The following is a 144,179-nucleotide window of genomic DNA, read 5'->3' as shown; positions in this document are numbered from 1 at the left end:
CGATGGAAGCATCAGGGAGCTGTTTCTGTCCTACTGACCTAGCAAAGGAGACCATCTGTCCAAACACATCAGCCTGAGGAGGATAGTTCAAATCCCCAACTGCAACACATTATATCATTTATTTCCTTCTGTTTTTAGATTAAAAAGACACTACAAACACATCCATAAGGAACGTGGCTAATACTCTTTTAGAACACTCAGTAGCTTACCTTGCAGACCCCCAATGGGAGACAGACAACAACTGTTGTCAGCAGGACAGAGCTCTCGGCTTTTAGTGTGACAAAGTGAAGGAGACATCAGAATGAGCCCCTGTCCACGTTCCAGCTGCATCTCAGGCCACTTGTCCCCTGACTCAGCTGCTCTTCACACTCTTCTGTTTCATCTCTTTGGCCGCGGACTGCTACATGCCCTGTGCAAATACCTGCTCCTATGACACCTGAAAGAGACCCTCCTCTGTACCACCATCCTGATTTTCTCAGACTCACATCAGCCACGTCTTTTTCTAAAGCAGTGGTTCTCCACCTTCCCAGTGCTGAGACCCTTTAATAGAGGAGTTCCTCATGCTGTGGTGACCCCCAACCACAAAACTATTTTGTTGTTACTTCATAACTGTAATTTTGCTACTGCTCTGAATTGTAGTGTAAATATCTGATACGCAGGATGTGTGACCCTCAAGAGGCTCAAAACTTCCTGGAGAAGTCAGATGTAAGCCTGTTTAGAGTAGATTCCGGAAACAGGGCTTCAATGTGATGCTAGAGAGAAACTCAGCAAATTCCACCTTCTTGGAGACACAAGGAAAAGAGAGGGACTCAGGAGATCATCCTATCTGCCAGACAGGGTTATCGTGTGGTGGCTTGAAAGAGAAATGTCCCCTATAGCCTCTGGTCTTTGAACAGTTGGTCCCCAGTTGGTGGCGTTGTCCCAGGAAGTGATAGTCTCGATGGAGAAAACACATTGCTAAGAGTGGGATTTGAGAGTTTAAAGTCTCCCCTCCCTCGCAGTGCACTCTTTCTGCATCTGGAATGTGGATGATGGTGATGTGACCACGTGGCTTCCCGATCTTGCTGCCGGGCCTGCTTCTTGCTCCTATGCCTCCCCCTGCCATGATGGACTCTTCTCCCTGTGGTACCATAAGCCAAAATCAACTATTTTTTCCTGAAGTTGGTTCAGTCCTGGTGTTTATCCTAGTCACAGAAAAGTAACTGACCGACCATGTTCAAGAGCTACCCAAGTTCTTATCTCATATTTCCCCTAGACCTGCTCAGTAGCACCTGACCCCACCTCCATTTCCAGGCAGGAACCTCCATAATCGCAAGCAGTGCCTCCTTCCCATTCTCCAGCTTCAGGCCTATGGGAGCTCTAGGTCAGAATTCTAACAGAGAGCTTGGAGTTCCTATTATCAGTCAGACTGACCAGAGAGTATTTAATAAAACCAACACCCAACACTTTGACCATTTATATTGACCATTTACTAGGCACAAGTGCCCAAAGGGGGAAACAGACAAATGATTGGCTTTTTAGACCTCAGATCATAAACGCAGTTGAGTAAGCCAAATCAAATAAATGTGCGACACTCAAAGACTGAAAAGAAACAGAGTGGCTGGCATGCAAATGTATTTAGGCTCCATAAATTCTATGCAGAGTTTATTAAAATTGCCGATTCCTGGATATCTCTTGAGACATTGATTCTGGAAAGCATGGGTAACACCTAGCTATCTGGACACTTCAGATCCCCAGTGACTTTGGATGCAGGTAGTTTCAGTGGCCTAGACAAGTAAAAGGGGGAAGTTTTAAGCTGTCAAAGCTGCTGGAACCCTTTAAACACTGTCCACAGGGCAAGTGTCTTTGTGTAGGCTGCCTCTCTGTTGTGACTTATGCAGCAGGCTACCTCTGTTCCAGCTGTGGACTCATCTACACCCTTGGGCCATCATTAGACTTCCCTCCCAGCTGACCTGCAAGGCGGTAACTCAGGACCTGAACACTGCGGTGGACGGCTGTCTTTTTCATTACGAAACCCGCACCTTGGCCTTGCGCTCATCCTCTAGTCCCTGTGGCTTTGGTTACTGCCGCCTCTCCTGAAAGGCAGAGCTTCTCTCTGGATGCAGACAAAGCCAAGCCGATCAATCTCATGCAACGACACGTCCAGAAGAACATTCAGAACAGTAACTTCCTGCTCAAACCATCTGCTCTAATCTCAACAGCAGCTCTCCTTCCCAGGGCTCCACCCGCCTGCCCTTTGTTCCCAGCTCCCAAGGCCACCCACACTGTCACCTCTTTCCCAGGGTCCTGGGAGGGAGCCCCTCCCCTGTATGGAAGGCTTTTTGTTCCTTTCCACCTCTTAGTGTTTTAAATTGCTCTGCTCCTAGATCTCTGATCTCAGCTTTTCCTCTCCTCAGTTTCCGGTCTATGTTGTCAATCACTCTATTCCATCTGCTTGTCTTTATTTCTTTCCTTGCCTGGAACAGAAGAATTTCCAAGAGTTTCTCATCCCTGCTGGTGGACGAAGGTCTGGCTTGACAAAAGACCCCTTTCTCTGCTCCTTGCTTACTGCATGCCTGATCCCAGAGGGGACTTGGGTGTGTGCCATGCCCCAGGGAAAGGAAAGGGGGAAATTAAAAAAAAAAAAAAAACCCTCATCTTGCCAACAGGACTGATGCCAGATCCTTCTGGGTTCGAGTCACGGCGGTGAATGTCACCCTGTGCCTGTCTTGGCAGCCAGCTGGTTTTCCAGGGCGATACCCCTGTGAATTGCCTGAACTTCATTCACAGCATTCAAGGAAAAGAACGGAAGAAAAGCTCAAGTAGATTAGAGCAATCTTCCTCCCAGGGCGATCTTGAGCTCTTAGCCGCAGCCGTGACTGGCAGCTGCCCTTGGAGCTATTTACCTCATTAGAGTCGGGGCAGCCCCGAACAGCTCCTTCTCCTTGGTACCCCACCACTTAAGCGCCCCCTTTATTTCATTGTCATTATGTCCTGCCAGTTTCTGGGCCACCATCACTGTTCTCGCCCTCATTACCGCTCACATCCCAGCTACCGGAGGGGGCTGATTGCTGTGTTGCGTTTTCCCTCACTGCTGCAATCTTTGTGAAATACTTTCATGGTCTCACTTGCTGGCTCAGAGTCCCACTGCCACAGTCAGACATTTCTGTATGATATATATATTATATAAATGTGTGACATGTTTATATATGCCACAGTTCTCAGATTTCTATTGCTTAACAAACTTCATCTCAGACTCCATCCGTACTCAGGTCCTTCTTGGCCCAGTGTCCTGAGATCATCTGCCAATCTCCATCCTATATCCCCTCATATTTTATTTTTCATCTGCCCTGTACTGTTAGGCTTCAGGAAGAGCAGCAAGAAGAAAAAAAAAAAAGTCTGAAAATAATCATTACTAATGCAGCATTTTCGTAATTGTGGGCCTAAGGTTGGTTGAATCCACAGGTGCAGATGCTCTGTATATGTAAATTGATTGTGCATTTAAGGTAATTTGATGGTGGGATTCTCTTGTCTTGTGTGTTTGTTACCTACAACCTATAAACAGGTCCACTGTATACTAACCTGTAGCACGAATCCTAATTGGTCTGAGTAAGAATCCGGAGCCAGATATCGGGGTAAATGCTGAAAGGTCAGAGAGACAAAGGAACAAGCCACAGCCACCTCTCACCTCACCAACTCCTCAGCCTAAAAGGACTGAGCTCCTGTCTCCTCCCACCTCATATTCCTTTTCTCTGCCCAGCCATATCACATATCACTTCCCGTCTCAACCTCCCTAGTGCTGGGATAAAAGGTGTGTGTGCCTTCCAAGTACTGGGAACAAAGGTGTGTGACTCCCGAATGCTAGGATTAAAGGTGTGTGCCACCACTGTCTGGCCTCTATGGCTAACTAGTGGCTGGCTTTGCCCTCTGATCTTCAGGCAAGCTGTATTTGTTAGAGCACACACAAAATGTCACCACACTGACCTATTCGGCCTCTCTTACCTACATATATAATTTGGATTTTTAATTAAGATAAAAACTCCATGAGTGCCAGTATTCCACACAAGATCGAAAGTGGGCCAGCCACAATTGTTTAAATAAGTATTTATTTACCTTGTTCTCTCACTCTCCTCCTGTTTGATCCTTAATTGTATTCACTTTGGAATTTGTTACCCTTCTGTGTGGTGTCTCCCTACTGTCTTATGAGCACATTTTGCTCTTCTGGGAAGCCTATCGGTTCTCTGGGCAGAGATATCCAAGTGTTCACTCTCTGCCATCCTGTGTTCAGTCCACCCTGAAAGCACAGGTCAATAGGCAGGGACGGTGATGCACGGGTTATGGCAGAAAGGTGGGGTTCTTTGATGATATTTGCCGGGTCGGTCACTACAGACAGCAGGAGAGCCTCCAGCTCTGCCCTCATTTCACAGTTCCCAGACTTGATTCTCTGCTGCCCACATGTGGTTTTGTCCGTCTCAAGCTCTCCAGTATGACGAGTTGAGTATCCAAGACACCTGGATTGTCACTTCCATGTCCCCATCTCCTCCAGCCCTGGCCACTTTTTCTCCATCCTTAGCCCTGTATCTTCCACTAGATCCCAGGGAAACAGAGAGACAGAAAGGCCAAAACCCAGACTTTTCATTAGGAAAGAAAATGAACATATGTTAAAAAAAAAAAAAAAAAAAAAGCCCAACCAACCAGTCCAGACTCTAGCTCCTAGAGTCTGCTACCTGTGTTCCAGACCGTAGTCCCAAGACCTCACTCCCCTAACCATTTTATCTGCAGGGTCCCTTGCTGCCTCAGGCAGGGCAGTTCCCTGTGTCTGCCATTACCCTAGGCTAGGGCTTTAGGATCAGGAGACACTGTAGAAGATTGTGATATCTAGTGGGCAGAGCCAGAGAATACTGCTAATTATCCTGTAGTGCACAGGCCACCTCTCCCCAACCAGGAATTGTCTTGCCCTGAAGACAATAGTACCAAGGCTGAGAAACCTTGGTCTATAATGAAATAAAACAGAAAGATGCCATAAATCAGTCATCCATTTGAACTAGCACAAGTGAATTCTGGAGCTTACTAACAAGGTTTGGAAAACATCCCAATACTTAGTTTGGAAGCCTAGGCTCACAGGAACTGACCAGTGTCCTGCAAGCCACTCCCTACATGTTGGTCACTCTGGGGTCCTAGATGTCCCTTCCCCACTCTCTGCTTACCCCTTCATCCTCCTTCTACTCGGTCTTTTCCTGGCACATGACCTACTGTGAGCCCCACCCTTGATTCCGTAGCAGTTTAGGGTGAATTAGTACACAGACATCAGTTACAATCTCTGTGTGTATTTACTGTTTCAAAAGGAGAAGCAGGTTGTGTGGTCTTGCCAAGGCTCTGGTGTTGAGTAAGATGTACTCAGCTATGGCGAGAGGGCACGATCCTGCCTACTGTGCACTTAGCACTGTGAAGAGTATTTCTTCCTCAGAGACATAAAGAACCAGAACACTGGGGCCGAGGGAAAAGACGCCTAAGGAATTCAAATCAAGTTGCCTGAGATACTGGTAAAATAGTCAGCCTGTCTCCCTAGCGAGAGTGGGACCACTGGGAGGAGCCTAACAAACTGCAGAAGTAGGAAAAGTAGAAGAGCCACCATGGGCAATTTTAAAAGGGATGAGCCAGGAGGCAAATGATCCCCAGTGGCTCTGACAATCTTCACTGTCACTGGAAAGCTGCCCAACAAGGAAAAGAGAACCTCCTGCGGGGGTCTCCAGTGAGGGACCCAAATGACAAATGCTAGGGAATTATGACTTGTAAAGCAGGTATGACTCCGTGGATTAACCTTCATCATGAGAACGGCCAGATCTTAACCTCAGACTGTAACATACGCAGAAGTAGAAAAACGACATCAAACCTATTTACTCGCTATCCAGGCAGTGGCAGTCCACCGAGAAAGAGGTTGCTTGTCAAAAAGCATATCTTACATTTCTTTTTCAAACCTAGGAGGCAGGAGGGGGAATTGAAACGAGAATGGGAAGGCACATATGAGGAACTGCACGTGCAAATATGTAGTTACTTATTCCTTTAGGGTGGGTTGTTTTGTTTGTTTTTTTTTGTCCTTGCAAACATATAGTCTAAAACCACACAGGATGACTGGTACGTAGTCAACACTAGCCCCGGTGACTGTGCTGTTTTGTGAGAGGAAGACTTGAGGGAAAGTCAGGAAACCAGTGGCAAGTAGAAACAGCAATTCATTGTCAACAACAATCTGGTTGGCTACGTTATTTTTTAATCCTAAACTTTGCCTTCTTTTCTGTGGGTTAGAATGGTTTGGCTCTCATGCCAATGTAGACTTATTCCTTGGCTTTGAAAAGAAATATCCCCCAAAACTCTCAATGGGTTAAATCCATTTTAATTTCTGGGAAGCAAAAGAATGGGAGGGAAGGACTCGGGGAGTGGAGGGAGGAGAGAGAGAAAAAAAGTGACTCCGTGTATGTGTGTGTGTGTGTGTGTGTGTGTGCGCACCTTCTTTTCCAAATCTCTTGGATCGTGCTGACACCATTGTTACTTCTTGAGAATAGACCTTTCCTAAGTCACCCACTCATATTTTGAAACTTGCCAGGATTTGAAATAATTTGATGAGTTTTCAGGGCTAAAATTATCCTTGGAGGAAAAGTCCTACACACCAAATATTCATACATATCCCAGAGAAGATTCTAAAAATGCAGTTGTTTCATTGTTCATGCCAGTAATCAGGGCTGGATGATAATGCATCCCTGCCCAATTAGGGAGGAGAAGTCTATGTGCACCTCTCAGCACCTCCCCACTGCTCCCCTGCCTGGAAGCCACACATGTCGCTCGCTGTGTGTGTCCTTTCCCTCACAACTGCATACTGATATTTGGAGCTTTACTTTCTGCTAAGAAAAAGGAAGACCTCCATATCTGCTGCAGAGCTGGCTTGCTAGACAAATGAAGAATGGATAAAACATCATAGTGTACCTAAACTTGTTTAACAACAAACAAATTGTTACGTTTCCAACTTTAAAAAGCTGGTTTTGACTGGTTGTAGGTTCACGCCTTTAAACCCAGTGAGGTAGAAGCAGGCAGATCTCTGTAACTTTGAGGCCAACCTGGTCTACATAGCAAGTTCCAGGCCAGTCAGGGTTACACAGTAAGATTGCTTCAAAATACATAAATGAATAGCAGGTTTGGAGCCAATGAGATGGCCCAGCAGACAAAGGGATTTGTTATGCAAACCCAGCAACCCAAGATGGAGCCCCAGAACCCATGTAAAGATGGAAGGAGAAAACGAACTCCATAAAGTTGCCCTCTTACTTCCACACGGGTGCTGTGGCAATGCAAATACACACACACAATAGTGATGATGATGATGGTGATGATGACGATGGTGATGTCATTGAAAAGGAGGTTTGTGATCTAGAAAATGTACTCATTTCTTTAAGGAAAACTGTATGATAGCAAATACTTGTCCATATGAAACATGTGACTGCATCACCTCCACCAACAATTATTCTTTCTCTAAATCACACTGCTGATTCAACTAATGATTGCACTTTGTCCTCAGCTGGAACATAGCGAAGTTACTTCGAGAGAGGCAACATCTTAAAGACATTCCAGTTGCCTGGGCTACAGAACACATTTACCTCAGGCTAAGTACAAAGGAAAGAACGTGGGCATGACGCTATGCCCTCGAAGACCCATTTGATCACAAATGTACACTTAATCTTTTCACATCAGTAATTCCTTTCCTCTTCTGGGAAAAGAGCATCCCTCCATCCTTCCCACCTTCTGTAAATGGACCACCCTCCTCTCGTCTGGACCTGGGCACTAGTTATTTGAGCTGCAGCCAGCGGTATCATTTGCCTCTTCCCACCTGGGCAGAGTCTGGGGAGGGCAGCAGCTGAGTGCTTAATCGTAGGGCTCTGCTTGACACAGGGCAGAGCCTCAGTGAATGGTGGGAGGAGATGTGAAGATGCCCTTATATCTGAGAAGCCGATGAAATGAGGCAGAGGCTGCTAAGTCTCCGATGAAGCCCTTTCTGGTTGTAAGGTTGTTTGGACAAAATGGAATGCACATAATGGTTGTTCTGTTGTACCTCCACTTGAGTGGCAGTGTGGGATAGCTATTGCTTGTTTCAAAGCATGAGGAATGGGGAGGGGATTAATCTTTTAGGGTTACTTTATCTGTCCCCGATTTTTTTTCATACATTCTATTAATTCCTCCAGCAGTCCTGGAGATGAGCATTAACATCTCTTTTTCACATGTGAGAAAACTGAGGTCAGAGAGAGCAGGACACTTGCTGGTGTCACACAGCAAGTGGCTGATGAAGATGCTGTTTCATCTGTCTGTCTCGGCCTTCCTAATATACAACGTACAACGTGCACATTGTTTACATTTTGTGGGTACGCTGGGGAATCAGGATGACAATACTGGGCTGAGGCAGATTGTGAAAGTCACACGGAATACACCTGACTGTAAGATGCGCTATGCATTTTGCTCACTAGTGTCCCTTACTCAGGATGCTCTTCATCCTAGAACAACAACAACAACAACAACAACAACACACACACACACACACACACACACACACACACACACACACACACACGTCTTGCTTGCACTCACATACACCATTAGAAAACTCCCATGTGTTTTTACAAAGTGCTGTTCAAATATAACATGTTTGAAGGGCAGCGAGATGTCTCAGTAGACAGCACACTTGCTGTTTTTGAAAAAAACCTGGCTTCAGTTCCCTGCCCAGCCTAGGTGGCCAAAAACTGCCTGAAACTCCAGCTCCAAGAGATCTGACATCTTTTTCTGGTTTCTGTGGACACACACACACACACACACACACACACACACACACACACACATAAGCAACAAAATAAGTCTTTCAAAATAGTTTTTTTTTTTTTTTTTTAATGTAGTATGTTTTAAAAGTCCTCCCAGAACTCTGGGAGAACTGAGTCCTCCATCAAAGTACTCCTCTGTCTTTGTACCTACTGCTTTAGTTTCTTTCTCATGCTGGGTGCTACAACAAAGGGAAGATTTTATTAGACCAAGAAATGAACGGGAGTCTTCATCATCTGAGCTTCTTCAGCAACGCCTCAGTACGAAACATTCAATAAATGCTCAAACATTGCATAGAACTACCTACCTTAAGGGAAATGAGCGTTGAGCCTAATAACCTCAAGCTACCACTAGAGGGCAATGTAATCAAAAGTACTATGGGGTTCTAGGTGAATCACAAAAGCAGCCTTTTTAAAAAAAGCTTATTTCTCGTTCTTTGTGTAATTCATCATATGTTTTCATCGGTTCTGTATTTTAAAAAGACATTTCATGGTGTAAAAAGAACATTTCAAATAGAGGCTTGTCAGAGCATCAGAGAGCCTAGGGATTAATTCTCTGCCCTGGAGAGAAGTTACATGGGAAGCAGATGATAACATCAGTCATATATCTTTAACACTTTCAAAATGTTCACTCTTCCACATGATTCTTCACTGTGTTTATGAAAAACTGACATACACGGGACCAAGCATCCGTGAGTCCTGGGAAAGTAGTATGAAGCATGACTTTCAGTGTAGGAAGGGTCTATGGATTTATCTCTGAGGCAGGTCTTGGGGCACAGCTCAGTGGACAAATACTTGCCATGTGCTTAGCACACGTAGGATGTGAGTTTAAATCCTAAGACCACAGAGAGAGAGAGAGAGAGAGAGAGAGAGAGAGAGAGAGAGAGAGAGAGAGAGAGAGAAGGCTTTGTGAGCAATATAAAATTATAAAAGGGACATTATACATTTAAAATATATGTTTTTGTTTATCCTCTCTAAAAATATAGATGAGGGAACTGGAGTGTAGTAAGGTTGTGTTGCAAGAATCCTAAATGGTCTTATAATAAAAACCCGGAGCCAGATATTGGGGGAAATACTGAAAGATCAGAGAGACAAAGGAACAAGCCACAGCCGCTTCTCACCTTACCAACTCCTCAGCTGAAAAGAGAAGATCCTGTCTCCATGAAGATCCTGTCACCTCTCTCTTTTGAGGAATGGTCTCTCTAGGTAGCCCTGGCTGTCCTGGAACTCGCTTTGTAGACCAGGATGACCTAGAATTCACAGAGATCCCCCTCCCTCTGCCTCTCCAGTGCTAGGACTAAAAGCATACATCACCATACCCAAGATCTATATTCTGAGTGTTTTGGCCAATTTAACTCTATTTGCACATTCAAAGAAGCTTATTATAATCTTTCTAATGAATTCAAGCATAAATAATTGCCAGCAGCTGAATGTTGTTATAATGCTGGCTGATATAATTCTAGCCCTAATAATTTATTTGTTTATTCTATAAATGTTCATTAAGTGCCTACTGGGAATCAAGCTCTGCTCTTGGCATTGGCATAGGGTGAACAAAGGAGTGATGGTTGCTGCCCAAGAGGTGTTGGCATTCCAGCAAAGAAGAAACAAAGAGACATCATGCAACATGTCAGGATTCAGCGCAACAGCACTCAGCAATGCTGTGTGACTGCACAGAGAACTTTGAAAGTTTTGAAATGAGGGCTGGAGAGATGGCTCAATGTTAAGAGCACTGGATGCTCTTCCAGAGGTCCTGAGTTCAGTTCCCAGCACCCACATGGTAGCTCACAACCATCTGTAACTCCAGTTCCAGGGCATCTGACATCCTCTTTTGGCCTCCATGGGTACCAGGCATGGAAATAGTGCACAGACACATACAGAGGCAAAACATCACACACACACACACACACACACACACACACACACACACGTGCACATGCACGTGCACACACACGCACATTTATAAATAGCTTGTGTTTAACACAGTTTCCAGTATCTGCTCTCCTGCCACTTTGTTTACGGACCCTTTAGATGGAGGTTCCTCAGGTCCCCTGACTTTGAACATTCTGTTCACAATTTTCTTCACTATATTAGTTTTCTACTGTGGTGTTAAAATTAGCACAAGGCAGAGGATATGGCTCCATAGGTAAGAGTACTTGCTGCCCAAGCAGAAATTCTAATCCTCAATGCTCACATACAAATCTAGGCATGACCGCACATGCCCGTACCCCCGGTGTCGTGGGTAGTGGAGGCTCAAGGATTACTGAGGCTGTTGCCGTCTAGGCTAGCTTCAGGTTCAATGACAGACTCTGTATCAAGAAATCAAGATGGAGAGTGGTAGGGCAGGGCACCTGACATCCTCTTCTGACTTCTGCATGTACAGGGATGTGTGCACGGCTCCCCATGTGTGCACAAATTCTCTCTCTCTCTCTCTCTCTCTCTCTCTCTCTCTCTCTCTCTCTCTCTCTCTCTCTCTCTCTCATACACACACACACACACACACACACACACACACACTACTCACAGATACACAGACATATATAAAAATAGAACAATTTTAACAGCTTAAAACGGCAGTCATGTATGAGTTCAGGATTCTGTTAGAAGTCAAGGCAAATCCAGTGGATTCTCTACTGAGAGTCCACAAGGCTCAGGTCAAGGAGTCAGCTAGCTGGGCTCTGTTGACAGGATGCAGTCCCTTGCAATAGCAAGGCTGAGGTCCTTGTTTTCTGCCTGAGTCCAGGGGCCTTCCTCAGCTCTTTAAAAGGCTGCTTACATTTAGCCTTGTGTGCCCCAGCTTCCATCATCAAGGCACGGATGGCAAAGGACCCCTTCTTATCCTGTGATTCTCTCTGATTTCTGCCAGCCAGTTTCCAGTTTCCATGCCCACGTGTTTAGATGAGGATTGCCCCAGCACCCTCTCCACCCTAAGTCAATTGTACCCCAGACTGTAACACACACACAGGAAGGAGAGCTCATCACATTACAGATTCTAGTAAGAAAGTGTGACATGTTTGGGAACCAGCTAGAAACTCAGCCTACCTTGATGACCAGTAACATTTATACTGCAAGGAATCAGTCATTTAGAGACCTTTGTGCCCACACAGGAAGATTCCAGACCACTACCATAGATAAAGGTTTTAGAATCATATTAGATTAATTTATTTAATGGATTAAGGTCCTTTTAAAAGTTCAAGTTGAAATGCCACAGAAATGATTTGAAGATTGTTTTTATCCCTCTCCTTTATGTCTTAGCCTTATAAAACATCATCTTTAAAAAAGGTTTATTTATTTTTCTTCTTATGTGCATGGCATTTTGTCTGCATGTATGTCTGTGCACTATGTGCAGGCCTGGTGCCTAAGGAGGCCAGAAGAAGGTATGGGATCTCCTGGCACTGGAGTTACAAATGGTTGTGAGCTACCATGTGTGCTGGAAATTGAACCTAGGTCCTATGGAAGAGGAACTAGTGCTCTTAACCATTGAACCATCCCCCCAAACCCAAATAATATCTTTCTTAAGTAAGCAAAATGTTAATAACAGATGCACTAGGCATCTTTGTGATGTTAATCTTGGTTGTGAACCTGATTGGACCTAGAATAAACTAAAAGACATGCCTCTGGATAGGTCTGTAAGGGTATTTCCTGAAAGGATTAATTGATGGCGGGAAGCCGACATGCTATCCCACCCCCTGACCCCTGGATGGAGAAGTACCTTCCAGCAGTGGCCCAGGTCTATTAGTCCCTAGGAAAAGTTGTTGCAGGGGCTGGAAAGAGGGGTCAGCAGGCAATAGCACCTGCTAGGCAGTCATGAGGCTGGGGTTTGGATTCTAGTATCCATGCAACATGCTAGGCATCTGATGCATGCCTGTAATCTGAGCTCTGTTGGAGACACAGACAGGAGGTTCAGTCTAGCCAAGAAAACATGAGTGCCAAGTTCAGGGAGAGACCCTGTCTCAAAAGACTAGTCAGAGCGTGAGAGAGAACACTGATGCCTTCTACTGTCTTCCATATGCATTCAGAGGAGCACAGACCCACAAAACCAAGTGTGGATGTGCCCTATGTGCACACGCAGACACCTATGCATGCGGACAAGCAAGAGCAGATTTCCTCCTTCCACCCTGTGCGTACTGGAGGTCGGACTCAAGTCTCCAGACTTGACAGCAGGCACCTTTACCCACTGTGCCATCTCACTGGCCCTTCTGTCCATGTTTAGCTGGCATTTCATGAATTCATCAGCAGAATATAGACAGATGTGACTGATCGATATCTGAAAATCGCAGCAATGCCTTCCAATTTTATGCAGTCCCTTTTACTCCTGTGTAGAGGAAGAACATAGGAGCTACTGGCTTTGTTTAAGTTCTCTGCTCTGACTGTTGACTATTTGGGGTGACAGCTCCATTTTTACTGGGTAATGACTACTTAAGACCCATTTTCTCTACTTCGCTATATAAAAGGCATAAAATTGGTGTCATTGTTGCTGCAAATGAAATCACTTATGACGGCAAGGCAGAAAATGTATGATTTTTGAGTTTCAAGAGCATTTATCTTTGGCAGATGTATTATCGACAAATGACTTAAGCTGTCAAAATACAATTCATTAAATGTGATTCAGTTAAACTCTTGTTAACCTACATATTTTACTTAAAAGTTTGGAGAACTAAGTTAATAAAGCAAGTACCTTTGCTCTCCGAAAATGCAATCTCTCTGACTATGTGGCCCTGGGCTCACTGCCACCTAATCCAGAGTCACCTCTAACAGCTTATTTCAAACAAGGATTCTTGGGCCCACCCCCAAAGTTATCATACCGACTAGGACTTATTTGTCTATATGTGATAATAACAGAAATATACACCATTTCTGATGAGGAAGAATATGTAATTAGTCAAGTTCTGTGGGTCATCAATAGCATGAGGAAACCCAGTTTCTTTATTTTCTCCCTTGCTTGTCGTCCATGGAACGTATTCCCTCAGAACCTCCACCATACCAGAGCAGGGGGAATAGGGGAAGGAGGGGAGGGGAGGGAAGGGGAGAGAAAGGGAGAAGAGGGGAGGGGAGAGAAGGAGAGAAGGGGAGAAGAAGAGAAGAGAAGAGAAGAGGAGAGGAGAGGAGAGGAGAAGAGAAGAGAAGAGAAGAGAAGAGAAGAGAAGAGAAGAGAAGAGAAGAGAGAAAAGAAAAGAGAAGGGATTGTTCCTGCAAGTTATCCATGCAAAGACACAGTCTCCCTTAAAAGTTCTGAAAATACTTCCTTACGTCTTGCTAACCTGAGTTGGGTCAAGCCGCCATCACTGAACTAATCATTGTGGATAAAAGATGAACTTTTACCAATTGACCATGAGTAGCATGCCCACATTTAACTTGAGACATGCAGACATCTTTTCCTAAAATGCAGGGAGAATTTGGCAGGAGGGTATGTAAGATGGGGAGAAACCAGTTTGGGGAAGACTCCACAGTGCCCACTATCCTTTTCGGCCACACAAGCAGTACACTCACATTCTCAAGGAACACAGCGTGAAGCATCCATGTTTATTTTGGCACTATTCACAATGTCAAGGGATGGGATCAGCCTGGATTTCATCAAAAGATGAATGAATAAAGAATTATGGTATGCATACAGGGCGGGATTTTGTTCAGCTATGAAGAAGAATGAAAGTTTGTCACTTGTAGGAAAATGGGTGGGACTGAAAAGCATGTTAAGTGAAATAATCCATGAGTATGGAAAAAAATCCATTTTCTATCTTCTAGTGTTTTCTCTAACTTCTTTCTTCAAAATTTTGACATTTTCATTGTAGAGGTCTTTTACTTCTTTGGCTAGGTTAATTCTAAGATCTATCTGTCTGTCTATCTTTCTTTTCATCTTTGTACAGTTCTTTCTTTCTCTCTTTGTACAGTTGTGAATGCGACTATTTTCCTGGTTCTTTCTTACTACACTTGTTATTAGTGTTTGGAAGGTTACTGATTTTAAGATATGGATTTTGTATCCTGGCACTTTGATTAAAATGTGTATCAGATTGAAGAGTTCTCTGGAGGAATGTTTAGGGTGTCTTATTTATAGAATCATATTATCTGCGAGTAAGGATACTTTGGCTTCTTTCCTGCCTATTCCTTCTGTTTCCTTGTCTTGTTGCTCCAGCTAAGACTTCAAAAACTATGTTGAGTAAGAGTGGTCGCAGAGGAAGCAGGACATGTAGGAGAAGAAGAAAAAGCCACGAGCCATGTGGCAGCACATAGATGAACAGAAATTGGTTAATTCAAGTTATACAAGCTAGTTAGGAACAAGCCTAAGCTAAGGCTGAGCTTTCATAATTAATAAGAAGTCTCCGTGTTGTTATTTGGGAGCTGACTGGTGGGACAGAGAAAGACTCGCTACATACAGGTTTGCCATATATATCCTTTATTGTGTTGACATGTGTTCTGTCTATTCCTAGTCTCTTCAGGGCTTTTATTCTGAAGAAATATTAGATTTTGTCAAAAAGACTTTACTGCGCCTATTGAGATAACCAAGTTATTTCAGTATTTAGTGTATATGCAATGCACTACATTTATTGACTTGCATATGTTAAACCATTCCTGGATCTCCAAAATGATGACACCTTGATCATGGTGAATGATCTTCTTTCATGTGTTCTTGTATTTAGTTTGCAAATATTTTATTAAGAACTTTTACATCTATGATCATCAGGGAGAATGATGTACAGTTTTTGTAGTTGTGTGTTTATCTGATTTAGGTATCAAGGTGATGCAATTATTAAAAAAGGTTCTGCATTTTCCTGTTTCATTAAATCATTTGAGAAGGACTACTGTTAGTTCTTCATTTTTTAAAACCTGTGTGTGTGTGTGTGTGTGTGTGTGTGTGTGCGCGCGCGCAGTTCCTGAAGAAGGTGTCAGATTACCTGGAGCTGGAGTTACTGGCAATTGTAGGACACCTGCCATGGGTGCCAGGAACCAACCCAAGACCTCTGTAAGAGTAGTATGTGCTTTTGACCACTCACTGAGGCATCTCTCCAGCCCGAAGTTCTTTAAATGTCTGGGAGAATTCAGCATTGACTCCATCTGAGCCTGGACTTCTTTTCGTTGGGAGATGTTTTAATTATCACTTCAAGTTGCTTGTTATATATTTGCTTAATTAATTTAACTTACTTTTGTTTAATTCAGGTAGAAAATTCATCCATTTCTAGATTTAACAGAATATAAATTTTTAAAATATGTCCCATGGTTTTCTGCTGTAATGTCTCTTTTCACCTTGAATGTCATTAATTTGTGGGGGGGTTTCCTCTCTCTTTCTGCTTATTTTAGGTAAGAGTTTGCTTGTCTTTTTATCGGTTCAATAAACCAACTCTTTGTTTCATTTATTCTTTGTATTATAAATTTCCATTTCATTGAAATTGCTCTTGATTTTCATTCTTTCTTCCTGTCTACTGACTTGTTGTGATTTGTTATTATTTATATAAGACCTGTTTGTTTATTTGTTTGTTTTTATATAAGCTTCCCTTTTAAGACTGCTTTCATTGAATCCATAGATTTTGGGTGCTGTGTTCTCATTCTCATTTGACTCCAGGAATAGTTTGAAATTTCCTTCTTGCTTTATTTGATGACCCATTCATCATTCAGTAGTGTGTTGTTTAATCACCATGCGTTTCTCTGTGTTCTGTAGTTTCTCTTGCTGTTAATTTCTAGTTTTATTCCATTCTGGTCAGAAAGAATATAAGAAAGTTCTCCAATTTTTGTATATTTGTTGATATATGCTTTACATCATATTGTATGATGTATTTTAAGAACAGTTCTGTGAACTGCTGAGAAAAATACACATTCTCTAGTGTTTGAGTAGACTGTTCTGTAGATGTTTATTGGGTCAATATGGGCAACATCATTGAATTAATATTTCTCTGTTAATGTTTGTCAGAATGACCCAGCTATTGGTGAGAGTGGGCTAATGAAGTCACCCTTCTTATTATGTTGGGTTAAATCTGTGATGCCTGTATTTGGTGTGTATATGCTTAAAACTGTAATGTCCCTGTGGTGGTTTGAATAGGAATAGCCCCGTAGACTCGTGAATTTGAATGCTTGGCCCCTAGTAAGTGGCATTATTGGAGTAGGTGTGTCACTGTGAAGGAGGGCTTTGAGGTCTCATATGTTCAAGCTATGACCAGTGTGGTAGTCTATTTCTGTTGCCTGCAGATCCAGATGTAGAACTCTCAGCTCCTTCTCCAGTACCATGTCTGCCTGCATGTCACCATGCTTCTCACCATGATGATAATGGACTGAATCTCTGAAACTGTAAGCTAGTCTCAATGAAATGTTTTCCTTAAAAAGAGTTGCCATGGTCATGGTGTCTCTTCACAGCATATGTGTGTGTAGGTGTCTGTCTCAAAATATCACATTATATACCTTAACTCTACATAATTATTTGTCAACCTTACCTTAAATATTCTTCAGTAGAACAAGAGAGTAAAAAGATGACTCTGAACAAACAGTACACCAAATATGATTCTTTATTTCTCTCATCTATAAAATGGAGTAAGTCCTATTCTTCAACAATACATGTTAAAGTGGATTTCTGAGAAGAATGCAGATGCCAATCAACAGAAGTGCTGAGCACAGTCTCTGGTACCCAGCAGTGCCCATTAAGTTACAGTTATTAAAATGCACTATAGCTCACAAAGCCCTTTTGTATGTTTTCTCGTTTTTCTTCACAACACCCATTCACGTGTAAGGAAATTAACTCAAAGAGTCATTTTGCCAAAGCCATATACATAGTTAAAAATTAGAAGATATAGAACTAAAGTCAATCTTCACAGCTCCTTATTTCCAATGTGTGGAGTTAAAATCCGTAGGCATCTTTTCTTACACTGAAGAAGGAAGGTAAATGATTTATAAAGGTTGTTAGACTTCCTGAACTATAACACAGATAAGATTAATACATTTTACTCAATTAGAGGCATGACTTGATACAAGTTGTATCAGTCAAGATTCAACTAACTGAATGGTTTGGGTGAATTAAGATGAAATTTAGAAACCTATGTGTTTGTGGAGTATGTATATATGTATGTATGTGGAGAGTGTATGTGTATGAATGTGTGTGGAGTGTGTGTGTGTATAAATGTGTGTGGAGTGTGTGTGTGCGATTATATGTGTGTGCATGTATTTTGTTTGATGATGGTCATAGGTGTCTCAGTAGAGAGAGAAGCTCACCAAGATGCCAAGGCTTCATTTTCTGAAGGAGCAGAGGGGTTCCGCCTTCTTGGAAAAGACTGACACTCAGCTAGCTCACTCCAGTTTCAAACATACACAAGGTTAATTGGGGCTGGATAAGGTTCCAGCTACCAAAGTCATCTTGCTCTTGCTGCCCATGAGAGCAGACAATCCACAGAAATCTCAGTCCCTTTTGATTATGACTACCATAATCAAAATTAAGAACTCCAGGTCTGCCAGGAGTGTCTTAGGACCAAGGTCGGTGCAGCTGCAAGCTCTCATGTAACACCAGTTTAAAACAATTTCTCAGCCTCTACTGATTAAGCTGAACATAGAAAAAGGCTTTGCTGAAGCATTTCACTCAAAGACAGACACAAAGGTTTTATTATACATTTCACTTAAAACCAGTCATAAAAGCTTTACTTTACATATCACTACACATGCGCGTATGTATGGTATGTATGTATTTGTGGAGTGTGTGTTTGTGTGATGTATCTGTGTTTGTGAAGTGTGTATATGTGTTCATACACATGCATGCACATGATGAAAATAACAGTAATATATTTAATGATGAATGACAGGAGGGGCATTCAACATGGATTTAAACAAGGTAAGGAACTGATTGAATAGCAAAACAAGAAATCCAAATACAAGCAGTCAAAGCTGCTATAGCAGTTACAGTTTCAGGAATGTTCCAGATTCCTGCTAAAGAGTGTAGTGCCATATCCAAACACCATATTCTCATTTCAGGCAGAAAACAGTGGCAAATACTTTCCCTAAAATACACTTCATTGAGCCAAATCATATCACACGGTCAGCACTAGCTAAAAGAAAGCCCAATGAAGAAAACACTTTTAATTGGGTATCTCTAACAAGACAAGAGGATGGATGAATAGCAATGGCTGACATTTTGATTTGTTTTGATGTCTTCAGCTACCTTAGAATATTTATTTTTTTTAACTCAAAAAAATTGTAAATAAGTGTCTCCTGTACAGGATACTTCTGCTGCATCATTTATTATTTTATTGTTTTTAATCTCTTGCAAGTAAAAAGACAAGTGTAAAATTAGGTTTAAGATTTAGAAGTTATCAATGTATACAGGTAAGACAATTAGGAGAATCACATGTGTGGTATTCAAGGAGAACCCTTTACTAGCCATGTGTGATATATGTATGTAGGTATACACACATTCTCTTAGAAATGTCTAAAGAAACCATCTAGAATCAACTTGAGAATATGCACAGCCATCTCAACACTTTTTTGCTGTTAATGTTTTCAGTTTAGATCATTTCTCCATAGCCTTGGGCAAATACAAGAGGCAGTCAAATGTAATTTGTGTTACCCATAAATTCAAACTCCTGTGAAAACTCTATACTTCTTTATTATGAAGAAAGTTTCTATTCATTTTACATACCAATCACAGATCTCCCTCTTCCCTCCTCCCACCCCTTCAGCCTTCCCCCTCCCAACCCACTCCCCCATTCCTTCCTATAAGAAGGTAAAAGCCTCCCATGGGGAGTTAGCAGAGTCTGGTAATTCAGTAGAGGCAGGTCCAAACCCCTCCCCTTGCCTCAAGGCTGTGCAAGGTGTCCCCATAGGTAGTGGGCTCCAAAAAGCCAGCTCTAAGATTTAGAGAGGAGGTCATTTAGACAGGGCCCACCAGTTTGAAGAGGCTCTATTGCAGTTGAGATAACATCCTAGAGCTATCCTGCTGGTGGCCACCAGTCACACATGACTATTCAGATATGAAACAAAATTAGTGGCTGTTCCATGGGACAGTACAGATATGGACCATTTCCAGCATCCGGAAAGTTCTTTTGGTGGCTTTGTTGTTAAAATTGAGATGTTTAAGAAGTAATACCAGGGTGGCATATACTTGTTACCCCAGGGTTTGGGAGGCAGAGACAGGGAAATCAACAAAAAATTGAGACCTGGTTGGTTTCCATAGAGAGTTCTGGACCAGCTTGGGCTGTACAGCAAGACCTTATTTCTAAAATGAATAAATAAACTTTAAAATTAAAAGGCAACGATACTAGGACCAAATCCTCTATGTAAGTGCAACCTATCGTGCAGAGTACTTTTCTAATTCCTCCTTGGGAACAGTATCAGAGCCCCCTCATAGTAAAGAAACATCTTGCTTTATTAATCTGAGCTTATTAAGTTACCTCAGCAGCACACTCCAGATAGTATGCTCCCTGCAGGTGGGGGACTCAAGGAGCAATTAGACACAGTGCTTTCCCTCATCTACATGAATTTATTGTGGAACAAATAACAAAGACTCAATGTAGTCTGTGAATGCAAAGTCAATATGTACAGTATGTTCTGGAAGCAGAAAGAAAAAAAAACTACTCTAATTAGAGCATTCTGAAAATCCTTCTTTGCAAAGAATTCAGGTGAATGCCAGAGCAGGGGGTTTGGATTTTTATTGTAAGAGCTTTGAAAGGCTATTGAGGTGTTTTTAAACAAAGGACTGGCAAAGAATTATATATGTTTATATTAAGAGGTCATTCTGGTAGCAATTAGAGTAGGAAAGAAACTGAAGGCAAGAGCCAAGGCAGGCGAGAGTGAGATGTGCCATGCTGAGGGCACCAATGAGTCAGTGATGGGACATCTGCTTTACACGGGCTAAGTGTGAGTATCACCAGGCCATTCCCGAGTCTTGGCTCTACGCAGCATTGTACACATTTGAAAAAATCCATCCTCTCTTTGCTCTGAATTCTTGTACTGTATTCTTTCTAAACAGTTTCATCCATTTGAAACATATTCCCATTTTATGCAGCTCACCCATTCAAAGTTTTTTTCACAGGCGAAGAGAGCCGTTGCTGGGGTCAGCCCACCTTCTACTCCTACAAAAGCAGGTTTACCACTCTTCAGCTTCGTCCTCCCCATCCCCACCTTCTGACCTCTACCCATAAGTCACCGCTAACCTACTCTCTACTGCTACCAGTGGCTGTTTTGTACATTTTTATAACTCATTTTTCATACAAAATATTTTGATCATATTCTTTCCCATCCTCATACTTCCCCCAGTACCTCCTCATCTCCTTTCCCACCCAACTCCATACTCCTTTTTTCTCTCTCATTATTATCCCATCATTTGAAGCTGTCTAAAAAAAATGAGTTACACAGATTTAATTCAGTGTCTGCGTACAGTTTGGGCTTTTTGTTTTCCTTTTGTAAAGTCCAGTAAGAAGCATTGTATCTTTGAATGTGAAAGTAGAAATAGTTATGAGAGATATTCTAAAGACACTGACCAGGATCTTAGTGAATATCTACAGTTGAACAGGTCCTTTACTGCTTATTTGCTTCATTTTGATAACCAGTATGTTCTACTTTTTTTCTGTAATGAAATAGATTGTTTTTTTTTTTCCTCCAAAAAGCCACAATCATTATAGCTAAGGAAGTATGTCAGCACCGTTGAAAGAAGTATATTTACCAACTTTACTACTTCAGGACAATACTCAACTGGAATCTGGAAAAGATGCTGTTCTTAAGAATACATTGCAAGGCTGATAGGATCACTCATCGGATTAAGATACTTGCTGCCCAGCCTGACAACCCGAGCTCAATCCTCAGGGACCCACACAATAGAACGAGAGAACTGACTCACTCAAATTAACTGATCTCCACATATAGTGTGGCACTCACAATAAATTAATGTGACAAAACTTAAAAATGAGACAAGAAAAAAATTAAAATAGACCACATGATTTCATTATGAGCATTCTTAAATGTTCTTCCAGAACCAATTTTGCTATTGTTTAGTACATTACTATTACTGTGTGTAATTAAAGTAGAAGGTTTTTGGTCAGTTGGACTTTCCATTATCTTCTAAGTCTATCTTTACATTCTTCTTTGGAAATAATATTTCTAAATTCCATTTCATTACCCCACCCCCAAACCCATTCCCTTTTAGGTATTTCACCTTCCTAAATTCAGATGGAAAACCTGACTAATGAAGTTCAGTTACATCTGGATTTAGGAAGGTCCCCACTTCTGAGGCCAATGAGTTTGTACTTGACCATCACACTTGGTGTGGCTGAAAGCGTCTTCTGTATACATTTACACAGAACAGCCAGAACTCTGTATGACTCCAACCCCACCGCCCCAACCCTGCACTGGACACACACAGAAAGTCTTTAGTGGTAAGTGCCTTTCAAGCCTCTAAGTGCCCCCCCCCCCCCTGTGAGTTATCACTCTAACTTACCAAGAGCACCCACATCTACTTCCCAGGGCTTGTATGAAAGAGACATGGGGTTAGGTAAATTGAGAGGCATCTATTTAGTAGGAAGTGGAAACAAATTCAACACATCGCTTATCTTTTCTATATAATGGGTGAATAAACCCATGAACTTCTGGGTTTGGCCTGTCTCCTCTGATGCAGTAGAAATGAACATTTCTGACTTGCCAAGTTTGGCCAGTCTAAACATTTTTGTTCTATTGAGTGTGACTAGATGTACAGACACACTTTTATTTTGTCTCACACATGAAAAGTGGAAGCATAAGGCATGTAATCCAACTCATTTCTCAGCCAAGTACTTTAATAGTAAACTACTAAATTTAGTTAAAGACAATAGGAAAGACAACCCACCACCATTTCAGTACATAGTCTATCAGTCTAGACACAGTAGCACCGTGCATCTCGAGTTGTACGTAAAATCAAGGGTTAGCTTTGTGTATTTGTTGTCAGTTTTCAGCATGCAGACCTGCTAGAAGGAAATAATGTTTCTCCCCATGAGTTATTTCTGAGATTTAAGAGGAGAGGTCTAAAAACAAAAGTTCAAGAAAAAGGAAGTGGAAAAGGATGCTACAAAGTAACGCCTACGTCATCATTTGCCTCTAACGAGAATTAGTACTGAAATACTTTTTGTTGATTACTTTATGATACTTATTCCACACCTTTTGTTAATAGGGAAATGTTTGGTGACAGCAACTATCATAAAACTACAAAGCCTTCCCATGAATGAAAGGAAAATTTACCTTTTCAAAAGCAATACAGTAGACACTATCCTAGTCACGTTACTGCTTGCTGCAAATTCTGGGCTTCAAAAACAGCCTCATGCCATGTAGAACTGTAACTAGTATTTAGTTCTGTCGACACTGAATTATATAAAATGACATCCTCCAAATCCTCTTTGAGTTTGTTTCGGAGATGTTCCTGCTTCTTGTATTTGGATCTGAGCAGTCTTGGCTTAGAAAATTCACTTCACCATGAATAAAATAACGAAGTCTCAACTAAAAATCCAAAGACCTCAATGTCGAGAAGTTCTCTATTTTTAGTAAGTGGTACAGTGACTACTTCCTCCCTCCCTTCCCCTCCATCAGCAGGTGTCTCTGCCATTCCAGCAGACTGATAAAAAAGGAGGGGGCGAGGAGAAAGGAAATTGTCTACGTCTTTCAGTGGTGGAGGTGGGGATATTTTAATAGCATGGTTTAAAGCAATTCATGCTTTAAATTCAATTTTAACGTTCTTGCCCATAATTTATTACGAAGGTTTATTAAGGATTACTCAGCAGTTTGAGTCTGTCCATCTGTAACATATAAACGGAAGGGGACTGGGGATAGGCGAGAGGGAACGAAGGATGGAGCAGAGAGCGAAATGTAGGCGCGTGGGCACGGGAAGGGAGAGGCGGATTTGGCAGTCATGAGGGACCGCGGGCTCAGAAATGGAAAGTGTGGCCTGGCCGTCCTGCCCCGCCGCGTGTGTGGGAGGGGAGCACGGTGTCGCATTGTCCTCTCCCGACCCTGGGCTCTTCTCCTGCAGGATGAGGCCACGGCAGGGCGCACAGGGACAGGGTTAGTCCTGAGGGTGCTCAGGCGAGCAGCCTCCGGGGGACTGGAGGACCCGCCGAGAAGGGAAGGTCAAGAGGCAGCGGGGACCCCGAGCCGGCTTCGTGCGCGACGACGGGGACTTTAAGGGCCAAAGGCCGGGTCAGAGGTCACCCCCGGCTCGCCCGCCGCTCTAGGTGGAAGGAAAGCCGGGCTCGAAGTCCGTGCCGGGTCCTCCGCAGGCCGGTCGCCCTCCCGAGGACAGACCCTCCCACGGAAGCCCCACCGCGCGGTCCCCAGCTCCTCGACTCGGGCGACAGCTCGCTCGCAAACAACATGGCGGCCCGGCGCCCCGCTCCCCCTTCTTCCCACCCTCACCCCCACCCCCCCATCCCCACCGGCGCCGCCTCCTCTGCAGGTCCCCCTCGCTGGTGACGCGAGGCCGCGGCCCGGGAGCCCTAGACGACCCGCGCGGGAGAGGCGCGCGGCCGAGTGTGCGAGCGGGGCGCGCGTGCGCGCGCGTGCGGGGGGGGGGGCGCGGGGGCGGCGGAGCTCGGCGGTCGGCCTGGGGCGCGCGCGTGCGCGCTGGGGGGCGAAGGGGGGGGGAGGGAGAAGGGAGGCGCGCGCCGCGGGCACGCGCGCCGACATCCGGGCTCGCGGGGCCGCGCGCGCGCGCGCGCGGGCCGGGGGCGGAGCGGCGGCGGCGGCGGCGGCGGCGGTGGGAAGCTGCGGCCCAGAGCCCTCTCGCGGCCGCGGCAGCAGCAGCAGCAGCGCCCGCCACGGCTGCAGTCCGGCCGCCGCCGCCGCCGCCGCCGCCGCCGCCGCCGCCGCCGCCGCCTCGCGCCCCAGCCGCCCGGCCCGACATGAGTGAGGCGGCTCGGGATCCGTCGCCCGGAGCGCCGCCGGCCGTGGCCGCGGCCGCCTCGGAGGAGAGAAAGGGGAAAGAGCCCGAGCGGGAGAAGCTGCCGCCCATCGTGGCGGCCGGCGCAGCCGCGGTAGGTGCGGCGGGGGTCGGGGGTCGGGGGTCGGCGGGCGAGGACGGCCTGGCGAGGGGACCCCGGGGAAGTCGCGCCTCGAGGGCGAGCGCGGACACTTGGGAGCCCCTCTGTCCGCACTCGGGGAGTGTGGTCCGCGGCCCGATGCTGGGCGTTTGCTTGTCTTCGGGGGGGTCTGGCTCCCTACTTTCTCCAAAGGGTCGGCATCATCTGTTGGAGGAGCAGAGAGGTCAGGAGGGCGGCCGTGGGTTCCCACCGGGATGGAAAACCTGCCTGGAGGGCGCCGAGGCAGCGCTTCTCTCTGCTTCGCTTTTTCTGCCCTTTCTTCCTTCAGATTGAACAGACTCCGAGGCGAGTTTCCACCTAATTCTGACCTTTCCGTTGCTATCTGGGAAGTGGGAGGTAGATGCATCCCTCCTGCTTTTATTATTTTTTTCATGTGGTACAGACATGTGACTTAAAGGAGAGGGGCTTTATCTTCTTTTAAAACTCAAGTTATCTAAGCTTAACAGGGGTAATTTGCCAGCTGGATTTTCAAGGGTTGTTTGGAAGGCGCTCTCAGACTTCAAACTACATACTGCCAAATGATGTCATGGGACATCATCCCTTCTTCCCTTCCCCGTTTGTATTTGTGGTTGTGAGTCTGGTTGCTTATAATTAACCTCTGATTCTGACATTTTTATTTGACATACTATTTAAATACTTTGGATAAGTTTGCTTTCATGTATTTAAAGATTATGACTTGTCACGCGTCTGTACGTGACAAAATAGTAAAAGTTTAGGGAATATTATACATTTTAAATTTTCTACTTGCAATTAGTTTCTTGAAGCCGCCCTCTTAAATGACTAAGAACTTACTAAAATAGCTCGCTGCTCTTTATAAAATATTAGTATTGGAATAATGTTATGATTTGGTGGTTTTGTCAGAAATGTCTAAAGCCTGTAATAACTGACAACTCTTTTATCCTAAGTCAGTGCGGCAAATCGTGGACAGCAATGACACATTTAAGAGTAGCTACAGCTGATTGGTAAATTGCAGCTGTGGTTAGGGATTTCCTCGGGAAATGCTTTGAAGCAATTTGTCATTAAATTGAAGTCCTGGTTCCTGCTGGGGGTGCCCTGGGTTTTCAGAGCTTATTATGTAGGATTTCTTAACCCCAATGTGTTTTGTTTGTTTGTTCTCAAATCTGTGTGTGTGTGTGTCTTAGTGTGAGTGTACACGTATGGAGGTCGGGAAACCTCTGGTGTCAGTCCTCATCTTTGAACTTAATTGAGACAATGTCTCTTGTTTCTGAGTCTTCATAAACCAGCTTTCCAGGATTCTCTTTATCTCTGTCTCTTATTGATCTATAGCAGTGTTGGGATTACAGACGCACACCACTGAACCCATCTTTACGTGGGTTCTGAGGATGTGAACTCAGATCCCCACACCTAGAGGCAAATGATTTTACCTGCTGAGCCATCTCCCCAGCCTCCCAGCAGTTTTTTCCTGAGGTAGTTATTAAGGGGGGAAATGTATCTGTTTTTAGAAGCAATTATATGAATGATTTAGTTTCTAAAGTCAAGTACCTTTCCCCAAATCTATATTTATATCAGTGTAACTGAAAGAAAGGTTTGTAATAAAAAAAAATTACAGAAGTTGATGCAGTGTGGATGTAAGTCTAATGTGTAATATTTGAAGCCCATAGGTCTTTGTAATTTCAAGTTTTTCAGATTTTGGGAAGGTAACTAAGTACATATACTACATGTAATATCTACAGTGAAGTCCCAGCCAATTTCTCAGAATCAATTATATTTAAAACTGTAGAAAATATATTGTCTGATTATGCTAAATAGAATAAGGTTAAAAACTTACTTGCCTCATGTCATTTCAAGACAGATTCATGTTTTTGCCACCAAATGAATTAATTGCAAAGACATTTATTTCAGAATTGTGGACTGGTCAAAAAGACTATAGTTTAAGAATATTTTAAATCTTATAAGTAAGCATTGGGGGAGAAAACAGTTTGGAATAGAAAACTTGGGACTCTGAAGGGAGTTTCTGGGGGTGCCTTGAAGGGTCTTTCGACAGGTACTGCTGTTGGAATTTTAAATGGCACTTTAAGGGAACAGTATGTGTATTGTGTATTTGTCAAGGGCATTTTCAGAGCTGAAATTTTTGAGGTGTCACAATAAAAGGTCTAAGAAAAAATATGCTGACCTGAAAGTCGGGAAAGGCAGCAACTGGGATGACTGACTTCTCCAGTGGAGTCGGGGAGGCTCGATGGAATATGGTGGGCAGGGAAGGACAGTTTGCTGCCTCTTGGGTTGTTCTCGAACTCCTTCTTAGTTAAGCAGACTCAAGGTTTGTTTAGCAACCTAATTGGCATCTGTAACTTTGGGGGGCATTTTAGTGATTCTCCCTTTTTGCCCAAATTAGTAGCTCTGTCTTTCCAAGTTGAGCTTATGTTATATTTCAATCCAGGTGGCCCTGTAGCCGTGGCCTTTTCAGAGAATTGGTGTGCCGTGGTTATGGCAGTGTGAACACAGGCAAGAGTGACAGCTCTAAAGCAGAGCAGATCATGTTGATCCTGAACAAGGCTGAAAAGTTTAGGCCGTATTCTGAAGGTTTAAAGAGGGGATGAGATTCTCCCTCTACGATGGAGAGAGAATGCTAGAAACTGATAAATCCTGACATTCCCTCAGTGCCAAGTGCAGTTCCATTCAGAAGATGCCTGACACAGGACTCAGATTAGATGGACCATAGAGTTACTTTGGTAGCGTGTTGAGGTCCTGACTCACAATCCCACCCTAGTTTTCAGCCTTTGATGAAACCACAGTAAAATCACCTGGGAAACAAGCTCTTTCAGTCAGAATTTCAGAGAAGGAACTGGAGACATTATATTTTTCTTTTAACTCCTTGGTGTAGCTGAGAATGAAAACTGATGCTGTATATAGTGAATTAGGAGATCCATGAGCATGGCCCAAGATAAAGATAAAGAATTTGAAGTAGTGTGTGCGTGTACGTGTGCATGTGAAGGGCTGCCGATGGAAGTCCTGAATTCACTCAGGGTGACAGACTGAAGTAGAGATGAATATCATAAATTAATTACATTTATCATTAATTAATATGAATATCATTAATTAATACAAATGTTAGAAAAACATGGCAAAAAAAGGAGAGGCAGAATTAACTGAGGCAAGTGAGGATAAGTTTGATTGCTTTAATATTTAATATTTAATGAGCTGAACAGGAAAGAGAGATTCTCCATGGAATGGGATATACCAAGGAATAAAATGGATTCAAGAAATCTAAATTTTATATAAACTGGGGAGGTGAAGAGAAATCAGTTTAAACTCTGTCTGCCTGTCTGCCCCCCCAACCCCCACGCCCCCCACCCCCATGCCCCCCACCCCCCCGTGAGAGTGTGTGTGTGTGTGTGTGTGTGTGTGTGTGTGTGTGTGTATGTGTGTTTTGCAGAGGATCAAGCACTCAGGGTTTTGTGCACATACATTCTACCACTGAGTTAGATCTCCATCCCTAGTTTAGAATTTCAAAGGGAACTTTGCCCACAAATAGAAGACTCGGAACTGTGTCAAATAGGTAGGAGAAGAGTTTGAGAGAAAACACAAGGTGCATATAGAGGGCAAGAGTGAAAAGTTTGTGTTGTGTATAAATGAGGTTGCTGGAAGCCCTGGACCAAGGTGGAACTACCAGTCACTGAACATGTGCCATGCCTAGCTTTGCACTAAATGCTGCAGAAACCATAGACCAAGTTTATCTACAGGTCCTGCCTCAGGTGATTCGGGCTGATGAGTAAAGAGCAAATCAGTATGTAAACATCACAATAAGCTACAGAAACAGTTTGCAGTGTAGGAGATCGGTGTGCTCAGAACTGTGCAGACAGGCCTTAAGTAAAGGTAGTTATTTAAGCTGGCTGGCCATTCAAGGAATGGTGGGATCTGGATGAGCAAAAGAAAATATGCAAGGTAAACAGTGGGGGAAATAACATGAGCAAGCCTTCAAGGGAAACGTTAGGAGCGATAAAACAAGCCCAGTGGGAGCATGCTGGGGACTTGTGGGAGGGAAGTAAGAATGCATGGGGGCTGGAGAAGTTTGGACGTTTCCCCTGTGGCTAATGGGAAGGAAGCCTTTGGAATTCTCTGAATAGAAGAACAACCTAATGAAATTCTTGGTAGTGTATAGTTAGACTGGAGGAGGTAGGAAGAAAGTGAGGAAGGAGGGTTGTGGCCCGTGCTTGAGATGACGAGCACATCCATTGGAGTGGTGACCACAGACCACAGTGGTGTCCACAAAGTGGACAGGGTGGAAGAGTCCACATAGTGTGGAACCTAGGTGCAGGAATGAAAGAGAAGAAAGATTAATATAGGGGAAACAAAACCAAACAATTTTCCAGTGAAAATTTCTCAGAAGGAAAAAAAAGGCATATAAAAAAAAGCAGTCCATCCAGTAACATTCAAAAAATGTGTGTGTGTGTGGTTGGATGTAAATGTAAATTTACCTAAATGCTGCCCAGCTTATCATTTGGAACAGTCTTATATATGGAAACTTGTGCCTTTTGTCTGATGTATTCTAAATGGTGGTGAATGTATCTTACATAATTTAATAAACTACAGATTTTAAAAAATATATGTGACCTGATGTGGTGGTACATGCTTTATCTTGAGTTCCAGGAGAGTCGAAACTACATAGCAAGCCCCCCCCCCCTCTCTCCCTCTCCCTCTCCCTCTCTTCCTCCCTCCCTCCCTCCCTCCCTCCCTCCCTCTCTCTCTCTCAAAAGTGTATATAATAAATAATAACTGTTGAGTACATACTCTGCGCTATCCATTTTTTCATGTGTCGTGTGTCATTTAGTCAGTTAATGCAACCAGCAACAATCACAACAACCCACTGTATAAGTTATTATCCCATTTTTTTCAGGACAGAAATTTAAGTCAGATTTCTTATACCTTGCTAAAGGGTAAAAGGATACTCAGGTACAATGGTTGTTTCAAAAATATGCTTTTCCCTATTCTAAACTCTCTGTGTCCCTCTCTGGTGGCAACATGTGGCACAAAGAGCCTCCACCTAAAGCAATAATTCCAATTTGAAAAGGAGGATGCCGTCCAGGAACATATTTGTTTAAACTTGTTTCCAAAGATAGGAATATTATGGGAAAGAAAATGTATTCTAGAATATCTGATCATTTGGTTTTAATGTTATGGTATGAATATGTAATTAAATTCTATATAAAACAAAACAATCTGATAAAGTTAAAAATAACCTCTCAGAGAGATTAAAATAGTCCTTAAGGAGTTTTCAGTTGAGAAAAGAGGACTGGTAGCTATATAAATACATATCCTGGGTGTCTAATTTTGAGTGGATTGTAAAGTCTCTCAACTTTTTTTTTTTTTTTTTTTTTTTTTGGCTGCAAAGCCAGAATGCACATCTGCTTATCCTCCCATTCTTGCTTAGCCCAGGATTTGGAACAAAAATAATTTGACTATATTTAACAATTGGAAAAAAAATGTGTTTATAAATTGTGAACTAGAAAATGCCCCCAACATGTCAAGTGTAAGACCACTTTGCTATTTGTAATTCTTTGTCTATGAAGTGAAGAAAATAATAATAGCACCTGTATCACATAATAGATATGAAATCTAAAATAATACACAAAATATCTACATCTGTACTGAGAAATTGTACGTCAGTCAGCCCTTGCTATTCCTCTTATGTGGGTACTTTTCTCCTCAGACTCTGTACCGAGTGTAAGCTCTGCACCAATCCATCTCTTTTCCAGGCCTCACAGAAGGAAGAGATGCCCTGCACTCTGAACTCTGCAAGACTGGTATATGTCAGAATTCATATGGATTTCTTTTTGAAGAAGAAAAAATAGCTGCAAAAGGGGTATCAGCTTAGTGTTACAAGAATTAGCAAGTGCTTTTGGCGTTGTTTTAAAATTAGCTTCCTTGGTTTTAGAGTTGAGGAAAAAAAGATCCACAGTGGCTAAATGAGGAAGTGGGTGGAGCTGAGAAGGCTCTGAGAAGCTTTGATATCTGATTTTTCACCTACTTTTTCTAGCATTACAGTTAAATGTATGGGTAAAATGTTTTATGTTGATCCTTATACAAATAACTAGTTGTTCTTAAGTTGATATTCCTACCTTAAGAGGGATCTGTGTGACATTTTAGATAAGAGTTAAACTATTGTTAAGAATGAATATAGTTGGACTGGAGTGTAGCCCAGTGGTAGAGCACTTTCCCAGCATGCACAAAGTTATGTTCTATCCCAAGCCCCAGAGGTGGGGATCAAAGACTGGAATGACTATAGTTGAATGCATGGTTTAAATATAAAATTTATTGAAATTTTACTAATTAGGTTGAATTGAAAAGTTATTCTGAAGTTTAGTTATCAAAAGTACAATAAAATTCCTAAGCACTAGACCAACGGATCCCAGCTGGATCAACAACAGAGAGGGAGAACAAGGAATAGGAGACCATGGTAAATGAAGACCACATGAGAACAGGAAGAAGCAAAGTGCTAGAGAGGCCCACAGAAATCCATAAAGATGCCCCCACAACAGACTGCTGGCAATGGTCGAGAGACAGCCCGAACTGACCTACTCTGGTGATGGGATGGCCAAACACCCTAATTGTCGAGCTAGAAACCTCATCCAACTACTGAGGGATCTGGATGCAAAGATCCATGACTAGGCCCCGGGTGGATCTCTGGGAGTCCAATTAGCGAGAGTGAGGAGGGTTTATATGAGCGAGAATTGTTGAGACCAAGGTTGGATAAAGCACAGGGACAAATAGCCAAACGAACGGAAACACATGAAATATGAACCAATGACTGAGGGGTCACCAACTGGATCAGGCCCTCTGAGTGGGTGAGACAGTTGATTGGCCTGATCTGTTTGGGAGGCATCCAGGCAGTGAGACCGGGTCCTGTGCTCATTGCATGAGTCGGCTGTTTGAAACCTGGGGCCTATGCAGGGTCGCTTGGCTCGGCCTGGGAGGAGGGGACTGGACCTACCTGGACTGAGTCTACCAGGTTGATCTCAGTCTGCGGGGAAGGCTTTGCCCTGGAGAAGATGGGAATGGGGGCGGGCTGGGGGGAAGGTGAGGGGGGCGGGAGGGGGGAGAACAAGGGAATCCATGGCTGATATGTAGAACTGAATTGTATTGCAAAATAAAAAAATAAATAAATAAATAAAATAAAATAAAATAAAAAAATTACAACCCCCCCAAAAAAAAGTACAATAAAATTAACTTGGTGTTAATTCAGATGTTTTTATTAAAGAACAGCAAGATTCTTATTAATTAGTGGTAGGATTATGACCTTATTCTAAAATAGTATTTGGGTCTGGAGAGATGGCTCAGCGGTTAAGAGCGCTTATTGCTCTTCCAGAGGACTGAAATTCAGTTCCTAGCACCCGTGTTGGATGGGTCACAACTACCTCTGACTCCAGCTCCATGGGATCTGATAACCTCTTCTTGCCTCTGCACACCTGCACACTTATGCACATACCTACGCAGACACAGCCAGGCATATACACAGATAAAAATAAAGCCTACAAGTATTGTGCTGTGTAAGGCTCTCTCTCTCTCTCTCTCTCTCTCTCTCTCTCTCTCTCTCTCTCTCTCTCTCTCTCTCTCGTGTGTGTGTGTGTGTGTGTGTGTGTGTGTGTGTGTGTGTTGTGAAGCAGATGAATACATCTTAGAGGCCACCTTGCCTCCTGATGGTAAGTGAACACTGAAGTTCAGTGCTGAAGTGCTGATGCCTGTGACAGTCAGTTGTCAGTTGTCATTAAGATTAATTACATCGCGACTTTTTTTTTTTTTATAAAAATGTATTGGTTTATTTTAGTCTGTTATGGGTAGGATTATCAAACTGCTGTGCATGTATAATGGTACTCAGAGGGTCTGTTTAAGCCAGTAATATAAAACAGCTCTTCTGGGGAGTCTATGGTTCTGTCCTATGTCTCAGAAAGAGCAGAACCTCTGTGGCCAGGAAATGACTACATTTCCCAGTCATCTCCCCCACATGTATTTTCTTTAATTAAGAAATTTTTTATTCATTTTACATACCAATCACAGATCCTCGTCTGCATTGTGACTTCTGTAATGGAAAATAATGTTAGTTCGAGCATAGAGTCTTGTAAAAAAAAAAAGTAAACTGTATCTTCTGTGAGCCTTGTGTCAATTAAGTAATAATAAAATTATCTCAAAATCTTTATCTTTATTAATATCCTATAAAGGATACAGTTCATATAAAAATTCTACTTGGGGACTGGTACTATGTAGTTTAGAAAAAAAGTTCACAACTTAAGAGTACCTGAAAATTCACAATTTAAGAATATAAAGTTAGTATTTGGGATTTTGTAATCCAGCATCAGGGAAAGAATATAAAAGAGAACATATCTTACCTGGTATCAAGACCTGAAAGAGTTCTTTTATGGATTCTAAATACACTTGAGGCCTTATATCTGATATGCTCCTGATTGGTAGCTAGGAGAGTTTGTTTTAGAAACTGACAAAGCAAGAGATCTTAAGTATTGCTTATTTTAACTTAAAACATACAGATGTATTTGCCTGTTACTCATTTGACATAATGACCTTTACTGAGTACCTCAGGAAACCATTTACTCTTTTGTGAAAAGTAGTTTTTATATCCATCATAGCTAGTCTACCCTGCATTCCTTGAGACTGAAGGATGGGTTTTGTAGATGTAGAAATTCAATTTAGTGTATTTCAGAGACTGTAAGATAGGAAGAGAGATTACCATTTCATATCATTGTGTGATGGAACAGAGGCAATTATACCTTTATCAAGTATTGTGTTGGAATGTAAACAAAAATGTTTATGTTCTAAGGCAGTTTTTGGAGGATGATCAAAGTAGATTGTACTAAAATCATATTCACAACAGAAATTGGTACTTAAAAGTGATCAGTGAAAACTGGATACCTCCCCTTTGGGCATCTAATAGAAAATATGATTTAAGAAATTAGATATTTGACTCAGATATTGTTCCTCAGTAGATTTTGAAAGTAGTACTCAAATATTCAAAGAAAATAAGGTTGAAATACATCATTATGTGTTAATATGAGCAGAGCAGGTATTCTAAGTATTTGTGTATTTAACTTTTTAATATTATTTAATATTGTAATATAACATATAATCTGAATGTTTATATAGTCAGAAAACTGTGGAGGCCCATGTTAGGTACTAGCAAAATAAAAATTATTATAATTAGACTTTTCTGCTGCTTCAAATATGAACTTACTTAATAAATTCATGGACCATCTCTACTCAGAGAATGAATTCTATTGCTTATTACTAGGTTGAAGTATTTTGAGTATATTTTTCTCTCAATGAATTTTTAAAGTTCAACTCCCTGCCCCCTCCCACCCTCGGCTCTTTGTGTTTCAATCTGTAACAGCTGGTTGAGTATCCTCCTACTGTCTATTCTTCAACACATACAGCCCACTGTTTGCAGGCTGGCCATATTCCAAGACTTCATCTCTAGTATTCTTCTGTAGAACTCCAGACAAGACTGAAAACCCTGAAAGTCGGTTATAGTGTGTGTGGCAGGTTGAAGCTTAAGAAGGGGTGCAATGTTCATCAGCATTTCAGTCCCTACAACTTCATCAGAGTTTTCTCGTCAGTCCTTGTCGTTGCCTTCATTCTCTAGCTTCCCATTCATGGTCAGTTCATTCACATGATTTCTGCCATTCCATCCCACTGAATCTGTTTGTCTGTGCTGTCTCTTAAGATTTTGTAGTTATTCATTGGGATAGATGCACCCTAATAATAGTATAATAATAACCCAATAATAATAATAATATTATTATATTTGGTTGATATTATTATTGTTGTTGTTATTGTTATTATCGGTTTTTCAAGACAGGGTTTCTCTGTGTAACAGCCCCGGCTGTCCTGGAACTCACTTCATAGATAAGGTTGACCTCAGACTCACAGAGATCCGCCTGCTGCTGTTTCCCAAGTGCTGGGATTAAAGGCGTGCACCACCACCCAGCTTTCTTTTAAATTATTTTATGTATATGTGTTTTATGCCTGCATGATATCTGTGCACACCATGTGTTTGCCTGGTGTCCTTAGTGGCCAGAAGAGGGCGTTGGATTCCCTGGAGGTACAGATGGTTGTAAGCTGCCATGTGTTTGCTGGGAATCAAATACTGGTTCTTTGGAAGAACGGTCAGTGCTCTTAACCACTGAACCATCTCTCCAGCCCCCTTTCTTGGTTTTTTAACACATTGCCTTCTTCTGGATTTCTTTTCTTTCATCACTTACTCTTTACTTCCTATAATATCTCACATCAAACAGTTTTACCCTTATATTGTTTGTTCCTGTATACAAAGCCCTATTAGAAAATGTCAGTTAATTTATCATGTAAAACCATGTTTGCTACTGAGCCTTTGCTCCTTGTCTAGTTACTCACAAACTGTATGTATGCCTACATCACCCTAAGATGTTCCTCCAATTAGCCCTCTTCATTGCAATGAGATGCCAAAATATATTTTCTCTTGAAATTTCAAGCATTGTATGTTGTTCATTTCTCACATAACTTATTCAACAGTTTCTCATCCTCACTGCTTCAAACTTAGACTATAAATAGTTCTTGCCATTTCGTTCTTGGTTGGCCAGGCCGCCATCTTTTAGTCACTCTTTCAACTATATTAGTTCAAGTTCCATTTCTTGAAATTGGGTTGATTTATCTCCCAATACTATGTATCTCTTTTCAATTTTCTCTTTTACCTTTGAGAATCAACATTACAAATGTAAGAGAGAATAGGACTATAGTGGTTATATAGTTGCTAACTAAATTAATTATTTTATTAGTATTTCAAAATCTCACAAGTGAACTAAGCAGTGTTCCTGGAGGCTTCATCTTTATTAAGATAAGATGAAGGAAGGGAGAGGGAAAAACTGCAAGCCTTTCCTAAATCATTAGGGTGTTAGAGGTCTCCCTAAAGTATACTTAATTTTGTATGTATGTTAATTTCCTCTGGCTAGTTGAGTTGCTCCTAAAGTTATTAAATATCATTCAACATCAATAAAAGTATAAGCACAAAGAGTAGTTAGGAAACTTGGCAATATATTATATTTAACATTTTTGTTTCCACAGGTCAAGCCCCGACTAGCGATGGCTACTATAGCTAGTGTGGGAGTCCATCTGAGTCCAGCTCTGACTTGGTGAAGGGTTCTTGCAGGAGGAGAGAGGAATGGAGAAATGATAAATAGATAGAAAGAGATAATAAGAAAGACAAACACAGGATAGCTGCAGGAGGGTCCTGGGTCAATACCCGCTTGCCTCGAGTACAATGTCAAAGGGCTTTTTATACACTACCAAGGGGCAAGGCGAAAGACCTCCCCCTTTCAAGATCAAAGCAAGTACAGCCAAGTGCAGACCCTTCAATATACCTGGTAACCACGCCTGTGGCCAGATCATCCCATTATGCAGCAAGCTCAGATTCTCTGACTTTGAGTAAGGTCTTACTAGGGAGCCCTTGTGGGCCCCCACAAGCTAGAGGTTCTGTGATATGGTGATTTAAAAGTGTAGACTTAATAGTCAGTAGACTGGAGTTTGAACTCTGGTTCCCATGGTCTGTGAACTTGAGCATGGATGACATTTCAAGTTCCTCATCTGTACAATGAAGTGTGAGTACTGTTCTAGTCTGCTTTTCTATCGCTGTGATAAACTCCACAACCAAAAACAAGTTGAGGGAGGAAAGGGTTTGTTTTATCTTATACTATACTGTCCATCATCAAGGGAAACCAAAGTAGGAACTCGAGACAGGGACCTGGAACAGAAACTATGGAGGAACATGGCTTACTGGCTTGTTCCCAGGCTCCTGTTCAGCTCAGGTCCACCTGCCTAGGGATGGTACTCCCCACAGTAGACTGAGTCCTGCTACATCAATTAGCAGTTAAGAAAATGCCTCACGGACGTGCTCATAGGCCAGTCTGATGGAGGCAGTTCTTCAGTTGAGGTCCTCTCTTTCCACGTGTGCCAAGTTGACAACCAAGATTAGCCACACAAGTATCTGTATCATAAGAATGCTTTAATGGATTAAAGCATCAAATATAGTAGTAGGGGTATAGTAAACATCCAGTGAATGATTTGTTCCAGTGTGGTGTTATACCAGTAATAATCATTTCTTGAGTATTCATTATATTGTAGTTCTAATAATACCTTTGACATACGTGTCTATGATTCCAAGACTTGTGATTCCTTTCCCATATCTATTTAAAGACTATATTTTCAGTTACATAATATGTTCAACTTTTCTATATATGTGTAGATGTTCATGTGTGTGTGCACACGAGTGTGGAAGTCACGGCTGGGCATCTTCTTCAGTTGCTCTCCACATTATTTTTTAAGACAAGGTCTCCCCTCACCACTTAGCTACCCTGGCCAATTACCTGGGTGTTTGGATCAAACTCAGGTCTTCATGCTCGTGGAGCAAGCACTTTACCAACTGAGGCATCTTCCCAGCCCAGGTACGTTGAACTTTTATAGACAGTGTTGTGTCCTCTAACTCTAACAAAGAAATATTAACTTGGGATTCACTGAGCTGCATAAGCAAATAGCAATAGCAAAGTCTGTGAGCAGCCAAAGAGGTCACACATTAAAAATATGCATCTAGCCGGGCGGTGGTGGCGCACGCCTTTAATCCCAGCACTCGGGAAGCAGAGCCAGGCGGATCTCTGTGAGTTCGAGGCCAGCCTGGGCTACCAAGTGAGTCCCAGGAAAGGCACAAAACTACACAGAGAAACCCTGTCTCAAAAAAAAAAAAAATATATATATATATATATATATATATATATATATATATATATATATATGCATCTAGCTGGGCATTGATGGTGCATGCTTTTAATCCCAACACTCGGGAGGCAGAGCCAGGCGGATCTCTGTGAGTTCAAGGCCAGCCTGGTCTACAGAGTGAGATCCAGGACAGGCACCAAAACTACACAGAGAAACCTGGTCTCGAAAAATTTAAAAAAAAAAAATGCATCTATGTTCTTGTGGAAATACATCCTTCAGATTCTCAATGTCTTATCACATTTTGGGTGGAGCATATGTATACATGTGCATATTTTTATGTGTTCAATTACACATGTGTGTGCAAGTTCAAGTGTATACAAGTGTGTATATATACATGTGCAGTGGAAATCAGCAGACAACGTTTGAGCCATCAACAGGCACTTCCACCTTTGTGTTTTCAGGCAAGGTCTTTCTCAACTAACCTGGAGTCCGGCCCGCAAACTCCAAGGATCTGCCTGTGTCCACCTCCTCAATGCTAGGATTACAAGAATGTGCCACCATGCCTGTTTTATTTTTATTTTTATTTTTCTCTCATCCATTATATCCTGACTATAGTTTCCTATTATGAGAAATCCACATGAGTCTGTTTAAGGGAGTGACAAGGATTTATGAAAGTAATAAAGGGGAAGATACACTCACAAATACAGAACCAAGTGAACAGCCACCATCTAATCTTCCAGTCCCTCCCCCCAACTCCCTTCTCTCACATATCCACTCCTCCTGTGTTTACCTTCCAAAAAAAAGAGCAGGCTTCCCAGAGATAGCCACCAAACATGCCCTCACAAGATACAATAAAACTGGCACAAACCCTCATTTCAAGGCTGCATGAGGTAACCCAGTAAGAGGAAAGGGGGTCCCAAAAGAGTCAGAGACACCCCCCTTCACAGTTGTGAGTCACACAAGAACACCAAGCTACACGATCATAAAGTACATACAAAGGACCTAGCTCAGACCTATAGGGGTCCACATTTGTTACTTCATTCTCTGTGAGCCCCTATGAGCCCTGCTCAGTTGATTCTGTGGGCCATGTTCTTGTGGTGTCCTTGACGCCTCTGGCTCCTACAGTCCTTCCTCCCCTATATTCTATAGGTTGTTTTTACTCTTACTCTTTAGTCTTTGGGGAACCCGCCACCCAGCTCCCAAATAAATCACACAGAGGCTTGCTCTTACTTAAGAATGCCCGGCCTTAGCTTGGCGTCTTTCTAGCTAGCTTTTCTTAACTTAAATTATCCCATGTACCTTTTGTCTCTGGGCTTTTATCTTTCTCTATTCTCTATACCTTTCTTTACTTCTTACTCCATGGCTTGCTGTGTAGCTGGGTGACAGGCCCCTGGAGTCCTCTCCTTTTCTCACTCCTCCTCCTCCTTCTCAGATTTCTCTTCTTTATTCTCTCTGCCTGCCAGCCCTGCCTATCCTTTCTCCTGCCTTGCTATTGACCTTTCAACTCTTTATTAGACCAATCAGGTATTTTAAACAGGCAAAGTAACACAACTTCTCAGAATTAAACAACATAATGCAACATAAAATAATGCAACACATCTTTACATCATTAAATTGATGTTCCACAGCATAAACAAATCTTAAACTATCTTAAAATAATACTCCACAACACTCCCCCTCTGCTATGGGCTTCCCCTGGCTCTACCTAGTGTTCAGCTGTGATTCTCTGTATCTGTTCCCATCAATTGCTGGATGATGCCCCTCTGATGCCAATTGGGCTAGGCTCCAGTCTATGAGTATAGCAGGATATCATTAGGAATCATTTCATTGACTTGTTTTTTTCCCAGTTGTTTGGTTCTATCCTAGTCTCTGGACTACTGTCTAGCCCCTGGTTCCTGGCCATTAGGCAGTGTCAGACATGGCTCCCTTTTGTAGCATGGGCCTTAAGTTGGACCAGTCATTGGTTGGCCGCTCCCACAAGTTTTGTGCCACCTTTACCCACTACCCACAAAATCTCGTAAGCAGGACAGATTGTAGGTCAAAGGTTTTGTGGCTGGGTTAATGTCCCAGTCCCACTGCTAGGAGCCTTGCCTGGTTACAGAAGATGGCCAGTTCAAGCTCCGTATCCTCCCACATCACTAAGAGTCTTTGATACTATCCCCCTACAGATTCCAGGGAGTTTCCATTGCACTAGGTTTCCCTGGAAATGTCCCCCAATTCCAGTCATCTCTCCCAGCACTCTCTCCCTCCACTCCCCTCCACCTGATCCCTTCATCCCCACCCACACATAGTCCACCCTCAAAATCTATTCTATTTCCCCTTCCCACAGAGATCCATGTGTCCCCCTTTAGTCTCTCCTTGTTACTTAGCCTTACTGGGTCTGTGGATTGTAGCCATAAAAGTAATGATTGTCCTTTACTTAACAACTAATGTCCACTTAAAAGTGAATACATACCATGTTTGTCTTTCTGGATCTGCGTTACCTCACTTAGGATGATCTTTTCTAGTTCCATCCATTTACCTGCAAATTTTATGACATCATTGTTCTTAACAGCTGAGCAATACATTTTCTTTATCCATTCTTCAGATAAGGGACATCTAGGTTGTTTCCAGTTTCTGGCTATTATCAATAAAGTGGCAATGATCATAGTTGAGCAAGTGTCCTTGTGGTAGGATGGAGTGTTCTTTGGGCATATGCCCAAGAGTGGTATAGCTGGATCTTAAGGTAAATCAATTCCCAATTTTCTAAGGAACTGCTGTATTGATTTCCAAAGTGGCTGTACAAGTTTGCACTCCCACGAGCAATGTAGGAGTGTTTGTGTTTTTGATCTTAGCCATTCTGACAGGTGTGAGAAGGAATCTTGAAAGTAATTCTGATTTGTATTTCCCTGATGGCTAAGGATGTTGAACATTTCTTTAAGTATTTCTTAGCCATTTGAGATTCTTCTGTTGAGAATTCTGTTTAGATCTGTACCCCATTTTTTAGTTGAATTATTTGGTTTGTTGATGTCTGGTTTCTTGAGTTCTTTATATATTTTGGATATTAGCCCTCTGTCAGTTGTGGAGTTGGTAAAAAAATTTTCCCATTCTCTAGGCTGTCATTTTTTCCTGTTGACAGTGGGCTTTGCTTTACAGAAGCTTTTCAGTTTCATGAGGTCTCATTTATTGGTTGTTGCTTGAAGCATGATCCTAATTAGTTTTATTAATAAAAACCAGGAGTCAGATATCAGGGTAAAGCTGAAAGATCAGAGCAGAGCAGCAGCCACTAGAGACTTCTTACCTCTATGAATCATCATCAAACTGAATGGAGGAACCAAGATCCTGTCTCCACCCGCCTTATATTCCTGTCTCTACCTCCCAATCATGCTGGGATTAAAGGTGTGAGCCTTCCAAGTACTGGGATTAAAAGTATGAGCCTCCCGAGTGCTGGGATTAAAAGTGTGAGCCACCACCACCTGACCTCTGTGTTTAACTAGTGACTAGCTCCACCCTCTGATCTCCAGGCAAGCTTTGTCAGAACACAAAATATCACACAACAGTTGTTCTTAGTACTTGTGCTATCGGTGTTCTGTTCAGGAAGTTGTCTCCTGTGCCAATGTGTTCAAGGCTATTCCCCATTTTCTTTTCTATTAGGTTTAGTATATCTGGTTTTATTCTGAGATCTTTGATCCACTTGGACTTGAGTTTTGTGCAGGGTGATGAATATGGATCTATTTGCATTCTTCTACATGCTGACATCCAGTTAGACCAGCACCATTTGTTGACAATGCTTTATTTTTTCCCGTTGTATATTTCTGGCTTCTTTACCAAAATTCAGGTGTCCATATGTGTGTGGATTTATGTCTGTCTTCAATTCGATTTCATTGATACACCTGTCTATTTATATGCCAGTACCATGCAGTTTTTGTTACTATAACTCAGTAATACAGTTTGAAATCAGGCATGGTGATACCTCTGGCAGTTCTTTTATTGTACAGGATTGTTTTAGCTATCCTAGATTTCTTTTTGTTTTTCTATGTAAAGTTAAGTATTGTCCTTTCAAGGTCTGTAAAGAATTGTATTGGAATTTGATGGGGATTGCATTGAATCCATAGATTGCTTTTGGTGGAATGGCCATTTTTATTATGTTAATCCTACTGATCCGTGAGCATGGGAGATCTTTTCATTTTCTCCAATTTCTTTCTTCAAAAACCTGAAGTTCTTGCCTTTTCACTTGCTTGGTTAGAGTTTACCCCAAGATGTTTTATTTGTGGCTATTATGAAGGGTGTTATTTCCCTGATTTCTTTCTCAGCCTGTTTGTCATTTGTGTTTAGGAGGGCTACTGATTTTTTTGAGTTAATTTTGTATTTAGCCAAGTCACTAAAGGTGTTTATCAGCTGTAGGAGTTCTCTGGTAGAATTTTTTGGGTTGCTTATGTATACTATCATATCATCTGCAAATAATGATACTTTGACTTTTTCTTTTCCAATTTATGTCCCCTTGATCTCCTTCAGTTGTCTTATGCTCCAGCTAGAACTTCAAGTACTATATTGCATAGATATGGAGAGAATGGACCACCTTGTCTCATTCCTGAGTTTTGGTGGGATTGATTTGAGATTCTTTCCATTTGATTTGATGTTCTTACAGACTTCCTGTAAATTGCCCTTATTAATTCAGATGTGCTCCATTCCAGGACTTTTGTCATGAAGGGGTGTTGAGTTTTGTCAGAGGCTTTATCAGCATCTAATGAGATTATCATGTGGTTTTTGTTTTTCAGTTTGTTTATATGGTGGATTACATTGGCAGATTTTCATTTCATTTCATGAACCATTCCTACATCTCTAGGATGAAGCCTACTTGATCATATTGGATGATCTTCTTGATGTGTACTTGGATTTGGTTTGTGAGTATTTTAGCATCAATGTTCATGGGGAAAATTGGTCTGTAATTCTTTTTCTTGGTTGACTCTTTATGTGATTTGGGTATTGGAGTGACTGTGGCCTCATAAAATGAATTTGGAAATGTTTCTTCTATTTCTATTTTGTGTAATAATTTGAGGAGTATTAGCATTAGCTCTTCTCTGAAAGTCTGGTAGAATTCTGTGCTAAAACCATCTGGCCCTGGGCTTTTAATGACTGCTTCTATTTCCTTAGGAGTTATAGGTCTATTTAAATTGTTTATCTGATCTTGATTTAACTTTGGTAAGTGGTATATATTGAGAAAATTATCCATTTCTTTTAGATTTTCCAATTTTGTGCAGTAGAGTATGACCTAATGATTCTTTGGATTTCCTTGGTGTTTGTTGTTATATCCCCCATTTCATTTCTGATTTTGTCAATTAGGATATTCTTTTTCTGTCTTTTAGTTAGTTTGGATAAGAGTTTACCAACTCTTGGTTTCATTGATTTTATGTATTGTTCTCTGTTTCTATTTTATTGATTTCAGGCTCAGTTTGATTATTTCCTACCACCTACTCCTCTTGGGTGAGCTTGCTTACTTTTGTTCTAGAGCTTTCAGTTAAGTCATTAGTATGAGATCTCTCCAATTCTTTCTGTAGGTACTTAGTGCTATGAATTTACCTCTTAGCAGCACTTTCATTGTGTCCCATAAGTTTGGGTATGTTGTACATTCATTTTCATTGAATTCTAGGAAGTCTTTTAATTTCTTTCTTTATTTTTTCCTTGACCTAGCAGTCATTCAGCAGTTGTTCAGTTTCAATGAGTTTGTAGGTTTTCTGTTGTTTCTGTTGTTGTTGTTGAAATCCAGTTTTAATCTGTGGTCGTCTGATAGGATACAGGGGATTATTTCAATTTTTTTGTATCTGTTGAGACTTGCTTTGTGACTGAGTATGTGGTCAGTTTTTGGTAAAGGTTCTATAAGGTGCTGAGAAGAAGGTGTATTCTTTTGTGTTTGGGCTAAATGTTCTGTAGATATCTGTTAGGTCCATTTGGTTCAGAATGTCTGTTAGCTCCAGTATTTTCTCAGCTTAGTTTTGTCTAGATGATCTGTCAATTGGTGAAAGTGAGGTATTGAAGTCTTACACTATCGATGTGTGAGGGTCAATGTGTGATTTAAATTTTAGTAGTGTTTCCTTTACAAACATGGATGCCTTTGTGTTTGGGGCATATATGTTAATTGAAAGATCATCTTGATGGATCTTTCCTCTGAGGAATATAAAGTGTCTTTTCCTGTCTCTTTTGATTAATTTTGGTCTGAAGTCTATTTTGTTAGATATTAGAATGGCTACACCAGTTTGTTTCTTACTTCCATTTGCTTGAGAAGTCTTTTTCCAACCCTTTATTCTGAGGTAATATCTAACTTTGATGTTGAGATGTGCTTCTTGAATGCAGCAGAAAGATGGATCCTGTTTTTTCATCCACTCTGTTACTCTCTGTCTTTTTACTGGGGAGTTGAGCCCATTGATATTTATAGCAGAAGTTTTTCTGTGTCCTGCCTGGCCCCACAGTACCACAGCTGTTTATAAAACAGTTACACAGAGGCTTATATTAATTATGAACTGTATGGCCATTAGCTCAGGCTTATTACTGACTAGCTCTTACATTTAAGTTAACCCATAATTCTTACCTATGTTTAGCCACGTGGCTTGGTACCTTTTCTCAGCACTGCCTTGTCATCTTGTTTCCTCTGTGTCTGGCTGGTGACTCCTGACTCAGCCTCCTCTTCCCAGCATTCTCCTTGTCTGCTTATCCTGCCTATACTTCCTGCCTGGCTACTGGCCAATCAGCATTTTATTTATCAACCAATCAGAGCAACACACATTCACAACATACAGAATGACATTCCACAACACCTCCTCTTTTCTGTCTAATCAAAAGGAAGGTTTTAACTTTAATATAGTAAAACTACATATAATGGAACAGTTATCAAGCAAGAATTACAGTTACAATATCTAGTCTATTTGTATTTGGCAAAGTTAAAGAAAATATTCTATCATCTATCCTATATTTGTGAGTCTAAAGTTTTATATCTAATTTATCTTTTATCATAACCAAGGAAAATTATAACTATCTAATCTTCAACTACATCAGAGACCTCAGAAGGATATAATATTATCTAAGTAAACAGGAAGTGCATTGTAAGCAATTTCCAAAAATCTAGAATGACAGAGACAGCTGGCTACCTGGACAGTTACCCAAAGTTCTTCTGCAACATTAGGGCATCTGTTCTTTAGCCTACAGGCCTAGAGTCTCTCAGTTGCTTTTCTGTGTGTTCTGTAGAATGCCTGGCAGTTTCTTCTTTGAAACAAGAACCTGAAGGACCATTTTGCCTTTCAAAGTTCAGTGGTCAGCTTCCTATGGGTCCTGCATGTCCAGTTTATACAACATGCTGTCAGTCAGTCAACACAAGGGCACTTATTTGCCCAGTGGCTAACTTTTTCCACAAAGAAAGCAAACTCCATGAGTTTCTTCAATGCCCATTATCTTTTCTGAAGTAGATTGGGGCTGTTAGGAGCAGACGTGTCTCAATGTCCAGAAAGTCAAAGTTCTTAAAACATTTTAAATGCCATATTCTGTAGGTCTTTGAAGTGTTTGAAGATTACCTACTTAATTGAAATATATCTATGTATACCTAGAAAACTTAACTAACATACCATAAGTTTGATTATCATAGATGACTAATTATTAATCTGTATCTCCTAATTATATATTACAATTTTAAATGAATTGTATAAACAATACCTTAAACAAGAGTAAAAATATACATACAGTATAACAAAATTAACTTTAAATTTGTATCAATAAACTAAAATCCATAGCAATGTAAATATTTTAAGCAAGTTGTTGCTCTTTAAAAGTAGATTCAATAATCTAACCTTTTATCCCATCTTGTCTATATACTATATTTCTATATCAGGTATTGAGAGATATCAATGATCAATGATTGCTACTTCCTCTTATTTTGTTGTTGTTGTTGGTGGTGGTGGTGGTGGTGGTGGTGGCGGTGGTGGCGGTGGTGGCGGTGGTGTGTGTGTGTTTCCCTTCTTTTGGTTATGCTGGTGTGAGATGATTTATTCCCCATGTTTTCATGGTTGCAGTTATCTGCCTTAGGTTGGAGTTTTCCTTCTAGCACCCTCTGTAGAACTGAATTTGTAGATAAATGTTGCTTGAATTTGACTTTATCATGGAATATCTTATTTTCTCCATCCATGGTGATTGGGAGTTTTACTGGGTATAGTAATCTGGGCTGGCATCTGTGGTCTCTTAGAATCTGCAGCACATCTGTCCAGGCCCATCTTGCTTTTAGAGTCTCCATTGAGAAGCTGGGTATAATTCTAATTGGTCTGCCTTTGTATGTTACTTGGTCTTTTCCCTTATAGCTTTTAATATTCTTTCTTTGTTCTGTATGTTTAATGTTTTGATTAATATGTGGTGAGGGAACTTTCTTTTCTTGTCCAGTCTATTTGGTGTTCTTTAAGCTTCTTGTACCTTTATAGGCTGTCCTTCTTTAGATTAGGAAATTTTTCTTCTATGATTTTGTTAAAAAATATTTTCTGGACCTTTGTGCTGGGATTCTTCTCCTTCTTCTATTCCTGTTATTCTTATGTTTGGCCTCTTCATAGTATCCCAGATTTCCTGCCTGTTTTGTGTCAGGAATTTTTTAGATTTAAATTTTCTTTGGCCGATGTATATATTTCGTCTATTGTGTCTTCAACACCCGAGATTCTTTGTTCTATCGCTTGTATTCTGTTGGTAATGCTTGTGTCTGTGGTTCCTTTTCCTAGATTTTCCGCCTCCAGGATTCCCTCAGTTTGTGTTCTCTTATTGCCTCTATTTCCATTTTCAGGTCTTGAACAGTTTTGTTATTTCCTTCAACTGTTTTTTCTTTTTTTGGCTTACTTTAAGGGATTTATTTATTTCCTCCAATTTTTTGTTTGTCTTCCCCTCAATTTAAGGGATGTATTCATTTCCTCTATCATCTTCATAAAGTTGGTTTGGGGGTCATTTTCTTGTGCTGCAGCTGTGTTTGACTACTCAGGACTTGCTGTGGTAGGTTAGCTGGACTCTGGTGGTGACATATTGCCCTGGCTGTTGTTGATTGGGTTCTTACACTGGCATCTAGACATCTGGGTTTGGGTTAATTATAGGTCTAGGTGCCAATTTCTGAGTTTGTCTTTGTTGGATGGGTGTTTCTGTTTCCTCTCTGGTCTTCTGGCTTGAGTGGCCTGTGGTTGAGTAGAGGGTCTCTATCTGAGTTGGGGGCTGTAGTTCTATTGGCCAGCATGGCCTCTGGTCCAGTCTGGGGTCCACAGGAGTTGGGTGCCAGGATATGATGATGGGGAGAAGTGGGGGGGGGTTGGAGGTAGGCTGGACAGACACAGATTGGGGACAGTGCTGGGGTTCTAGTGGCTGACCTGTGTGTCCTCTGGTCCAGCAGGGTGCCTCAGCTGGAGTTGGGGGACAGGATATGGTGATGAGAAGGGGAGGGCTGGTTGGGGTGGACTGGACCAGCACCGAGAAAGTGGAGGCAGTCAGCAGACAACTGGTCTACCCGGGCCTCTGCTGGCGTCTGGTGGCCTTTGGTGGGGCAGGGGGCTTCCACCAGAATTGTAGGCCGGGACATGGTGACAGGGGAGGGGTGGTTGGGGGGGTAGGCTGGGCAGGCACTCAGGGAGTGTTGGTGGTCTGTAGGTAGGAGGCTTATCTGGGGTTCTGGGTGCCAGCATGACCCCTGGTAAAGCAGGAGGCTTCCACCAGAGTTCTTGTTGCCTGGCTTCTGAGGATCACTGAAGTCTGTCCTCCTGGCTGAGCCATCCCAGCTATCACATTTCTGGTACTTGTTAGCCTCCTGACTTTTGGTGACTCTCGGAAGTCTCCAGTGTCCATATCCATGAAATAAGGTTTCCAAAGTCGCTTAAATCCAGAAATTTAAACACTGTGTGTGTAGTACCTGAAATTTATTTTCTTTGAGCTCTTTTAATTCTAATAATCTTTTTAAAAAGAAAAACAGTGGACTTAGAGCCTGTGCCCAAGTTACATCAAACCCTATGATGAATAAGGACTCTAGTGCAGCATAGTGGACCAAGGTGGAAACAGTTAATTCTCTGGAGTAATTTAAATACATTACAAGAATTAACAAGAGGATTGGTTTACAGAAAAGTGAAAACAGAAAGAACTTCACAGACCAGTTCTGAGCTGTTGTTTCAGTTACACAGCTCTAATTTCAGTGTTTTCAACAATAAAAAAAGAAGTTTCATTGTTGCTAGTGGATAGCCTGTGGGTCAGAAGTGGCTCTGCTTCATAGAATCCATCACTTGGGACCCAAGCTCCTGAATAATCCAGTACCTCCACTCTTAGTACCCGCCGTTGTCCCAGTGCTGGAAAACAGCAGAGCTGGGTTTCCCCACCAGTCTCAAATGCGTCTGTCAGCACTTCTCTCCAGAACCGATAGCTGGTACTTCTGTCCGGAGCCTCTCAGAGATAATGACGGCTCTGTAAAAGGGCAGGACATTTCGTGAGAACACATGAAGATGTGGTGAGCATAAACGTTTTTGCTATATTATGTATGAGTTGGTTCTAAAAGGGAATCAATCTGGTGAGTGAATAAAGAAACTCTTCATTTTGAAAACTCTTCGTTTTACTACTATGAAAATAAAACTACCTTCAATTAAAAAGTAGATATTGGGCTGGCAAGATGGCTCAGTGGGTAAAGGTGCTTGCCACTGAGACTGCTGACCTGAGTTCAATCCCCAGAATCTACATGGTGGAAGAAGAGAGCAGATACCCTGAGAGAGTCCTCTGGCCTCCCCTTGGGCAGCACAGCACACATTTACATGGGCACATGGACATGTACACACAACACACACGCACACACAGTCCCCTACACACACACACACACACACACACACACACACACACACACACACACACACACAGGAAATGTGAACAAAGTATGTTAAGAGGTTAACTACTATTCTCAAGATTCTGGGAGCTGGAAAGTGGGGTGTGGTGGTATATATCTATGATCTCAGCATTGGGAAGGTGGAGACAGGAGTCCAAGGCTAGTCTAGGCTGTATACCAAGTTTCAGGCCAGCAGGAGTACATAGTGAGGCCTTGTCTCAAACAAAACAGAACCTAAGATCTGGAACGTGAGTTCATAAAGATCGAAGAACTAAGAAAAGGCCTCAGTCAGCATTGTAGCTCAATTATGCTCCGCTTATGTTTTATTATTTACAAAGTACAGGTTAATTAAATATTTTAAGAATTTTTGGAGTTGTTGTAGTAGAAAATGTGTTAGTGGATAATTTCTTGTTTAGAGAGCTCTGTGGTCTATACCTAAGGATCCCTACATGGTTAGAACATTTTTCTTAATCCTGGTATACCCACAATATAATTATAATGCTTTGGAAAAAAATTAGCACTAAAGGATTTATCATTTTATTTGAATTTTTAAAGTGGATCAAATGATTATTAAAAGATTTAGTAAATCAACCTGTAATGTAATTCATACATTATTAAAACTTACAAATTTGGAGCTCATAAAAACAATGTATTATCCAAATTATGTATTATCCAAATACATAATTAAAATAGTTAACGTTTATGGAATATATATATTGTGTACAAGGAGAAGTGCTAACTACTCCGTGAGTAGAATTTGTTAACTGTCATAACTGTGAAATAGGTATATTACCACCATCCCCTTTCTAAACCTTACCAGTTTGTACGTAGTTAGATGATTTCCATGGCTCTGTTACACTAAGAGATTTGGTCAGTTGCACATATAACAGTTTCATCGTCTTTCTGTCATAAAAGCGAAATCTCTATGATAACACTTTGATTTCTACAGTAAAATTACTTAGCTACCGTCAGGAGAAATGATGTTAAAACGTTGAATGTTTGTTTTCAGGGCTTGGACAGAGCACCCAAGGGCCAGACCTCTGCTTTCAGCAGCCTTGTCTCCACAGTGACCCAGAAGAAAGAAGCCGCGGAAAACAGAAGCTCCCCTACCCATCTGGCTCTCCCGAACATCAGGAATGGTAATGGTCTGTGTGTCCTGGCTGGAAGTTTGTTAGGGCAGTAAACTACTTACAGTGTACTTGTAATTGTTTAGCATTGTTTTCATAAGTTTGGTTATTACAAAAAAGAGAAATAAGCTATGTACATATTTACAAAAAGATCTAGAATCATTACTTTTAACCTAAAAGTTTTAGGTGTTATCTAGAGTAAGAATAAAATAAAAAGTAGTGAATAGTAAAGTCTGATTAGAGTGAGAGCTATGATATATGTAGAATATGATGCATATGTAAAATATATTGTATGTATCTTTGTATAATACATTTGCATTAACCTTTCTACCACTGTAACAAAATACCTGAGAGAAACAACCTAAATGAATAAGCATTTATATTTTCGCTCATGGTTTTACTTTAGGGTTGCTTGGCTCTATGTTTCAGTGCCTGTGGTGGGATAGAACATACAGTGGGGAGGGCATGTGAGGCAGTATTTGATTACTTTATGGCAACTGGGAAGCAGAGAGAAAGAGGCAAGAAGAGACCAGGCATAAGATAGCCCTTAAAAGTCATGCCCCCAGTGACCGACTTTCTGCCCTACCTTCTAATAGTCCCTTTAGTATAAACTCATGGGTGGATTTAGTAGATTGATGAAATTTACACATTCACGATCCATTCACATCTCAATATTGCCACCACCTAAGGAGTAAGCCTTTTGTGGGGGCACTTCATATTCTGACCTTCATGACAGCATATAAATATGATACAGATATTTAATATAGTGCCAATATTTAAGCAGCAGATATTAGAAAAAATGATAGAAAATATATAAGATACTAGAAATAAACCCCAAGAGGAAATAGGCAAAAGTTATATAGAGAAAATATGAAACTATCAAAAGACAAAAAGTTTGAATGGAAAAACCATAGAAGCATCATCCAATTTATTCTACATATTTAATAATTACAACAGTTCTTCAGGAAAACTTGGCAAAATCATTCCATACTTGATTTATAAGGATAAATATCCAAGAGGACATAGGAGGACCCATGCCCTCCGAGTGCCATAAGTGGTATTAAATTACTCAAAAAGCATAATTAGAACAACTGGCAGACCTCTCAAAAATAGTAGTTAGAACTATTTAATTATAAAAGTACTGAAAGACTATGCAGAAGATTTTCAAATATGCAGATAGACTCAGCAACCTAGTAATTCTACTTGTAGGATTTTCGTCTAAGGAAGTAGCATTGTCTGTGTGCAAAGACAGAAGGGAAAGGGTGTACATTGTCTGTAGTAGGATCTGGAACAGGAGATTGGGCAACTAAATTATATCAATTTATATTGTAAATGCTGTGCTTCTATTAAAAAGAATGTGATAAGGATATAAAAAATGGGGGAAATGCCTATAGTATATTATAAAATTAAAAGAAGCAATTATAAAATAAAGGTAGGTTTTGACTCCTGATTGTTTTTGGAGGGGGGTTTCAAGACAGGGTTTCTCTGTGTAGTTTTGCGCCTTTCCTGGAACTCACTTGGTAGCCCAGGCTGGCCTCGAACTCACAAAGATCCGCCTGCCTCTGCCTCCCGAGTGCTGGGATTAAAGGCGTGCGCCACCACCGCCCGGCTTGACTCCAGTATTTTTAAGTGGATCAAACCTTTTATACTTTGAGTATATATTTTGATTCTTCTATAAGGCTCTTCACAAATCTGTGAATGGTTTCCATCAGGAGGATTAGATATATGTTATTAGTGTTTCTTTATATAACTTTTTTTTTTTTTTGAGACAGGATTTGTTTGTGTTAGCCCTGGCTGTCCTGCAACTAGCTCTGTAGACCAGGCTAGCCTCGAACTCATGGAGACCAACCTGCTTCTGCCTCCTGAGTGTTGGGACTAAAGACATGTGCCACTACCACCGAGCTTTATACAACTTCTTTTGTCATAGAAGATATAAATTATTTACGTTTTCTTCAATGTCCCTTACCCTGTAAAAACACAAAACAAATATTTGAAGTTTGGATGCCCCCATACTCTAGCCAGACAAAATAACTACATATGTGGTAAATTATTCTTAACCAAATGTTCATTTTGGCAGTGCATGCTAACATGAGACCTACTGTACAATTTTAGAAGTTAGATCCATAGCACTTCATTTCTTAACCTTTGCCTGATAACATCTTCCTTCCTCTGATTTATTTACACTCTCACCCTCACATATATGTTCCATCACACATGAGTCATATCCCAGAGGTATGTGTTTTACACAGTTCCACAACACAGTTAAACAAAGCTATATAGAAATAGAGAAATAAAGAAAATTAGACGGATTAGATGAGTTATGGAAAACTATTTCTATTTAGACATATCAACTGCATAATAATGTTTATTTTCATAATTTAGAAAGAATTTTTTTATTGGCCCTTCACAGTAGTCAAGTAAAATCTCATCATATTGTTTTCTATTGTTACATAATGAATTGTCATGATCCAATGGTTTTGAAACAGCACTCAGTTATTAGCTCACAGCTCTGTAGGTCAGAAGTCTGGAAGGATGTGCTAGGTTTTATACTTAGAATCTGGATAGTCTCCCTATTTTAGGGCCATGTCCACAGGTTTGAGGTTTAGGACTTTAACATATCATTTAAGAGGATACAGGGATACAATTCGGCACAGCAGGGACCTGTAAACCTTAAGAAAACTGAACTGTGGGCTATGGAGGATGATAGGGAGTCACAATGTGATGGATAGCAGTAACCTTCGTTTGGACTTTCTGTTAAATTGCTTAGCCTCTGAGTCTCCATTCTGAGTCTACCCAACCCTTTCTTTTTTATTTTATTTATGGGTGTTTATTTTATGCATGGGTGTGTAGCCTGCATGTGTGTCTGTGTACCGTGTGTCTGTGTACCATGTGTATGCCAATCTCTTGCTCTCCTATCTGTACAGATACCTTGATTGTTGCACAAATCCTAAATGGTCTTATAATAAAAACCCAGAGCCAGATATTGGGGTAAATGCTGAAAGATCAGAGAGACAAAGGAACAAGCCACTAGAGAAACTTCTCACCACTACCAAATCCTCAGGCCGAATGGAAGACAAGACCCTATCTCCATGAATCCTCTGGCTGAATGCCTCTGAGTCCTCAGCCAAAAGGGCTTAGTTCCTGCCTCCTCCCATCTTATATTCCTTTCTCTGCCCAGCCATATCACTTCCTGTGTCAGCCTTCCTAGTGCTGGGATTAAAGGTGTGTGACTCCCAAGTACTAGGATTAAGGCGTGTGCCACCACTGCCTGGCTCTGTTTCTCTCCTAGACTGGATCAATCTCATGTAACCCAGTGTGGCCTTGAACTCACAGAGATCCAGACTGATTTCTGCCTCCCGAATGCTAGGATTAAAGATATGTGCCACCACTGCCTGACCTCTATGTTTAACTCTGTGGCTGACTCTGTCCTCTGATCTTCAAGCAAGCTTTATTTCTTAGATTACAAATTATCACCACACTTGATTGTGAACTAGGCTTGTCACCTCCCGGGCCTACAGGTTTTTGAGTAGGTTCACTGACTAAATATGATCCCCCTAGCCAAACTCCGATTTCTTGCCAGTTTTTCTCTCATAGGAGCCAGTCTTGTGGAATAACTCCCCTTGGAATTTTTGCACATGTCACTCTAGATGGATAGGTCTTTCAGCAGACCTCTTTACCTTACTAGAACTTACTAGAACATCTGGCCGTTCTGTCTGAATGTGTCCTTCGTCCTGGTGTGTGCACATGTCACAGGTGCTACACAGAGAGTTCTTCTATTGACTGAAAATTAAACTAGTCGTCTTTGTGGAAGTATTCTTATAATTCCTTGGTTTTGTGAGAAGCCTCTCTCACTTGTCTATAAGGTTATTTCTTCTGAAGTTTGATTCTTAACAGTTTTATCCTTTGCTTCCTGTCCTGTTAGCAGGACCTATGGCCAGGTATTCTCTTAACAACTTGTCTCCCATCTGATCTCCAAGTGGTGTTAGAAAAGCTGAGGAAGCCCAGCGTGGGTTCCCTAACAGCTGAGGGATCCTTCCTCCCTCCAGATCATGTGACTAGGTAAGCCTGTCAAGTTGGCTGTCCTTTGAAAAAGCTGAGACGTGTAGGCGTTTTACCTACTATAACAGCTGCTGGAGATGATGCATCTTCAAAAAAAAAAAAAATGACCTAGAAGAAAGTAAAGTAGGAGTGGAGTTGTGTGGGTAATGGAACAGTCTTTACTTTTTTCTTTTTTTGTATTTTTCTTTCCCCCCTTTAGACTTATTTAAAACATGTTAAAAAAAAAAAAAGCATAAAACACCTTTAAAAGAAGTTCTTCCTCAAGCCTTTTGAAAGATCTCTTCTTTCTTAGTATTTCAGGGAAGAGTGGATGTAAACTCCTAGTTACCTGGAGGCCAGTGTTTCATTCCCAGCTCAGCTGGTGTATGAGTTTATTCTTGACAGAGCCTTGGTGTGACATGAGCTCTTTAGTTCTTACTTGAGAAGTGCATCTTCGTCACTCTGAAATAGCCAAAGGAAAAGGTGGACCTAACTCAGTGATTAGATCTGCATGAGGGTCCTGTGATGTATTTGCAGGGTTAGTACAGAGTTTCCATTTAGGAGCCGTTTGAAGGAGAGACCAAAATAAGCAGTTAGAGGAAACCCAGTGCAGGGCTTTCTGTCTGGTGAGAGCAAAGGATTTGCCACTTAAGGATTTCTACCTTGGGAGTGTCTCCAAGGCCTCAAGTGACCTTGAGATCTAGGTTTCCTTTGAACATGAACTGATCTTGAGCTAAATCTCTACTACCTTCCCCTAAGCCAGGGTAAGTGTCTTAGTTATTTTCTTAACTATTCCTGGAGAAATGTGTATCTGAAAAAATATTTTGCTGCATTGGTTTACTTATGTATTTGACTATTCTCTGCTCCTCAAGTGTATATTTTGGAGAGAGAAAGGGCTGTTGTTTTGATCAGAATTAACCTTTGGAAATATCACATTTATGTTTTTCAAAAGCAGGCTCACCTTAAGGCACCCTAAAGAGATGATAGAAAAATCATCTCTCTAATAGATAGTGTGCTTCTTCCTTGTATTCCTGCCCCCACAGCAGGCAGTCTCCTACAGAGCACAGACATGCACCTTCAGAAGTCTGCCTGCTTTTTGGAACTACTTGGAAAGCATAGTTTTCTCTTTTCCTGTTCTCTTTTCTATTTGCACTTCCTAACACATTGTCTTCCCAGTGCTGTGGCTTCACTCCTCTAAACCTTCCCTGCCAGCCATGTGGCTGCCTACCACCACACAGCTGCCTGTCACCACACAGCTGCCTGCCACCATACAGCTGCCTGTCACCACGCAGCTGCCCGTCACCACACAGCTGACCTACCACCATACAGCTGCCTGCCACCATACAGCTGCCCATCACTATACAGCTGACCTACCACCATACAGCTGCCTGTCCCCATACAGCTGCCCGTCACTATACAACTGACCTACCACCATACAGCCGCCTGTCACCACACAGCTGCCCGTCACCACACAGCTGCCCGTCACCACACAGCAGCCCATCACCACACAGCTGCCCGTCACCACACAGCTGCCTGTCACCACACAGCTGACCTCCTTGCCAGCTGAACTCATATAGCTCAGCTGTTTTCCTTTTCTCCTCTGTCCATCTCTGGGCAGCTGCTGAGATTTATAGTGTGTCTGCCCTGGGGCTTTTCTTTTAAATGTTAGTAGAATTGTTCAAGAGTTTTTAAAAACTATAAAAATAAGTAGCTTCATGTATGTCGCTATCACATTGTTTTGTTCTGTCTCCTGTATTTTTATGTAAATATGAACATATATATATATATATATATATATATATATATATATATTCTTATTTCCCTACCTAAAAGACAACTACAAGGACATTTTCCAGCAGTTTGGGTTGCTATTTTCAGTTGTTTCATTTAAGTTATCTTTCTTGTTTTTTATGACTATATTACATTATATTAGATGTACACCTTCATTCAGACCCCATTTAAAAAATGAATTGTATCCACTTTTTTTTTTCTTAGCAGAAACAGTATCTCAACTAGTAACTTTATACATACATATGCCATTTTGTTCATCTGCAAAATATTTGTAAGATAGTCCTGAAACTGTGACTGTCAGATCTGGGCATGTACGTATTTCTAATATTCTTGAGTTTTTAGTCCAGCTGTCTCTAGGGCCCAGCATCATGACCCATGTAGTCTGTACTTGGTAGATAATTTACTGAATGAAGAAAGAAATGGGAAGCACTTTTTCTAGGCTGGCCTCTTTGCCCTCCTGGGCTATCAAAGCCTTCTCTAGTCTTTTCTGTAAGACAATCTGGTATGAAGCATCTATTTCGTTAAAGAGGAGCTTCTACAGAAATAACTTGTATTTCTATGACGAAGTCTTAAAAGTACATTTCATTCATGCTTGCGTTTTACATACACTTCACTGAACGTGGTAAAAGGTCCATCCCGAAAGCTAGTGAATGCATCGCTTTATTTGGTTCTGATGGCTCCAGTTCTGTGACTTACACGATTCCCCACACACACCTTCTTCCTTTCTCCCACCCTTGGCTCTATTTTTACTAAATTATTAGAAAAGTACTCTTATAGACAGTGATATAAACACCACCTGTTATGACTAATCTACTCCAGTCTTTCCCTGTTTCTGCTTCATGCCAAAACTGAAGTAGTCAAAAGTAGCACAAGCACTGGGCGGAGAGAAGGAACTTTCAAATTCTCCCTTTATGCTTCTCCTGGTGCTCACACTGCCAGCTGACTGCCTGCAACTGTCCGTCCACTCTCATCCATCTAACCCTCAGAGGCCTTTGTTTAATGATCGGAGAGTGGGGCGGTTGTGGGTGGTGAACTGTAAGCTGTCTTCTGCACCTAAGTTTTATAATATCAGTTGTATTTAAGAGGAATTTGCCAGTATATTGGTTTTGACTGACCTTTGAAGGATGTTTTTGTTTTTGTTGGTGTGATATTTTTAATACATTTACAGTTTATTAGCCCCTATTTCCAAGTAGGTCTCCCTTCTACTACTTGGCTTTATTCATGATAGAAGATTGGCCACTGTTCAATACTGGAAATAATACAGGTTGTATAGCTTTTAAGTCTAGGTTTGAATTCAGGCTCTGTAATGTACAAACTGTGATTCTACAAAAGTTACTTAATCTCATTCTATTTATTTCCCCATCTGTAAAATGAGGTGATAAAAAGCTGTCCTGCAAAGTTACAAGGATACAGGGAAAGAAAGCATTTAAAACATGTTCAGTTCCATGCTTCATAGTTCAGCAAATGCAAGTGATGAGTCAGTTTTTATGTTTATATTGTTTGATGATGGTCATAGGTGCTGCAGTAGAGAGAGAAGCTCACCAAGATGCTAAGGCTTCGTTTTCTGAAGGAGCAGAGGGGTTCCGCCTTCTTGGAAAAGATTGACACTCAGCAGCTCACTCCAGTTTCAAACATACACAAGGTTAATTGGGGCTGGGTAAGGTCCCAACTACCAAAGTCATCTTGCTCTTGCTGCCCATGAGAGCAGACAATCCACAGAAATCTCAGTCCCTTTTGATTATGACTACCATAATCTGTCCTTAATCAAAACTGTCCTTAAAGCATGTTGTAGAGCAGAACCCTATCCCTGAAATGAGGTTTTTAAGTGGTGGGTACATTTTACTTTCCTTTGCTACTTCATCTTCTCTATTACAGATCACGATATTAATCACATTGATAAGAGATTTTTTTTAAATATTTGATTGTTTTGTAGGTCCTGTCCATTTTGTTTTTGAATAGTTGTTCTTGAACACAGTCTAAGAATGGAGTCATGTGAGGATTGTGAGTGCTTGTGAGAAAACTCCAAGAAAACAAGACATGAGTCTTGTAACCTCAGTTTCTTCAAAACACAGAATTGATCTTGAAATTTGTCTTGTGTAACACATAGGAGTGAGTTTACTTCAGCTGTTGTTATTCATATGACTCATATGTTATTCACATTCATATTCCATGTTCTATGGAAAAACATGTTTTTACCACATGCAGCTTGTCCTTGTGATTGTAAACTTTACTCAGGTGACTCTTCTTAACCTTCAGAGTATAAATTATCTGATGCTCTGAATAAAGCTGGCTATTGCAGACTTTAGTCTGCCTCATTTTTATCCTCTATTCTCCCAGGTTCATGCCTCCAGCTAGAGCAATAAACAAATAGTTACAATATAAAGAATCCTGAAGGGCTGATATCTTAAGCAAAGAAAGGGTGAACTACTCCCAGTCAAGCAGTCCATTCAGTTACACGCCCAAGTTGGCCTTTCAGGTTTTCCACAACCTTGGGAATGACTGACCATTTTATATCAGAGCTGGCGTCCCAAGAGCTTCAGTGACCATCTAAGGTTAACAGAGTGCTCAGGAAGCAACAGATCCAGCCCCTTATTTTCAAGGCTTGTGCTTTTCAGTTACTTTTGAAACTTGGGGTATAACATTTTGCTGTTGTGTATTAAAAGCAGCAACTCTTTGTAGGCCATTACTTCCTCATCAGCAGCACCCAGACCCAGGTCCCTTCTCTTGAACACACAATCTACATAGACACTCTTGTTTATCTCTGAGCTACTTTTGTCATATGTGATGGCTATGCAGGAACAGTTTTTACATGGCCAACCAAAATGTCAGTTTTCATTTTGATTGCTGCAGTTGTAGAAAGCTATATATATATACCATTTCAACCAGAGTCAACCGGTAGACGTAGGGAGATGGCAAAATTTTGCCGATTATCTCACACTCTTCCACATAACTGTATTATAGTCCACACACATTTGAATATACTACCAGCCCTCACCAGTCATGTTCTCCTTACATTGGCTTCAAGTGTTTTACTTAATGTTTCTAAGCAACCAACTAAAATTGGCAGCAGTTTATTAAAAGGAAGGAAAATGATTACTGCTTATCAATTTAGCACGGAGTGTTCCCGAGTATTGGCTGAATGAAACCTAAATGACAGGTTTTCACAAATGTAATTTTGCTTTTTTTACTGTATTACAATATCCTCCGATATTGCAGTTGCATATGTCTGGACAAAGATTTTCCTGTTCTATTTATGATATTGATATGAGGTTTAATTAATCACCATAGTTATTGGTTTTTTTTCTTTTGAATTAGATTTTAATAAACCATCTGTGAGAAAAGGCAGAAAGCCTATCTCTAGAAACAATGCCTTGATATTTGGGGACATAGGAGCAGCTGTGAGCTGTTATTTTTCTTCCCTTAATAGCTAAATGTCACATCCTGTAATTTGGCTTTCATTCACTGATATGAGCAAAGGATTCAGCTCCTTTCAGACTTAGATTTCATTAACACGTGTGTTAACATTCTGCAGGTTTTTTTTTTTTCAGTCAAGTTACCTTTAGAACTAAAAATAGAATGCCTGATTGGCCTCCGATTGCCTCACTGGCCTTAGCATTACCAGTTCTCTTATATAAGATCCCTCACCTCCCATTCTCCAACGCTGCCAAAATCAAGTTCTCTTACTAACTTGATTTCACTGCTCTTCTACCTCAGTATGGTATTAATAAAAGTGAGTGGGTATAAAAATGTATATGCATCTAGGCTTAGTTTGTGAATAAGTTAATTTACAGTTGAATGAGTCTGTTTGTGTTTAATAGTGGGTGTTTATAGCCAGGTTGGGAAAAGTGTGTGGGAAGGGCTAGGGAAGGGTAAGCCTAGTGAAGAGTAAGAAAAAACTAGAAGCATCCCAAAAAATCATTGTAACAAGACTAGGCTTTATTTCTTTTCTGCTAAAATGCCTTTTCCTGTTAATAAAAATTTCTAAACTTAAGTCATTTATGGAAATATTTAATTTTACTTGCTAATCAAGCCTTTATCAAATCTTTTTTACATTAGAAATCACTAGATCTTTAATGTTTATATACTTAGTAAGAGATATAAAATAATCATGGAAACAAATGTAATCAGTCGTCTCTTGTGTGGTCAGCATCACACTCTTCTCACTCACATCACCGAGTAGTACATCACAGCGTAACTCCCAGACAGGCAGCATCAGCATCTCCTGAGCCTGTTAGGAATCAAAGTCTTAAGTCTAGCCCAACCTGCTTCAGTGCACACTCCAAGGGGGGCTCAGCCATCAGTGTTCCAAGCTTGCTTAGTAAAGCTTGAAAGCCATACTCTCTGGAGTATGAAAAACTGAAAACTCTACTATCTTCTAATATGAAAGTTTATTTTAAAATAGACTGTCTTAGTTAGCTTTTTATAACTAGGACCAAATAACCTGAGGAAATCCATTTAAAGGGAGGAAAGATTTCTTTGGAGTCACTGTTTCAGTCCATTGTCACTTAGCCTATTATGCATGGGACAGAGATGGAGAAGAGCAGTTGCTCATCTCGAGGCAGCTGGAAAGTGAGAGAGAGAGAGAATGAGTCTGAGGATAAGATAAACCTCTTTGAAGGCACACACTTCTAATAAGTAACTGCAGTAGTTTGAGTGAAAATGACCTCTATAGGCTCATAGATTTGAATGCTTGGTCACCAGGGAATGGCACTATTTAATAGGATTAGGAGGTGTGGCCTTGTTGGAGCAAGTGTGTCAATGGAAGTGGGCTTTGAGGTTTCAAAAGCCCAAAAGCCGGGCCCAGTGGCTCTCTCTTCCTGATGCCTGTGGATCCAAATGTAGAACTCTTAGCACTTGTCCAGCACCATGTCTACCTGCATGCCACCATGCTCCCCGCCATTATAACGGACTAAACCTCTGAAACTGTTTGCAAGCCCTAATTAAATGCTTTCCTTTATAAGAGTTGCCCTGGTCAGGTGTCTCTTAACAGCAAAGAACATTGACTAAAAGAGTTATTAACCTTCTTGCCCTAGTTAGGCCCCACCTCCTTACAGTCCATTCAACTCCTATCTCATCAGTAGACTAATCCATTGATGGCATCAGCACCCTGATGGTCATTTACTACTTACTGAACATTGTTCTTAGTGTTAAATATACTTCAGGGAAGAAAAACACATTAGAAGAGATTTAGATTCCAATTTTGTTAATCAAAAAGATATAAAATACTAAAAGGAAAAGTAGATAAAATCAGCTAATGCAGTTATGAGAGAATTTTCTGTTTCCTAAAATAAAAAATAAAAGCCAAGTGCCAGATTCTGTGATTATAGCGGCAAAAACAGTACAGTTTTTCATTCTCTCTAAATCACTACATAAAACATAGGTTAACTGTGTATCAGTGTTTAAAATCATGAACATAAGTTACAATAAAATTAACATAAAATGACCACTTCACCCCTAAAGAAAAGCAGAACATATAACCAAAATAAGTTCTCCCTGGTGTTAGCTGCTGGGCAGAAGGTATCAGGAGAACGAAGCCAAGCTGTCTGGTGGACCTTGGAATAAGAGTTTCAGAATAATAGTTTCAAAACAGTAAGAATCCACTGCTAAGCTCTGGAGGCAGGTTCTAGAACAAAGGCTGACACACTGGAAGGATTTTGACAAGAGCAGGTCTGTGGGAAGCAATGAGCTCCCTGAAAATTGTCTGTGATAACTGATGGCCCTTCCCAGCCCAGGGCATGCAAACTGAGCTTATAACAGAATTGAGCAGCATAGAGACCGAAGAAAATACTGTGTGAGTGAAAGTAGAAGGGGATATGGATAATAGAGATCTCAGAAAACAGACTTCCATTTGTTTAGATTCTACACAGAAACAGCAGATGATAGAGGTGTATGAGGTTCTGAGAGTTCAAAAATAACATTTTCAAGTAAAACTTAGCAACAAAAAGGATCATGGTCAAATTTTGTAATTTTCAATTACAAATCTTTATTATAACAAGGAACTAAGGAACGGCCTTGAAGATAGTGAAAACACATGAGAAATGCATGTCCATAATAAGTAAGATCTTACGTATATGTAACTACTTGACAAAAATGATAGAGCACTTGAAAGAACAAATATATAGGTCAGAACAAAACTGAGATATAAGGGACAGGGAAATAAGCGCTTACTTATTATGTACACTGATAAGAAAATGCTAAGACTTACAAATGATAGAGGACATGTGTAAGTGATTTGCATGTTTCTAAAAATTTAGTAGGCATTAATAATATTAAGTTTCACTGAAACGCTCCTTGAAAGACACCTTTAAAAAGGAAGGAGAGAGAAAACTATACATTTCATTGATAAAATGGCTTTGGGGAGAAATGGAGATAGGTAGTAACTCTGTATTTATGTAAGGTATAGACAGATAGCTGTAAAAGGCTCTGAGTTTATGGAAGGCACGGCCTAATAGCTGTTAGATGTGAAATGCCATGGAGTGCCATTCACTGGGATGGGGTTTTTGTTACATGATCCCAAAGTGAATGCCTTATAAAATACTCTGTTTTCTGTTTGTGTTGGGTTACCCTAATATTTGCTAATTTGGACAAGTTTTGATTCATTACATTACATTCTCTTCCACTTCACAGTGAGAGACCTACCACCAATTTGTCTTGATGTTAGACAAAAACAACGTATGTCTGTGGATGCATTACCATCTGAAATGAAGGTCCCGGCCCTTCCAGAACCTACCCTTCCTAGCCAGCCCAGAAGTGTGAAAGACTTTGAGTAAGTTCCAGCTCACTCTTTTGTGTAGACTGATAGTGATCTGCATGGCAGTGCTTTACATGGCTTAACATCTTTACCTGAAAAATTAGCTGAACTTATAGATTGTTATAAGATGTCAAAGTGAAGACACAGAAGACATCTTGACAACTTATCTCAAGTTGAAGTTATAAATAAATGTGTGAATAATGGGTAGTGGATATGTTGTAGCAAAAGAAATCAAACACCAAGAGAATCTTGAGTTAGGATTGGCCTAAAAGGGTGTGTCAATAAAATAGTGAATTCTTACACACACACACACACACACACACACACACACACACGAATTCATGTACTATGTAGCATACTATAAAAGCTGTCAGAAAGTCAAAATGCATAATTTGAAACACTAAAGTGGGAATGGGAAAGTAGAGGCTCAAGCTGTAAATCCCCAGAGCTCCAGGAGCCGCACAGTGAAGGAAGGAAGAAGTGAGAAAGGAACATGTCAAAGGTGAGCTGTGTTAGCTGGGCAGGATAGTACATGTCAGTGATTCTAGCACTCAGAAGCCTGAGGCAGGAACACCCCAAATTTGAGTCCAACATGGACTATAGAACAACATTCTCTTAGGGAAAAAAAACTTTCGAAAAAATAGGTAAATGAAAAGAGGTAAAGCTAAATTAATATTTTAATACAATTAACTATAGACTTATATGCTATTTTTATATCAACTGTAACAAATTTGTGTTGTTTTCATTACTTAAAATTGTATAATGACACTCATTTTTTTTAAAAAAGAAATGCTGTTTTTTCTGAATGATGTTTCTCTCCACTTATGGTTAATATATGGTTTTGTTTGTTTTGCTTTGTTTTTTAGGGAAGATTTAGAAAAAGCTGAGTCAACAGGAAATTGGAAAACAGTACATGCATTTTATATAACAGCGTTTGATTCCTTTCCAGAATTAAATGCTGCATTTAAGGTACTAAATAATATATAAAAGATACTTTCCATTCGCTTACAATCTTAAATAAAAAAAAAAGAATTCTTCATTTTACAGTTAGTATTGACTTAAACAGTGTTTTTTAATTATATGTATTGTCTTAGTTAGGTTTTTATTGCTGTGAGGAGACTCTTATAAAGAAAACATTTAATTGAGGGGGCTTTGTTGGTTAAATGGCACGCTGCTCGTGGCTGGCCACCGCCTGCGGTGGCCATGCCAGAGGAGGAGAGTGCTGGTCAGAAGAATCACAAGCCATAGTTACCTTTTTAGAGCTTTATTGGGAGAGGTGGGGGGAGAGGGAGAAGGAGAGGGAGAGGGAGAGGGAGAGGGAGAGGGAGAGAGAGAGAGAGAGAGAGAGAGAGAGAGAGAGAGAGAGAGAGAGAACAGACAGAAGGAAGGAGCAGAAAGGAAAGAGAGGGACGCACAGAGGGCCCACCCGCTTTTTAGGCTGGGACGCCGTCGCAGGCTGATGATGTAATTAAGGACCGAATTCTTACATCCCAGACTTTCGCTTATTATAAAAAAAGCAGGTAGTTGGGACTAGAAGTGTTGTTCCTCTCAAAAACTGCTTCCAGCTGACTTTTGGACATCGGTTGGCTCTGGGGGGAATGGAGAAGGGGAGTTTTCCGAGGTAGACAGGCGTTGTGGAATGCTGTCTGTCATCCGTTTGCTCTGGAGACATGTATCCCTCTTGGCTGTGGCTGGGAACTTTTTGTTTGACAAGATGCTGGTGACACAGAAAAAAAACTTAGAGAGAAAAGAATCATTATTATTTTATGTTGATATTTATCTGAGGTAGATCTGGCCTGTCCCTATGGATTTTGAAACATGTTAAGCTTTATCAGAGACAGATTATTTTAAAGCACCTGTTTTTTTTTTTTTTGTTTTTTTGTTTTTTTGTTTTTTCACTAGTTTGGCATCCAGGATACAGGTGATCAATTGTTAAAAGCATCTCACAGTAATAGATGTTTACATTAAAGTCTTTATTGTAGCACCTAGATGCTTTTGGATCTGGGGGTGTAAATACCTTTAGCTGTTACAGTTTCTTACTTGTTGATCTCTGGACTCCGGTTCTGGGTGGTTCTGTATCATTGGCTGAACAGTGAGTTAGAACAGGGAACTGGGAAGAGAAAAGCTTGTGATGCATGAGAATTTATTTTTTTGGAATTAGGGACAAGGCAAAGATCAGGGCCCTGTCTGTATGCACGTGAGAAACACAGGCAGTGGATCTGGAGTGAAGCAATGAGCTCTTATTTTAGGTGGAAAACTTTTTTCATTAAGTAACTCTGAAAGTGCAATTAAATCTGGTGAGATGGGTAACGCTGTCCTCTCTACCCGACAATAAAGGAGAGGTGACATCCCAAAACTCCCAGGACTGAGTCAGTGGCTCTGGTGTCCAGAAGGAAAGAAACAGATCGCTCCCTGCTGCATTCTGGGTCCCCTGCCTTGGCTACATCGCCAAGCCTAGGTCTGCTGGAGGTCTTAGCTTGATGTACTCATGCATCTTGGCACCTGGGGGCAGTCAGCTGACTCGTTATCTTTCTAGGTGGCACTTTTAACAAGGCTGTTGATGGCCTGGCAGGGCATTCGCTAGACCGTGGCCTTTTCCTCACTTAAAACAGGGACCCAACAGCTTTTGGGAGTCAGCGAGTGCCAGCACTTGGCAATTTTGTTTTCGGACTTTTATCTTTTCCCTGGCACACCTTAAATGTCACAGATGACTCTCTTGCCTGTGGGGTCAGGAGCCTTGCTCTCCAGATGCTTAAGTTTTAGTCTAGGAGGTTTGGGGAACAAGAGACGGATTTTACTCCATGTCCTGAATTTTTTTGATAATTGATGGCTTAAGGACAGCTTTTGGAAGATCTGCCATTAGGCAGACTATAAACCGATCCTTTTGGAAGACTTGTCTGAGGCTATAAGTTGATTTTTGGCTTAAGAGCCATCCTGACAACTGTAAACTTATTTGTATGGATCTTAGCTGCTTCCAGACCTGTCTGTGCTTCTCAAGGCAGTTTGAGAATGAGTAGGTGGAGTTAAGGTGAGTTAGGGTAAGTTGTAGAAACCACCCAAGCCCACTCATTTGAGCCCACCCACTGCCGGCGGAAGTCAGACAGAAAAGGTTGCATGTGGCAGACGCAGAAGTGGAGAAGGAGAAGGGTTCAGAGCTTTAGCAGAAAGCTTGGAGATAAAGTAACGTATTATTTGCTCGTTTGCTGGCAGAAGTTCGCAAGACACTGTTATGCGACCAGGTTTATGCTGTTATGTGGCCAGGTTTACCAGTGCCCGCCCCATCCGCCAATGTAGGTGGCAAATGTATCCGCCCCTTTGTCTCATGGCTGTAGCCAGAGAGAAAAATAAAAAATTAAAATAACAAACTGGGATCAGACTACAGTCTCAGGCGTCCCCAAGAGTGGAGAAAGATCTATGAATCAGTTCAAGTCACCATTCCTCTTCGTCAAGGGATCGTGAGGGCTCCGACTGTACTGTAGTTGGTCCACCATTGAACCCTAGACACTATTTACTTCCTCATCAGGAATGAAAATGTGCCTGCCCTTGCCAGTACAGCCCGAGGACAACCCCCAGGGTGTCCGTCACAAAGAATATAGCTCAGACTACAGCCGCGAGAACGGCAGACTCACTGTGGTGACGGCAGCGGTAGCTGTGTGGGGGTCCAGCGGAGGCGGCGAGGGACGCACTCACAGTCTCACAATCTCACTGGATGGGGGAGGAGGCGGCAGGCAGGTGGCAGCGGTCATAGCAGGTCCTCGGTGCTTGGTGGTGTATCCGAGTCACGGCATCAATGTTGGTTAAACGCGCACTGCTCATTGTGGGCGGTGGTCATGCCAGCAGAGGAGAGTGCTGGTCGGAAGAATCACAAGCCATAGTTTCCTTTTTAGAGCTTTATTGGGAGAGGGGGAGAGAGAGAGAGAGAGGGAGAGAGAGGGAGAGGGAGAGAGGACAGATGGAAGGAAGGAGCAGAAAGGAAAGAGAGGGATGCACAGAGGGCCCACCCATTTTTTAGGCTGGGATGCCATTGCAGGCTGATGATGTAATTAAGGACCGAATCCTTACAGGCTTGCTTACAGTTCAGAGGTTCAGTTTATCATGGCGGGGAGCATGGCAACATGCATGCGGGTGGGCATGGTGTTGGAGAAATAGCTGAGTGTCCTACATCTTGCAGGCAACAGAAGTCACTGACTGTCACACTGAGTGAAGCTTGAAAAAAAGACCTCAAAGCCCGCCCCCACCATGACACACTTCCAACAGATGTGTGGCCCAGATAAAGTGTGCCCTCCAGCCTCAAGGTCTGGATTAAAGGCGTGTGTCATCCAGCCTCCTCCAACAAGACCACACCTCCTAATAGTGCCACTCCCTATAAGCTTATGGATGCCAAACACATTCAAACTGCTATATGTATCAAAATACTATTTGTGATTTAGTAAATATTGTATTTATTTCACCATTATTAATGTTTGATTTTTTTTCTGTTTTAAAAACATTATTAAAACCTTTCTTATGCACTCATTTACTCTTTGGGGGTCATCAGACAATAAGATTAGTTAAGATTAAAAAAAAGTATGGTTCAGATGTTATTAAGAATAATCCATGATTTGCCAAACATTTAATTCTTTAATTGAATTTGCAGAAAGATGCCACTTCCTCATTTAATACAATTGATGACTCTGGGGTTAACACTAATTTGGTGAATGCTGTATTCGATGCCTTACTTAACACTGTAAGTATTGTTAATGGACATATTCCTGTAGTATAATTCTATGTTCTTTATTGTACAACTCTTTTTTATTTTTTTAAAAAAGATTTATTTTTAATTCGTGTGTATGTTTGTGTGAATGTATGCTGTGTGTGAAAGGGTACTCACAGAGACCAAAGAGCACATCTAATCCCCTAGAGCTGGAATTAGAGGTTATGAGCTTCCTGTGTGGGTGCTGGGAATTGAACTCAGTTCCTTTGGGAAAGGAGCAGGTGTTCTTGACCACTGAGCCATCTCTTCAGCTCCTCTATTTCAAGTGCAGCCACTTTATAACATAAATTCAGTAGAAATTCAGATATAATTTTATGATAAATAGAATTGGAATTTCCAGAAAATTGGATCATTCTTTTCCTAATTAACTGAGAATGAAACAAAATACTTCTGTATCTAGTCTGTATCTAGAAAGACTTTTTAAACTCATGCAAAAGTGACTTGTATGATTCACAAAGTTTAGTTCTGAATCAATCACAGGAAGTGCTATTAACACTGTCTCAGAGTCAGTAGGTCTTGAGTATAAATTAAGAATTTTCTTTAGTTTGTTAATGTAACTAATCATATACTTTTATTTTCAAAGGTCAAACCAGCCTTGAAAAGTTGGAATAAATCCTACATGGCCATAATATATAATCCTTTTAATGTTTTTGGCTCAATTTGTAATATTTTGTTGAGTGTTTACATCTATGCTTAAGAGAGATATTGGTCTATACCAATGGTTCTCAACCTTCCTATTCTGTGACCCTACAGTTCCTCATGTTGTGGTGACCCCCAACCATAAAATTATTTTCATCATTACTTCATAACTGTAATTTTGCTACTGTTATGAATCATGTAATATTTTTGGAGATAGAGGTTTGCCAAAGGGATCATGGCCCACAGGTTGATTATTATAATCTCAGAAGAAAATGCAATTTTAATAGAACATAACTTGGTTGCACTTGCTAAATTACCAAGCATAACTTGTTAGGATTAAATGCATCACAAATAGGCAGGTATAATTGTGCATACTTGTAATCCCAGCACTTAAGAAGCTGAGGAAGATCAGATGTTCAGGGCCAGCCTGGATTACGTATTGAAACCTTTGGCACAAAAAAGGTATATTTGATTCTATGTATATATATCCAAAATATATGCCTGCCATTTTAAATTAGTAAACACGATACTGTTCATGATTTTGTCCTCTCAAGGAAAGGAAAATTAAATTGTTTTTCAGTTACATAAAACTATTGCTGGTCATTAAAGGATCACCATATATATTTCTGAAGATTGTACTCTATGTATCCCAGAGAGCAAACTCAATAATTTACATCATTAGTGCTCCCTGGAGCTCTCAGGTGTGAAATGGATACTCCTCTTAGTACCATTCTACAGTCATTAAGTCTGCTTGTAATTATTCAGATAGATCTGTAAATAAAATAAATATAAAATCACAAAATATCTTAGCCATTATTATATCTTATTATTTTCTTTTGCCTCCAGCCTCAAGATATTCAGAAATCAGTATTGAAGGGAATCATTAACAGCCTGTTACGAGAATGGAAAGGGTAATTGTAACTTGTATTTAATCTGTATAGATGATGTAGATATGTATCTCATGTATCCTTAATATAGGTATGTTTTACTCTTAGGAAGTATCTTAGATGAGTTTTAATATTGACATGGATCAGAAAGGATCATAGAATACTTGAAACAAAGCTGTTTAGTTTACCAAGATTTGTGATTTCTTGGGATCTGTAAATAAGCATAATAAAATCACTGAATCTTTCAAAACTGTATGTAAATGTTTGTGTGTGCAGGCATAAGTGCTATGCAAATATAAGATGAGTACTAGTCAGTAGCCTTGGCCTTCTGGGTTGCCAATACAACTTTCTCAGAAAATAAATTACTAGTCTTCAAGAAAACTTGTCTTACTTAGCAGAAAACTCAGGTGAGCACCTCAGGCCAAATGGCCTTGGCTACTTCCTGAGCATGCCAACAGAAACATCCTCAAGAACAGAAGACAAGCTCGTAGATACTCTGTTTCCTGTGCCTACTAGTTCATGTAAACATAAACGACACTGCTAGTTTGATGGAGTCCACCGGGAATGGTAAGGACGTGAGACAAAAGCAGTAGATAAAACCCAAGTCCTGAGCCTACAGCAGTCGCTCGTCGGAAGCCTTGATAGCTAAGTGCTGCCTTCAACCTGGGATCCAGTTCAGGATCTTGGATTACATAGGATTTCATGTCCAGAAGGCTCCTGCTGTGCATCTGTGGCAGTGCACTATAGACCTAGAACATGTGAGAAACATTGGTTAGATTTGAGACTAAAAATCTCTTACAAAACTGATAATGTTAAAATCAAGATTAACACTGAAAAAAAATACTATTTTTCAGGATGTTCAAACTAAAATTCTTTTAGTTAGCAGGTAGATGTGAATTGGTTTATAGACATTTATTTTCCCCTTTTTATTAAACATACAATATAATCTGAATACAGTTACCCCCGCCAAGTCCTCCCAGTTTCTCCCCACCTCCTCTCCCATCCAGATCCACACCCTTTCTGTCTCTCATTAGAAAAGAACAGGCTTCTAGGAGATAACAACAAAATATAACAAACTAAAATTATTATTATAGATAATTATAGATAAAACAAAACCTATCATATGAGGTTGGACCAGCCAAACCCATAGAAAAACAAAGAGCAGAAAGAGAAGGCACAAGAATCAGAGACCCACTCCTTTACACATCAGGACTCATCATGAGAGTACTAAACTGAAAGCTATACTATGTATACAGAGGACTTGGTGCAGAAACGTGTGGGCCCTGTGATTGCTGCTTCAGTCTCTGAATTCTTGTGACCTTTGCTCAGTTGTTTTAGAGGGCCTTGTTCCTCTGGTGTCTTCCATCCCCTCTGTCTCCTCCACTCCTTCTGCCTCCTCTTCCATGGGGTTCTCTGAACTCTGAGGGGAGGGGTTTGGTGGAAACATCTTGTTTAGAACTGTGTTCCAAGGTCTCTCCCACTGTGTGTAGTGTCTGGCTCTGGGTCTCTGTATTTGTTCCCATCTGCTGCAGAAGGAAGCTTCTCTGATGATGGCTGAATAAGGCACCAACCTATGAGTATAGCAGAATATCATTAAGAGTCATATATTGTTCTTTTTTGTTTTTTTTTTTAAGACCAATTGTATTTGGTTTTACTCTAGGTCTCTGGACTATTTAGTCTATGGTTGTTGGTCACCCATCCAGTGTCAGGTATGGGTTCCATCTCATGGAGTGGGCCTCAAGTCAAATCCGACATCAGGTGGTCACTCCCACGAGGTGTGTGCCACCATTGCCCTAGCATATTTGGCAGGCAGGACAGAGTGTAGATCAAAGGCTCTGTGGTTGAGTTGGTGTTTATGTGTCTCTTTTGGTGGCCTGCAGAGTACCGTCTAGTGTCACAGACACTGGAACATGGAAATAACAGTTCTATGTAGGTACCAGCTGTCTCTCAGTGTTCAGTGGGTTGTGTGGGTGTTATCTTCTTCAGCAGTAGGGTCTTGCTGTCAGTTTGTGGAGAACAACCGGTTGTCCTGGAAACAGTTTGGGTTGTTTGGGAATTTTTATGGAACCCTTTCAGCTGACAATTAAATGAGATGCACTCCCATTCTGGCACTGGAGCTTTGTTTAGTGACAGGAAGTGGCCAGTAGCAGTTCCATCTCCCCCGTTATTTAGAGACTTCATTAGGATCACCTTCCTATTACAGGAAGTTCCCACTGCATACTGCCCCTCAAGTGCCCTTCAATTCTAGCTGTCTCTCCCCTTCTTCCCTCTCTCAACCTTATCACCCTTCCCCCTTCCCAGCTGATCCTCCGGTTCTCGTCCCCTCCCCTCACTCCAGCCCCCCTAAATCTATCCTATTTTCCCCTCCCAGGGAGATGGACTGTCCCCCTGGTCCTTTCCTCTATACCTAACCTCTCTGAGTCTATGGATTGTAGCTTGGTTATCATTTATTTAATGGATAATATCCAGATACAAGCTAATACAAGCCATACTTACCTTTCTGGGTCTGGGTTACCTCACTCAGGATGATTTTTTTTTCCCAGTTCTATCCATTTGCCTGCAGATTTCATGATGTCTTTTTTTAAATAGCTGAGTAATATTCCATTGTGTAACTGTACCACATTTTCTTTATCCATTCTTCTGTTGAGCATATAAGTTGTTTCCAGTTTCTGGCTATTATCAATACAGCAGCAATGAACATGGCTGAGCACGTGTCCCTGTGGTAGGATGAAGCATCCTTTGGTTATAAGCCCAAGAGTGGTATAGTTGGGTCTTGAGGTAGATCAATTCCCATCAGTCATACTGATTTCCATAGTGGCTGTATAAGTTTGCACTCCCACCAGCAATGGAGGAGTGTTCTCCTTACTCCACATCCTCACCAGCTTGAACTCTCACTTGTGTTATTGATCTTAGCCTTTCTGACAGGTGTAAAATGAAATCTCAAAGGAGTTTTCATTTGCTTTTCCCTAGTGACTAAGGATATTGAGCATTTCTTTAAGTATTTCTCAGCCACTTGAGTTTCCTCTATCAATAATTCTGTTTAGGTCTGTACTCCATTTTTAGTTGGGTCGTTTGTTTTTATATAGCAGTTTTCTTTAGTTCTTTATATATTTTGGATATTAGCCCTCTATTGAAAGTGGAGTTAGTAAAAAATTTTTCCTATTCTGTAGACTACCACTTTATCTCAATGACGATGTCCTTTGCCATATAGAAACTTTTCCATTTCATGAGATCCTATTTATTAGTCCTTGATCTTAAATGCCTGTGCGATCAGTGTTTTGTTCAGGAAGTCTTCTCTTGTACCAGGAAGTTCAAGGCCATTCCCCACTTTCTATTCTTTTTTTTTTTTTTTAAATATTTATTTATTTTTGGTTGTGAGCCTAGCCTTTAACGGCTGAGCTATCCCTCCAGCCCGGTCGGTGGTGGTGCACACCTTTAATCCCAGCACTCGGGAGGCAGAGCCAGGCAGATCTCTGTGAGTTTGAGGACAGCCTGGGCTACCAAGTGAGTTCCAGGGAAGGCACAAAGCTACACAGAGAAACACTGTCTCGAAAAACAAAACAAAACAAAAAAATTATTTATTTTAAAAAGGTTTTTTTTCATTTTACATACGAATCTCAGTTCCCCCTCCCTCCCCTTCTCCTTCCTCCTCCGCCTCTCCTAATCCCACCCCACCCCCCATCCACTCCTCAGAGAGGGTAAGACCTCCCCTTGGGGAGATGACAAAGTCTGGCATACTAACCACTTTTTTTTTTTTAATTCTGTTAGGTTCAGTGTACCTGATTTTATGTTGAGGTCTTTGATCCATTTGGAGTTGTGTTTTGTGTAGGGTACTAAATGTGGATCTATTTCCATTCTTCTACATGCAGCCACAGAATTTGACCAGCACCATTTGGTGAAGATGCTCTTTTTTCCAGTGTGTATTTCTGGCTTCTTTATCAAATATTAGATGTCCATAGGTGTGTAGATTTATGTCTAGGTCTTCAAATTTGGTTCCATTGATTAACATGTCTCTTTTTAATGCCAATTCCATGAGATTTTTATTACTATAGCTTTGTAGTATAACTTGAGATCAGGAATGGTGAGACCTCCTGCAGTTCTTTTATTGTTTGGGATTGTTAAAACTATCCTTGTTTTGTTTTGTTTTGTTTTGTTTGTGTTTCCATATGAAGTAGAGAATTGTCCTTTCGTGAAGAATTGTACTGGAATTTTGATGGGGATTGCTTTGAATTTATATATTGCTTTTGGTAGAATGGCCATTTTTTACTTACCAATCCATGAGCATGAGACATCTTTCCATCTTCTGATATTTTCTTCATTTTTTTTCTTCAAAGACTTGAAGATTTTTATCATACAAGTCTTTCTCTTGCTTGGTTAGAGCTCCCCCCAAGATATTTTATATTATTTGAGGCTATTGTGAAAAGTGTTGTTTCCCTGATTTCTTTCTCAAACTGTTTGTCATTTGTATATAGGAAGGCTACTGACTTTTGTGCATTAATTTTGTCTCCAGCTACTTTGCTGAAAGTGTTTATTAGCTGTAGGAGTTCCCTGGTGGAACTTTTAGGATCACTTATGATATTACTTATGATATCACCTGCAAATAAAGATATTTTGAGTTCTTCCTTTCCAGTTTGTATCCCCGTGATCTCCTTCAGTTATCTTACTGCTCTAGTTAAGATATCAAGTACTGTAGGTACAGAGAGAGTGTACAAACTTGTCTTGTTGCTGATTTTAGTGGATTTGAGTTTCTCTCCATTTAAGTCAGTGTTGGCTATGGGCTTGATGTAAACTGCCTTTATTGTATCTAGGTGTGTCCCTTGTATCCCTAATCTCTCCAGAACTTTTATCATGAGAGGTGTATTGGGTTTTGTTAGAGGCTTTCTTAGCAGCTAATGAGATGATCACGTGGTTTTTGTCTTTCAGTTTGTTTATGTGGTGGATTACATTGACAGATTTTTCATATGTTGAACCATTCCTGCATCTCTGGGATGAAGCCTACTTGATCATGGTGAACGGTCTTTTTGATGTGTTCCTGGATTTGCTTTGCTAGTATTTTATTGAGTGTTTTTGCATCTATGTTCATAAGGGAAATTGGTCTGTAATTTTCTTTCTTTGTTGGGTCTTTGTGTGTTCTGGGTATTAGAGTGACTTTGACCTTATAGAATGAACTGAGAAATGTTCCTTCTGTTTCTGTTTTGTGAAATAATTTGAGGGTATTGGCGTTAACTCTTCTTTGAATGTCTGGTAGAATTCTGCACTAAAAACCATCTGGCCCTGAGCTTTTTTTGGTTGGAAGACTTAATGACTGCTTCTATTTCACTAGGGTTTATAGGTCTGTTTAAATTGCTTATCTGATATTTACTTAACCTTGGTAAGTGGTTCCTATTGAGAAAATTATCCATTTCTTTTAAATTTTCCAATTTGATGGAGTACAAGTTTTTAAAGTATGTCCTTATGATTCTCTAGATTTCCTTGGTATCTCTTGTTATGTCTCCCTTTTCATTTCTGATCTTGTTAATTTGAATCTTTTCTCTGCACATTTTGGTTAATTTGAATAAGGGCTTGTCAATCATACTGATTTTCTCAAAGAACCAACTCTTTGTTTCATTGATTCTGTATATTGTTCTCTTTGTTTCTATTTTGTTGATTTCTGCCCTGAGTTTGATTGTTTCTTGCCATTTACTCTTTTTGGGTGTGATTTCTTATTTTGGATCTAGAGCTTTCAGGTGTGCTGTTAAGTTGCTAGTTTGAGATCTTTCCAGTTTTTGTTTTCTATGTAGGCACTTAGTGCTGTGAACTTGCCTATTAGAACTACTTTCATTGTTTCCCTTTTGTTTGATATGATATATATTCATTTTCATTCAATTCTAAAAAGTCTTTCATTTCCTTCTTTTTTTCCATCTTAATCTATTTTTTCATTCAGCAGAGATTTGTTCAGTTTCCATGAGTTTGTAAGCTTGCTGTTCCTTCTGTTGTTGATATCCAGCTTTATTCTGTGGTGGTCTGATAGGATGCAAGGGATTATTTTAATTTTTTTTTATATTTGTTGAGTATGTGGTCAGTTTTGGTAAAGGTTCTGTGAAGTGCTGAGAAAAAGGTGTATTCTTTTGTGTTTGGGCGAAAAGTTCTATAAATAATGTTATGTCCATTTGGTTTATAACATTTGTTAGCTCTAGCATTTCTCTGTTTAGTTTCTGTCTAGATGGTCTGTCTATTGGTGAGAGTAGGGTATTGAAGTCTCCTACTATCAGTGTGTGAGTCAATATGTGATTTAAGCTATGGTGTTTCTTTTTTTTTTTTTTTTTTTTTTCCGGTTTTTCGAGGCAGGGTTTCTCTGTGTAGTTTTGCGCCTTTCCTGGAACTCACTTGGTAGCCCAGGCTGGCCTCGAACTCACAGAGATCCTCCTGGCTCTGCCTCCCGAGTGCTGGGATTAAAGGCGTGCGCCACCACCGCCCAGCGGTGTTTCTTTTACAAATGTGTGCCCTTGTGTTTGGGGCATAGATGTTAAGAATTAAAATATCTTATTGGCTTTTTCCTTTAATGACTATGTAATGTCTTTCTCTATCTCTTCTAATTATTTTTGGTCTGAAGTCTATTTTGTTAGATATTAGAATGGCTACACCAGCTTGTTTCTTAGGCCCATTTGCTTGGAATATCTTTTTTCAACTCTATTTGAAGTAATGTCTACCTTTGATGTTGAGGTATGTTTCTCAGATGCAGCAAAAGGATGGGTCCTATTTTTGCATACATTCTGTTAGTCTGGGTTTTTTTTGTTTTTTTTTTTTGTTTTTTTTTTGTTTTAACCGAGGGATTGTGGACCATTGATATTGACAGATATCTATGACCAGGATTGTTGATTTCTGTTATTTTGTTATTATTATTGGCGGTTGTGTGTGTGTACGTGCATCCCTTCTTTTGATTTTGGTTGTCTGGGATTATTTAATCCCTGTTTTCATGGTTGCAGTTATCTGCCTTAGGTTGGAGTTTTCTTTCTAGCACACTCTGTAGAACTGGATTTGTAGGTAAATGTTGCTTAAATTTGACTTTGTCATGAAATATCTTATTTTTTTTTCCATCTATGGTGACTGAAAGTTTTACTGGGTGTAGTAGTCTGGGCTGGCATCTGTGGTTCTCTTAGAGTATGCAGCACATCTGTTCAGACCCTTCTGGTTTTTAGAGACTCCATTGAAAAATCGGGTATAATTCTAGTAGGTTTGCCTCTAAATGTTACTTGGTCTTTTTTCCCTTGCTTTTAATATTCTTTCTTTGTTCTGTGTATTTAATGTTTTGATTATTATGTGCTGAGGGGACTTTCTTTTTTGGTCTAATCTATTTGGTGTTCTGTATGCTTCTTGTTCCTTTATAGGCATCTCCTTCTTCAGGTTAGGAATTGTTTCTTCTATGATTTTGTTAAAAAATATTTTCTGGGCCTTTGAGCTGGAATTCTCCTTTTATTCCTATTATTCTTATGTTTGGTCTTTTCATAATGTCACAGACTTCCTGGAAAGGAGTTTTTGTTTTGTTTTGTTTTGTTTAGATTTAACATTTTCTTTGACTGATGTTTTCATTTTTTTCTATTGTACCTTAAATACCCAAGATTCTTTCTTCCATCTCTTACATTCTGTTGGCGAAGCTTGCCTCTGTAGTTCCTTTTTGAATTCCTAAATTTTTTCACTTCCAGAATTCCCTCAGTTTGGGTTTTCTTTATTGATTCTATTTCTGTTTTCAGATATTTAAGAATTTTATTCATTTCCTTCCGCTGTTTGTGTTTTCATGGATTTCTTTAAATAACTGATTCATTTCCTTACAGTTTGTTTGTGTTTTCCTGGATTTCTTTTATGGATTTATTAATTTCCTCTTTAAATAACCCTATCATCTTCATATAGACAGTTTTGGAATCTTTTTCTTATGCTTCAGCTGTGTTGGCAAATTCAGGGCCTGATATGGTAAGATAGCTGAGCTCTAATTGAGACATATTGCCCTGGTTATTATTGATGGTGTTTTTATGTTGGCTTCTAGGCATCTGGGATTGGAATGATTACAGGTCTAGGTCGGTGATTCTCAGCCTTCCTAATGCTGTGACCCTTTAATACAGTTCCTCACGTTGTGGTGACCCTCAACCATAAAATTATTTTCATTGCTACTTTATAACTGTAATTTTGCTACTGTTATGAATCATAATTAAATATCTGATATGCAGAGTATCTGTTATGCAACCCCTGTGAAAGGGTCATTTGAGACCCTTTACCTAGAGACCCCTGTGAAAGGGTCATTTGAGACCCTCTACCTAGAGAGTGTAATGACTGTATTGCCTAGTAGGAAAGTTTCTGTGGACCTGTTTCCCTGGCCTGTTCAGCTGGTGTGTTCCCAGGGAATGCCTGCTGATGTTAGAGGCTGGGATACTGGGATGAGTTGGGGAAAGGGGGGTTGAAGGAGATTGTGATTCATTGGGGGTGGGGTCAGAAAGGACAGGGAGGTTCTCTGCTGCAGAGCTCAAAATGAGACTCGGGGATTGGATCTGGAGGAGCAGGAGAGGTGTGGACCCACCATTAGCCTGCTTGTTGCAGTTTACAGACATCTCTGTCACTTCCGGAGTGGATTATAAGCAGAAGCACATTTTCTTTCTTTAATGCATAGATAGATATTAAGTAAAAATAATCCATGTTAAACAAAATACATTTTTAAATTGCTGATTATTTATTAGAATTTTAACTATTTCTGTAGTTAGTCTTTTACCTTAAAATGCTGTAGCTTTCCTGAGGAACTTGGGCTTTAAGTGGTACTCAGACCCAGCCAACTGTTTTCCCGCTATACTAGAGATGTGCTACTATCTCAATAAAAATAATGCATGTAAATTGAAGTTCATTTTGGCTTCTCGGTTTTTACAAACATATGTAATGGTCATGTTTTTGTTAGATACTATGAAATTAAACACTTATCTGTAATCAATCATGCATGTTCCTTTTTCAGCCCACGAACAAAAGATGATCTTAGAGCATATTTTATACTGTTACAGGTAAGTGAGAATTATTGAATTTATATGTCAGTCTGCATGTGCAAATTAAATGATAGCAGATAACTGTTACTTGACAATCATATTAATGCTATTTAGAGTAATAGTTACTTGTAACCCAAAGACTAACATTGTAACAAACACTCAGAAGCTAAGTTATATGAGGGATTAAATTATAAGTGACTTCTTGCTTACCTTCCACAGTGTTTGGGAACAAACAGAATGGATGTACGTCCCTCTCCACTCAAACACTTTCCTTTGAACTAACTGGGACAGGCTACAGAATTTTCCCTTTTGCTCAGTTTCTAACTTGTCCATAGTTTTCAATAATGTTCATTAGAATTCTGATAAAAACATAAAAGTTGTTACTATTTGTTATAGCAAAATGATACTTGCTTCCTCATGAGAGAGATGCAGATTCAAAAATATAAAGAGCAAATTTTCATTTTTAATTATTTTTGAAAAACTATATTATCTTATTTAACACATTTGTATCATTCTTTATAATTTACCAAGTTGTTCATGTATAGTAATTCATTCAAATGTAAAAATATTAAGCTATAGCATTTAATTTCAGTATTGTGGTATTACCAGTATCATGTTCAATAAAAGAAACATGGGAAACAAAAGAAAAAACAAAAAAGCATAAAGGGGGAGAATGACGAAGAAAGATAAAGGAAACAAATAAGAAAAGCGTCAAAACTAGAAGAAGAACAGAAACATGCAGAGAGAGAAAGGCTACAAAATGACACCATGAAGCTGACTATCTTAGAGGACATCATAGTCAGCTGTGAATTCTGCTCACTCATCCCCTTATCTTAGAGAACATCGTAGTCAGCTGTGAGCTCTGCTCACTCATCCCCTTTCCCAGAGCAGTGGCTGGAATAAGTGCTCAGCGCCCTGATTTCACTCCTGCTTGTCAGTTAGTTTTAAAAAAACAGTGTTCTCTTTTTGACCATTATCACAGTTGGATTAGTTTTTAGAAATTTACTTTTACTTTTTATGTGTGTGTGGTGTATGTGTGTGTGTGTGTGTGTGTGTGTGTGTGTGTGTGTGTGTGTGCGTGCTACATGGGTGGAGTGCCCGTGAAGGCTAGTCGCATGCCCTGGAACTAGCATTGCACACAGTTCTGGGTTCTAAAACCAAACTCAAGTCCTCTGGAAGGGCAGCAGGCACTCTAAACCACCAGGCCACCTCTCCATCCAGCACCTGATTGTTAATAATAGTGACTTTGAGACATTTCTGAGATGTACATTGTCATAGAGCATCAGCCTTTTGAAAGATAAGTATGGGTTTTGCTTAGTTGTGAGTATTCTTTCTGTCCTTTAACATTAAGACTTATTCTTTGTGACATACACAGCTGATTCGTTTCCCAGTGCAAAGTTTTACAACTAGCATTTACCTGTTTTTCCTTTTTTTTTTCAATCCAGAAAACCCATATTATGTTCTTGTTATTTAATTGGATAATAGTGATTGCCAGTCAGTATTCATGAAAGATGAACCTAAGTGCTTTATGTATGTTTTCTTTTTGAAAACTCAGAACAACTCTTAGGTAGATATCATGTCCATTTTACAGCTGAGGGAATTGAGAGTGAAAGTCTCACACCCACGCCTGATAGCACACAGCTAATGTATGATAGGATCAACCCTCAGACCCAGAGCTGCCGTACCGCCAAAGCCTGTGCACTGTACTGCGGCAGAAGCCTTGCTTAAATAAGTAGTCAGAACTGCAGGAGCTCAAATGTAGCTTCCTGAATTTGCCACTTAAAACTCATTAAGCTTTATGGTTTTCCTTGTCAACACAATTTTAACACAGTTATCTTTAATGTCTTTTTCAGAATCCTCAATTTAATATCACATCTACATACGTCATCTATGCTCATTTGCTACGACAGATAGCTACCTTAGTGGAAGCTGACCATCATTTCCTAGTTCACTGGCTTAAAAAGTAAACCATTCTGCAATACTAAGAAGTTTCATAGTCTCTCAGTTTTAAATGTGATATTATTAATTTTATGATAAACTACTGTAAACCTTTACCATATTTGAATGTTTTAAAGATTTTTAGGAATGATGTTTATACTTTGAAATGCTTCAAAAGCCAGTTATAAAATGTATACTCTAGTAATACATAAAAGATACACATAAAAATCTATTTTTAATCTAAGTAACCATGTTTTTGTGAAAATTGTTGAAAATATCTATCACTTACAATTTTTATATAGCACATTTCTGGGTTTTTTATACATTTCAACTGATTTGCTCAGCCATTGTTTTATTGTGTATCTTTTTATTTCCTCTCTGTTTATTCACACATCTTATTATAAATGTGATACTTTCTCTTTGCCTCATTAAAAATACCAGATTGAAAAGCACATAGCTTCTTCCCCCAGAACTGGATTTACAGTTAACAGACTTTTCTCTATGATGGGTAAAAACCAAAAGGGCAAAATATTTCCAAAATAAAATTTAGATGTTGTTGCTACGCAGAGAAACCCTGTCTCGAAAAAAAAAAATTGCGATGCTGTCAGTTCTCATAATTCACACTAGTTGAGTTTACAAAGTCACCGTCAGTGATGAACTGGCTGACGTCACTGAGCCTTTGCTCATGGATGGTTTATTAGGAGCCTCTGAGACAGTCCTGTCTGCTCACCAAGCATCTGCTTTGTGAGTGCTATACTTGACTTCATTCCATGTAAGTTGATTGGTTAAGTTGAGATCATGACAGTTGTACTATAAAGCATGCCAGTACAGGTGTCACACACACATTTTCTCTATACAGCACACCACATCCTTCTTGTTCATCGGAACTGGTCAGCACTTAATTATTACATTGTAGGATTTGGAGTTTTGCTTTTGGTTTTCGAGACAGGCTCTCACTCTGTACCTGAGGCTGGCCTAGAGCTTACCATATATCCCAATGGACCTCTAACTCACAATCCTCCAGTCTCAGCCTCCCAATCCTAGGGATTACAGGTATATATCGCCATGCCTGCTTGGAGGGCCATTTTTTGAAATAACAGAATCATCAAAAAAAAAAAGCACAAAAATATGGAAAACATGTCATTAGACTTTAAAAGGGACACTTGCTTCTGGTGTGAGAACTGATAGAAGCGTTAAAGTGCTGCCTTGCTGACCCTCATTCGTGCATGCCGAACGACTCAGCCTTCTCCCCTTTGTTTAATGTCCACAAACAGCCATGAAAGCACAGTGCTGACCTGTGGGGTAAGAAATACATGTTAGCATACAGGTTAGTCTGCAAGTACAGGATCTGTGAATAATGAAACTGACTAAACACTGAAAACCTTACAGTTGTATTAATGACACTACAGTAATTTTGGTGTTTATTTCTTACATGAGAAGCAGTATTCATGGTAGAGTTTCTTATCTTTTGAAATGTTGTCAACTTAATAAATACAATTTGAGAGAATGAATAGTCTATATTCTGTGTGTATAGGATGTAGTTTGATCTCTAACAAATATTTTGACAAAATAAGAAATGAAAATTTTGATTGGAATTATTTCACAATCTTTGCCAGATTATCCCAGAAGAAATTCAAGCAACTGGTAGAGAGATTGTTGCAGTTTGTGTCTTTACGCCTGTTTCCGGCAAAGCCTGAAGAGTTTCCACCTCTGACGAAGTGTTCCTGGTGGATCCCATCAGCCTCCAAAGTACTGGCTTTACTCAGTAGGTTTCAGGTCTTCTCACACCCTCACTTGTCTCTTGAGAAGTAGCAGAGTCAGACCTTAAGGACCTCTGAGCATTAAAGAAGGATCTTTAACTTTTAAAGCATTATTTTGAAGAAGAAAATTCATTTTCTGTTTTGTTTATGAATTTTACAGTATATAATTTTTTAATTTATAAATTAGATTTATGGGAAAAGCATTGTTTCTGCAATATATTATGGTCTTAAGTACATATGATCCACTAAGTACTAACTCCTGAGAAAACATGAACTCTACTAATTATAGAGGAACCCTACAAGAGAAAACACTGGGGAGAAGTGATGAGTGGGTGACCACCTGCACTCTTCTCTAAATATTTTTATGATCCTCATCACAAGTGTTTTTTTTTTTTTTTAAGTAAAAAATAGCTGCATTTGACCAGTGTTTAAAAATGGCCTTTTTCATTGGAACTGCAATTATTTAAAACAGGAGTTTAGGTTAAAGATAGCCAGTGGATACTAAATAGTGTGCTTATTATTATAATGTATCACATACATGTTGGAAAAGAGCACTATATGAGAATTTATCTTCACAGATACTGCCAATAATTTGATTCAGCCTCCCCTTATTCCTTATACTGATTTCTATAATTCTACCTTGGATCACATTGATCTCATGGAAGAGTATCATACTTGGCAGAGCTTTGGGAATTCTCACAGGTATGATCAACAGCTCATCTACCTAACAAAATGGTATTTAAAATAATAACTGGATTTTAAGTTTATATTACGAATAATATAATTCCTGTACATAGAAATATATATTATTTAGATACATAGCTTTAAAATGTCATTGTGTCTATCAAAAGGTTTTACTTTTGCTATATTTTGAGTTTATACACATGTTAATATAGTTTTGTTTTAGTTAATAACGTGTTTTCAAGAACAGCAAGGTTCTTCCCTAGGTACGTGGTTTTTCCGGAGCTTAGTATTTTGTGTGCTGTCTACCACAAGGGCAACTTGCGTATTTTTTTCCCTGAAGGACTAGAAAATAAATATTTTCAGTCGGCCAACAATACATATTGCTATTTTAGCATGAAAAAGCCCTAAACAGTATGTAAATGAGTGGCTGTGAATGTTCCAGACTACTTCACAAAGACTGGTGATAAGCCATCTTGTCTTAGAGGCCAAAGTGTACCAGTGCTTAATCTAATTCATTGTCACACACATATGGCCACTTAATATACGTTCATTCCTTCTCCCTTAATCTGCACCCAAATAGTGGTTGTGAATTATTTATAGAAAGAATAGATATTTCAGAGAAAAACGCTTCACGGTTTATTTAATGCAACAGATTTTCAAAATGCTTTGCAAAATTCTTGAATACTCTATACGTTTTAATCCACAGTTGGATTAAATTATCGATCCTATCCCAAAAAAGTGTTCTCCAAACATGAGATATCCAGAAGATTTCTTTTTTCTTAAGGAGTTGAAGAGATGTAATTGTAGATATAAATAGCCCAGAGAACCCAGATAAACACATGGATTGGTTAAACTTTCCAGGAATTCTACCAGAATTGGCCTAAAATTTATAAGGACCCTATGATCAAATCTCAGTGCACACATGTACAGTCAAACTGGAAAACAACTTTTCTAAAGACTGTAGTTAATCTGAGGAATATTTTCCTGGTAGAGTTTCTTTTACAAAGATACTTTGCTTCTATTTTAATATAATTGTAGCCATAAAACAATTAAGAGTTGCACTGTTTCATTGACAGCTTTTAATACAGAGCTTCTTCCAGTGGCAGGGCAGCGTACCAACAGTGTGCTCCACAGGTGATCCAGTTGATCCCATCTGCCACTGGCAGTCAGCTGGAATCTAGAATGGGATCTGGACCTCAGGGCAAGTCACTACTGACCATGGGGTGTTTATCTGGGTACTCCATGCACATGGTATGTTTTCTGTGTACCAAAATGACAAAGGCTGAGAAGCACTGTTTTAAAGTATATAATGAAACCAACATATATCCTTTTTAATTTCATTGCATTTTCTTTTATTTCCAAACTTTGAGTTAGCTTAGTTATTCACTTACTACTATTATTGCTGTTATTATTACTAGTACTGAGCAAGTTGTGTTCATTATCAGTTTTGAATCAGAGTAGAAGCTGTCTAGTGTTTAGCACAGCAGGCTGTCTCTTCTTTCTTGTGTCTTCTTTGCAACCAGTGGCCACAAATATACCACCTCCTCTGTTCAGATGGAGTACGGCTAAAATGGATGGATTCCTTGTAGTTACTTCTACCACTGAGCTCTTCCCCGTCCCACACTGCAGCCCCTTCTGATGGGAGTCTGACCCCCAAAGTGTCACTGCTGCTGTGTTCATTCTTTCCACATCATTTCTGTCTGTGTACTTTGTGGCTTTCATACACAGTGTAAGACTTAACTCTGATCTGGGAGCCAAGTTATTTCCATACACTTTGATAACAGTGTTATGTCTTTATAAGTACATGCATTTCATATTTTTATACCATTAAATATAGTACTACTGACATTTTTCTAACTTCTTATTATGTTGCTCTTAAATTTATGGCTGCTTTTTGTATGCTATAATTATTGCTATATTTCCTCATTTCTGATGTCTACACATCAGAAATAGTCCTTGAATATTTGATATTCATTTGAACATGTAAATATTCTGTCCTGCTTCTCTACCATCAACACTCTTGCCTCCTGATCCTGCTGTTGGCCATGTTTTTCACAGATGATAATGTAGGTGACTATGAAAATGGAAATGATTTGTGTGAATAATGTAAATGACGAGCACATATTTAGAAAGTTAGCTGTGGTTTCCTATGGAGAAAGAAGGTGCTGCACTTCTAGGAATGATACATTTTTCATAGACTTGTGGATATAAAGTCATGCGCATAAAATCTTTTGTAAATGGTAAAACACCATACAAAAGTAATGTTTTATATTACAAGAAGGGTACCTTAGATTCCCTTAGTGTAATTTTGCTAAAAATGCACCATTTTGCTTTTTCTGTTTTCGCTTGTTGAGCAGGTTTTCCTTCTGTCAGTACCCATTCGTTATTTCTATAGCTGCAAAAAAAATCATTATTCAGAGAGACTCAGAACAACAGATGATAAGCATCGCAAGGGTAAGCCAGCTACGAAACCTATTTATGCCGACTGTAATCAATATAGTAAATAATAAATAAGTTAAATGTCTTGTGATTGTTTTAGTGTAATCAGGAATTGTTAAAAATATAATTTGTTATTACCCCTACAAGGTAACCCTGTTCACAGTATGAGAGGTAGAACACTCATCTAGTCAGCTTCTGACTGTATTATAAATACAGCAGGAATGTTTCTGATAGACTCCAATTTGAGGAGCTTATTGGAATCTATTTTCTATAGAGTTCCTGTTCCACATAGCCAGAGAAGTATCACTGAAAACCATGGTGAGACCAGGAGGGCCTTAACACAAATCATTCACACTATAGCATTCTCTGGAGTTGATGAAAACAGAAACAACCAAGACATTAGATGATATAACGCTGAGTATATGTCTCGGAGGAAATTGCTTCTCAGTACATGAGAAACCCACAAAAAATAGGACAGACTTTCGAAAAACTGTAGAGCCTACCACTGTGTTCAGTATGGCCCAGGAAGAGCCCAGACTACTCACCTACACACTTGTACATCTCAAGCTCCTACTGTGTAACAAGATTATATATACTTTTAAAATGAGAGAAAAGCTTAGCTGTGGTCTTCTTAAAATAGAAAGAAGAACAGAGTGGATAGAAATTATTTCCATGTCTTGTTCCAGAGTTTAAAAACAAAGTATAAATTATGATATTTCAAAATATAAAAATAATAGTTTATTCAGCAATTTAGTTCCCAGATATTTTTTTTTCTGTCACAGACAGGGACAAAGGTTTTGGTGCTTGATAAACTTCAAAAATAGCTTGCATTGAGTATGAGAATATTAGAAGAAATTGTATTGCCTATGGCTTCAAAAAGAATTCCAAAGCCACACTGCCCCTGAAGAATGAGTTTAATTGGGTGTGCTCAGCACCAGATCCTGGCTCAAGGGTTAATCTCTATAGCTAGTCATCTGGCATTTTGGCTTAGTTGCATTTCTGTGTCATGTGTCTTTTTTTAAGTTTTTTTTCACTTCGGCTCTGTGGTTTCTTATAGTTTTAAGTAAAATAGAGAGGGCTAGTTTATCCAGATTTCTCTAGTAATCCCTACCACTCATGCTTAAGGAATCAGGTGTCTGCTGGGCTGCATTTCTTGTACTGGAAAGGAGAGCAGCAGAACACAGGAGGGAGGAAGTAGAGACTAAGACTCCAGAGGCATTGTTAATTCTCACAGGTTCTTCCTAACTGTCATGCCACTCAAATTAATGACTGGTGACTCTTTTGACACAGCTTATGCTATAGTCTGAAACTGTAAAAATAATTAAGTTCTATAAGACTGTCAAATTCTACCTTCCTTGACTTCTTTCATTTGGAGCGCTTTTATGGCAAATACACATTTCCAGTGGAAAGAACCAGTAAACTTGTCTTCATTAACATCAGGGTAAATGCAGTTAGTGTCAACATGTGACAGCTTCTTATGGGCAAGAGCAGGAAGAGAAGGGTAAAAAAAAAAGACCCGTTACATAGACACTGTCCAGAAACACAGACTTCTTGGTAAGACAGGGCCCAGAAAAGCAAAAAGCTACTAAGTCTTAACATTGGAGATTGGAGGCCTGGAGGAAGTCTCGAATTCTATAGATTTGGGGCATACAAATTACTACACTTCAGATGTCTGAAATATTCATCCTTATCTGCACAGAATTCATCTTCATCGTCACCAAAGACAAGGAAATAGTCCAGTAATCGTTATCTAGATAAGTAAATATACACACACATGTTGATTTTGTATAGTAAATGACATTTATATATTTCTTATACATTTTAATATGTTGGTTTTTATATACTCAGTGCTTATATTTTGAAGAACATGAAAATGTGTTTTTCAAATCTTTCATATCTGTATCACTCAATATATCTGTTGTTAACATTTTGATAAATTTTCTTTTAGTAGTCTTTAAAATCAGCAGAGGTAAAGCAGTGTTATATACGTAATTTTGATCCCTGTTTGAACACAGTTTTCCTACTCAGTTTTAGTAGCTGCATTATATTCCATTAACTAGATCTACTTAGGATAGTTCTAAAGCTTTGCTTTTATGAATAATATTTTTATGAATATCTTGTGGAATAATTTTTTTCTAATCTTTAAAATTCCCAAAAGTAGAACTATTAGAGTAAAAGGTCTGAACATTGCTAAAGACTCTGACACCCGCAGATACATTAATTTACTTTCTAGAAGTTGACTATTCTTTTAGAATAAATTCACTATCTAAAATAGATTAAGCCTGAGTTTATATCAGAAATACCTAAATTGGTTTAAATGCTCACCTCCCCCCCCCCTTTTTTTCCTGTTTTTTCGAGACAGGATTTCTTTGCGAAGCTTTGGCTGTCCTGGAACTCACTTTGTAAACCAGGCTGGCCCTGAATTCACAGAGATCCACCTGCCCTGCCTCCCAGAGTGTTGGGATTAAAGGCATGTGCCACGTGGCCTAGCTAAATGTCCCCCTTTTATTACACAGAAAACTTTGCTTTTGAAGGACTGAGCCTGGGGAAGTTACAGTGCAGCCTTCTCACTATAAAAGTTGAGCGAGAGTTTAGTACCATTGTTCCAAAATAAAATAATAATGTTTCATAAGCTAAAATGTATGTAATTGCTTTATGAAATTATTTACATGAGAGATAGCATAAACAAGAATTAAGCTATTTTGACTAAAGTGTTTTAAATGAAATTATAGTTTAAGTAAAAGTGAAAATGTTTGCTTTCTTATTTAATTAGCAAAGTCTGGTGGATAAAGTATCTCGAAGACAAAGACCTGACATGAATATGTTATTCCTAAATATGAAAGTAAGGCGGACACATCTGGTTAGCGACTCACTTGATGAGGTATAATTTATTCCAAAATGTCAATGATTAAAATAAATTCAACTATGTGACTTACTACTAAAATTTTATTAAGTTATTATTTCTATGTGCCAATATATATACTTCCAAAAATTCTGATGCAGTTAAGATAAATTTTGTATCAATAAGCTTTATTTCATTTTAATGTTTATTAATAGTTGATTAATTCCTTAGAGGAGTTGATGTAGAATACTTAAATGTATAATTCATGTTTCTTAGTATGCTACCTGGATTCTAGACCCACCCATCTCTCTTTCTGATTAGGTGTGTAACGAGTCATTTTAAGTTCTCCAGACCTCAGATTGCTCATCTATAAACTTACAGGTCTGACCTTTAGGGGTATATTGGGCCTATTTAGAGTCACACAAACATTGATCCATGTATGTATATAGCAGAGTTTCCTACATGTACATACTGCAGTCAGACCATCATGGAGTTAAGACAAGATAATAACTATCATATCCATATCTTTTTTTTTTTAAATTTAGTGTTGAAAGAGAAAAAGGGCATAAGAAGTTATATTATTGTCTACAAAGTTAAAATTTTGGATACACTATGATTTTTAGGGACTATAACATTTGTTAAGCATCTGACCTCTAATTCTTTTTTCTAATCTATAAAACAAATATAATAATACCTAGCTTATCATGTCTGGCAACATGGATGATGGATGGATGGATGGATGGATGGATAAATGGATAGATGTTTATGGAAGTAAAAATAAGCTAAAGTCTGCCTAGTATTGTTCCCAAAATTAAAAAATAAATGAATTCCCTTTCCATTGCCCTTGTTCTCACTTACTAAACTTCTTCAAATAGTTAACCCGGAAAAGAGCAGACTTGAAGAAGAAGTTGAAGGTTACATTTGTAGGTGAAGCTGGTTTGGATATGGGTGGCTTGACTAAAGAATGGTTCCTTCTTCTAATTCGCCAGATTTTCCATCCAGATTATGGTGAGTATGTAATGTTTGTGACCAGTGTCTCCCCAGGCTTGTTAGAGGTCAGTAGCAGCCCTGACATTCTCATCAGCTATAAATGAAGAATTTGTATAGAGATAACCTTATATCTCTTGAATTAACCAAATGCATGAAAATGTACTGTTGAAATAAAGAATATTCAAAATTCGAAAGCAAGCCCATAGTTTTTTTTCTATACTTATTTGTGAAACTTCTTTCATTAAATAGTGAGTCATTTTAAGAAATAGACGTCTGTGTTCTTGGAAGATAGTTTAGTCAGTAAAACACTGGCTGTGTGAGCCTGAGGGTCTCAACGTAGATCCCCAGCATCCATGTGAAAAGCAAGGTACTGGGATCACTCCTCTGTAATCCCAGAACTGGGGAGACAGAGATGGGTAGGTCCCTAGAGCTTGCTAGATAACTAGTCTAGCTTAATTGGTGAACTCCAAATTCAGTGGGAGACTCTGTTTCAAAAATAAGGTGGAATGTGACTTAGGAAGACGCCTGACATTAACCTGTGGCATGCACACACATATGACCATGTGAACACACAGTACACACGTACAAACATGTATACACACATGTATATAGCACAGACAGACAAAAAGAAATAGTAATTCACAAGTTAATTTTTTTTAAGGACAGAAGTCTTCAAATTTTATTTTATTTTATTTAGAGGAACTGCCTACATAATTATTAGTGTCTATTGAATGTTTTCCTTCAAAGGAGAATGTCTGTATTCTTTATGGTACACATATCATACATATTATAGATAACATAGGTGTATGCGTAAAAATCTTTCTGGTGATATGACATAGGGTTGCCAAAGATAGATTGAAGTGTGCAGATGATGGTCAAAATTCAGTTTGTTCATAAGCTATAACGCTATAGTTTTTATAAAGTTATCTGGTTAATCTATAACTTTTATCCTCAACTCAAGATATCAAAGAAAAATAAAATGCCTTCTAATATATTTTACTAAGATGTACAAATGTTTTCTGTGAAGTTTTTAACGTGAAAGATGATTTGTAACAGAACTGTTGTTAGAGTGATTTGCTTTCATTAGATATCATATGTATATGTATTTTAACAGTGCTTTTTGTAGTGTGGACAAACTGTGTTTCCTCTTTGCAGGCATGTTCACATACCACAAGGATTCGAACTGCCATTGGTTTAGCAGCTTTAAGTGTGATAACTATTCTGAATTCCGATTGGTTGGAATTGTATCCTTTAAACTTTCCACTAGGAGGTGCTACTAGACTAGGAATTTTTTTAAGTTGTTTTTTTTTTTCAATCTGTATTTTAGAAAAATGTTGGTTTAGAAAATTAAACATTATCAAATTAAGTAATTAGATTTTCTCTAATCTGTATAATATGTAATATCACACCTTCATAGCCATAGTCTCAATATGTTAAAGAAAATGGCTGAGTTTTATATTTTTCCCTTTTACCTCAAAATGATTATTTAAATATCAAAATTATTAAAAATTTAAAACATTTTAAAATCTAGAGTATTTTCCATTTTTAATAAAGTATTTTCTGTTCTTTTTTGTGATCAGTTACTCAGTTTACTAAATTGAAATTACAAGAATTAAACCTAGGTTGTTGTTGTTTTTTAAATGTACCCTGAAATCCTGAGACATGAAGGAGATAACCCTAAAAAATTTATAAGTAAATACAATGGGGAATATTTAAAACATACCTGATTATTTTACAACTTTTTAATTTTATGAATCCATTTACCATCCTCTCACCTCTGTCTCAGGTATGTGGTGTAATTTATTCCTATATTGGTAGAGTTAAAGAGATGTTAGATATCAGACAAGATGCCTTGTACATTAGCTTTTTAAATTCCAAGAAATATGATTGTCTGAAAAATGCAGGAAGAGGAAATAGATGAGCAAGTGCTGAAGATGTATGGGTTAAAAGAGAAAAAATTCCAACTTTGAGAAGTGTAGCATGTAAACAAAAAGATGACCTTCAGTGAAGGGTCGTTTATTCTCAGCCAGAGGACCATTCAGCATGGCATTAATAAGTACTAAGGGCTTTGTGACGTCATTAAAACCAAGATTAGCATGAAATAAGTGTAGTGGGGTCCTAAAGTGGGAAAGATGTGGTGTTTATTCTTCTCAGAAAAGGTAGGGATTTAAACGGAGAAGATAAGGAGGAAAATAAAAGACTGAGTAGTTATGGACTTGCTATACAGCAGCATCACACTGGGCCACACAGGAAATACTGAGCATCCACCCATATAAATCTTGTGCTGCGTTTATTGTGATTAAATCCTGAGGATATATTTGAAGTTAAAAGAGTAAGTGAAACAAAAAGTAACAGGAATTACTGCACATTGAATAGGAAGTTAATTTGAGATGTTTTATAGATTGTCATATCTAAGGTCCAGAGCACCAGTTCCACAGTATCCAAGAATGCTGAACAGTGCATGGATCTTATTAATCAAGACAGCTGTTACACTTTTGAAATGGCAGTATTCATAAAATTGTGAATTGCAGTCATCTTGCTTCACAATATTGGTGGCTTTACTCAGTCACTACCCAAAAGACCATAGTAAGCATGTCCTTATATATATATTTCATGTTGAACAAATGTGTCTAAAGTTATACTCACACAATTATTTAGTATTTGATTACAGTTATTTTTAAATCTGGTAAGGTCTTAGTGTTTACAAGAAATAAAGCAATAAAGCACAAAATAATGGTAAAATATTATAAAGATTATATCAAGAGCATTAATACAGTGACATTTTGAAAGTGGAATTGCCTATACCAAAAAGGACATTGAAACAGAGTAGCAACCTTATATAGCACAGTGCAGGTTTTCAGAGTGTTCACAGCACAGACTTCAGTGACACCAACAGAAAAATGACCCCATCCCTATCTCAACCAGAATAGGTTGATTTAGTGTAAAGTATTTTAGTATGTGAGAAGGCTCTGTAGCAAAGCCTCTTAGCCTATTTCCTTACTGTGGATTAGGTTTTAGGAATCTAGCATTTAAATTTTTTAAATGAAAAATGTTCAGAAGTTATCACCATAGTAGAGAATTATAAATTATAGTTATAATGCTGTAGTATTATGATTATCATCATTATTGCTACTAATGTAAGTATATTTGAACATATTTTCAGGAGTCTCTCCTTCCACACACTAGTCAGCCTACATGGTTCCTTAGAAAACAGTACAGCTATTCTTACGTCGCCAGTCCTTACTTGGCCCTTGCAGATTGAACTGACAGTATTCCAGATTGTTTATAGCAATTTGCTAGGCCCGTGTGTTTAGGTTTCCTTTTGAATCTATAAAATGAACTACTTTTTAAGTAACTTTAATATGGTAATTGACCATTTAAACACTAAGAAATTTGATTTAGACCCCCTCTTTCAGCAAATGGATATTACCTTCTGCTATGTAAGTCGACAAATTTTACAATAAATAAGATATCTGAACTAGAGCCCTTCAAGTTTTAGGTGAGTCTACTTACACTATTATCTCATGAACAGCATTGTATATCCATATGCTTTTTCATTCCAGCTCCTTTAACACGGTCTTATTCAAGCTTTAAATAGCTGAATATGGCAATTTCTAAAATCAGTGCTGTATTCTGCAGTGAATAAAACGCTTGGTGCTGCTTATAAAACCACCAACATGCTTGCTTAAATTTAGCAATTTTTATATATTAAATAATTTATAGGAATACCTATAAAGTGAGGTTAAAAAAAATCATTAAATCCTATTAAAACAACACGTTTTCCCATGACTTTTGTTAATCAAGAATTATAGTATGTAAATAAAGGGAAATTAAAGAAAGAAGAGAGGTGTGTTGGACTAATTAGAAAGTCAGCGTTAGATCTGAAGGAAGTATGTAAGAAGTAGACTGATGCATAATTCAAACCTCATTTGTTGTCATGGATTTTATGTTAATACTTAACATTTAGTATGCATAGCTCATGGGACTAGCTGTTTATAACAGCATCACCTTGGATATTCGTTTTCCTCCCTGCTGTTACAGGAAGTTACTGAGCCCTCCCATCGTCCCTAGTGATCAGAATACACCAGTAGGCATCTGCAGTGTTACCATTGATGACTTGTGTCAGATTATGCCTGTAAGTATGTTCTTAACATCTCATAGTCATGTAATGATAAATGCCTCTCTGCTTGTACAGTCTTCTAACGCTGTTCTCACTTTCAAAGAGGGCTTCCCTTGTAGACCTCTTCTCCATCTTGCTTTCAGCCCCCACCACATCTATGTGGAGATAGTCACCTATTTTGCAGTGTACTTAAGCTCTTACAGAACAGAACAGATTTCTAGGTCTGATGGGCATTGATTTGAATCCAGACCATGCCACCTATTGGCTTTGTGAACTTGGGTGAGTTATTTAACCTCTCTGAACACTAATGTCCTTATGGGAATAATAGGATTTTTTTAATTAATAATTAAAAACAGACGGTGGGCTGGAAAGATGGCTTACCAGTTAGCACTTACTGCTCTTGCAGAGTAACTAGGGTCGCTCCTGGTGCCCATATCAGGATGCTGACAACACCTATAATGCCAGCTCCAGGAGATCCAACATCTCTGGCCTCTGGAGACACCAGCACATATGTGCACATACTCATACACAGACTTACACAAATACACATAATTTAAAATAAATCTTTCTTAATGGTGATAGGCATATCAAGTCTTTACCAGGCTAGATTTGTATAAAAATATGTGCTTTCATAAAAAAAAAAAAAAAGACAATTTTATTTTCACATTTCACAAAACAAGTAAAAACTATACTTTTTTTAACCCCACTTCTCCCATCCAAGGCTGTTCTCTTTGATAGGAGTGGGGAAACGTCTCCTTTGTCTTGCCACTAGAAAACGCTCAGATGCAGCACCATGATCTTCTGGCAAAACAGAACAAGTACCACAAAACTGATAAAGCCCTCTGCTGTTATGTGTCTGGTCAAGTCATGCCGGGATGAGTGGGCACCGTCCTGGGGCAAGCAGGCAGTCTCATCACTGGAGACTTGGCCATCATGGGCATGTATGTGGCCTCCCATGGGTGGCCTCATTCTAAGAGCAGGTCCCATAGACATCATCCCAGGAGAAGGGCCTATCATTGGCGTCACAGGAGGACCTCCCATGTGGGGTGCGGGCATCATACAGATGAGGGGGACACAGGAGACTGGGGAGAATTAGGATTATTTCCCCGCAGGGGGAGGAGCAGAGAGTGGAGCTGGAGATATCATTCCTTGTTGAAATGCAGCCATTGTTTTGTCAGGTTCTGGGCCTGCTCTTCTGAGGACAAAGAGTAAATGGCTGTCCTAAAATGTGTGGCGTGTGTGTGTTCTAACAAATAAAGCTTTCCTGGAGATTAGAGTGTGGAGCTAGCCACTGGTTAACCACAGAAGCCAGGCAGTGGTGGCTCAAACCTTTAATCCCAGCACTGGGGATCTCATGCCTTTGATCCCAGCACTGGGGATCTCATGCCTTTGATCCCAGTACTTGAGAGGCACACACGCCTTTACTTCCAGCACTAGGAATTCCTGGAGACAGGAAGTGATGTGGCTGGGCAGAGAAAGGAATATAAGGCAGGAGGAGGCAGGAACTCACCCCCCTTTCAGGCTATGGCTTGCTCCTTTGTCTCTCTGACCTTTCAGCATTTACCCCAATATCTGGCTCCGGGTTTTTATTATTAAGACCAATTAGAATTCACACTATAATCTTCCATCCATTTCTGGTAGTAGACTTTCCCATTCTCTTTGTGTATCCTGCCACTGCAATGTGTCTTCTTACAGTTGGTGGTCATGGGTAATGTACATATTGCAGTAGTCATGATAAAATCCCTGCCACTCTACCAAATCTCAGGCCCTCGTGCCTATGCTTTTAATGGAATAGAAATTTATTATGTAAAGTATATAAGATTATTGCAACCAATGACATTACTTATCTTTTCAACTAATTTAATATAAATTAAAAGTAATTTTTCATGAGGCTTGGAAAAAATGAAGCATTGAGCCAGTTCTGCTGTTAAGTTCTTGTTCATAAATAACTGAAGTTGTAAGAAAATATTTCTTCCAGCATTCTCAGGCTTTTCTTGAGAGAGGAGCATGTGATACCCAAAATGTATAAGCCCTAAACATATGTGAACTGTATGTCTAATGTTTAAACAATGCATCCTAAAATAGTAGCACATTTTTAAGAATATATATATATAAGTTGAAAGTGAGAAGCACTACAAATCCACAAACAGTCATGTGGCAGAGAGCCAGGAATTACACTGGAAATCATAGAGCTCAGCACCTGCTTGCCGAAGAGTGGGCCGTAGGGTTAGAGTGTAGCTAGAGTTTTTCTTGCCTGGCCCACAGTCAGGGCAAATATCTCTCACCCGCCAATCCCACAGCCTCTCAGACCCGACCAAGTAAACACAGAGACTTATGTTGCTTTCAAACTGTATGGCCGTGGCAGGCTTCTTGCTAACTGTTCTTATATCTTTAATTAATCCATTTCCATTACTCTATACCTTGTCACATGGCTCGTGGCTTACCGAGACCTTCCCATGCGGCTTGTCATGGTGGTGGCTGGCAGTGTCTCCCTCTCAGCCTTCCACTTCCCAGAATTCTTTTCCTTGTCCCGCCTATACTTCCTGCCTAGCCAATGGCCAATCAGTGATTTATTTACTGACCAATCAGCAACACACTTGACATACAGACCATCCCACAGCACTTCCCCTTTTCTTTTCTTAAAAAGGAAGGTTTTAATCTTTACATATCTCCAAAGTCAGCTTGGTATATTTGGGAATTTGGGCGTAGTTTCTCTTACTACTTCCTGCTGGAGGGGGGCGCTGTATCTTATGGGGATACAAAGAAAATTTTAGAATTATGGAATAGTCCATGAGGGTATGTCATCTGAGCCAGTTGTCTTGAAACCATTCTGGATGTTGGATCATCAGGGCCATGGTGTCATCGGAGACCTTTCAGGGGGTCTTGGCTGGTCAAACCTGATGTATCTTAATCTTGAATAAATCCATAGCCTCTGGCTTTCTGTGGAAACAAAATCAGAGCCTCCTTTCCAAAGCAACATATCCTTACATCCAAATTTTGAAGTCAAGGTACCTTTAAAATATACATTTTGGCATAACTCAACAGCTTTTGTAATCAAATGTTTTTCTTTAGTTACAAATATCAAAGAGAACATAATCCAGATTCTCTGTGTGGTAGCCATCTTTACGTGGCTTATTTTTTTATATTAGCTTGAGCCTATTGCTTTAAACTGCAGCCTTCTAAGCCTGAAATGGCGCTGGCGCTATGGCTACTGGCTCCGCCCACTTCAGCTTCCCAACATGGCGGCGGCACTCTACCACCAGCTCTGGGAGCTATCGTGGGTCCATGCTTCTATCAAAGTAGCGTGTAGCCCAGAAACCTCTTTTTTTTTTTTTTTTTTTTGTACTAGCAAAGGCTAAATCCACCACACAGTTTAATGTGCCACTTGCAGAGGCCTCATTCCCGCCATACTGCAGGTCGAGCATGCACGCCAGGAACCCGCCATAGTAGCTCAAACACACAGGCTGCCGCTAGCTTGAAAGAGACAACTAGGAGCTGTTTTTAGCTCCATTTTAGAATCTTTTTACTCAGGTTTTAGGTGGAAACTCTTGCCAACACGTTGGACGCCATTTGTAGCTAGAGTTTTTCTTGCCTGGCCCACAGTCAGGGCAAATCTCTCTCACCCGCCAATCCCACAGCCTCTCAGACCCGACCAAGTAAACACAGAGACTTATGTTGCTTTCAAACTGTATGGCCGTGGCAGGCTTCTTGCTAACTGTTCTTATATCTTTAATTAATCCATTTCCATTACTCTATACCTTGTCACATGGCTCGTGGCTTACCGAGACCTTCCCATGCGGCTTGTCATGGTGGTGGCTGGCAGTGTCTCCCTCTCAGCCTTCCACTTCCCAGAATTCTTTTCCTTGTCCCGCCTATACTTCCTGCCTAGCCAATGGCCAATCAGTGATTTATTTACTGACCAATCAGCAACACACTTGACATACAGACCATCCCACAGCATTAGAGCTCCAGTGTGAACTAGATACTCCCTCCTGATTGACTTCAATTTTTCCAAGCTGTGGATGGTAGAAATCATTAACAAGTATCATATCTTAACTCTTTGTCTTAAACTGTGAGTTTACTCTGCAGTCTCACAGATAAGGAACTCACAGCCTGTCTCCCTACACTCTGAAGGAATGCTAGTTGACTGTAAAAGACAGATGACAGATTTATTTTCACAGGAATTGGCCCATGGATTAAAGGAACTCTTATCATATGAAGGCAACGTTGAAGAAGATTTCTACTCAACATTCCAGGTACTGTTGAGAGCATGCGCTATCTGTCAGCTGTACATCTTAATATGAAAATGCCATTTGTTACTAAACAATTGATGTTAGGTGAACAAGGACTAATGAACACAGAATCTCAAGACAAGGATCTTACGTCTCATATAGCAGTGCAGCAGGGTCCTGGCACTCAGGGACTTGAGGCAGAACTGGGATTTTGAGGTCAGCCTGGGCTACACAGAGAGACCCTATCTCAGTTCATTTTTAAAGGATCAAAGCTATAATGTCATAGAGAAAGTGCAGCAGACACATGCAGGTAAGCATGTGGAAATGAGTCCATCACAGCGTGGCACTCCGCTGGGCAGGTAATATTCCTGTGACTGATTGGCTTTTTTTTTTTACCAAAGTTAGCCTACTACATCACCCCAACACAGGAAATTGAGGAGATGCTAATGAGCCAGACCAAAACCTCATTTCCACCTCTCTCACTTGCCACACAAATTTTGTGGGCTTCGTGAAAGTATTTAACTGTATTTAACAGGAGGGATTAAGAACCTGCTTTTTACCTCGGAATGACACCTCTTTCTTCCTTCCTTCATATATATATGTTTATATATACACACAAAAAGTTGAGGCTTTCGGCAGTTGTGTGTTTACAGGGAGGGACAGAACTGTTGTACAGATCTGCTCACTGAAGCCCAGTGTTCATTAACAGTACCAATAAACATATCATGGTATCGCCCATCAGGTTTTTCAAGAAGAATTTGGAATAATTAAGTCCTATAACTTAAAGCCAGGGGGTGATAAGATTCCAGTTACCAATCAGAATAGAAAAGGTAAGTTAGATGCCATTTTTAATTGCAGTGAATTAGTACTTTTCATTTACTATGACTATGTAACAGATGTGAAATTGCTTTCCAGAATATGTACAGCTTTATACAGACTTCCTTTTGAACAAGTCTATCTATAAGCAATTTGCTGCATTTTATTGTGGATTTCATAGTGTGTGTGCTTCAAATGCCCTAATGGTGAGTTTACATTTTTAAGCTTTCAATTAGGTTTTGTGATGGTATAACAGATAGTTCCTTAGTATCTTGGTAGATGAGCTTTTAAAATTAGAAAACATTTTCTACTTTTAAAAAATAGATATAACAGTAGTGCTCCTGTTTCAGCCTTTCTGTGAGAGAGAGAGAGAGAGAGAGAGAGAGAGAGAGAGAGAGAGAGAGAGAGAGAGAGAGAACATGACTTCAGATCTTTCTCCTTCTGCTATGCCTTAAATTAGGACTTTAAAAGCTGTAAGTAGATGTTAAAACTTAGGAGCAAAGCACAGAAGGAGAGTAAATGCCTCGCTCCAGGGGAAAAGCCACTTCTCACTCAGTAAGGAGCATGTTCCCTGCCTACTCAAGGGTCTGTCAGCAACCTTGGGTCTTTAGTTCATCTCCAGAAGCATGGTGGACTCATGGTGATAACTGGAGTTAGAATGCCATATTGTAAATATCTTATATACCCAGGCACATGCCATCATGCCTCTCACATGTCCCTTTTGTTCTATCATGAGAGATTGGAGTGGCCTTTCATTTGAGTTGTTTTTAAAGAAGAAAGAAATGGACTATCTATGACTTTGGGGGCGGTAGCCTGGTTCTTTTTAGCTTGTTTTAGAGCAGTGATTCTCAACCTGAGCATTGCAAGCCCTTTAGGGGTCCAACAACCTTTCATGGGGGTTGCATATCAGATATCCTGCATACCAGATATTTGCATTACAATTCATAATAGAAGCAAAATTACAGTTAAAAAGTAACAATGAAATAATGTTATGGTTGGGTGTCACTACAACATGAAGAACTATATTAAAGGTTCACAGCATTAGGAAGGTTGGGAACCACTGCTTTAACATGTTGGCTCAAAGTACCTTTGAAAAAGAAGTACTGTTGAGCGGTAACTAAGTTTTATGACTCTCTGGTAATGGGAGGATAGAGAAGGGGAAAATACAAATTAAATGGCATAGCACTGTCTTATTTCTCAGATCTAATCTCTAAGTGAGGACAAACTCTTCTAAAAGGCGGAGAGCTGGTGGACGACACAGAGCAGACTCAGTGCGCACTCTGCAGGCCCTTGGTGCTGCTGAGCTGCAGGGCACGGGTGCTGCTGAGCTGCAGGGAGGGCAGAGCAGTGCACAGGGGTGCTTCCCTGCTGAGCTGCAGGGCGGGCAGAGCAGTGCATGCTGGTGCTCCCTGCTGAGGGCCAGAAGAGTGAGTTTGCTTGCTGCCGAGCTGTTCCCTTGGTTTCCTAGCAAACGACTAATTACTGTTTTATAAGATGTAAACCTTTGAAACAAAATACCTTGCTATAGTAGGAAAATATGAATGAAAAGCATTTTCTTCAACAAAAATTATTTGATTTACTAAAAAATGTCATGATTTCTATGATTTGATTATTCAACTAAAACCGTTCAAATTTCATTTAAGAGCATCATTTTTAATTATGACCTTTATGATTATTGACAGCTGCTTCGTCCAGAAGAAGTTGAAATTCTGGTTTGTGGAAGTCCTGAACTGGATATGCATGCTCTGCAGAGGAGTACTCAGTACGATGGCTATGCGAAAACAGACCCGACGATCCGGTGAGCTCCTTCATCTTCAGATGCTGTGTCCACAGGAGACTGCTTGTTTGTATGACTTAGAATTCTTCAGTCACTTAAGTTAAATGGTCTGCGGTCCACCCTGTCTTAGTACATTTCTAAAAATAAGAGAGTACTAAAATATGAATGCATTTAGCAATTCCCTTGGGAGAAAATTATATAACTTTCTATCAAAGTATAGAGTTTTTTTCAAATATGCTAAATTTATAAATAGAATTTTACTGGCACTGTGTTGAAAAATAAGACTTTTGGATTATATAGAGAACAAAAAACAAGCTCTATGCTACCCATTGTTACACTAGTTAAATAATGTTATAAAATGTTGTTTTATACTATTATCAAACACATGTGTTAGAGAAACTTTCTTGGAATTTACTTTATTAGAGTCTCAAGTTAATTAGGATTGCGTCATTGTGTCAATCTCCTTCTGTAGATACTTCTGGGATGTTGTGCTTGGATTTCCTCTTGATCTTCAGAAGAAGTTGCTACATTTTACTACAGGAAGTGACAGAGTGCCTGTGGGAGGAATGGCTGATTTGAACTTTAAAATTTCAAAGAATGAAACTTCTACTAACTGGTAAACTCTGCATTATAACTTTATTTTTAATATATAACTTATTACTAATTTTGGAATCAAAAGAGTCTTTTAGTCTGAAGTCATTGTCATATAAAATTCTTCAGGGTCAATGTGACCTTGAACTGGAAGAGACTGTGGCTGAAAGTTCCTGGGCAGTGTTGACACATTCCAGTACTGATGGTGATTCCCTTCCATCGGCTTCTCACATGGCTGGGGCAAGGAGTGCTCTGTGGTCTCTTTCAGCAGTAGCATGTTGTCTAGCGCGCATTTTTATATAAATGATTTTTGTAATTAGGAACTATATGTATCTGAGGCTCTTGGAAGGGGGAGAGGTAACTGTGTGTTAGTACTTGAAGTTCTGGTACTTGCATCTTCTAAAGCTCATGCTCCTCACATGTGAAGTGATAAAGACCATGACTTTAAATAGCTTTCTAATAGTGTAATGGGCAATTAATGCTGGTCTTCTTTACTCCTCATCCAGTATTCTGTGGCTTCAAAAAGTCCTTTGAAAGACACAGCTTTCATTATAATCACCCTTGCCCTGTGGTGGTTGAACGTTTCTCACATCCTGTCTCAGTGCTTTTATTTTAGAACTTGAGTTAGCCCTGTGTTTTCCAGGTGCCACCACCTGGTGCTGTTACTTGTCACCTCATTCCTAGCTGAGTTAAGGCCTCCTTCCTGCCCAGCTTCCGATACAACTCCTTTTCCGTGGCACTGCTCTGGCCCTGACACACTGAGCATTAGTTGTTTTATTGTAGCTTTACCCCATCAGTTCCATTCCTAGGTCCATCATTTCTGCTCACACCCACACACTGTCTTGTGTCATCCTTAAAACACACTGTCTGCCTTCCTCCATCCTCTGATTTGTTCCCTTTGTATGTGATAAGTGCTTGCTACCTCTCATGAAGATCCTTTAATGTTGTCTTCTCCTGTAACACCAAAAAGTCATTATTCCCTTATTAAATTCCTTTTTCACGTGTGACCTTAGATTGAAGTCTTTTTGTATGGTCTTCCAGTGTAAGCTCTGTTGCTGGAGAATTTCTCTCCAGCTCCCGCCAAGTCCCGCCAGTCCCAGAGCCCACTTATAAAATAAACATACAGACGCTTATATTATTTAAACTGCTTGTCCATTAGCTCAGGCCTATCATTGTCTAGCTCTTACTCTTGTATTTAGCCCATTTCTATTAATCTTTACTTTGCCACATGGCTCGTGGCTTACCGGTACTTTACATCTTTCTTGTCCTGGCGGCAGCTCCAGGCAGTCTCCCTCCTTTCTTTCTCCTTCCTCAATTCTCCTCTCTGTTAGTCCCGCCTATACTTCCTGTCTGGCTATTGGCCAATCAGTGTTTATTTATATAGAGCGATATCCACAGCAAAGCTCTGATCATACAAAATTCTTTTCAAGTATTCTCTGGCTTATTCTCCATTTTACATACTGACTTTGCTGAAAGCTATTGTGGTGCTATGAAATCATAAAAACCGAAGAGAAGGATCGGAGATACCTCTAGAAGCTCAAATGAGGATAACAGTGTCAGCCAGGTGAAATGTTGCAGGAGCTGATCAAGAGATTTCAAGGACTGAATGCTTCATGTACAGAGGACAACAGCTTTGCAAGAAGGCCCAAAATGGTTTTTCATAACTTTCTGAGAGTCAAGACTGAACTATAACAATATAGTGTCACTACTAAGCTAGGTGTTTTGCTTAGATCACAGTCTTATTCTCATAATTTAAGTGCATAGTTTACCATATTGATGAGGAAACAGATGTGAAACATATTAAGCACTTCAAACAAAGTCCCACAGCTGGTAAGTGAGGGAAACAGTATTTAAATTCAGATCTGTCTGACTCCAAACAAAATGCTTTTGAAATTAGAGTTTAATGAAGGCCGGCATACTGATTGTCTTGTCACAATCAGTATGTCACATGTTCCTGCTACCTAGAATGGCACTTGATACTTAAGTACTCAATAAGTGTTTGTCCAATAAAGAAGAGATGAATCATCACATAACAGTAAAAAAGATATGAATATATGCAGTGTTTTTTAAACTTTTCTTAGTCACTTTGTATGTATTTTAAGACAGTATCCCTTAACTTATTTTTCCCTAGGTTACCTGTGGCACACACCTGCTTCAATCAACTCTGCCTTCCCCCATACAAGAGCAAAAAAGATCTGAAACAGAAACTGATCATTGGAATCTCAAATTCAGAAGGTTTTGGACTTGAGTAACCTAGAAGACTTGAAATACAGTATTTTATATGTAGCATTCACTTCCCTCTTATTGTGCCTTTAACATTTTCATGTTTCTGTTTCAAAACACTTTCACAAAGCTCACCACTTTTAAAATAATGAGGGTTTTTTTTACTCAAATGCGAAATATGTGTAGTGAAGGCATGATTTTTAAAAAAAACAGAAATGTATTAATAGAGTAAGGAAAAGAGCATATGGCAGAAACAAGCCTGGGTCCAGTGCTCTTTTTTATAGCATTTTGTTGTTTTCCATATGTATGAGTCACAGGTGTCCACTGGGAAAGCCACGTGCAGTAAAGAGTGCATTAGGACGTGATGGAGCCCAGTGGCAGACGTGTGCTGGCAGCACATTGTAGCAAAGCAGATAGCTACATTATCTTTACCATAAAGCATGTAGCCATATTTTCATACAAAGGTAAACAACAGTATCATCGCAAATGCAGTTTACAGGGTCTTTTGATATATTGGTTTGGGGTCCTATAAGATCTTTTCAACTGTTGCTGAAAAGCATGTAAATAACTATATAAGAGCCTAAGAATCATGGGATTTTGATAGTGCCATTTATTGCTAAAGATTTATTTTTACAAAGTAAATTTAGGGTTTTAGATGTGTATACAGCTTTTACAAATCAATAAAGATGATTGTACAAGAATATTTTCAGACCAATTGGATTCAAGGTTATATTCTTTTAAGTATTGTTAGTCCGCATGCTCACTGGCGGTAAATCGGTTGAGTATTCTGTAATGTTTGTATAATGGTCATTTCTTCTTAAAAATCAAGATAGAGCAAATTAGACCGAACTAGTCATTGACTACTTAAGTTAATTACAAGCACAAAAAAACTGCCATTTTATATATTTTGATGTACAACTTATCTACATTTTTGATCACCAGTTACATGGAAACTAATTTTTGAAAAATGTAGGATAAGGTATTTGACAAAAGTGAAATACAATAAAAACATTTGTGTCAAAATGATCTAGCTTGGTATAAAAGAGAAGTTTGACATTTTGGCTAAAATGTTTGTTTTTCACTGGATTCTAAATATAGTAAAGTCAAAAGTACCCTTGTTTTCTATTTCTAATAAAGTAGCATGTAAAAACTGCATTTTTAAGTCCCAGGTTTTTTTTCAATTGATAGCGAATGAAGCAGTTTTATTAGCACGTTACAACATGTCCATCTCAAGACTTCTCTCATTCTCTGATAGCTTTTCTTCAGAAAACTCTGAAGTTGGCATTTGCAATAAGAATGAAACCAGCATTTAGTACCAGCAGATGATCCACAGGCAACTACTGCTTGGCCCAGGTCTTCTCTGAGGAAGGCTTTTCCCTGTGGCCCTGCTTCCTGCACCCAACCAGCAGAATTCAAGGGGACAGGAACTCATTAACTTGCCCACAGTTCTGAAGCCCGCCCACACCTGCTAGGACCGAACTTCCCTCCCTGTACTGCTTGAGATTGCAGGTGACTGCTTTTCTATTTGAGTATACCAAACAGATAGTTCTTCTAAAAGTCTCTGAAAGCCTAAGACACTAAAGGCACATTTGGTTTGGTTCATACATTGTTTTTAATTCATATGCAAATAAAACTGCTTCTCTCTTGTACTGCTTAAACTAGAAAGTACGATGTTTAATGTAGGTTACTACTAACAAGCACAAAGACTCGTGTATATGAAACCAGATTTAAGTGTTTTAAGTAAAATGTAAACCAAGTTCTTATTTGTTAGAGATGACTCATGGAAACAGTGTTGGCTTGGTGTGCATGTCTAACGATGTGTGTGAAATGATAGTTTTGTCACTTTAGTAAGTACACAAGCAAGCCAAATTCAAGTGGCGAAATCCGTAAATACTGGGGAGTTGTGTTGTCTTTTATTAAGTTGAAATTTATAACCATGAATTACTTAGTCACATATTTATGCTGTTTTTGTTTACAATGTAATAATACCTCATTTTAAAAGTAAAAACCACTACTGTTACATTTTAATTTAATCAGCTAGAAAATTCATGTAGCTTTTTAAATATACAATCTGTTAATGATTTCTTGAGTTTTGTATCTGCCATAGTAAATTAAAGCATTGAAAAGTATTTATTAGTATTTATAAACTGTCTTGTCCTTTCTTAAAAACCTATTTATTTTTTTCTGTATGATAAGTTTTTGGCACTCCTTTTGTACAAATCTGTATTATATTGAGTTAATTTGTGTACAAACATTTTCAAATATTAAAATTATACAGTCAGTCAGGCTTCAGTTTATTTTTTAAACACTGGATGATTAATTAAAAGAATAGATTTAAAATATAAATCATACTGCTCTTTACAAGATGTTGTGATTAGGAAAATTGCTAAAACATACAGCTTCAAAAGCTCTAGTTAACAGCAGTATAGTCAGCTGCCTTAGCATATTCTTAGTGTGAAACTATATATCTGAATGGTCACATGGATAAGATGTCTTACCCAGTGAATACATAGTAGCAATGAAGTACACCCTGAGTGGACATCCTAGCACATTTTATTGACTGCACATAGGCAACTTCTTATCTTCAGCGTTCTTCCTTAAAACCGTTCCTTTGGCCTTTTCTCTCCTGCCCATATTGCCTAAGCTTAAGAAAGAGAAGAGAGTGAAAATGAGGAGCGAATGCTGTGGATAGTCAATATGTACAAAAATCTACTTCTAACATTTAGGGGTTTGATTCCTTATGAATAACCTTTAGGAGTTATTTATTGGGGTCGGGAGAGAGTGAGACAGAGAGACAGAAGGAGCACACATGTTGAGGCAGACATCCGTGCCCGGTGTCTTTATCACACTCCACCTTATTTTAGAGACAAGAGTCCCTCACTGAACCTGGAACTCACCACTTCCGTAGACTGGCTGGCTGGCATGAGTCTCTAGGATGCCCCTTGTCTCCCAGTCCTGGGTTACAGATGCACCGCCCCTCGGATGTGTTTGCGGGGACTCAAACTCCAGTCTTGGTGCCTGCTCCCCGTTGAGCCTTCTCCCCATCCTGTTGTGGATTCTGTCACGTTACTGTGTTGCTACGGTTTGAACCTAGATCTGACAATGAGCGGATGACCTTTGAAGAAAGACGAAAGTGGGTTTTCTTAGGAGGACATGGGTCAGTCAACACAGCTAGCCATTCATCCTCAAGACTGCAGTACTTGGCTTTGAAGGGAGACAGCTTAACCTCATGTTTAACTGCAATGTCTCAATTGCAAAATAGAAATAATTTGTAAGATGGAGATATCCAGTCTACTTGCAGTTTTTAGGGAAGATTAAGTGAGATAATGTGTGAACACACAGTGACTGGCGTATGGTAATGACTGGAAAGGGTGTGACATGATACTAAGGTGATCACACTTTTGTCCACAGCCCCTCCGCCGTCTTGCTCTTGTACTAGTTTTGTCTCATACATTAATTTCAACCAGAGTTTAAAGAACACAGGAGCTCTTGAAGCATAAAAATGTATAAGGAGAATCTCATTCTACACACAAGGCCTAAGAATTTATACTGATGTTGTACTACACAAGGGTTTTAATGCTGCTTTGTACAAGTATAACAAGGTATTTTTTAAAAATTGAAAACTAAGCACTTTAATGAATAATTTAAAATATAGAAAAAAACATCTGCAAAGATTGAACAGTTTTACTAAAAACACATCTCTATGCTCCTGTGTGGCTGGTGGTTTTTACTCTTTACTCATTGGGAGCCCACCACCCAGCTCCCAAATAAGAACATGGAGACTTATTCTTTCTTATGAATGCCTGGCTTTAGCTTGGCTTATTTCTAGCCAGCTTTTCTTAAATTATCCCATCTACCTTTTGCCTCTGGGCTTTTATCTTTCTCTATTCTATATACCTTTCTTTACTCCATGGCTTGCTGTGTAGCTGGGTGGCTGGCCCCTGGTGTCCTCTCTCCTCCTTCTCCTTTCCTTGCTTTCCTCTTTGCTTTTTCTCCTTCTGTTTATTCTCTCTGCCCAACAGCCCTGCCTATTTCTCTCTCCTCTCTGGCTATTGGCTGTTCCACTCTTTATTAGACCAATCAGGTGTTTTAGACAGGCACAGTAACACAGTTTCACAGAGTTAAACAAATGCAACATAAAAGAATGCAACACATCTTTGCATCATTAAACAGATGTTCCACAGCATAAACAAATGTAACACATCTTCAACTAACATTCCACAACACTCCTGTCAAGGTGCTCTTATATTTCACCAAGTACTTTTAAAATAAAAAAATTACAGGTGAAATTGAAGCTCCCTTTTATGCTTATTTATTGTTATTGTAAGGGTGTGTGTGTGTGTGTGTGTGTGTGTGTGTGTGTGTGTGTGTATGTGTGTTACATGTGTGGTTAAACATGCCCATAGAACACATGTGGAGGTCAGACAACAACTTTATAAGTAAATTCTCTTCCACCTTTATATGGGCTCCAGGCATCAAACTCAGGTTACCGTTTTGCCAGCCCCTGAATGCCCTGGTCTGTTCCCAGTATTCTTAATCTTTGTTCCCTCCTTAACCTCTAGTTTGTGTGAATCCTTCCTATATCATCTTTACAGTTGTATGTGTCTTTACAGTATACGGTAGTCAGTCACCTGATACTCTGTGTCTCTCTACACTTTTTTTTTAAATTAAATACTATCTTTTCTAGACTATTCCCTAATGATTCACTTAAATATAATCCATCCACCTTAATGCATAGAATAGTCTTATTAAATGGCCACACCTCAGTTTGTTGATCTTCCTGCATGGTAATGACAGATGTGTGACCCAGGCTCTGAGGTGTGTGACTGAGAGCATATTCCAGAGGTGGAGCTGCTCAAGTGAAAAAGCCTGTCTTCAGCCTCAGCAGATTCTTGCTACTTCCAGACTGGTGGCTGCAGCATCCCTTTCCGCCAGCATTGCAGGAGACTTGTCTTTTCCCCACATTCCCAGCACTTGGTTTCTGGGGGTGGGCGTGGGGGGGTTGTTTTGTGTTTCTTTGTTTTAGCTTATGTGACTACTATGTTTAAATTTGCATTTTCACAGTTAACAATTCTGAACACCATTTACACATCTACAAGCTAAACAGATTCTTTGCCAATTTTTATTCATTGGTTTTTAGGAGTTACTTCTTTATTCTAGATATTATTAACCCTTTGTTAACAGGAGTTACAGCTTCAGTTTACTCATCTGTAAATTAAAATACTCAGCCCATATAATTGTTAAATAGTTTATGAATAAATATGTATGTGTGTGTGTTTATGCATTTAGTACAATATCAATGTGTAAAATATAAGTTGAACTAACTGTGTAAGTATTAATGTATCAGATACATAATACAAGAATATCTTTATGACTGATGTATTAGGGTTCTCTAAAAGAACAAACTGGTAGTATAAATATATATTACAAAGGGGGTTCATCAGATTGGCTTTCACAATGCAGGCTGGGTAGTCCAACAATGACTGTACTCTGGAGAGACTCAACAGTCCCATTCTGGTGCTGAAGACCTGGGGAATTCCTGAAGAGCTGCTGGTCTTTGGTCCATATTGGGAGGCCCAGGAGACGGTAAGGATGGCAGCAGTGACAGCAGCAGGGTGGATGCACTCAGCAAGGAGCAGGGTGGATGGGTAGCCACTGCTTTCCCCCTGGAGCTCCCTCATACCTGGGCTGCCACTGGAAACTGCTGCCCACTCCTGACGGAGGGTCTTCCCTCTTCCGTTAATCACCCCAGTCAGCACCCTCACAGGCCCACCCAGAGGCTTGTTTTTGAGTTGATTTCAGCCAAGAGTAGTCATCACAAATGGCTTACCTTTATTTCTGACTGGTAAGTGTTCCCTAATATCGCTGATATTGGCATTGCTGTTGATGCTCCTGTATGAAAGACAATCTTATGCCGTGTCTCCCATTGAATATAGGGAATTCAGAAGACTGTCAGTGTGCTTTCTTGACTATTTCTCTCTCATGCAATCTTGTCCAGGTTCTGGTGGCTTATAAACATTGGTCTTATTTTGTCTTTTCCTTTTCTTTGGCCTTCGCGTCCACCAGCTTCGTCTCTGTGTTGTCTCTCAGCCTTGACTCTTCATGGAACAGCCTCTTCCTTGGTTTAGACAGACATTCAACCATTCATAGGCTTCCCTGTAGGCTTCCTCTTCTCTTTATCCCAAGACTCTACAGTTAACCATGGTGAAATTCTGTGTTCATTGTTCACCTCCCTGTGAAGAATCTGAGGTATCTCGTGCTTGCTCGACTCTCCAGTCGCCTGCTCAGCCTACTGCCTTCTCACGTGTCTTTGTTCCTTTCTAACCAGTCAGTTTCTGTCCACTCCAACCCACTTCAGTCTCTTCTGTAGTCTCCCCAAACCGGAATTCTCTCCCCACTGCTAAGCCTGACTCACCACCACCCCACGAACAAAGCGCCTAGCTGGAAGGCAAATGCTGCCTTCCCGCCCTGTGTCAGTCCTCATTTCTCAGGCTGTATTAGTGTTTTCAGATGGATGTGGTTAGGTATGTGCACATCAAGCTCAAGAGCAGGTATTTCCTGTGTCCCCACTGAACACCTTACATAGTGTGGGATCTGGAAGTCACATCAACTCTGATCTAACTTCTTGCCTTACTGCACACATGCAGCTTGGTAAATCAACGGCGTTAACTGGAGACCCATGTGTCTAAGGAGCTTCTCTCAAAATATTAGCCTGCCGCACTGACTCACAAATGTGCACCTATCCTGACCTCAGGACTTCAGTGTAGAGCTTCAAGAAAATACCTTCTGGGGACTGGAGAGATGGCTCAGCAGCTAAGAACACTTAGCTTTTGCAAAGGACCCAAGTTCACTTCTCAGCACCCACATTCGACAGCTCACAACCTCCTGTAACTCTAGCTCCAAGGGATATGCCACCTCTTCTGGCCTCCATAGGCACTGTACTCATGCACAAACCCACTCAAATACAGACATGGATACATAATTGAAAATTAGTCTTAAAAAAGAAATACCTTCTGAAGCCCTCGTCCCAACTGCCATCAACATAGATCCGCCTCCCCACTCCAGACTATGCAGAGCCTTAGCCTGCCTGTCTTCAATTCCCTTGGAGCTCATTCTGCAAACCAAACAATGAGTGGAGGTGGCCATTCCACACTTCGAAAAGAAAGTAAAACTAAGTGGTGTGACCCAAATTTTGAGTGTTCATATGTGGATGAGTGTGTATAAGAATGTGTGTGGATGTACATCTGCATGTTCCAAAAGACTTATGTCACACTTCATTAATAGTAACCACTGGGGTTATGCATCCTTTCTCTTTTTAAAATTTTTATTTAATAAATGTCAACTGTAAACTATCCACTACTTTCTAGGTATTTGCCATATTTAGCCTTAGATTTCAGTGGAGTGAGACAATAAAAAGCATAGTTGGGAAATTACATGGCATATTCTTAATTGATAAGTACCATAGCAACATATATGCATAGTATATTTATATCCACTATGTGGAGGCAGTAGCTGTAGAAGCTTCTGGTGTGGAAGGCTTTTTCATCAGATTTTTCTATTGAGCCCTCAGCTGTGATGATACATGAATGATTGGAAGCTTTGGTGACAGGGGTGTGTGTATAGCGCCACTCCCCCATGTGAATCATCCTGCCAACAGGTTGGTTTTGTGGCTAAAGAACTATGCTTGCTGGGCTGTGGTGGTGCATGCCTTTAACTCCAGCACTTGGGAGGCAGAGGCAGGCAGATCTCTGTGAGTTCAAGGCCAGCCTGGTCTACAGAGCAAGTTCCAGGACAGCCAGGACTACATAGAGAGACCCTGTCTCAGAAAAAAGGAAAAGAAAAATAATTCTTTGCGGGTGCTGCAAGGCCCAGAGATGCCTTTGTTATACTCAGCATAAGCAAATGGCCTCTTGTTCCTGTGTCTACTCCGGAAGGCTAAAATGTGACAGAAATAACTAAAGATTAGGGACAGCTCGCTCATTTGTGTAGTCCAAGAGCTTTGTGAAGTTTTTCCCAGTGGCCCTCACGTGGAATTTCCCTCAGTGCTCTGGTGCAATGGTGACAGGCTCAGGAGAGGACTGTATGGGCTGGAGGGAATTCCTAGTTAGGACATGGAAAGAAGGTCCCTTCAGGAACTCCTCCTGGGATCTGGGGATGCTTAGCCTTGCTCTTCTGGAGTTGTGTGGGTCTTCAGAGGATGCCCCCATCTCTGGGCCTATGTTGGTCCTCTTCCTGTTTGATGAATAGAGCAGCTGTCTGATTTCCATGACTACCACACTGCCATTTCTTCAGCAGTACTCCAGCAGCTGTTGTAGCCACCTCTGTACCTTCATCCATTCCCAAGAGAGGATTTAGGGGTATCCAGAAGGGTGTTATACTCCTCTGTTGGGGTTTTGGAGTGATATATTGTGTACCCTAATAAACTTGCCTGAGGCTCAGAGGACAGAGCCAGCCACTAGATTAGACATAGAGGTCAGGCAATGGTGGCGCACACCCTTAATCCATCACTTGGGAGGCAGAGATCCATCTGGATCTCTGTGAGTTCAAGGCCACACTGGAAACAGAGCCAGGCAGTGGTGGCACACACCTTTAATCCCAGTAATGGGAAGCACACGTGCCTTTAATCCCAGGAAGTGATATCTGGACAGAGAAAGGTTTATAAGGCATGAGGAAACAGGAACTAAGGCAGTTCAGCTGAGACTTTTTTGGGTGAAGACTCAAGATTTCAGTCAGAGATTTGTGGAGTTGGCGAGGTGAGGTTGGCTGTGGCTTGCTCTGCTTCTCTGATCTTTCAGCTTTTACTCCACTATCTGGCTCTGGGTTTTTATTAAAAGATCATCTAAGATTTAAACAACAGGGTTTCTGCTAACAACTGTAAGATGAAATAATAAATTCTCTTAAGGAAAAGAGACCTTCTTGTCCCTACACATAGGTATGGATTACAGCATAAGGCTTTATCTTAGGGTTTCTGCTGCTGTGATAAAACACCATGGCCAAAAGCAACTTGGGGTGGAAAGACTTTATTTTCCTTACATTTCTATGTGACAGATCATCATCCAGGAAAGTCATGGCAAGAACTCAAGGCAGGAACTGAAGCAGAGACCATGGAGGAGTGCTGCTTACTGGCTTGCTCCCCATCACTTATTCAGCCTGCTTTCTTATATCATCCAGGACCACCTGCCTAAGGGTGGCACCACCCATAGTAAGCTAGGGATTCCTACATCATCATTGAAGAAAATGCCCTACAGACTTGCCTGTAGGCCAGTCTGATGCAAGGATTTTCTTAATTGAGGAACCCTCTTCCCAAATGGCTCAAGCTTGTGTCAAATTGACATAAAACTAGCCAGCACAACTGACTTTTTGTCAACTTGACACACAAACACATTACTGATAAACCATAACCTTTTCTTCTTCATTTGTCCCCAAGATAGTATGTTAATATCACAATATAAAACATTCTGACTTTTAAAAATCTCAGTTATTAAAAATTCAGTCACTTTAAAACTTTAAAGTCTCTGTAAAACTTCAAAATCTCTTTTAAAAAACATTCAAAGTCTTAACTATGGGCTCCTGTAAAATCAGATGATAAATATTTTCTTACTCTTAGAAGGAAGAATCAGGACACAGTCACAATAAAATCAAGCAAAACCAAACTTCATCAGTGTCAAGAGTTCAGTGTTGATATCTGAGACCCACTTATGATCCTCCAGGCTCCGAAGGACCTGAGCAGCCAGCTCCACTCTTGGGCCTCCCATCTGCAGCACACACACAGCTGTCTCATAGGCTCAAGCCAGCTCCACTCCATGGCTGCTGTTGGCCTTGGTAGTTGTTCCACGGCTCTGGCATCTCCAAAATGCTGGTGTCTCTTTCTGCAACTATGCTGCACTTTTACCAATAGCCTTTTCTGGGATCTGTTCAAGGACTCTTACCCTGCAACATGCTGCAAACCTCAATTTTCTCCATAACCCCTTCAATACCGGGCCTTCTACTGCAACTGAGGCTGAAACTTCACCAATTGCCTCTCCTGACCTCTCTTTAGACTCCAGCCCTTTCACACAGTGCCAAGCCTCAGCTGCTTTCCATGACCCCTTCATGCCTTTAAAACCAGTACCACCTGGGTGACTCTTACATGACCAAGTTCAGATGCCAGCCTAGGAACAACCTTGGCCACCTCTGGAACACAGCTTCTGGGTGTTCTCAGGAAACACTTCTCAGAAGATTTCTCCTCAATGAGGCTGGTCTTTTCTTAGCCACTACTAATTTCTCAGCTCAATCCAACCAGTCCAATTGTCCCAGTAAAGCCAAGGTTTCATGTAGCTAGAGTTTTCCTGCCTGGCCCACAGTCAGGACAAATCTCTCTCACCTGCCAGTCCCACAGCCACTCAGACCCGACCAAGTAAACACAGAGACTTATATTGGTTACAAACTGTATGGCCATGGCAGGCTTCTTGCTAACTGTTCTTACAGCTTAAATTAATTCATTTCTATAAATCTATACCTTGCCACATGGCTTGTGACTTACTGGCATCTTCACATGCTGTTTGTCATCGTGGCGGCTGGCAGTGTCTCTCTGACTCAGCCTTCCACTTCCCAGCTTTATTCTCCTCCTTGTCCCGCCTACACTTCCTGCCTGGACACGGGCCAATCAGTGATTTATTTACCAACCAATCAGAGCAACACATTTGCCATACAGAACATCCCACAGCAGTTTCACTTAGTGGTTCTTTTTTTTTTTTTTTTTTAGTTTTTCGAGACAGGGTTTCTCTGTGTAGCTTTGCGCCTTTTCCTGGAACTCACTTGGTAGTCCAGGCTGGCCTTGAACTCACAGAGATCCGCCTGGCTCTGCCTCCCGAGTGCTGGGATTAAAGGCGTGCACCACCAACGCCCGGCCACATAGTGGTTCTTAATCAAAAATGTCAACAGCCCTGATAGAGTCTCTAAAAAACTATCGAAACTTCTTTCTGAACCTTGACAAGCCAGGCTGCCATTGTCTGCACTGCTCTTAGCATGCTTTTCTTCTCAGTTCCCACAATAGTTCATTAGACTCTAAGCACTCAATGGCTTTTCTAACCCAAAGTTCCAAAGTCCTTCCACAATCCTCCCCAAAACACCTGGTCAGGTCTGTCACGGCAATATCCCACAGCCTGGTACCTGTTTCTGTTTTAGCTAGAGTTTCTGTTGCTGAGGTGAAACACCATGACCAAAAGCAACCTGAAGAGGAAAGGGTTTATGTCACTTACACTTCCATATCACACAGTCCATCATCCAGGGAAGTCAGGGCAGGAGCCTGGGGGAAGAGCCATGAAGGCATACTGCTTACTGGCTTTTCCCCCATGGCTTGATAAGCCTGCATTCTTATATTATCCAGGGCCATCTGCCCAGGCATGGCACTGCCTACAGTGAGCTGGACCCTCCCATATCAATCATCAAGAAGAACATGCCCTACAGACTTGCCTGCAGGTCAATCTGGTAGGGGAACTTTCTCAGTTGAGGGTCCCTCAAATGACTGGCTTGTGTCAAGTTGACGAAACTAGCCAGCACAGACTTCATGCAATTGTTGATCAGACCGTTCATTCATTTCCTAAGTTTCTGCACCTGATTCCCACTTCTCTTTCAAAGTGGACTCATCCCTGCTGCGTCCACTAATTAACTTCCCCAGGACCAATTGAGAAACGATATCATCTTTGCTCTGACTTCCCAGCTGCCACCAGGAGGGGAATATTTCAGAGTCTCTGCAGCTCCTGCCTTGCAGGGAAGTCCAGCTGAGTTCTAGGGAACTCAGAAGTCCTGGCATGTCTGGGCTGCAGAAACTCCAGACTTTCTAGTTCAATAGCATCTGGTGGCGGTTCACAATGAAAGGAGCATCTGTAGTCTAAAATCACTCAAGCAAAAGCTCTCAGGAAGATTCAGCTTTGGCAATTCAGTCTCTGCCATCTTATGTCTCTAGGGATTTGTTTCAACTCATGGATACTTAGAAGCCATAAGTTCCTTCTCAACTGAATTTCGAATGGGATGATCTAGGAAACACATTAAGCCAAAGGTGTGATTAGCTTTGACCCTGGCTTAATCTTTTAATTGTTTAAGTCATTTATCCTGGGGCTGGCGAGATGGCAGAGGAAGAGAGATTGCTGTGCAAGCATAAGGACATGAGCACCATGTCACAAAAAGCCAGGCCACCCACTCATGCCCTCTGCCCTCTATAGAAGGCAGAGACAGGAGGATTGTCGGCTAACTGGTTTAGCCAAAACGGTGAACTCCAGGTTCAGTGAGAGACCCTGTCTCAAGGGAATATGACAGACAAGAATACAGCAGGACACTTGATGTCTTGCACACACGCACGCACGCACGCACGCACGCACGCACACAAAATCCAGTACCTTGAGTTTACAAGACACTAACAAAAAGGAACAGAGATAATTTTTTATGAATCACTAGGGGAGGGGAAACCATGATCATAATATATTGTATGAAAATATTTATTTTCAATAAAAAAATCTTTATATGCACTTATACTATATGAGGCATTTTATATATGCAACTTCACGTTTCAGTACATCTTTTTAAAATTACCACAGAATTGATGTTATTTTTCTAAAACTCAGAATGGCCTAGAAATTTGCTGCATATCACACAGCTATCAAGGAGCCCAGGAAGAACCTGAATTAATGTCTGTCTAACTCCAAAATGTCCATTTCATAGGCTTTTTCAACACCATGCAACTTTGAATGATTCCATTAGCTGTAGGCACAGCATAACTTCACAGGTAAAACCAGGAATCAGTCAACCTGAGTTCTAGCCATTCCTCTGACACTGGCTGTCCAACTTAGACAGTTCTGTGTTTACCTCTCCTTGTTTCTCATTGTCTCTTCAGAGAAAAGTGATGATGAGTATCCTCAAAATAAAGAAATACAGCATAACAAATTCACCTAGACTAGGAGAGAAAGTATGCCTGTAACAATAACTACTTAGAAAGCCATTTCAGTACAAATGCTATGTGTCTGTCACCTGAGGTATCAAAGTACCACTTCCCAGGAAACATAGTAACTCTGCATTACCACGAGATAAAATTAAAGAATTCAACCAGCAAGTAGAAGTGCGAGGAGAGGTGTGTAGGCAGGCAAAAGAGAAAAATAAAATCATCAATGAACAAGAAACAAAAACAATATAGTTGCTGGAGCCATGAACACTCTTCCTGGTAAGGCTGAGAAATCGTTAAACTAGCAAATATTCAGAAAACAAGAAAGATACTCCAGGGCAGAAATGAAATATGTTTGCAAATAACAGGACAACTGTTGACACCCAGGAGTCCCCCACTCTGCAGAAGCCGAAATTCTGTCAGAAAGGGCTGTTTTCCTGTCTTCCAGGAAATGAGTAAGGATTTACCCTTGGAAAGAAGCTCATGGTGGGCATCTTCCTCACTCTTAGGAACGCTACTTCCACTCTGCCCTACAAGCTACTTATCCGACCTCCACTCCCAGGCTCAACAGCCCCTGGGCAGCTTCACTGAATTTCCTACCAACTCCACCACTCCGGCCATCACCACCTTTCCCTCCTCCCCCACCTCTTCCTCTCCTCCCCCTACTTCCTTCCCATTTGGCTATATAAATGGAAGTCTCCCCAATAGCTTATCTTAATCTGAAGCATTCTACTTAATAGTTCCTTCTCCGTTGGCCTGTCCCATTGGTAACCTTACCAGAGCCCAGCAATTCTACATCTACCGTATATCTGTTTACACCGCCACTGCCCCAGTCCAGGCCTTGACCACTTAACCCCTGGCTGATGTGGGTGCTGGGAATGGAGCTTGGGTCCTCTGTAGGGACAGCAGACTTTCTTAACCACTGAGTCATCTCTCCAGCTCATCTTGAAGCTCTTAGTGTGGTTTTATGATAAGTTTTGGTGTTATATAGGAGGATTGTGGCCTATCTTAAGGAGGTTCATAGGAGCCAAGGTTGGGCAAGTTGGACTGAACAGTGGAATGCCTTCAGTCACTGGCTGACACATTTGGCTGGTCTCTGGGACAGCCATCCTGTCTGTTCATGGAACCTACCACTCACTGCATTGCTCAGAGCCCTTCAACGGTTCTATGCTGCCAGTAACCCAGCACCCACGTCAGGCGGCTCACAACCTCCTGTTAACTCCAGCTCCAAGGGATCAGATGCCTTCTGGTCTCCATGGACACCCAAGATGTGGAATAAACACAAATTTAAAAAATGTGAAGAATTCCAAAAGGAAGATTTATTTACAACTATGTCCTAATCCAACTTGTGTTACAACCAAAGGGTAGAAGAACCACGTCTGAGCATGCTAGAACTTAGGGAACGAAGCCGTTGCATGTGTCCCCTCCCTCTACCCCACTAGATGACAAATTTTGAGTAGATAAAATCTAAACACAATAAAGTTAAAGAAAAACAAAACAGTGGCAAGACAGAGGGAACTTTCTGGGACAAATAGAATGTCCTTTGCCTGATAGCTGTCCTCGATTGGGCTAGAATGTGGAGGTGGGTTTTGAGTCCCATATCTAACTACAGCTGAATACCCACCCCCACCCCCAGGTACTAGTTACATAACCATGAGAACAGACCCCAGTGTCTCTAGCTTCCATATTTTCTGTGTTTACACACTAGACATCTATCTAGACAGCAATGTATTCTCTATCTACACGTCTACCATCCCTCGCCTACCTTTGATCTCCACCTACCTTTTAGCTACCTGCAATGTATACAACTATATACCATCTGTCTTCCATCTATCATTGTGAATTATTGAAAGGAATGGATGATTCCATAGTCAAGAGAATTAACTATGTTCCATCCCAAACTTGACCTACTAAGAAGGGAAGGGGTGTTTTTATTCACCTCTTTGTTAGAATGAGAACTTTCTTACCCTGTTCTATGATTGTTGCCCACCCCCAGAGGGGGCTGCTGCTTTTTTAAATTGATAACAACTTAGTAGCATTGGACTACATTTTAACTGAGTTTAGCTCTCGATACAATAAGCTGTCCTAGGCTTGTCCTTCTGTGTAATCATCTGGTCTGAGGATCTCTGACTTAAATCTAAGTCTAGCCATAGTAAGCACTCAAGTGTCCACTAATCCCTGGCAATGACCATTCATATTTAGGGACACATCTTTCTCTAACTCCTCCACTTGTATCTAAAGAGGTAGATGAGATGACAGGATAAGTCAGGGTAGATCAGCTGACCTAGCAAACACACAGCTGTGTGCAATACCAGCTCATTTGTAACTCATATAAGAGTTCTGCAAGGATGCTCAGGTTAGCAAGGCATCTCTTCTTCCTGATCCCTAGTTACTTCTGTCCTGTGGGCCTACCATGCGGTAGGGCAGTGTTTCTCAACCTGTGGGTTGTGACCCTTTTGGGGTCAAACAACTCTTTCACAGGGGTAGCCTAAGACCATTCCACAATATTGGATATTTACATTACAATTCATAAAAGTAGCAAAATTAGAGTTATGAAGTAGCAATGAAATAATTTTATGGTTGGGGGGGTCACCACAACATGAGGAACTGTATTAAAGAATCTCAGCATTAGAAAGGTTGAGAACCAATGCTATAGGGTATCACTGAAGACCATATCTAGGGAGCTAAAGGAGGAGGGATAATGCACCTGCCCAGGAGATTTCAGAGGCCAAACCCTCAATAGTGTGTACCACTTCCATTTACACTGACTGGAGCCAACTGTCCCTCAGGACCACAGGCTGAATGCTCAGGCAAAGAAGCTGCCATTGGTCTAGGAAGACACAAAGTTATTAGGAATCAAGGCCAGTAAAAAGGTGACAATAGAATGACATAGTCCTGACAAAGCAAATGTCGCCTTTCAGACATGTCCGCTGATGGGCCAAAATGGCTGTGTCTCACAGACTAACCAGAGGAAGGTAGATTCAGGTGTAGCTGCTAAGCTGCAACAGGAAGAAAGGCCATCTCATCCTTGCTCAGGTCCTAGCCTACTCCATGGGCTCAGGCAAGAAACTTCCAGAGCCTTCAAGAGTCAACCATGGAGACAAGAACATCACCTCCACCTACCTCCCTGGCATCTTGGAAAAGCCTGGAGTCTATGTGCCCCTGGTCCTTACGCACACTCCAGAGGTCAAGAGGGTGTGCCTGTCACTTTTCTTCCTGATTCTGAGAACCTACCAAGATTTCCATAGGGTGATTGGTTCATGGAGAAGGCAGTACCAAGAGTGCTGGTCTAGTTCCTGGTCGTCAAGGACCACAACATGTCACGGCTCTAAGCAGAATGTTTGAATTCAGATCTGGGCTTGGGGAAGGGCAAATCAAAGAATATCTCCACATGCAAAACCAATGAATGAAGGTGTATCATTTTCCTATTGCCACTCTAACAAATCACCACAGGGGCTTCAAACAACACCCATTTCTTGGTCTAGAGCTCTGGAGAGCTAGGCAAAATTTGTCTTATAGAGCAAAAATCAAGGTCTTGAAAGGGCTGCCTTCCTTTTGGAAGCTCCACAGAGAATCCGATTCCTTTCCTTTTTTAAGTCTTAAAAGTTTCCCTCATTCCTTGGCTCATGGCCTCTTCCTTTACCTTCAAACCCACAGTGTAGCATGGACTCTTCTGCTTCCTGTCTTGTTTATAAGAGAGGCTAACACTGGGAGGTAGCACCCGGATGATCCAAGAGAGTTTCTCAATCAAAACCCTAAACTCAATTACATGCAGAAAGTCTCGGTTGCCATGTAACAGTCACAGAACCCACAGGCCTTTGGACATATTTGGGAGTCACTGTTGTGCCCTCCTCCAGAAGTATTTTTATTCCACACAGTCCCACTGAAGTTACGGTGGGCATGGTAATAACGATGCTCTTAGTGCCATACTGGATCTTTTCAGTTCATCCACAGCTTTCCTACAGTAGTCCGGCTATTATTCCTGTGGTAGCTCTTTGATTAAATGTATCTGAAGTACTTGAAAATTAATTTCAGATGTTCTGCTATTCCCAGGTAGAGCAGAAATAATGCTGAGAAGAGAAGACAATCTCTACATACTTAGGCTGGCTGTTGTTTGTGTTAAAGACGGGATGGGGTGGGGATACCTGGACTCTGGCTTTCGCTGAGGGATCAGGATTCTCCCCCTTCACTGCTTCCCAGCACCTCCTCTGCAGAGATGCCACCTGCCCCTGCAGTCAGGAGAAATATAGGTCAGGTAATCAGTAACCAGCATTTGTTTACTTTGGGAAAGCCTCGGTACATTTAAAAAAAAAAAAATAGGACAGTTCCCATTTCTCAAGGCTGAATCTAGACCTTTCAAAAGAGAAAAGCAAATAAGCCCCTCCCTGCTCTCACTTCCTCAGGCTCAGAACTGGGTCATCAAACTAAACAGGGTTGCCATTGAAACCAGGATGGGACTCCCAAAGCTGTACCTTCTACTCAACTGTCCATGGCCAAGGACAGAATATGGCCGTTATCCCTGAGATCCTGACTTGGGCTCCTGAGAGAGCACCAGGACCCAGATAAACAGTAATAGCCACACCCATGCCTCACTTCATTTTGGCCTGGGACATTGGTGACCATTGGGCTCACCTGCTACGAAGCCATACCGTCTGTGTTACCAGTCTCCTGGGAAATTTGTCAGATACCCTTCAGTGCAGCCTTATACAACCAAACTATTCTTTCAACAAAAGGTGATATGACTTGTGAACCCCAGAGAGAACGTCAGTGCAGACCAGTGTGAGCATCTCCCAAAATCACCGGGAGTGGTCCCCTCACCCGCCATGCAGGGACACCCGTGCAGAGAAGCCTGAGGTCCACACAGCTCAGGCCAGGAAGATTCAGACATTTGCCCCAGTGCTCACCAGAGACCAGAAAGGCAGCTCAGCCCGGCCTGAGACTGTAGGCACTAACTGGCCTTTTCTACCTGGCCCCCACTGGAGTTGCTGTGGCCATAGTACTCACACCCAGCCAGGACAAGGCATCCAGCTGTGGAGAGTGAGGAGCACAGCGCTGGTGAGCAGTGCGATGTGCTGCTGGGATGCACCCCGGGCCCATTTGACAAGCACAGACTTACAAGCAAAGCCTGAGCCCAGAAGTCATTGAGTTTTGTCACTGATCAGTTCCTATGAGCATCAAGGACTTCCTGGAAGATCACAAAGGAGAAAGGTGATCTCATGGCCACTAAGGTCCAAAACTCTCTGCTTGGCTTCTTGGGAGAATGGCTGAATTTACAGCATTAGATTTTCAGATTGCCAGCCACAGGGTGTCAGGCCATGTCCTAGGTCCGTCACTTCTCATTGCTGTTTCAAACTACCTGAATAAACCAACCACAGGGAGAAAGGGTTGATTTGGGCTCAAGGTTTTGGGGTTGCAGACCATGGCCAGCTGGCTTCATTGCTTTTAAGCTTGGGTCAAGGCAGAAACATCATGACAGAAGAGCATGGGAGAAGAAAGCTGCCCTCCTCATGGCATCCAGGAAGTGGAGAGACAGGGAGGCACCAGAAACAAAGTATGTCAGGGTACACCTCCAAGTTCCTACCGTCTCTCCATTGTACAATCAAGTTACGACTCCATCAACAAACAAATGCACGGTGAAGTCTGAGCCCTCAAGATTCACTTTCCTTGAATACACACACACACTTTCAGCAGTGTTTTCTCTTTTTCTCACATAGCACCCTGTAATAAATACTTTTTCTTGTTTTTTTTTTAAGTTAGCTTACAAAGCACTGGACTCTATGGGGCATTTTCACACATACTGGGTTCGTGTCTGCCCTCCTCCCCAGCCCTGCCTTTCTTGCTGGTCCCCTGCTCCCTCTAGAGCCCTCCTCTCTCTGCTTACACACAATGGATAGATGATGTCTGATTTTTATTTGCTGTTTGAGTTTGCTGACTTAATTTTCATTTAAAAATTATTAAGTGAATTTTATCTTAGGATTAGGATAACATTTTTCAACACTTTCTGAAATGGCCCTAAACATACTTCTCCCACTGTTTTATTACTACATTATATAAAGTAGAATTCTCAGCCTTGACTATTACAAATAAAAAATGCTGACTGAAAACTATTGAAGATGTTCTATATCCCACAGTACCAAATACTCAGTCAGGGCTTAATTTTTATATAAAAAATAAATAATCCCACGAATGCACATGATTTGTTGTCAGTAAATGTTTAATCTGTGTACCTATTCTATGTACTCAGATGCTTGGGGGTATATAAAACTTTCTTAGGCAAAAAGGGTTATGAGTGGAAACATTAAGAAGCCCTGTTCTGGTGGATATCTGAAACTTCAGATGAAGTGCCCAACTTTATACCATGCCTTTTCCTTATTAAGTCAAGAACTTCCACCCTTTTGCTTAGAGAAAACACAGGAGAGCTTCTCTTTGTTAAGTCAAGAACCTCCACCCTTTTGCTTAGAGAAAACACAGGAGAGCGTCTCTTCGGCGGAAGCAAGTTGTCAGCATCACTGTGTGTGCAGCTCAGGCTCAGGCTTACTTGAATACTAGCACCTCGTGGTGCAGCAATGGGTGTGAGCAAAGGGGCCACTGTGTGATAACGAGGAGATGGTGTATACAGGGTGGATACACTGGAAAAGGGGAGGGTTCCCATCCTGAGAAGGACAGAAGAGAAAGGCAGCGAGAGCACTCATCCCATCCTTCAGGGGTACACACAGCACAAATAACTCAATGGGCACAGAATGCTTCCTTTGAGATAGGGGTGAGGGGCTCAGGGTCACCTGCCTCCGGCTTGTAGTTCCACTTCTGGTCTCTTTGTAGACCCATGGAGCTTCCAAATCTCTATGAAATCGCTTTTTTAAAAAAATCACCGGTCAAATCGGTCTGGTCAGCATGCAGCTTTCCAGGAGTCCTGGTACAGGAGGGGGAGGGGATTGGCCTGCCCATCACACTGCTGGCCAGGCCGACAATGACGCCACGCTGGCTCCTCAGGTAGGTTGGCCTTCACCAGACTGACTGCTCTTCCTTCCTCTTGTCAAGATTTCCTGGAGCCATGTCAACTCCCAGCAAGGTATGCAGTTGCGACATTATGGGTCTCAGACAGTTTGTGAGAGGGTTGGGCATCCTGGCACTCCAGTAGAGTGGCCTGGCACTGCCTCGGGTGACCAGGACGGAAGTTGCCCTTCCCTTCCCCATGGTTCTCTTTCTGCTTCTGCTCACTGGCTCGATGCCTCTGTCCAAGCCTCCATAGGGACAGAAGGATGGGAGTGGCATGAGGCCATGATCTTCATGACATCTATGAAAAAGCAATGTAATGGGCAAAGTGTGTGTGTGCGCGCGCGTGTGTGTGCGTGTGCGTGTGCGTGTGTGTGTGTGTGTGTGTGTGTGTGTGTGTGTAAGATTGTCTATAAAGCATCTGAAACCATGCCTGCTGGCTTGCAGCAAGTGGTCAGAGCCTCTTCCGTTTCCTCCTTCCTCACCGACTTCCCGTATTCCTTCCTGAGTCCTTGTCCACGCTGTTCATGTACAAAGCATTAGAATGTCCACCACCCTTCTCCAACTAAGATATTTGCGCCAGTTTACAGCCTCAGCCAACAAGCTCCCGGGATCTTTCCCTGGTAAACTCAGCTCCCCTAGTTTAGCTCTGAGTCCCTTGCAGCTCTTCCTGCCTTCTCCCGTCCCTTGGCTCGGTGACACAGAAAACAGAGATGAGATACGACCTGAGTCCTGGCCATTCAGAGCGTTCCATCAGATAGAGAACCAGGATTTGTATGTACTACTTCACCTAAAATTCAAGGCCATGTGCTTGGCCCATGTAGAGAACTGAGAGCAGTCATTTCTGTGAGCAGAGGTTCAAGGGGATCAGAGGGCAGAGGGGTAGAATAAACGCTCCTGGATTGGCTCAACTTGGTTCAACCAAGTTTAAAACTTCTGCTTCCTGCTGTATGGCAGATTCGGGTTAACCCTACAGACATCAACTCACCTACAATGTAAGGAGAATGGCACCCAGCTCAGGGCAGCGGGACACCTGAGGACTGTGAGTTTGGTGATCACCTTCTCGTGGCTGCCCAGGAAACACTATTTTCATTCCCACGGGAAAAGCACCAGTGAGAACTCTGAGGCCAATAACTACAGGAAGAGCACAGACATTGTCACAACATCTGGTCAAACACTGTCACCTCTCCTCACTTAGACCATCGGGGTGTTAACTAGACTCAACCGACAAGGTCTTTGGGAGAACTGAACAGAACAAGCTTATAGTGTGATTAACAGGACACTCATAGAGCTTCAGGAACTGTCCCAGCTCAGGAGCTCATGTAGCCTGGGCTTTTCTGGTCCCGACCTGGATGGTCTATGTTGGGGCCCAGGGTAAGGCTCTCATAGGAACTGCAGACAGAACAGCACCAGAAGCTCCTGGGAGGTCTTTCCTCATGAGGCTCCTCTGCCCAATTTTGCCAAAACTCTGTGGCTATTCATTTGCGTAACCAATTTCAACACTCAGCCTCTTGGCCCCACGAACTGCAACCTGTTTGTCTGCAGCTTGCCTTCGATGGATAGTTTACAGGCTCAGCTCTGAGTAATCGGTGCTGTCATCAATAGTCCACACTTCTATTCCGTCCCTCTGCCAGGTGGACTGCAGGCTTGCCTTCGAGTGTTGTTATAATAGTGTGAGTAATCTCTATCGGATTTGCACAACATCTTGATCCCCACAGCTGCCCTGCGAGGCTGAATTCAGAGACTGTCCCAGCATGGTAAACAAAGACAGACTTGTGGTGTCCGCCTGGGCTCTTCTGACCTGGTGTTGCTTAGGGTCGGTGATGAAGAAGGGGGCTGTCTTGCTGTGTGCTGGGCATGGCAAGGCTTTACAGAGGCTGGGGGGGTGGTAATAGCTGTGCCAGAGATTGCCATGCTTCCTCTCAACTTATTCAAGGGCGTGCCTTACAAGTATTAGAAGATGTGAACCACAAAAGAGAACTGACTTGCTCAAGGTCATGGGATGGTGTGAAGAGACACCATCACCAAGGCAACTCTTATAAAGGAAAACATTTCATTAGGGCTAGCTTACAGTTTCATCTATAAACATAAAAATTTTGTGTTTTAGTTGTATGTGTGTCTATGCACCACATGTGTACCTGGTGCCCATAGAGGCCAGAAGAGGTCAGAAGAGATCCCTAGAACCAGAGTTACATATGGTTGTGGGTGCTAGAAGTTGAATCCAAGTCCTCTGGAAAAGCAGCCATGCTATGAACTGCTGAGCTATCTCTCTAGTCCCCTTGTTTGGAACATTTTTCATAAGGTTTAAGACACCAACATTCAGATCTAGAAGCAGAACATGACCCTAGGGTACCCCTGTGTTCTTTGTAGACCGTAGACACTAGGGATAGCCACTGTTCTTTCATATTTCGTGTGTCTGGCAGATTAATCTGTGTCTTTGCACGTACTATATCTCTTGTCTTCCTCATTGATTTCACTGGGAATCTCAGATAATATGTTTATCCATGTGACTGTGAGTAGACATTCAAGTAATTCCCAGGCTGGACTATTACAACAAATAACGATCTATGAACTTGTCTGTGTCCTTGTCAGTCATAAAGTATGCAGATTTTGACAATTAGGAGCTAATACCAAATTCACCTCATCTGCATTTAGAGTTCTATCTCAGCTCTATTTTAGGTGAGGAAAACCAAGACTGTGAAGGCAAGTGACTTGCCCAGGCCTTGCAACCTGGTGGGGCAAAGCTGGACAGGTACCTTGGTTCTTTGAGGCCAGATTTTTATGCTCTCTCCAGCTCCATTCCTGCCTAAAGATAGAGCTTGTGTCCCAGCCTGAGCCTCAAGCTCAGCTTTACTTGTGCCCTGACTGACATTCTCCCATCCCACTGGATTCTGTGACAATCTTCTGCATAAGTCTTAAGCCTGTGTGGTTGACATAAGGACATGCATATTGGTTTGTGAATGCTGAGGGGATGAGCTGATATAATACAGTGCCCTCCCTCTGCAGCTCCTGAGACACCCAGGGCTGGAGAGGAGAGGGTGAGCAGAAAGAATTTACAGCTTTCTGCTCCAATTTCTTTTCATCAAGGTGCCTGTCTTTGTGAAAACAGATCCAGCTACTTAAGAATTGCCCAAAGCAGATGATTTTCTCAAGGAGTAGCATTCCGTTGTCCTTCCCTTAGTTCAGGCTGGGCTTCTTTCTCCCACTCAGTGTGGTCCCTGAAGTAAGCAGGGTGGGAGAGAACACTCTGATGTAAACTGTAATGTTCCATTCATGGTAGAGCTCTAGGGAAGAATGAGAGAACACTCTGATGTACACTGTAGTGTTCCATTCATGGTAGAGCTCTAGGGAAGAATGAGAGAACACTCTGATGTACACTGTAGTGTTCCATTCATGGTAGAGCTCTAGGGAAGAATGAGAGAACACTCGGATGTACACTGTAGTGTTCCATTCATGGTAGAGCTCTAGGGAAGAAGGAGAGAACAAGATGAGGTTGGAATAGCTAATAATGCTGATAGCAGTTGTCATCTCTCAGGTACCTTTTACAGGCTGACATTGTGATAAAGGACATAGATGAAGACATCAAGGCCCAGTAAGTTCCAGTTCATTAACGATCACAGCAGGGGGACGAAAAGATGGTTCAACAAGGACAGAGATGTGCCACCAAACCTGACCACCTGAGTTCAACACTCAGAATCCACAGACTCTGATAAATTGTCCTGACTTCCACACACCCCATGACACACATGCACCCATATACATACACACAAAATAAATAAACAAATGTAATTTTAAGAGATCGCAACAGGAGTAGAAATAATGGTCATTAACAGTCCAACAGGTGCCCAAATTTAAAAAGAGAGTTCTTTCTTTTTGTTGGTTTCTTCACTAACCCTACCCCTAGAACCTAAAGACTTGATTTCTTTCTTCTTTTATATTTGAAAATTTTATTCTTTTACTGTTAAGCATGAGTTTCACTATGGAATGTTCATCCATTTATAGAATGTATTTTGACCAAACTCACTCTCCATTATCCTCCTGATCCCCTTCTTGTCCCAACTAGTCCCCTTCTATGTTGGTGTCTTCTTTTGTTTTGTTTTCTGGTGTCCCGGTTAGTTTAATCAAAGTTGTTTACAGAAACATAGGTGAGGAATTATCTGCAGGAGCATGAGACAACTTACCAGTAGCTACACCACTGAAGAAAATGGCCCCCAAGCCGAGCAGTGGTGGCGCACACCTTTAATCCCAGAACTCAGGAAGCAGAGCCAGGCGGATATCTGTGAGTTTGAGGCCAGCTGGTCTACAGAGCAAGTTCTAGGACAACCAAGACTACACAGAGACACTCTGTCTCAAAAAATCAAAAAAGAAAGAAGGAAAGAAAGAAAGAAAGAAAGAAAGAAAGAAAGAAAGAAAGAAAGAAAGAAAGGAAGGAAGGAAGGAAGGAAGGAAGGAAGGAAGAAAGAAAGAAAGAAAGAAAGAAAGAAAGAAAGAAAGAAAGAAAGAAAGAAAGAAAGGAAATGGCCCCCATCCTCTCCTACACCAGCAATTATTAAATACCTTCAGATCCTCAGAGAGGAGTAGGGTCTATGAGCCATTCCCTCTTCTGAGACAGAATGCTGACGGGCTTAATCATGGATTTATTTGATTGAGTTGAGACAGGGTCTCACTATGCAACCATGGCTGACCTGGAACTCACTATCTAGACCAGGCTAGCCTCAAGCTCATAGAGGTCTGCCTGCATATGCTTTAGAGTGCTAGGACTAAAGGCATAGGCTTCCATTCCTGCACAGACAGGCTCAATCCTGTGCAGTTAGTCACAGCTGCTGGGCGTTTGAGTGCAACCATGTGTCAGACTTTCACAGCACCCCAGCTCTTTCTGGGGACTACATATTCCTTCTGTGCCTTCTTCAATGTTCCCTGAGCCTTTGAGAGATGACATAGATGGCCCTTGTTAGGGCCGAGCACTGGCCAGTCAACATATTCTCAGCCCTCAGGTTAGTTGTGAGTCTGCATTAACATTCTCCAGTTGCAAAAGGAAACTTCACTAATCAAACCTGACAGCGGCACTCATCTTTTGGGCATCAACACAGATGTCTAGGAGACAACTTGACAGGCTTATCATGTCTATTTAGCACAGTGGCTTCCTGTGTCTTCCCCAACCACAGGCTTCTGAGCAGGTTTGCACTACCAGATATGAATTTCTTTCTGAGGAACGGACTTCAAATTCATAACCCTCCAAAATAGTCTTGTTACTCCTATACCAGTGGGCACACCTTGCCTGGTAGATTGGTAGTATAGAACATAAGGTCCACAACTGAGTAAGATTTCTAAATGAACATTCTGCCCCCAGCAGCCTATAGGGCACAATAGCCTATATTATTTTAGAGTTCTCTAGCCAAAAACTCATAGAGAGGTTGCCCATCCCTGGCACTGGGATTTTCATTTAATTACCTTATGGCTTCTAGGAGCAGCTTTATCTACCCACACACATTCAGAATGCCTCCATTCTCACAGAATCTAGAACTCATCAATTTGACAAGGCTGGCCAGCCAATGAGTTCTAGGCACCCTCCTGTCTCTGCTCCCCCAACCTCCTCACACAAGAGTTACAGATGTGCACACTCAGCTGTTTATGTGAATGCTGGGGATTCAAACTCAGGTCCTTGTGTTTGTGCAGTCAACTTCATTGACTAAAGCCTCTCTATCTAAACTTTATTGGAACTTGAGTTAAAAATAATTATGAGTTGCCACGTAGGGGCTGGATAGTTGGTTATAAGTTGTAATAGGGTTGGGGGTGGATCAATAAAGTTTAGACTCAGGAATCTCTTCTGGAAAAGAAAAAGGGGGAATAGATTGGATAGGATAATAAGGTAGATTATTGTATCTACTTTTAAACTAATTTGGTAACTATCAGCTTTAGATAACTTGCATTGGTATGGATTCTTGTATATTGATACAAATGTAAAATTATATTTCTATTCCTGTTTAAGATAACTTGAACATTGATACAAATTCAAAACTGTATTTGTCTTATTGTACATATGTTCCTACTCCTGTTTAAAGTATTTTTGTATATTGATACAAATGTAAAATTATATTTGTCATGCTGTATGTTTGTTCTATCTCTGTTTAGGATATATACATATACATTGTATATTAATACATATTAAGGATATTGTTGTCATATTGTACTATACATTTCTACCTCTGACTAAGATATTTCATATATTGTCACAAATTTGAGGTCACTGTCCTTATACTGTACATCTGTATACTGTTTAAAGATTGTTTATTTCATAATGTGAAGCCTTAGTCTTGAAGCTATTTAGGTTGATAAAATTATAGGTTAATAGTCCCCCATGATTGTCATATTTATCGTATTTATCATCATGTTAGTTAGGTTTTCTAGATATACAGATATATATGTCAGATGGATAGGTAATCTTCAAACACTTCATAGACCTAGAGAATATGGCATTTAAATGTTTTAATAACTTAGAATTCCGCTGATGTGAGACACAATTGCTCCTGGCAGCACTGATCTACTCCAAAGAGGATGCTGGGCATCAAAGACACTCCATATGAAATTTGTCTTCTTGGAAAAAATGGCCTGTTGAGCAAAGAACTGCCCTTGCCACGACTGCTGACAGTGAGCACGCTGTCCAATCCTGACAAGCAGGACACAAGAAAAAGTGACTGCTGAACCTTGCCAAGACAGGGTAGGACAGTCTTTTGAATTTTCCTGCTTCTGAAAATGGTCTGTCAGATATTCTAGGCCTGTAGCCAAAAGTGGATGCCCCAACACTGCAGGGAAACTTTGGGTGACTGTCCAGGCAGCCAGCTGTCTCTGTCATTTCTTGCATATTTTCAGAAGTTGCTTGTTTGCACTTCCTGCTCACTCAGGCAATATTATTTTTCTTCCTCGGGTCATTGATGGGGTTGAAGACTAGATGGTTACAGTTACAATCCTCTCATATCTTAGCTAAGACTATATCAGGTACTAGATTTAGATTCTCCAGGATAGGACAGCTATTGGAGTAATCTCTGTATTTTGCCATTTACCCATGGTCTGGACATCTAGTATGTGTTTCTTGCTTGATATTGTTCTTGTTGGTTGTAGTTCCATTTTTGTTTATGTTATTACCCTTTCTTTCTCCTGGACAGTACTTGATAACCATCATTATTGTATATAGTTTTATATTAGATTTAGAACCTTCTTATTTAGACAGAAGGGAAAAATGTAGTGGGTATTTGTTCTGCCAATAGCTTTGGAGTACCAGCCTTTTGGGCATGGCCTCTTGGCTGATTGCATGACTGCTTATATCTGAGGAGGGCTCCAGTGGTCTCTCTCTCTTGGGTGGTGAAGACTGGATCAGATGGCACGAAGCAGCATGTGATCTGTCTGCAGCTTCCCAAGGACGCTGCAACTGGATTTGCCTTATCCTGTATCAGCGAGTCTGTTATCCCCATTAAACTCATATATATATCCATTGAGGTTCATGTTATACTTTATTTTTAATTAGCTTACAAAGTACCAGGTTTCCTTGTGATTTTTTTTATACAAACTTAGTTTGGGGCTGCCCCTTACTCCTCCTCTTCTTCATCACCCTACCCCACATGCCTGCTTAAACCTTTGTAGACACTCCTCACCCATATTCCCTCTTTCACTTTCAGATGACACGTGCTCTATTATCTCCCTCTGCCAGGCCTCAAAGCTTCCCTTTTCCCCTCTCATGGGCCCTGTGGAAGATTACTTTGATGCAAGACTTCTCGGGCTTTATGCTAATGATGCACATTAATTTCTAAGAAGAAAATTATTTCTACAAGTTTTTCCAAGTCCTTATTTCCCCTAAGACGTATTTATTAATGTCTTGATTTAAAAAAAAAGACAAAAATGTTACTTTCATCTTGCCTACATAATTTCCTAAGCCAAAATCTATCATGATTAAAACATAACAAAACCAAGGGCTTGTCAGATGGCTCAGTAGGTAAGGCATTTGCTGCCAAGCCTGATGGCTTGAGTTCATTTAATTCCAAGTCCCCATGTGCTAGAAGGTTAACCAGCTCCTGTTAAGTTGTCCTCTGGCCTCCATATGTACGCGCGCGCGCGCGCGCACACACACACACACACACACACACACACACGCAAAAAGTAAATAAATGTAAATTTTTAAAATGAAATGGGCCTTTTGTGACGGGCAGCGAACAAGGACGGGCTGCCGTGAAGGCCTCGGGCACTCTTCGGGAGTACAAGGTGGTGCGGCACTGCTTGCCCACCCAGAAGCGCCACACGCCACCACTGTACCGAAGGCACATCTTCGCTCCCCAGCATGTGTTGGCCAAGTCCCACTTCTGGTATTTCGTGTCGCAGCTGTAGAAGATGAAGAAGTCATGGAGGAGATGGTGTACTGCGGGCAGGTGTTTGAGAAATCACCACTGCGTGTGAAGAACTTCGGCATCTGGCTGCGCTATGACTCCCGCAGTGGCACACACAGCCTGTACCGGGAGTACGGGGACCTGACCACTGCTGGCGCTGTCACACAACGCTACCGAGATGCGGGTGCCCGGCACCGTGCCCGCGCACACTCCGTCCAGATCATGGAGGTGCAAGAGGTTGCAGGGGGCAAGTGCCACCGGCCGGCTGTCAAGCAGTTCCATGACTCCAAGATCAAGTTCCCGCTGCCACATCGTGTGTTGCCGGGCCAGCACAAGCCTCGCTTCACCACCAAGGGGCCTAACACCTTCTTCTAGACCCGGAGATCCACTGAATAAAACTCTAGAGAGCTGTAAAAAAAAAAAAAGAGAAATGGATGGATAGTTACATAGTTAGATAGATGGATGGACAGACGGACAGACAGACAGATAGACAGACAGGTAGATTATTGAAACAGTGAAACCTGGAAAGGGCCCATGATGATCACAGGATCACTTTGACTGAAAATCATCTTCTTGCGTCCACTAATGAAAGTCCGTTACCGCTTCTCAGTAGGTGAGGATGGAGACAGTGAACCAGATTGTGTTTTCAAGAGACGGATGCAGAAATCTCTCCCAGCCCATATTCTCCCAATTTTTTCATGGTCCCATCAGAACATGAAGGGGACTTCTCCCCTAAAACCTCAGAATTCTTGTCATTTTTTTTACTCAGGAAGGACAGCAGAAAATGACCTTAGTGTTCTACCACATAATACGCTTTGCCATACTCGATACGTTAATCTTCTGGTCATGTAGGAAATCTGATTACCCTGATGCTGTGCAGAAGCCTAAACCATGGAGCAGCCACAGGTCAAATCAAAGCGTCACAACCCTCGAGACTTGGTTGAAGGAGCTGCAGTGTGATTACACCTCCCCAAACCCCTCACCTTGGAGTCGACACAACTCAAGACCCAGGTGTCATATGAATAGATGAGCCGTAACCCATGTTCCCTGTTTAAATATCTGTCTTTGAGCATAATAGGAAATGTTGTTCTAAAGCATACCGTGGGATGATCGTTATACAGCGATAGTAACCACATAGGGAGGGAGTGTGAAGGGTTTATCTAATTGTTCTTTATCAATAAAAACTCAGGAGGCAGATACCAGGGTAAGAACCTAAACAATTAAAGAAGCAGCCGAGAAGTGACCAGTGATCTCCTCTCTCCCCCACCTTCTTCCATCCAAAAGGGCTGATAATCTTTCTAAGCCCCACCCTGCTACTTCCTGTGTCTCTCTATATGTCCTTGGTCCTCCAAAACCTCTATGGCTAATTTTGGTCAGCTAGTAGCTAGCTCCGCCCTCGGATTCAAAGCGAACTTTACTGGCCATCTTGGAAGTGTCAGAGTGCGATCAAATATCCCGCAACAGGAGAGGGGGACATGAGCAGGGGTGAGCGCAGTCAAGCTGAGCGTTTGAGTTGCCGTCAATGTTCTCCTTTATACTGACTGATGGTTGATAGGTGACTCATTTATTTAACACTATGTAGAAAAAAAAAAAAAGGACAGATGTAACACCCACCTCCATGGACCCTGTATCATGTAAGCTAAGCTGTCTTTGAACTCTCTTTGTGTAGAGAAAATTGAGCCCTTTATATCACTGGCTGGGTTATGAGCGTGCGTTACCACACCTGGAGACCAAACCTAAGACTTCATGCATGCTAGGCGAGCATTCTGCTGACTGAGCATACCCTCAACCCACGGAGCCTACGGTCTACAAGGACACTTAGCGTAACGCTAGATTCACACACTAGAATGCTGTATCGACCAGGAAGGAGCAGGTGGGTTGAAGCCAGAAATGGTTTTCCAACCAGCTGTGAATTTGAAAATCCCATATGTGGTACAACATTAAACTGCTATTTCGGAAATTCTTTCATCTCTTTGGGATGCATCTCAGGGGGCCTTCCTTCCTCTCGGAAGGCAGCCAGTTTTCCGAAGAAATCACTTCATCAGCAGGAGCTGAGGGATTTCATATGCAACCGAATAATTCTGGAAACAAAGCTGGGTACCTCTGAATATAACACCCCTCCCCTGCTTTTAGAGTCCTAACAGCTGCATATAAATTCGATACAGCATGACTGAGTTCCTCAAAAGAGTCAGTATCCCATTGTTCAGTTACTGAGGTCTTTAATTAGCACCCATCCCCATACCCCCAGCAAGCAGTCATAGTATTCGTGTGGCTGTTGAGTCCATCTTCTAATTATTTATTGAGGATTTGTGCCAGACACTGCTGGAGAGAACAGCGAACAACACAATGCTGTTCCTCCTCCACTTAGCACACACTCCAGCTAGAAGTCACACAGAAGTGGACATCTGACAGGAGTTGTTTAACAGTATGGTATGACAAGGGGGCAGGAGAGAGGCCCTGATATTCTCCCTAAGCAGGCATGTCAGGAAATGATGGGGAAGGAAGTGGCCACATCCGGTCACTAGTGAGAACGGGGTTTCTGAGGAACTGGAGGGAAACCAGAGGGACTGCCAAGAGGGAGAGAGGGGACAGTGTGAGATGAGGAGCAGCAGCCAGGCTGGACCTGTGCAGTCATCAAAACACAGGAGGATCTGGGGTGCTCTCTGAAGGGCAGTGGGGTGCCACAGGGGCAGTTGACACAGTGAAGATCTGGGGTGCTCTCTGAATGGCAGTGGGGTGCCACAGGGGCATTTTAAGAAGAGATACCACGTAGTCACATTATTGTTTGTAAAGAACATTCTGGGTAGAGGGTAAGTATGAACTGGGAAAGGTCAAGAATGTCTTACTGGAGACACCAGAGTCCAGCAACCGTCACGCTGGTGCAGTCCAGTGCAGTGGCAGAGGTAACAGAGTGGGTAGGAACGGGAGTTGGCAGGAAATGAAGACCTCTCGGCTTTTGTTTAGCAAAACATTCTGACTTCACAGCCACAGAGAGTCCCAGGGCAAGGCACAGGAGCAGACAAGTTAGACAAAGGCACTAGATCCCCGGCCCACACTATGAAGAGGCATTGGAGTTCCCATGGGCCATCCCAGAAGAGAGCAGAGAGAAAGCAGGAGCATGGGTGACATTTTTGTAAGGGAACAAGGAGAGGGTCCAGAGAGATGGAGAAGGGCCCAGCAAGATTCGAGGTGGTATCTAGCAAGACATGGAGGGGCTAGAACTCCTGGGAAAGCAAAGGCTTTCAGACGCTAGACAGAGGGAAAGCGTGCTTAAGAACTTAGATGTGCCTTTGTGCTGCATGCTGGACAGTTGAATGAGTTCTCCTCCTGTGCCACCCCTGTTCTTCCACACCCCCAACCCACCCCATCCCACATCCAGCACCCCCACCTACACCCCACACCCCACACCCCACACCCCACACCCCACACCCCACACCCCACACCTGGGGTACATGTGCTTGCCTGTCCAGAGAGCTGTGTGTGATCTTAAACATGGTCCACACCAGGTGAAAAGGAGAAAAGTGATCTGCTTTGAGAAGCAGAGGTTGAGACTTTGAAAAGGTGGGAGCTGGCATAAGAGGTAAGAATGACCAGGGAAAGGCTCAGGTCACCAGGACTTTCCACAGCATATGGGAAAGGGTTTGCGGACTCTGTGGATAGATACAAGTCAAGATGGTGTCTGAAAGCAGACAGACTCGGGACATCCATGCGACTGGTACGTAGGTTACATAGTTTGTCCTGTTGCACTATATGTTCCTTGAAGAAAATGGTCCCCTGTGTGTCAACCCTCAGGGGAAACCTGCCTCTCAAGCATCAGGCACTATGCTATGGAGGCCACGGGGAACAGGACACCACCCCTAGAGAACTTGGGACAGAGCTGAGTGAGCAGATCTGAATGATTTAGATCACAGACAGTCTATGTGTCCCCCTCTTTGTCTCTGAGTGGAACATCCAAAATTGTCGAGGAAGATGAGGAACAGAAGTGAAAAGATGGGTCTCGGGTAGCAAAAGTAACAGAGAGAAGATCCTCGGGAATGCAAAGAAGCAAGCAGAGAAACGCTGCAATTAAACAAAAAGAAATGGATGGATTGTTGAGATGTAGCGGAGTGTAACTAAATTACCCGTCACATGGAAAAGCCAGATTTGCGGTTGGTCTCAGGGCAGAAGAAGAAGAAAGTCTTAGAGAATAATGTAGTAGGGTGGGGAGGGACTATGGTTATCTGTCTCCTCTGGATGGGAAGATGCAGTCAGTATAAGCAATTTTCCTCCCCAAACCATGCATTATAAAACTAAAAAAGGGCACACAGTAATCCAGGAAAACCTGGCCCAGACAACTAGAATTGAGTTACTTTGGGAAGCTAGAAGATCAAGTGACTTATAAAAAAAAAAAAAAAATTACTAAACTAGGCTCAAACAAGGTAATTTAAATGTCAGGTGACAATACAGTACACACACTTAAAACCAAGATTAAAAAGTAGGACAAATACAGGCCCACGCTGCTGCTGAGGGCCATGTCCGGGTCCATGGTCCTGCTGCAGCTGCGGCCTGTGTTGACAGCTGAGGTCTGTGTTGCCTCAGGGGGCCAAGGGAACCATGTGTGATAGAATCAGAGGGCCATGCAGGGCTGGCCCTGTCCTTCACTGGGACAGCTGGTCCTGACCCTCATGGGATAGTTGCTCCCCCACTCAGGAGAGATGGTCATACCCCTTACCATGGGTGAGGGAGAGCTGACTCTGATGGCATGGGCATAGAGGAGCTGTCTCAGCCCCCTCACCTGAGGGGGCAGCCCTGGCGGCCTAGACTGACCAGCTCAACTCCCACCCTAACATCTACCCCCATCTAGGACCTGCTAGAGCTTGTGAAGGGACTGGATCTCCATGACTAGGGGAGGCCATGGGATATCCTAGAGGAGTTCCGGTGAGGATCCAGTGATGATGGTGTGCCAGAAACCAGAGGCCTTGAACCGGACCAGTGACTCATTGCAATGAACTTTTGCAGGTAAAGCTCATTGGACAAAAGGCTCTACCATGTGAATACCATGGCCCCCAATGCCACCAGGACAAATGAAGAGACGCTGGAGAGGCAGGAAAGACCAGGAGCAAAGAGGTTTTCTTGTTTGTTTTTGCTGTTTTGTTTTGTTTTTGTTGTTGTTGTTCTTTTGATTTTTTTCTTTTTCTTTTTGTTCGTTTGCTTGATTTGGTTTGGTGTTATTTTTCTTTAATTTTCATGGGTGGGGCACTGGAGGGGGAGGGAAAGATATGGAGAGACTGGGAGGTGATCAGAATTGGGGTGCAAGATGTGAAATTCCCAAAGATTCAATAAAGAAACTGTACTAATAAAAAAAAAAAAAGTAGGGCGAATAACATTGGCTAAGATTATCCAAGGGAAGAAAGCAAGCAGCTTATGAAAGGAACAGAAGACATTGGTTTTACCATCACCCAAGTAAGGAAATTAAAAAATACTCTATAAACACATGCAGGTCTGTTACAGGTCTCTTCCCAAAGAATTTAGTCAAGTGGCAAGAACAGTTTAAATAGAAGTTTATTAAACCAAGCTAAGCTAAGCAAACACTCCAAAAAGAAATCAGAGTGTGCTGCCCCCAGAGAGGTGCCCTACTAGATTCTGCATTGTGGATTTTGAAGTTTTTATGAGTATTCGTGATGCGGGTGACATATTATTGGACAAGGTGATCTTTTTTCCTCTCTCAAATTCCCAAATCACGGTGGGTTAGATCTCCCTTTAAAAATACTTCTTCCCATGATCCCCACACAAAGGGGAGGTGATGTCAACCCAAAATGCAAGTGCTGTTATAATAATGTCAGATTGTCCATGAGATGTCGACCCTTACTTAGTGCACACATGTGGGAGAATGCCCTGGTGTTAGAGTTTCTGATACAGCAAGAACAACCCAACAGCACGCCAAGGATGCTTAGCCTCAAAAGGGCAGCCCGACAAACTAGAGATAAAGCTGCAGTTTTCTTCAGTTACCTCACGTCTTACCCACTCAGCATCAGATTAAGCACACTAAACTAAGTTACAGAAATAAAGGCAAGTAGTATGTAAAATATAAACAATTATAAATGTAGGGGAACACACACAATTCCCATATAACTAGTAGTGATTGATCTAGGAACGATCTTCGGTGGTTGAATGTTTTTGAGAAACTTAAGAAATGTTGTGATCAAGTTGGCAATGTCTGAACCCACTGATTCATCACCAAAAACAAAACAAGCAGACGCTATGTGCCTCCTGACATAACTTAGCACTACTTTGAAATATTTTAAAAAGTATCAAAAAAAAAAAAAAAGAAGTATCAAGACTCTGGATCTAGTGGACCATTTTCCAGGAAATGTAGAGGATAGAGGAAAAGTCAACCCTATGGAGAGCAATCATGACAACCAAGGGGGCAGGAAAATGTCTAGGATAAATGATTCACGGAACAGATCAGAGATTAAGGAAGCAAACATAGATTAGAAGCAAAGTACGTAAAACATAAAAATAAACACTGTGTGAACTTTGGATTCTGATTTGAAAACCAGCTGGAAAGAGCGATCGAGTTTCCGGGTGGTGATGGTTGCCTAGCAAGAGTATGTGTGCCAAAGGATCCTTCCGTTCTCTGAAGAGGACAGGGTCACAGCAGCAGTGCGGCACAGCCCCAGTTCCCACCTCGCTGGTGGGAATGTCAGGAGGCTGTAGAATCACTAAGCCCTTCCAGTCATTCGCAAATCACAGCTCTGTGGTGGTACCACCCTCCTCTGCCAGCCTGCAGGAGGAAAGCAAGGCTTCCAGAAGGATGCTCAGTACCAAAGCATCCGGAATCACAAACAAAATAATCAAAAAGGGGAAATTTGAATGTGACTAGGATATAGTGACATTTAGGAATTATTAATTATGTACATGTAATAATAGCACTGCCTAGAGGTGGGTTTTTAATTCTCATTTTAATGTTTAAGTTTCTGCTACAAGTATGAGCTGAAGCATTTATGGGTGCAAAAACATGCTGTCGGGAATTTGACTTTAAAATGCTCAAGAAAACACACACAAACACACATACACAAGTACACACACACACACACAAATATGAACACCCACAGCACACACCTTAGACCCAATAGCTTCCTAGGAGTGTTCCACCAATCCTTTCATTTAATAGAACAAATATTACAATTATTAAGTGCCCCAGAGTGCTCACAGCAAACTTCCAAGGCAAGCACTTTGCATTTGATTCCTGAGTCACAGAGACATGCAGATTCATTGCCAAGGTCACACAATTGGAAGTACTAGGGGCAAAGTGGAATCTAAGAGATGCCACTCCTTGGGGCACCATATACGGTCCTCTCAGTTAGCATCTTGGGTGCTGTACACACAGAGCAGCCTCAAGAATGTTCACAGAGGCCTACCTAACGCATTGTGCAAGCCTTCCATAAATAATCTGTGATCGATGAATAGTGACCTCTTCCTAGATTCACCCTCAGCAGGCGGGCTTCCTAAATCCCACCTTGTTTCCAGCAGGCTGGATGCTGTGCTTGCCAAGACCTCACTGACTACATTCCAGCAATGGCCGCTGACCCTGCTTTACTGCTTGGGAACAGTTCAGTTATCAAATCTGCCTGAGAAGGAATGAAGTGACATTGACTTGGTTCCTTCTGACCACTCTGGATCAGTGGCAACCCCAGCCAGAGATCAAGGGGACAAGGCACCCACAATGCAGGATGTATAAGTCAGAGGATTGCCTACCCAGAGTCACATGGAGAAGCGGATGGAGAAGAGGGTTAGAAAGGCTGTGGGTCAAGGTAACAGCATCTGCCAGACGCCTACATTCACCACAAGAACAAGACGCCGGTAGGGCTGTGGTTTCCTGCAACCATAGACTTCTGACTCATTCCAAGGATAATACAGTTTTATCACAACTAAAACAGAAATCTAAGTCATACGGGACCTTACTGAGAATGTTATCCAAATCCCTCCCCTAACGCTATGAAGAGAAAGACTACAATAGAAAGGAGTCTGGGAAAATTAATACCAGTGACAGGATGAGCATTATGTAGCTAAAGATGATGCTGAACTCCTGATCCTCCTGCCTCTGCCTCCCAATCCTTGAGATTATGCACCACCACATCTGACTATGATACAGAATTTAGAAAATATGCCAGGTGTGGTGGCACACACCTTTAATCCCAGCACTTGGAAGACAGAGGTTGGTGGATCTCTGAGTTCAAGGCCAGTCTGGTCTACAGAGTGAGTTCCAGGACAGCCAGGGCTACACACAGAGACCCTGTTTCAGAGAGGGGGGAGGGAGTAAAGAAAATAAATGCATTAAACTGTATTAATAAAAGTTTTAGAAAGTAGATCTAAGTTAGCAGGAAATACTGGATAGGAAACTAATTTTTAAAATGTTAGCAGTTATGTATGAACTAAAGATAGTCTGAGAAGTCTAAATGTTCTCAACCTCTCTACTCTCATCCACTCTTTCCCCATCCTGCCTCTTCCTTTAGGCAGAACAACACTGTATCAAAGGGAAAGACTGCCATGGGCTGCTTCAGGATAAAACCCAGAGAGAAGAGAGACCCAGAACCATATAAAAATTCCTGTTGTACCTTGAGTCTCTGCTGGGTAAGTCTTCAGTGGGAACGATGGTGCAGCAAGCTTAACCTTCGATACTTCCACTGAGCCTTTCTGGCCTTAGAAATATAAACATATAAGGTTTCTGTTTTGTTTTACTAAGAACACTTTGTGTTTCTACTTTGCGTGTTCATGATCACTGCAATTGTTTTCATGGGCAAAACTCAATCTGCCCCTAAGATTCCTAAAAACAACTAGGTGTGTATATTTTTTTAAACAGCCTTAGTGCACACTATTCTTGGCATATCCTTAACTTTAAGTCATGGTTACATGCACGAGTGTGTGTGTGTGTGTGTGTGTGTGTGTGTGTGTGTGTGTGTGAATATAAACATTTTAGGAGTATTTTTATTGCTATTTCCTCTTTTGAAAAACAGTTTTTTTGAGGTTATCATCTTAGCCATGTCCAAGATATAATTCTAAAAATTTTAAATTAATACAGATGGTCATTTTAGAACTTTTTAACCAACTTAAAAGCAGACAAAGTCATTTCAGATAATCCTAATGTGCTCCACTACATTACACTTATAATTTCTATTTTACAGTCTATTGGAGACTGAAGCATTTATCTAAATTGTTCTATTATCAATAAGATCTTGAGAGTCATATATTGGGTTAGAAACCTGATAGATCAAGAAAGCAGTGGAGAAACTACCAGTTGACCCTCTCCCCACACTCTCCAGCTTGAAAAATCCCCCTGAATCTTTCTAAGCCCCTCACTACGCCTTCCTGTGCCTCTCTATCATATCCTGGGTCCTCCAAAATCTCTATGGCTAAATTGAGGCAGCTAACCACTGATTCTGCCCCCTGATTAAAAGTTAACTTTGTTAGCAATCTTGGAGGGTCGCAGTTCGATCAAATATCCCACAACAGGAGACAGCAACTTATCTCTGAGTCCTCTGGTCTAAAGAGGGTTAAGATCACATTGGTAAAATACTTGTCCAATGATTGAGGTCCTTACTGCAAAGGTAAATGGGCGACTCCAAAGCAAAGAAAATGGAAATGGTACACCTTAATCCTGCTTTTAGTACCCTTGAGAACCCAAATGAAAATGTCTTTTTTGTCTGGGCAGTGGTGACTCATTCCTTTAATCCCAGAGCTCAGGAAGCAGAGGCAGGTGGATCTCTGAGTTTGAGGCCGGCCTGGTATACAGATTCCAGAACAGCCAGGGCTGCACAGAGAAACCCTGTCTCCAAAATAAAGAAATTTTTAGAAGAAAGAAAAGAAAATACCCTTTTTATCATGAGCAATGTCTCGGTGCCTGTTACAATGAGACTTGCATAGTTTACAAATCAGTCATTTGAATTTGTTAGTAAGAAGAGAAACAAATGTTTTCAGAAACAATATTAATGTTTTGCTTGTATCTGTGTTAGATATTTAAGATGCAATGTACATATTTTTGGTGTTTCAGATATGGTTTTCTGGATTCTCATTTGAATATAGTTATTTTAAGAAGAAAAAACACAGTTTAAAAACTTTATAAAGAAACTTAAAACAGAAAAAAAATCAGGTAAGAAAAGAAGATACAAAGGATATAGGCACAAAATGTATTTCTGATAAAGAAGACTACAGAAAAAAGGAAACAGTTTTTGATGAGAAAGTGTTTTGTACAAAGATTTTGTCCTAAAGTAAAGATTTATTCCAAAAATGGAAATAGACCAATGAGGTCAAAACTTGAAGGCTAAGTATGTTGTAAAAAGGTTGTGAAACATTAAAAGATAACATGGGTATACCTAAACTGGCTGAAATTGAAGGTTGTTAAAATTCCTAAGGCCAAAATCCAATGCCCTTGGATACAACACATGCTTGACGCTTAGCTTAAAACAAATAAGGTTTTCTTAAATATTGACCTGTCCTTGGTAATGTTTACAAAAAACTGGCTTAGAAAACAAGGATTTTGTTTTATTCTTTTACTAAATGAGCTGTTTAAAACCTGTGATTAGATTGTATCCAAATTCTGCATCTGTGTTTTTTTTCCCATTGGATGAAGCCTTCGCTAGCTGGATAACCACACCTCAGCAGCAGGAAAAACAAACAAACAAACAAAAAACCTAAAAATCTATTGCAAGGAATTATTCCTACTTGTCACATTCCTGCTAATTTATAAAACAATTGTACAATGTCAATGGACAAATATTTAAATCTGTTTGTAAAGTTTGGCTTATGACACAAATCTTTAGTCATGTCTGTGATCTTCAACCTCTGGATTGATGGTTAAACAAGTGACACTAATTCTTCTCAAAACTGACTAAAGCTTTTGGCTTCCTTAGCCTGAGGTGTGCCCTACGGTTCCTCTAGGTCTCTACTAGAAAAACATCTATTATCTCCTTCTAAAAGAAGTAGCGAGCAGGGCGGTGGTGGTGCATGCCTTTAATCCCAGCACTTGGGAGGCAGAGCCAGGCAGATCTCTGTGAGTTCGAGGCCAGCCTGGTCTACAGAGCGAGATCCAGGACAGGAACCAAAACTACACGGAGAAACCCTGTCTTGAAAAAAAAAAAAAATAGAAATAGCGAGCAACCTATAAAAATTATGTAAAAACCTAGATGAGCCACTTCTATTAAGAGGAGTTGTATACTATTATAAAAGACTTAATTTTAATTACAACAAAAATTCAGAATTCTTTGCAGTTTTTCCACAGCAAGATCCTGGAAAGAAACCAAAGGAATGTTCCTCGGGTAACTCTCCTTATTCAAATTGTACAAAATATGTCACTCTCCAGTTAAAACAACATGTGTTTTGTAACTGAAGATCTCATGTTTCCTGATCAAATAAGTTTTTTAGGTATCCCACAGTGAGGTTAGCTGGGATTCAAATTTTTTAAATATTCATATTTTGCCAATCAAAAGTAAATTGACAATATTGCAAAATGAGTTCTCTTCCTGATTACAAAAAAAAAAAAATGATAAGATTTGGTTATGGCTGGGAGTGGTGGCACACGCCTTTAATCCCAGTACTTGGAAAGCAAAGGCAGGCAGATCTCTGTGAGTTCAAGGCCAGCCTAGTCTACATAGGGAGTTCTAGGAAAACCAGGGCTATGTATCAAGATCTTGTCTCAAAAAATCAAAATATTTGGTTATGGCCATAAAACCTGTAACTCTTAATTTTTTATCAGGCCTGACCTCTTCTTTCTACCTGTTACTAGAAATACTGGAATGTTATTTGATTTTATTTATTTATTTATTTATTTATATTTTTATTTATTTTTTTTTTATTTATTTTTTTATTTTGGTTTTTTCGAGACAGAGTTTCTTTGTGTAACAGCCCCGGCTGTTCTGGAACTTGCTTTGTAAACCAGGCTAGCCTCAAACTCAAAGATCCACCTGTCTCTGCCTCCCAAGTGCTGGGATGGATTTTATGCTCCTCCACTGCCCAGCCTTTTAAATACTCTTAATACCAAATAACACATTTCATAGAATACAAATACCTATAGATACAAAGAGGAATTTTTTAAAACAAAAGTTGAATTTTGACAATATTATATTTATTTTAAACTAAGGGATTTTTAATTATGTATGTTACTATATAGTGTGTGCATGTGTATGTGTGACTGTGTGTGCACAAACATGTGTGTGCATATGTATGCATACATGGGCGTGCCTTTATGTACGCATGTGTGTGTTATCTTCAAGTCTTATCCCTTATAAACCTGTTCATAACATACTTAAGCCTTTTAGTTTTGTTCTCATCTTTTTTTTACCATAAAAAATCCTTCTTTAATATCACAAAACAAAATCATAAAATAAACAAACTCACCAATTTATTGAAAGAGAAGGGAATCTGAATTGTATTTGTGATATAACAAGCAAATAATCTGCCCATATCTTGCTAATCTGTAAAGTTTTCACCTTTTGTAGGTCCTAGACTTCATTATTACTTGGATTTAAACTAGTGGTTCATAAAACAAAACCAAGAATCATGAACCTGGGAAAGGAACTGAGGGATGAGGTGAGGTTAATGGGGGTGAGAGGAAGCTGAGAGAGAGAGAGAGAGAGAGAGAGAGAGAGAGAGAGAGAGAGAGAGAGAGAGAGGTGAGAGAGAGGTGAGAGAGGGGGAGGGAGGTGAAGGGGGAGGGAGGTGAGAGAGGGTGGGTGGGAAAATGTAATCAGAACACATTATATATATATGTATTTTTAAATTGTTAAATTGTTAAAATTAATCAGTTAAAGGGGATTGCTGTGGGGTGTCTTTCTGTATGTTGTGAATATGTGCTGCTATGATTGGTTAATAAAGAAGCTGCTCTGGCCTGTGGCAAGTCAGGTTATAGCCAGGCAGGAAATCCAAAAGAGTGAGAGAGGAAGAAGAAAGGCAGAAGCAGAGGAAACACCAGCCGCCACCAAAGGAGCAGCAAGGTGCCAGCAGACCGGTAATGCCACAGCCACGCAGCAACTTATAGATTAATAGAAATTAGTTAAGTTATAAGAGCTAGTAAGAAGCCTGAGCCATAGGCCATATAATTTACAATTAATATTAAGCCTCTGAGTGATTATTTTATAAGTGGCTGCTGGACCATGGGGCCAGGTGGGACCAGAGAAACTTACGGCTACAGGGAATCTTTTACATATTTTTTGGTCTTGATCTAACAAGAGTCTGAGAACATGACATGACATCCAGGAAGGTCTTCCAGTGACTGTGGGCAGCACACTGTCTTGTGTAAGCAAGAAGGCAGAAGAAGCCAGAGAAACACACAGGGAGCCAAAACTCTTTCTGTTAGCTCTGTAATTTAGTGTTCAGTATAAAATATACTGCTCCTCTGAAGAATGGGAGGAGCTAGCAGCTCCTTGGAGAACCCAAGGAAGAGAGAGAAGAGCTGGAGAGCCAGCTCAGCTGGGGAAGACTCTCGCTGTCAAGTTTGGCCACCTGAGCAGGACTCACATGGTGAAAGGAGAGCACACGCTTCTCCATGCTGTCTTCTGACCTCCACGTGTGTGCTATCACACGCACGTACACATATGCACACATATAAATAAATAAGTAAATTTATTGTACACAAATAAATAAATAAAATAATAAAAATGAAGAAATAGAATGAGAATCCAGTGTTTCTGGTTGGATAGAATCAATGACAACAGTCTTGACCCACAGCATTCAGATATTCACTATTAATAAAAATATAGCCTGTCTGAAAAGGACAACAAAATTTTGAATGACATTTTACCACGTTGTGTCTGCCAGAGACTTGTTTATACAGCTAATAATATTCATGTATCTTAAAATCACCTTCTGTTATGAGCATAAATACTGAACACAGAGACCCTACATCCAATCTTGTCTTTTGTGAACAAGTCTGGGTTTGCCTTAATAGCTTCAGGATGTGCCTCCGTGCTAAATTAGATCTTGAAATTTCTGATCTCATAGAGTTATTTATAACAATGTATTATCTGTTAACAATGAACTAATACTGAAATCTTGCAACTTTATTTTGCCATAGCATGAATAACAACCTTAACATTGACAAAAATACATGTATATTTTGTAAGGCAAAGCCCAGAA

The 144,179-nt window shown here is 40.9% G+C and overlaps 1 protein-coding gene and 1 pseudogene across 2 annotated transcripts; both read left to right on the top strand.

Moving 5' to 3' along the window:
• Positions 1 to 24,646: 24,646 nt before the first annotated feature.
• Positions 24,647 to 104,067, top strand: Hectd2 (HECT domain E3 ubiquitin protein ligase 2). Of its 2 annotated transcripts, XM_059258782.1 has the most exons (22): positions 24,647 to 24,778; positions 49,399 to 49,528; positions 61,973 to 62,111; positions 62,963 to 63,065; positions 66,733 to 66,822; positions 68,335 to 68,399; positions 77,347 to 77,392; positions 79,228 to 79,337; positions 80,929 to 81,077; positions 81,651 to 81,774; positions 84,114 to 84,210; positions 86,969 to 87,076; positions 87,913 to 88,045; positions 89,183 to 89,271; positions 92,004 to 92,162; positions 96,329 to 96,403; positions 97,122 to 97,209; positions 97,295 to 97,401; positions 98,878 to 98,993; positions 99,445 to 99,588; positions 101,695 to 101,798; positions 103,042 to 104,067. In XM_059258782.1, the coding sequence occupies exons 1-22, from the start codon at positions 24,647 to 24,649 to the stop codon at positions 103,110 to 103,112; spliced, it is 2,379 nt and encodes a 792-aa protein (XP_059114765.1). In that variant the 3' UTR covers positions 103,113 to 104,067. The 2 variants fall into 2 exon arrangements, with proteins under 2 accessions (XP_059114765.1, XP_059114766.1); XM_059258783.1 differs by lacking the exons at positions 96,329 to 96,403; positions 97,122 to 97,209; positions 97,295 to 97,401; ... (2 more) ...; positions 101,695 to 101,798; positions 103,042 to 104,067 and having other exon boundaries at positions 91,995 to 92,108.
• Positions 104,068 to 121,669: 17,602 nt separating this feature from the next.
• Positions 121,670 to 130,445, top strand: LOC131902790 (large ribosomal subunit protein eL20-like; annotated as a pseudogene).
• Positions 130,446 to 144,179: the final 13,734 nt, after the last annotated feature.

This window comes from Peromyscus eremicus, chromosome 1 (genome assembly GCF_949786415.1).
Source record: "Peromyscus eremicus chromosome 1, PerEre_H2_v1, whole genome shotgun sequence".
Classification (NCBI taxonomy): Eukaryota; Metazoa; Chordata; class Mammalia; order Rodentia; family Cricetidae; genus Peromyscus; species Peromyscus eremicus.
This window is presented reverse-complemented; position numbering and strand designations above follow the sequence as displayed.

Coding starts and splice junctions, on each gene's coding strand:
- Hectd2 (XM_059258782.1), top strand. CDS start 24,647: ATGAGTGAGGCGGCTCGGGATCCGTCGCCCGGAGCGCCGCCGGCCGTG. Junction 63,066..66,732: donor AATTAAATGCTGCATTTAAG/GTACTAAATAAT, acceptor TTGAATTTGCAG/AAAGATGCCACTTCCTCATT. Junction 84,211..86,968: donor AGATGATAAGCATCGCAAGG/GTAAGCCAGCTA, acceptor TTATTTAATTAG/CAAAGTCTGGTGGATAAAGT.